The sequence below is a fragment of the Liolophura sinensis genome, chromosome 12, assembly GCF_032854445.1.
Source record: "Liolophura sinensis isolate JHLJ2023 chromosome 12, CUHK_Ljap_v2, whole genome shotgun sequence".
Lineage (NCBI taxonomy): Eukaryota > Metazoa > Mollusca > Polyplacophora > Chitonida > Chitonidae > Liolophura > Liolophura sinensis.
Window position 1 is genome coordinate 19,981,826 of NC_088306.1, and position 123,816 is coordinate 20,105,641.

The 123,816-nt window shown below is 40.0% G+C and overlaps 3 protein-coding genes across 3 annotated transcripts; 2 read left to right on the top strand and 1 right to left on the bottom strand.

Moving 5' to 3' along the window:
* The first annotated feature begins 4,058 nt into the window (after window positions 1-4,058).
* On the top strand, window positions 4,059-20,537 carry LOC135479299 (leucine-rich repeat-containing protein 63-like). The gene is made up of 11 exons (XM_064759121.1): window positions 4,059-4,106; window positions 5,881-6,613; window positions 7,952-8,174; window positions 8,602-8,690; window positions 9,344-9,423; window positions 10,093-10,176; window positions 10,471-10,622; window positions 10,988-11,071; window positions 15,867-16,014; window positions 18,214-18,308; window positions 20,082-20,537. Exons 1-11 carry the CDS (start codon window positions 4,077-4,079, stop codon window positions 20,284-20,286), a joined length of 1,923 nt encoding a protein of 640 aa, XP_064615191.1. The 5' UTR covers window positions 4,059-4,076; the 3' UTR covers window positions 20,287-20,537.
* A 31,885-nt stretch (window positions 20,538-52,422) lies between these two features.
* LOC135479122 (protein PFC0760c-like) lies at window positions 52,423-112,869 on the top strand. Its single transcript, XM_064758862.1, has 7 exons — window positions 52,423-52,552; window positions 103,245-104,935; window positions 105,841-105,927; window positions 106,721-106,813; window positions 108,896-109,033; window positions 109,884-110,002; window positions 110,697-112,869. Exons 2-7 carry the CDS (start codon window positions 103,276-103,278, stop codon window positions 110,901-110,903), a joined length of 2,304 nt encoding a protein of 767 aa, XP_064614932.1. The 5' UTR covers window positions 52,423-52,552; window positions 103,245-103,275; the 3' UTR covers window positions 110,904-112,869.
* LOC135479771 (uncharacterized) lies at window positions 63,786-64,472 on the bottom strand. The gene has a single exon (XM_064759677.1). The coding sequence runs from the start codon at window positions 64,470-64,472 to the stop codon at window positions 63,786-63,788; it is 687 nt and encodes a 228-aa protein (XP_064615747.1).
* Window positions 112,870-123,816: the final 10,947 nt, after the last annotated feature.

Below are 123,816 nucleotides of genomic sequence, written 5' to 3' on the forward strand. Positions count from 1 at the left end.
ACTGGCTCCTGGACCATTGCGATGCACTAGCGCGCTAACCACGTGGGTCACGTGTATGTATAGCGTCAGTGTGTGTTGAGCATTGCTTTACACATGGTTGTATGTTGCCTGTTTATGACTTACCCTCTGAAGTCTCCTGTACGGGGAGCCTCATCATAGAGGCGATCCCTGCCGGTCGGGGTAGCTCGTTTCCCGAAGGGGGGAAGTTAAGCTGACGTCTGACATGTGCCGTTCCAGAGATCCCCCGAGCTGCCGTGAACGGACGATGTATAGGCATGAGAAATACAGTGAGGCGGCCTACTGGGCATAACCAACCGGCCATTCTACTGACCTGTTTTGTTCGTGCAAATGAACATCAACAGCTCTGTAGGGCGGCCAGACAACTAACTGCTGTGACGAGATCCCAGGTGCAGAATTAGACTCAGACCCAGACTCTATACCGGCCGTCACTCACACGTAGATAACCCTCATGACTCTGCATATAAACTGTATTAAATAGAACTATGCACTATATTGGCCTATGGTTAAAGCTGTAGACATGTAACCCGACCTAGTGGGCATCATATCTGTAGTATATATATATATATATATATATATATATATATATATATATATATATATATATATATATATATATATATATATATAAAGGAAGCCTGCATGAGCTGGACTGGAAGTCAGTCCAGCTCATGCAGGCTTCCTCTCCGGTTGTAAGAGGGAAGGTCTTGCAACAACCTGTGTAAGGTTGTGGGATTCTTTCGGGCTGCAGCCCAGCTTCCTCTTACCATAATGCTCGCCGCTGTATAAGTGAAATGTTCTTGAATACGGCATAAAATACCAATCAAAAAAAAATAAAATAAATAGATAAATAACATAAATAAATCGATGTCAGTCAATATGACCCCTACACGGTTTGAGAAAAACGTCAAAATCGGGAACATCAGACAAAGACTGCCAGGGGCGAATCTAGAACAACTTTAGGCAATGAAGTAATATTCAGTTGATGTAGGCCTACATCATTTTACGCCGTAGATAGATTACTGCAAGAAAATTTCACTTACACAGACAGGGCCGGTGGGAAAACCATGACCATCCCTGGATTAATTGCTACCTAGCCAGCAATCAAGAATGGGCCCGGCCTGAGCTGAAGTTTTTTGGGGGGCCTAATTGGGCTACCCAGCTGGGGCCTATATTGGTCATTATATTGGGGTCATTTTGGTCACAGTGGCAAATGGTATGGATAGACATACATGGTACATATATCAGATCTTCCCATATACCACCGGAGAGGAAGCTAGCATGAGCTGGGTTTGAACCGAGTCTGTAAAACTGGGAAAATGGTGTATCGTTGTCTGTTACACTGGGGGAAAGGTACGCTTAATCGTGTAACGGTGCCTGTAACACTGGGAAAATGGTTCGCTTAATCGTTTAATGGAATCTGTAACACTGGGAAAATGGTTCGCTTAATCGTGTAACGGTGCCTGTAACACTGGGAAAATGATACGCTTAATCGTGTATCGTTGTCTGTTACACTGGGGAAATGGTACGCTTAATCGTGCAACGTTGTCTGTAACTTATAAATGGGTAACGGTGCCTGTAACATTGGGAAAATGGTACGCTTAATCGTGCATTGTTGTCTGTTACACTGGGGAAATGGTTCACTTAATCGTGTAACAGTGCCTGTAACACTGGGAAAATGGTATGTTTAATCGTGTAACAGTGCCTGTAACACTAGGGAAATGTTACGCTTAATCGTGTAAAGGTGCCTGTAATACTGGGGAAATGGTGCGTCTAATCGTGTAACGGTGCCTGTAACACTTGGAAAATGGTACGCTTAATCGTGGAAGCAGCTTGGCAACCATAAAACACTGCCCTGTCTGTGTCTATTACATGTTACTGGTGATGTTGATCATACATAAATTAAAGACAACAACAAATGGGAATCTCGCGATATATCAAACATAGGCTGCATATTTATATACCCGTACTCTAATATATCCTTGCAAAGGCAAAGTCACCAGCTTTTATTTTTTCCTCCGGTATCTGCCCGCGATTTCCTCCCATCACAATGACCGCCATCGTATTGTAAGTGAAATATTCTTGAGTACGACGTAAAACACCAATGAAATAATAAATAAATTAATTAAGCGTAATATCTAATCGCTGTTATACCATTATGAGCAGGATTTCGTGATCAAGAGCTGTTACATGCACGGTTAAAGGCGCTGCATTTTTACGCCGTACTCAAGAATATTTCACTTACAGTACGACGGCGGCTTACATTGTGGTGGGAGAAAACCGGGCATTTCGTGATTAAGAGCCGCTGTTACAAGATTTCAGGGGCTGCAATTTTCCGTGATTAATTGCCGTTACACCATTAAGTGCAGCATGCATTTCGTGATTACGAAGTATTACTCGATTTTAGCCGCTGCATTTTACCCAACATGATTAATCGCTGTGGCTCGATTATGTGCAGTATTTTACCATGATATAAAGCGCTTTTACATGGAAGATTAGGTTACTTTCTTATTCCGCCATATCGCCCTCATAAATCTATTGGTAATTATACAGATTCGTTTAAACTGACGTAAAAGTTTTTATTTATTTTTTTCTTTTTTATGGTGCATTTTAACACTAGACTTCGTGTCGTTAAGAGCGTATGTAGCTAGAAAAAGTTCGGGCAACAGTCTTATCAGCGCCAGTTATTATATTTGTCTTTTGATATACTAACGATATTACAAAAGCCTACTCTGCCACAGGACCGCCTGTCGGTATATAGGGGTCTATGTGGAGAAGAGACTCCCTCGCCTCAGCAACTTATAGTTACACGCTTTTACACGCAGGAAGAGAAATCGGCATCTGCCGGATTCGAATCCGTGACCTCATTGGTGGTAGGCTATTTTATAGTGATCGCCAGGGGAGTGTCTTATAGACATCTCCGGTGGTACCGATGTTCGAAATGGTAATCTGCATTTAAAAAAAATGCTTAAGCCTATAATTAACAAATGTTTAGGCCTATAATTAGCAATGAACAGTTTATCAGAGGTTATACTTGATAGAAGTCCCTGAATTATTCTGTAACATTTCAGGTGTACTGACAAATAGGAAGAATTAATTGTAGCCTACTAAAACTGCTACTCTACAGATGTACAAATATAGCTTGTGTACACGTAGGCCTAATCAAACACTGGGTGAATATTATGTGAACTTCTACAGTATGTATAAGGTATATAGGTCCTATATGGCTTCAGTATGAGTCCGTTGTTTTCAGTTCCTCGCTTCAAATTCGGACAGGAGGCCTCCTTGGCTGAGATGTTTAGCGTGCCGGGGCGGTACAATGACCCGGGAGCCTCCCACAAATGCAGTCGCTTTCAGTTCAAGCCCAGCTCATGCTGGTTTCCTCTCTGGCCGAAAGTGGATAAGGTCGGCCAGCTACCTGAGGATGTTCGATCTGCCCGGTTACATCCAACATAGTACTGGTTGCCGTCGTGTAAATGAAATATTAGTGAGTACTGTGTAAAACACCGATCACATATATAGATAAATCAAATTTGGACGCAGAATTAGGTCAAAGCGACTGACTGATACTCTGGCTATCTATGCCTAATATACATGGTGGAGGCATATTTCCACCGGTCATTCACCTCGATAAATATTACCGGAAATCTATTGACAATTTTTTATTATTCAATCACTGTAGGCCTAGGACCTATATGAATTTCCCTGACTGCAGTAGCCACCTGACCAGTAGACCTATATATATACAATTATTTATTCTACCGGTGCCATCGTCGAAGTTTGCAGTATGTCTAGGCTTTTCGTAAGGAAAAAATAAATAAAATAAAAAAATAATAAAAAGTAAATGCATAACGGTAAAATAAAATAAAAAGTTGTGTAGGTTAAGAAGGTAGCAGCGCTTTCATTTTGTTTTTTTAAATGAGCTGTCAAAAAACCAAAATAGCGTTCTATCGCGGTGATGATTTCATTCCTAGAGTTCGACCATCCAGCACGTGTTTTTTTTTTATCCAACCGTCGAAGTGCATCATGGGAGAATTTGTTATGGAGACGCAATCAAAATGGCGGCATCGTCTGTAAACAAATCTGGGGTGAGTATGAACAAATCTTTGATGATTGCTAATCTAGAATGATTTGCTTATCCTTCTACTCCAGAATAATGCGTTCTCCTGATCTGACTGAAATATGGCCAATGCCTGTGTCTGTGGATATATTGATTTGACTTAAATACTCAGCAATTGAAACCTCTATGTATCGAAAACTGAGCTCTTTGTGGTGTGTTTGACAGATCGACACTGCAGTATCACGTGGGTAGGATCATGGCATGATCAAGGGAGTGTGTTGTATACAATTTGAGGGAATTTTAAACCTGAGATTGCTGTTACGTGGTAGAGTGATGTGAATTCATTGAAGAGCCAACTTTTCACAATGAACATCAGAGAAGCTAGGTAGCCCCAGCAAGGTGGCTACTTCAACTCTCTTTTTATACTGAGCTGGTGGGTATCGTAGCCACAGGGACAACCAGTGATAAATCATACTCTGATTCACGCCATGTCTGATAAGTCCTTTCTAAACAATGGCTGCAGTCCAAAACTGGTGTCAATTTTGGCTTTTACCTCTCAGCTCACCTTCACACACAACATCCCAGGTATATTCCATTTAGTAAGAACACACGGGACCTAGATTCTCCTCACAGTCATTGCTAAAACAGCAGCCATTTTACCTTCATAACAGTTATAGGTCTTGAAAAAGTTATCATTCCTAAATGGCGCATGCGCATTAAACCTTAAAAGATGAGCAAAATGGACGCCTTGTTTAGAAAATGATTTGCCCTTTCTTGAATATGGGGCTGGTGTGCCATTACTGAATGGAATATACCTGGGATGATGGATGTGCAGGTAAGCGAAGAGCGGAAGTTGACACCTGTTTTGGACCACAACCATTGTTTGGAAAGGGGACATGGTATGAACTCATATATTGTTTACCATTAGTTGCTCCTGTGGCTAGGATACCTGCCAGCCCAGTATAAAGAGAGGGGTTGAAGTAGTCTGAGAAGGGGGTCATCAAACAAAAGGTTTGACCTATATCTTTACAACTGCCGAAACTGTACATTATTTTAGTTTATTACCAGTTACACTCAAAATATCCGTGCACTCAGAGCAGTGGGTTGTTGTTCCTTCACTCTACTCATTAGTGTGAGAATGCTGTGACGTTTGGTTTGGCAGATTTATGTTTTGCCAAGGATGCCCAAGCAAACACACAAAATTCTCAAAAGATTTTAAAAAGTAGCTGACTTATGATCCATATTTCAAGAAGTTTTCAAAACATGAGTAAGTGAACTCCACAGTCAACAAGTCATTAAAACCAACAAAAAAGAAATTAATTTTTCATTTTTTTTTTTTGTTTTCACCTCCTTTTAAATATCATACATCATTGTATGAATCTACATGTACACGTGCTCCTAATTCGTTTTACTATATGAACATGTTTGATTTTACACTGCAGTCAGATAATAGCTAGGGGCCAAAGTATTTGTTATTTCAAGCTCTTCAGAGTGATGACCTTGACATAAATTCAGGTCCTCCAGTATGATATAAAGGTTTAAAGTACAACAAACAATCGTTTATGTGTCTGAAATTGTATTTTCATTGTACAAAGTATTTGTTTTTGATGACATGAGATGAATTTGAGGTCATCATTTTTATGTTGAGCTCTTAAAAATGAGTGAATGACTTGAACATGTATACTCATTTCTACCTCTAATGGCTGTGAACTGTGACACACAAAACACTAGTAATATTTATCTGCATATGTATGTTTCACTTACACACATAGGATTACACAAAGTTGCACTTTTCATTACAGATGCACAACATTCCCAGGCTTCACTCTGACAGCTCTCAAGCCATGGTAGGAAAACTACTCCGTCGACCGCGGGCTTCCAAACGCCCTCAGGCATCTCCAGAAAGGACAGAGGCCAAGAGCGTTGACGGATATCAGCTGGATACTCTGAGACCTATGACAAACTTATCTGTAGCCGAGACGACGGGGAGGTGTTCACCTGGGCAAAGCGGAGTTCACAGTCTCGTGTCACCTCCCCCACCCTCTGAAGCCACCCATAAGAAGAGAAGTATCTGCTATGAGTATCAGGATTTCTCTCGCTCAATGCAGAGCAGGGGAGTAGCCTTTATTACAAAGGATGACAAGAAGTACGTGCTAGATCCAGTGTACAGAGAGAAGACCCTGACAGCTGGGTCCTTAAGTCAGCGGGGGCCTCAGACGGCTGGGTCCAGAGTTGGGCCAGTGAGCAGGTGTATACCACGGGGCCCTGCCCCTCTCATTCCTAGGGAACCACGGAGAAGACCAGAAATCGTGCGTGACTTTGCAGACTTGACAGACGATGCCCGCTACATCAGACCGCCGGAATTCACACTGGAGAGTTTCCTGATTGATCTGCCGGAGATACAAACAATTCCCTTGATGAAGGTTAAGAAAGCCATGTACTCCAGACATCACTATAAGAAAATCGTTGATCTTTTGAGTAAGGAAATACAGCCGAAGTGTCAACAGATGAGCAAAGTGGACATCAAGGCAGAAGGTTTGTCTACAATAATGTATCCTCTGTTTAAATTTCTTTTTCAGATTTATTTCATAGCTGTAATAATGCCGTGCTCAAGCATTTTCCCTTATATGATGCGGCAGTTACATGTAAGTTCTTGGGTGGAAAACACTGGAGTGCCCGGTGTATTAAACCATCGACCTTTGGCACATTGCTGACAAACTTTCCCACTTGTGCAGTGCAGACATGCATGCACACCATATGATAAAGGTGGAAGACAAGTGGACTTCATACTGGTATGCTGGGCCAATGGACATATGAGTTTTGTCGACCACTTTTTTGTCACCTAGGTCACCACAAAGACTGAGAACCTGTGCATGATTGGTTTTGGACCTATACCTTGTGTGCCCTAGTGATTGAAAGGGAAGTACTTTAACAATTTTGCATCCCCATAAATTTAAATATACTTGTAGTGTAAAGGCTGTGATTTTAATTCCTTTCCTAGTTTTTTCTGTTGATTTCAAAGTGTCTTAAGAGTGTATTACCCGTTCACACGAGCAAAGTTAAGCCGGTTTAAATCAGAAAGTGATCATGATGATGGGGTTCCATGGTACATATAAAGCAGAGCTGAGTCTATCAACCCAGACAGATCCAAAGAAGTGAGAAACCCAGAGTTCAGGCCGGTCTAGGTTAATTTCATGGTGGGCCTGTGCATGACTGGTTTTGGTCATACCTAGCAGGCAAATTGCCAAGGAGAAAATACTTTTGTGTATTTTAACTGTCCTGTTTTTGGATACGTAAGTTTGGTGGCAAGTTTGCACATAGTGTGTTGTTATGTGAGATGAAAGCACAGTAATGTTATGAAACATTTTTGAGCTAAAAAATGTGAGATTTATTAAAGTGACTATGAGAATGCGAGAGTTGACAGGTATGATAAAGGTTGAAAAATATTCTGAATCATGTTTTTGGATGGATGTGGATGTCACACATTGCAAAAACACTGATACACTAGGAGTATTACACTGTAGTTCTGCAACCTGCAGATGGTCGTGGGTTTCCCCCAGGCTCTTCCCGGTTTCCTCCCACCATAATGTTGGCCGTCGTCATATAAGTGAAATATTCTTGTGTACGTCGTAAAACACCAATAAAGTAAAAAAATAAATAAAAGTCACCCTAAAGTCGTGACAACATTTTGCACTGGGACGTTATTCTGTTGTCATAATCACATAACTTGAAAACCGCATTATGTGGTCTGTGGAGGTTTGACAAAAATAAAATACACAGAAATAATAAATGTTTAGGTTTTCTAGGAAAGAATCAGTAGTTAAGACAGATGAGAGCAATTCATTTATGCATACTTTTTTTTGCTATTGACAGATCTTGATATTCCTCTTCAAGAGCCACGGATACCTCAGAGGCAGTTACTATTGGAGCTTGCATCTGTTATCAGACAGCATGTACGAGAGACCATGAACGCAGAGGTTAAATCTGTCATTAGGCCCCTCCCCAAATATGCGTGTGGTTTCCGACATGGCAGCGCTCCTCACACAGAGATCGTGCTGTACGAGGAAGAAAAACAGGACCAGTTTTCTGAGGAATTGTGAGTGGTTTTTGATTTTAACTGGAAGTCAGGAGACCTGGGATCAAACCACGGTCACGTCATACCAAAGACTTTACAAGTACTTCTTGCTGCCTCGCTTGGCACTCAGCACTGAGATTTTAGAGCAAGGAAACAGGACGGGTTGGCCCAGTGTCAGTATAATGTGATCGGGTTGGGTGTCATGATACTTCAGTGGAGGTAAAATTTTGGCCACATGAACTTATATTAAAGCGTCCTAAGAAGACACAGCATATCACGTACATGTATACGCACCAAATGACTCCCCATCATCACGACTGAAAAATTGTTAAGTATGGCGTAAAACCCTTAGCATACATACATACATATTGAATGATTGTAAATGTCTATGTATTTAATACCACAATGAAACACATATACACTCATGGCTATTATTTTTTATCTATAGGTCAAATGAAGTACCAAACCACGACGCTGTGTTCTCATTTCCGAGGTCGTCATTTTTCCAAGGTTCAGCCAGAAGCCGTTCACCCTTTCGTAAGTCTGTCATATCAGCATGTTCGTTAATCATGAATAATGCATGAGTGCAGTTTTAAGGTGATGTGCACAGATTTTTTTTATCTGCTTTTGAAATTCAATACAGTAAATACTTTGTGCAAAATTGTTTAATATTTTGTATAGATTATGCTAAATTTAAAGTTTGTGCACAAACATTCTGGGAATTGTGGCTGAAGCAGACCACCATAATGTTATGATCATCTGAAAGCAAAAATAAATATGTAAGCAGTGTAGATTTTACATAACTGTATAAGATTCTCTAGCTCTTGCTAAGAAGGCAAAGAAGGCAATAATGTTTTTTTCACTATGCTTGACCCAGTGTAGAAAATTCAGTTTTGTTAACTTCCTCCGTAGAATATTGCAATTTTGCACTGAAATTGACAAGAGTATTATCCTTTTGTGGAGAAAATCTTACTAGCAAGTAGGGCATTGTGTTGGACTGCAAACAGTTACCTTGCTGGTATTTATCTTCCCAAATACCCCAGTATATCATGCACCCTTGAAACTGGTGTCTAGCTCAATCCAGGATAACACAAAACAGTTCTGACTGAACCCACAGCATTGTCACCAAATTCTTATGCTGTTACCAGCCTGCTAATGGTTCTGTGCCTACTGTGTTTGTTATCGAACAGAGGGCGACGCAGTTATCTCCCCTGCAGAGGTGGCGATTTTAGACTCTCTTGTCAGTGGTGGTACCGCTCTCAGCTTAAAGGTATGTCTTGTCTGTGCTATGTTGCACACGTCATAGGTTTTCTCTAGTTTGACTAGTCTAAATGTATCAGTATTTTCAGTTACATGTATGTTAGTGAAAGACAGTCACTGCAGTTTTTCTTAAGTTTTGGAACTTTCTTTTTAGTAGGAATCAAGCAATTAAAATTTACTGTCACATGTTCTCATTTCTGAGAGGAATTGACTCCTTTTTTCAAGAATTTCATGAAGTTATGATTTCACTTCAGTTGTCGTAAACCAGACTGATTGAATTTAATTGGAATACTCTTTCATGTGTGTGTATGTTCAGTGTAAAATCATTTTAACGCTTCAGATGTAGCTACATGTACACGTACTTAACCTTTTATTTATGGCTGTAAACTGTGAATTATAAAGCACAAGTTGTAGCTGCATATATTTGAACAATGAACTTAACACAGGTTTTTAGTGGTATGATAAGGTACTGTACATGGCGAAACTTTAGTGGATAGAGAACATCCTTCTGTCGTATCTGTCTGCAAATTACAAGTTGGAAATGTGTACCTATTAATAAATATGCCCCATACTTACTATCTGGGCTCTGAATTCAAGAGTGCAAGAGTGGCCTCCCCTCAGTAGATATCCTGTTTGAGATATTCCTCTTCGTCCACATGATTTTCTTTCCATTTTTCAGGCTCATTTCGTGGGCCTATTGCCAGATGTCAGCCCCCTTGTGAACACACTGACATACCTCAATTTATCCTTTAATGATTTCACAGTAAGTTGTTTACTGTTATAAACTGTTACTTCACTAGAGTGAATTATTAATTATTGAAAGTTTTAAAAGTTACTAACTTTTTTTGTTTTAACTTTGGTGGTTTTTTTTTCTCCATCTTGGGCTTTTTATGTATTTATATAGATATAAATACGTTGAAAGTTATGCATTGGTTCAAATGAACATAATTCCTGTAGCTTTGGGGTCCTTGGGGTCATTTGGTGTCTTGGCCAATTATGGCATTGGTGTACCGGTGACCAACATCTATGATTTTGCACTTGTTTGCTTGTTCATTAGAATCTACCTGAAGAAGTGCTGGACATGTCTCAGCTAGAGGTGTTAAAGTTCCGGAATAATCCGATATCTCTCCTACCAAGAGGAATTGAGAAGTTGTCTAATCTGCATGTTTTGGTAATGAATTTCTGCCAGTTAGAAAGCCTACCAAATGAGTAAGTGTGGTCATTTATTTTTTTTTTTTTTTTTTTTTTATTTATTGGTGAAAAATAAAATCAATCTGTAATGTGGTGTATTTTTAGAGCAGTTTATGACTTTGATTTATTTATTTAACTGCAGTTTTATGTCATATTTAAGAGTATTTCACCTGTACGATGTCTGCCAGCTTTATGGTGTGAAGAAATCCAAGGGGAAACTCACAGCCATCTGAAGGTTGTTGCTTATGTAACGTTGTAAATTACATGCAGATGTCTAGATGTATAGAATTAAGTTCAGCACATATTGGAGCAATTGCGAGAAATTGGAACAGCCAAATATCTCCTTCAGCAGTTTTTTTTCTTCAACTGCTTTTCCTTTTCAGGCTGTGTACACTGAAGAAGTTAGAACACCTAAATATCGCTTTCAACAAACTCACTTCTTTGCCATGTGGCATGGGAAATCTCAGGTAGGCATTGAAAACCTTTCTGTGTCTTTTTTTTTTTTTTCCCAAGAAATAGTATAGTTTGACATTGTCTGTCTATGTGTGAACCCTTGGCCTTAAGACTCTATCAGTAAAATTGTCAAGTTTCCAAATTAGTTCACTTTTTGTTTCTATCACCAGAGCAGAAGCCTTCTGAAAATTGGTCATGCCTCTTTTGGTGATATATTGATTTTTCATATCACTACTGTATTTGAAGAACTTTTCACTGCACAATGTGTTCAAGAGTTTGAAATAAAATGATCATGTGTGTTTGGATCATCGGCACCAAGCCTGATGGCATTATCTCTCAGTGTTCAGTTAACGATTATTTATATCAATACATGCTTTAATTCTTCTATTTTTAGGGCAGATATTAGCAGCACTCTAAGCAAAGAATTACATTTCTCTCCCAGCTTTTTTTTTTTGTAAAGTACAGACATGAACATGTTGTTCAGTACATGGACTAGCCATGTGAAAAAAAAGAAACTAAATATTCCAGCTACAATTACTGGTATATTGGCTAAAAAGAGCAGACCAGATGTCAAAAAAATCGACTGCTTTTATTTAGTTATTTTCTTTTTTTTGTTTTTTAGTTAGAAATATTATGAGCGAGACAGATGAATTTTTATATTTACTGCTTGAAACGAGAAGTGTGTTAGCTGTGTGTTTTAGCGAGGACAGTGAAGGTACACATATGAATGGTTAGGGGGAATGTTGTTGTGAGTGAAGATGTTGAAACATAACAGCTGTGAAGAACACAAGAGCTTCATTATCTTTTTTTGCTACAGAAAGCCAATATTATAACTTGAAATTACCAGTTTTACATTTTAGCTAAGGGTAATATGTTTTGCCCCAATGAAGAAATACAGGTACGTACTTTTGAATTTAGGTACATTTTTATGAAAAGGGATAAAATGGCTTTTATTTGCTCTTGGATATCTCCTGTATACACATTGGATCTAGCCAAGGAGGGCCAGCACTGATTGGGGTTCATTTTAGTTCTGGGTGCATGTTTTAGATTCAGAATGCATGTTTTAGGTTGATGGGGCTTTTGTGGCTGTTTGTGCGGTTTTACACACTTGTTAAAGACGATTTGTCTTCCATCATTGTTACTTGCAATCTTTTACCTGAATTATAAAATCACAAGTTGATAGCGTGTCAAAAAATTAGCGGTTAAATTGCCTTCAGCTCTCCAGTTTCCACCAGGTACCCATAATAAATCACCGGATTATTAAAAGTACAATGAATCTGTCAACCATAACACACCCAGCAGCACTTGCTCCATCTCTCAATTTAAATTCAGAATTAAGAGGAGTGTTTTTAAAGTACGTGATTATCAGCTGGAACTGGAGCCAGATGGATAATGCAGTGACAGATAATACTCTACTCATCACAGCAATAATGCCAGAAGCAAATGAAGCACAACATCACAATAAACATAAAAAAGAAAAGATGAAGACCGATGAATGGTTAAAAGCTGCAAAACGATTGTGATTGTAAGTGAAAAGCACACCTGTGGTCAAGAACAAGGGGAACAACAACAACAAGAGAACCACAGTGTCATCCTCCTGTGAAGAGCTTGCCCTAAAACTTGTAAGTTAAGCCATAGCCCCATGGGTCAGTTAAGTGCCTGTAGTCTCAAATGGGAAGCCTACTTTACTTTTCCATGCAGCTAAGGTTTAGTGTGATGTGTACATAGGCACAAGTTACTCAGATACGTGACGAGATACTCTAAAATAAAGAGTATGGTTGTAAGGAATATTAAGAAATGTATGCCCAAAAATGAGTAAAAAAATTTTCATTTTTACGACATTTTTTATATTTCTTATTAATCCCTCCATTATATGCATATTTTCTGTTAATGGTGGGGAATGTTTGAAAATCAAGTGTTCAATGAATATATGGGAATCTCTAGGGCCAACTTGCCCCCAGTTCGGGCTCTCCCACAAAGCTATCACCATTGGTGTCTCCACAGCAGGCCACCTTATTTCTGGCCTGACTCCTGGTGCCTTGTGCAAACTGTTGTTTAAAGTAACTTTTATGGCCTAAGGAGATGGAGAAAGATTTTCTTTCATAGTTTTATGTGTTAGGTAGCATTATGTACTACATATTAAGAAATAAAAAACAAAGGTTTCATGAATCCTTTAAGCATTGGAATCAGACAAAGGCTGTATGTGGTATGAATCATTTATGATTTAGTACTTGTCAGTGCAAATTTTTGAGCATGTGTGTATATTATTTGAGCATGTGTGGATATTATTTGAGCATGTGTGGATATTATTTGAGCATGTGTGTATGTTATTTAAGAAGATATATCAACGGCCGATTCCACAAAGCCATTTCTGAATTAAGTCAATATTTAAAACGTCTTCACAATGCTTTATAGTTTTGGGCACGGAAAGTTGAAATCGGGAATATTTGTCTTAAGATTATATTGATGAGGTGGACAATATTTTGATGTTTAAGCCAAAAATAAGGCCTAAGATCGTATTTCAAATATTTACGTACATCAAAAACGTAAAATGTAAGAAAAAGAATTATTTCGTGATCCTGGTTTTTATATACTGTTAGACCTGTATTGATTGGACAGGGTAAATCTGAGGTGTCCAGAGAGGTATAAACAGACTGCAAGCCTTTGTACCTGACAGATTATCTCATCCATCACACTTAGGTGTAATGGAGATGTCCAGTGAACTAGGCTTTACCTAAAAATCATCATCATGCTTTCAATTCATCTTCATTTTTTCTTGATGAGCAATTTGATGTAAAACAAATGTTTTTTTGTGTCTGTCGTGTTGATTACCAGCTGACACTTCCAATACCTGTGAGGACTGGAGGCAGCAGTTACCTGGCCTCACCTGAGGAGGATTAGCTCCTCTGTGTGGGTACGGCTTGTGGCCTGTCACACCTGGAGATGAGAGTACACATGGTTACTGACAGCTTAATGACTTTCTTCTCCTTACCTTTGAAAGCTTGCTACAGGCTCAGGCTATTCCCTCTAATTGTTTTGATTTTATGTCGCACACTAAGGTAATGACCTAGGCTGTCTGCCTATTTTCTGCTCTGAGATCAGATTTGTGATGTCATGATGATTTCATGCCCTTGTTTTTAGTGGCATCTAGAAATTGTAGTTTCATCTAGAAAATCTGAACGTTTCAGGATTTCACACTTGGATTTCACACCATACCAGTGCTACTCTTGGTTTAAATCTTACCAGTGCGGTTGCAGTGAGTTCAAGTCCAGCTTGTACTGGCTTCCTCTCGGTCATATGTGGGAAGGTCTGCCAGTAACCTGCGAATGGTCGTGGGTTTCTCTCAGGCTCTGCCTGGTTTCCTCCCTGCCCACTATAATGCTGTCTGCCGTCGTATAAGTGAAATATTCTTGAGTACGGCTTAAAACATCAAGCAAAAAAATATATAAATACAACTTTCAAAAAAGATTATGATTATGATTATTATTATTATTATTATTATTATTATCATCAGTATTAAGACCCTAAATAAATCATTGCCAAATCATAAGGTTTTAATATAACTGTGATTGACGATTAGAATGATTACATGTGAAGTACATCTAGTCATAAAGTGTTCTATTTTGTGTGGGGAATTTGTGATGGAAAGGTTTCAGTGTTAACACGTACAGTTATATTGTAGTTTAAATGGTAGCATTAGCCCTTTCTAGATCACTGCCACAAGATGTTCTTACACTTTCCAACATTACTGCTCACATTATAACGCAAAAAATTGAGTCATATACTAGCTTCTTTTGTTTGTGTACATTTAAAGATGATTGCTCTTTTGCTAGAATTACTAGAGCTAAAGTTCCTCTAATTTTTCAAACTTTTCGCATATGAAAAAACCAGTTCCAGTGCGATGTATGCACCTTTTTAATTTGAATTAGGGGACAAAACATCATTGGTTCAGTTGGTCACGGAGGGGTTCACAAAAAGTATAATTTTATCAGTCAAAACAGAATTAAGCCTTCAGGATATTTTTGAATAAACACCATGTATCTAATTTTGAGTATAGCCAGGAAACACTTGGTGTCCTTGACACTGACAAAGTTCATCTTATCACATCTCAGCTCAATAACCAAAGTTCTCATCATTACAGTAGGTCAACTCAAATTTTGTCCATGACAGAGCTGCTCATATTCTACTAGAAAAATGTAAGTTTCAGCACCAGAAGTAAATGCTTTATGGCATTTATTTGCCTTTAAAAAAGTACCTTTCAGAGCCCAACTCATCTCATCATAACCATTATAACTACTAAGGGGGCCTTTTATGTCAGGCATTTGATACCGAGCTGTTGCTGGAAACAGGGATATTATTAGAAGTGGCCTTAGCTGTGCATCACTGCCGGGTATTTGAGGCCAACCTGTTCCTGGAAACATTGATATTATTACAAGTGGCCTCATATGTGCATCACTGCTGGGTATTTGAGACCATGCTGTCCCTAGAAACAAATATATTATTGCATGTGGTCTTATCTGTCCATCACTGCCAGGCATTTGAGACCAAGCTGTCACTGGAAACAGGGATGTTATTTCAAGTGGCCTCATCTGTGCATCACTGCTGGGTATTTGAGGCCATGCAGTCCCTGGAAACAGGGATATTATTATGTGTGGCCTTATCTATGCATCAGTGCTGGGCATTTGAGGCCACACTGTACCTGGAAACAGAGACGTTATTACACGTGGCCTTAACTGTGCATCAGTACCAGAGCTGAATCATGTCCGGCCCCGAATTTTTATCTTCCACTTCACACTTTGATGTTCACAGCCAGCTCAGGGAGATTGTGATGGAGGGGAATCAAGTCCCGGCCTTACCCTGGAGCATCCTCAAGCTGAGGCGGCTTCGTGCAGTCAACGTCCGTAACAATTTCATGCACCCGCTGTTTTGGAAGGATTACACGAAGGACTTCCCCCAGGTGAGGCGGAGGTTGCCATGCCGACTACGTCCTTACCTGCCTGTTTGCTGTGGTTTTCATATTCCTCTGCTAACTGATGCTATTATCAACCTAAGGGCATTCAGATCTCAGCAACATTTTATTTTTGATCTCAGTTAATGCTCACCTGGTCTTTTATATGTGTCTGTGTGGTTTTGGTTTTTTTTGTCTTATGTCATATGTAAAGTGCTGTTTTTGTATAATATATTTGTTTAATTTTTTTTCTTTCGACATGTAAAGTTCTATGTTTTATATAATATATGTGTTTATTTTTTTATCTCTTTTTTTTTCTTTGTCTTTGGATCTATATTTGCAACAAATTATTTGATATTTTATGGATATAAATTCAGTGTACACAGGGTTTAATATCAGCCTTTACAGCCTTCGTTAACTAATAATTTTACACTGGGTGATAATAAAATTTTGTACAAAATTTGCCCATCTTATTTACTTATTATCTATAAATATGTTGTCCTACTATATCAAGTGACCTATCAATGCACAATTTGTTGACATTAATTTACTGACCTTCTGTGTTACCCATGTTCCAGAGGCAAAAATGGCATCTCTTTCCTTCCAGAAGTTCACAAACATTCAGCTCTTTCATCCTCTGTACTCTGAAAAACCTTTTGGGAAACTTTTTTCAGATGCCCATTTACAGTAAATGTGATCCAGCAATAGTTGCCTACATCTTTGACAGGTTCTCCAGCCATAAGTCAGAAGGTTTGTCAGCAAGCTGCGGATGGTCATGGGTTTCCCACGGGCTCTGCCCGGTTTCCTACCCCCATATTGCTGGCCGCCGGAATATAAGTAAAATATTCTTCAGTATGGCGTTAAACACCAATCAAATAAATAAATAAATCTTTGACAGGTCACATGATACAATAAGACCAAGAAGACTGTTTTACCTTTAGCGATGCAAAGGTTTGATCTCGGAACTTCCCTGCTGTCTTTCATGATTTATTGTGTGGTTTACATGTATGTGTCGTATGATTAAAACTGTCTTGTGGAGTTCTGATAACCTTGTGATTTAATTTCTAACAATGTGGTATGGTTTATATGGGACTGTCTTGTGTGGTTCAGATAATCTTGTGAGTTTCTGACTGTGTTGTGTGGTTTATATGGGACTGTCTTGTGTGGTTCAGGTAACCTTGTGAGTTTCTGACCATGTTATGTGGTTTATGTGGGACTGTATTGTGTGGTTCAGATAATCTTGTGAGTTTCTGACTGTGTTGTGTGGTTTATATGGGACTGTATTGTGTGGTTCAGGTAACCTTGTGAGTTTCTGACCATGTTATGTGGTTTATATGGGACTGTATTGTGTGGTTCAGATAATCTTGTGAGTTTCTGACTGTGTTGTGTGGTTTATATGGGACTGTATTGTGTGGTTCAGGTAACCTTGTGAGTTTCTGACCATGTTATGTGGTTTATGTGGGACTGTATTGTGTGGTTCAGATAGCCTTGTGTGTTTCTGACTGTGTTGTGTGGTTTATATTGGACTGTATTGTGTGGTTCAGATAGCCTTGTGAGTTTCTGACCATGTTATGTGGTTTATGTGGGACTGTATTGTGTGGTTCAGATAACCTTGTGAGTTTCTGACCATGTTATGTGGTTTATGTGGGACTGTATTGTGTGGTTCAGATAATCTTGTGAGTTTCTGACCATGTTATGTGGTTTATGTGGGACTGTATTGTGTGATTCAGATAGCCTTGTGTGTTTCTGACTGTGTTGTGTGGTTTATATTGGATTGTCTTGTGTGGTTCAGGTAACCTTGTGAGTTTCTGACTGTGTTGTGTGGTTTATATTGGACTGTCTTTTGTGGTTCAGATAGCCTTGTGAGGTTCTGACTGTGTTGTGTGGTTTATATTGGACTGTCTTGTGTGGTTCAGATAGCCTTGTGTGTTTCTGACCATGTTATATGGTTTACATGGGACTGTCTTTTGTGGTTCAGATAGCCTTGTGTGTTTCTGACGGTGTTGTTGTGTGCTTTCTGACTGTGTTGTGTGGTTTATATTGGACTTTCTTGTGTGATTCAGATAGCCTTGTGAGTTTCTGACCGTGTTGTCTTGTTTATATGAGACTGTATTGTGTGGTTCAGCCTTGTGAGTTTCTGACGGTGCAGTGTGGTTTACCTGTGGAGTTACAACTATGGTTACAACTGCCCTGTGTTCTTTGTTTCAGCGCTTGGTAGACTTGGCAGCCCTGGCTGTCCATAAGCATGACCTTCACAAAAACACTGACCATTGTCCAGATAGGGTCAAGGCTATTCTTTCCAGGTAAGTCACAGTGTGGTAGTCAGTTTTCAGTCCTGGCTGTCCATAAACATGACCTTCACAAAACACTGACCATTGTCCAAATAGGGTCAAGACTATTCTCTCCAGGTAAGTCACAGTGTGGTTGTCACTTTTCAGTCCTGGCTGTCCATGAGCATGACCTTCGCAAAAACACTGACCATTGTCCAGATAGTGTCAAGGCTATTCTTTCCAGTTAACTCACAGTGTGGTAGTCAGTTTTCAGTCCTGGCTGTCCATGCGCATGACCTTCACAAAAACACTGACCATTGTCCAGATAGTGTCAAGGCTATTCTCTCCAGGTAAGTCACAGTGTAGTAGTCAGTTTTTAGTCCTGGCTGTCCATAAGCATGACCACAAAAACAAAATTACTCCAAGGAAGACAAAAAAGTACACTAGACTGTGACATGGTCATGTGTTTAACTGTGGAACATCTGTGGCTTCAGTGCGAAAAGGTGCTCACTACAAACGCGTACTTCAGTACCCAGCGCCCAGTGATACTCACTACAAACTCATACTTCAGTACCCAGCGCCCAGTGATATTCACTACAAACTCATACTTTAGTACTCAGCGCCCAATGATACTCACTACAAACTCATACTTTAGTACTCAGTGCTCAATGATACTCACTACAAACTCAACTTCAGTATTCAGTGCCCAATGATACTCACTACAAACTCAACTTCAGTATTCAGTGCCCAATGATACTCACTACAAACTCAACTTCAGTACTCAGCACCCAATGATACTCACTACAAACTCATACTTTAGTGCTCAGCGCCCAGTGATACTCACTACAAACTTATACTTTAGCGCTCAGCACCCAGTGATACTCACTACAAACTCATACCTTGGTACCCAGCGCCCAATGATACTCACTACAAACTCATACTTTAGTACTCAGTGCTCAGTGGTACTCACTACAAACTCGTACTTCAATACCTAGCGCCCAGTGATACTCACTACAAACTCATACTTCAGTACTCAGCACCCAATGATACTCACTACAAACTCAACTTCAGTACTCAGCGCCCAATGATACTCACTACAAACTCATACTTTAGTACTCAGTGCTCAATGATACTCACTACAAACTCAACTTCAGTATTCAGTGCCCAATGATACTCACTACAAACTCAACTTCAGTACTCAGCACCCAATGATACTCACTACAAACTCATACTTTAGTGCTCAGCGCCCAGTGATACTCACTACAAACTCATACTTTAGTGCTCAGCGCCCAATGATACCCACTACAAACTCATACTTTAGTACACAGTGCTCAATGATACTCACTACAAACTCATACTTTAGTACTGAGTGACAGACCTCTAGCATGCATATACATTAACTGCAGTGCTTAATGTCTCACTGCAGTGCATTGACGCCAGCATTATGGTGGCCTACTGGATAGTGCAGCACTATGACTGGGAACCTCTCACCAATGCGGTCCCTGTGAGTTCATGTCCAGCTCATGTTGGCTTCTTCTCCGACGTTAGGAGATCTGTCAGCACCTGCAGATGATCATGGGTTTCCTGTGGGCTCTGCGTGGTTTCCCTCCACCATAATGCTGTTCGTCGTCACATAAGTGAAATTTTCTTGAGTACGGCATAAAACACCAATCATGTCAATAAAAAATGTACTGCCGCAATGAAACAGTTTTTGTGTGTGCAAATTACTGATGTGACGGTGTTGCACTGTGCAACACAATGAACTAATGTACTCTTCCTTATGTCCCTCATATATCTCTTTTTCAGACCTGGTATATGTGACTGCTGCAGTGGGGCTTTGTTTGGCCCTGGAATGAGGATAATTCGACCTCTGAATCAATTCTGCGGCATAAAACTCTTACCATTCATGTTTATGGCGTGCACACCGCAGTGTAAAGCAGAGTTCAAGAATCTAACTAGCACACTGACAGAAATGCTCTATGGAGTGGATGCAAAGAAGGCTGAGAGCTAACAGCACCTTAAAGCAATATTGCTACTGGTTTATTTGGTATTTTGCAAGTTTATTCATTGTCGGTGCCTTATCTTCAGACCTTACCTGAGCTTACCTTCCAGAAAATCTGATGGCCATAAGTGCATTTGAAGCGATGAAAACCAGACTGTGATAAAAATGAAATCGTGTTTTTCATTAGCATATTTTAATTCATTTCTTTATCTGTTTTCACATGTGGAGATTATGTTATAAACTACAGTATGTAACACAAACTATTGAGATCTCTGTTCTTTCGAACTCCATTGTACCCATTAAGGTACATATTTTTAAGTCATCAAATTTGCTGAAAACCAGTAAATGTTGTTTCTTCTCTTGTGTAAAGCACAGTATATTTATTTATTTGATTGGTGTTTTACGCCGAACTCAAGAATATTTCACTTATACGACGGCAGCCAGCATTATGGTGGGAGGAACGACACATTGTAAGAGCATGTAGTGAACAAAAAAAAAAATCCTAGAGCATTTTCTGGCTAGAACTTGTAACCAAAACAGTCAGAGCTGAATTTGAGCATTTGATCTCTGCAGTATGGCCTACTGGGTGATAAGAACTCTGTATTTATTTATTTATTTGATTGCTGTTTTATGCCGTACTCAAGAATATTTCATTTGTACGATGGCGGTCAGCATTACGGTGGGAGAAATCCGGGCTGGGGAAACCCACCGTCATGCACAGGTTGCTGACAGACCTTCCCTATTACGGCCGGAGAGGAAGCCAGCATGAGCTGGACTCATAGCTACCGCATTGGTGGAAGGCTCCTGGATCATTGCTTCGCCCTGGTGTGCTAACCCCCTCTGTATGGAATCTAGATCTGAACACGTAATCTTATTGGCTAGTGAACCCAGCTAAAGCAGTTGATACTTCTGCTCATTGGAGCCTCTTTGAAAGATGGATCTCCAACCAATCATTTGTCAGCTCAGCCTACACGTATGAAACATTTGCAGAAATTTTTATCCAACGAAGTAATCGATCAAGGCTGCTTGTTTTCTATAAATCTAGAAATACGGCTACGAAAATTTTTTGCACTTTTCTTGCAGTATGAGATATGGTCTCCATATTAGTTCGGAAGTATGTGTTCAGTGATTAAACCAGGGATTACTGGCTATGAAGAAAATAATGGAATGCTAGAAATAGGGCGGTTGTTCTCAAACGTTGTATCGAGGAATTTGTGGTCAGAGGTAATGGCAAAAAAACATGTTCTGTACACCCTCAGTTATCTCGATGATCCGTCTGGTTTCCTCCAGTCAATGCCCAGTTTCCTCTAAGCAATGTCCGATTTCCTCCAATCAATGCCCTATTTCCTCCACACGACGTACGACCAGCAACTTATGGGCGAAATATTATTGAATGCTACTTAAAGGTTTACAAAAAAAATGTACAAGTGACTACTCTTTTGCTCTAAAATGATGGTGACTAGTAATCCATGAGTAACGCTGAAATCACAGAGTCTGATGTTGGAAGTTTTTTATCTTTACGATTTTATCAAAACGACGTCTTCATCTATAAATATAAAATAATATCAAGAATGTATATTTGTGCCAATACTGAATGCTTGAAAAAAAAAACAACTGGCAACGTCAATGCCTGCATATTGCTACTTGAAATAGTGTCCCATTTACTAAAGTACGTGACGGTTTCCTGGATGGTAATAACCTAGAACCATTCACATTTTTTACACTACCTCATTAAGTCTCAACACGAAGGAGCCAATTCTCTTCAAAGGGATATAAATCAGAAAGACAAAGTCTCAGCAGAAATAAACACAAACATTTATTGTCATTAACGTTATGAATATTTCCCGAATAGGGTATAAAGCTAGGAGACCTTTCAATGTCATTTGTACCGCCAGGTGAAGTATTGTCGTTTAAACACGTTCAGTTTCTGTCGCAGTGTATAGCGCAAGATTAAGGGTTCCCTGACAAACCTTTCTCCGGTCAGTGAATTGCTACCTTCTGCGACTTCCCAATTATCTTTGCCATCGACTTCCAACACTCCTTCAAAACTGCCACGACTAGTGTCCACTGAAAGAAAAAAAATCAAAAATCGGTTGAAAAGATGTTGCTTATTGTGGACTGCTAATTATTAACTGTGACTCATACCAGCAATGGCAAAATACAAAATACAATAACTCCAGGGACGGCCAGTTCAAAAGTGTATCAGAAGTGAAAGCCGGCCTAAATAGGAATATCAGCCTTGCTCTATTACAATTTCTAGTTAATGAGACTTTGGTGCCAACTAGTTAATACGGGACTCAACTGACAACACATGTTTGAACAAGAGAGGTGCGTTCTCTTGGCAGTACTGTCACTTTTCTTTCGTTGTTTTTTCTTCTGTGACGTTACAGTGTGTGTGTACTTCATATTTGTTTTTCCTGGCCACTGTCGTATAAGCGAAATCTTCTTGAGTACGGCGTACAACACCAATCAAACAAGTAAGTAAGTAAATAAATAAGTGGATACTTGGTGATTCTGGACACGGATACATGATGGGCGAACCATCCAATAACGGCGCCTGATTTCAGTTAAGCTACATCTCGCACTACCTTTCAAGGTAGAGTTAGCCACCACCGCTTACATGTGAGGCTAATATTCGACGTGACCCCCACTTGACTTAAGTCCGATTTACATTGCGTCGTTTTTGAATTTTGGCTGCCATAAAAACCGCAATATTGTGCTGGTCTATTAGCTTATTAGTGAAAGAGCTACAGTACTGTATCCGTTAGTTGGGCTATTCATCATTCTCTCATTTGCGATACGTTCTAAAATCGGAATATATCAACTCCCTGCTTTGAGATAACATCTGCAATATACGTATGCCATGATTTTGACAACAGCTAGGTTGAAGAGAGACAAAAACATGATGTCAGCTTCAGCAGAGACCTCGAATTATTTACTTTATTGATTTATTTATTTGATTGGTGTTTTAAGAACACTCAAGAATATTTCACTTATATGACGGCTGACAGCATTATGGCAGGAGGAAAGCGGACAAAGCCCGGGGGAAACCCACGACCATCCGCAGGATGCTTTCAGACCTTCTCACGTTTACGACCAGAGAGGAAGCCAGCGCGAGCTGGACCTGAACTCACAACGATCGCTGGACCTGAACTCACAGCGATCGCATTGTTCAGAGTTCGTGGGTCGTTGCGCCGCGCTGGTAAGCTATTACACTATTAGCCCCTGGTGATGGCCCCAAAACTGTTGAAATGTTGCAGGAAAATGAATTTACTGGATTTACTAGATTCTCATTATACATCATATAGGGACACGGGGTGTTCACGTAATGACACCTAGTTCTGTTTACAACCATTGTAATTGGTGGAAATCGTTACGCCGATCGCGCCCGTCTGTCCATGAAACTCGTCTTGATCACGCCAAATCTCGTAGGTACACTCGTGATCTCCAATGACGGGCTATACAGTCTTTTGAAACAGCGAGCGTTGCACGTGACTACGTGTATATACGTAAAATGACATCACTTGCGAGACAATATTGATTTTTTCAGTGACGTTAAGAAAAGATAGTAGAGATTTTCATCATGGAAACCGAATCAAATTTCAATCTTCAATGTCAATACATCTACTCATATTCCAATAAGGATGTTCGACGTCAATAATCGCAAGGCGAGTTCGCAAAATGCCGTATAATACAAACCATCAAAGATCGAAAACAGGACGGAATCATGCAAAGTGAAGCAGTCAACAGTTTTCCGTGATGCTGGAAAGACTGAGTGAAATCAGTATTTAAGTCTTGTACCATGCTAGGATATAAGTTGTTGATAATAAAAAATGTATCTCAGCTGTGATTTGATTGCAACTGCTCATATATCCAACGTGGCGATCTAATTCAACACAATGGATATGTAGCCCCTTAAAGATTCTTCCTGGCTGCCCCATTATCTGAACACGCACGTCAAACGCAATACGAAAGTAATTACGTTCTACAAGGTAATGAACTGAAAATAATGCCCCAAATTGGTATTAATATTGAATTACACCATAGTTATAACACCGAAACTTGGATTCACTTAAACAACCGGGTGATATTGCTTCTGTGTCTGAAAATTCGAAAATTTGGAAACAATGCAAAATCGAACAAGTTTCCCAATTGGGGTAATTTCTATGCTCCGCATGGTAAAAGAGCCGTTTAGAGGAATAGGATTGATGGATTCCCATTTATGTGCCCCGCTTTATCTTGAAATATGCGGAATATTGGCTCAGATTATTATTCTACAATCAGTAAAGAAATGATATAAAGCACATGCGCTAATATGTTATTGTCTCTGGATTCAAATGCACACGTGGATTACTCATATAAAACTACTATTATTTCGTTTATGAAATGTGTAGGCCAGTGCTTGGGTTAAACAGCGGGTTTCCAATACACAAGCAGGCTACATATATACCTGATATATACCGCAACCCTTCTAATTTTGGGGACTTCTGGTCCCCTTTCTTTTAGCCACAATAACGTAATTGTAACAAGAATACACAGTTTCTCTTTTCTTACATAGATAGTCCATCTAATGAACAACACGCACAAGATTAGTATTTTTCCCTGTCTGTACCAGTCATATCTGTGCTAAAAATCTCTCCTAAAAATGAGAATATCAGAGTAAGTGAGACTGGTGGCCATATACCGTCATACTTAGACAGGTCCATCGAATAGCTATCGCAGATATGATCAGGCTGTAACCATACAGTCAGTCTCCATTGTGTAGAACTTAATCTTCGGGATTCCAATTTGGTTGAACTCAGACGAGAACATAAGTTTTGGCTAATAACGCTAGGCCTGTAGAAATCGATGTTGAATTGGTAGATTAAGAAATGCGCTTCTAGTTATCAGGTACCGCTGTATTTGTTCTAGTAATGAGGTGTAGAAGGCCAATACCATTTATCGCTGATTGCTCCTAAAACAGGATTTGGGAATGTCTTGTATACACGTACCTTTACGTAAAGGGTACACGATTTACGCAATTTCAGTTTCTTTTATATCAGTCACAGATGTTCTTATATTTCTTTGAAGTATTGATTGCTTTCATTCATACTGCATTCAGGAAACCAGAGAGTTTTGGAACCAATGGTGGGTTCAGTGTTATTTAATTTTAGTCATTGGTTTGGGGTTCCAGTGATAAATGCAAATGTGGATATGTATGCTTGGGGTTCAACGTCGTACTTTTCAGTCATGTGATGACGAGAAGTCATTAGGTATGCCTATATATAAATATTGTGCCGCCAAAGTGCTGCTGCCACTGAACCATCATGCCAAAGACACCAGACGTGACACCCCACCCATTCACATTATACTAACACCGGGCCAACCAGTCATGTTTCTTTGCTCTAGCCTCTCACTAATGAGCGCCAGTCGAGGCACCAGCAAATACCCTTTTTAAAGTCTTTGGTATGACCCGAACTGGGTTTGATCCCCAGGCCTCCCAACTTGTGGAATAATGTAAATCTATAGATTGTTTAAAACTGTGATCATAAATAACATAAGAACTGTCAGTCTCTATGTACAACTCCCAAACATATGGGATGAATTGAAAACGATTCTTTTTTCATCCCTTAAAGAGAAATGCTGGGTTCTTACCCCAGCGTAACGTTAAAATAATGGAAAAGTGATATAGCTTATTCCCATTAAGACCTAATAGATAGTGAAGGTACATATGACAATGTCTGAAGTGAATGTCGCTCCTAGAAGGCAAACTTCCGCCACAGCTAAATGTAAAAATTCTCGTACTACAGACAAAAGGCAACATTCTGCATCTCTCTTCTATTTATCAATAAATAGTTAAGAATTGTTTTAAAAAAAAGGGTACATAGAATTTGGATAACCAGCAAAATTTAATGGGTTGATTCAAATACCTGCAAAACTGCTGTGATGAAGAAAATATCACAATGTCCTATTTAGGAACATAGGCTATAGCAAAGGTGATCCCCAAGGGTCGATTTTACGTGATGAAGGAAATATCACAATGTCCTCGTAGGGAACCTGGGATATAACATGGATGATATCCAAGGACTGATGTTACGTAATAAGGGAAATATCACAATGTCCTCGAAGAGAACCTGGGATATAATATGGATGCTACCCAAGGACTGATGTTACGTAATAAGGGAAATATCACAGTGCCCTCGTAGGGAACCTGGGATATAACATGGATGATATCCAAGGACTGATGTTACGTAATAAGGGAAATATCACAGTGCCCTCGTAGGGAACCTGGGATATAACATGGATGTAATCCAAGGACTGATGTTACGTAATAAAGGAAATATCACAATTTCCTCGAAGGGAACCTGGGATATAACATGGATGCTACCCAACCACTGATGTTACGTAATAAAGGAAATATCACAATGTCCTCGAAGGGAACCTGGGATATAATATGGATGCTACCCAAGGACTGATGTTACGTAATAAGGGAAATATCACAGTGCCCTCGAAGGGAACCTGGGATATAATATGGATGCTACCCAAGGACTGATGTTACGTAATAAGGGAAATATCACAGTGCCCTCGAAGGGAACCTGGGATATAATATGGATGATATCCAAGGACTGATGTTACGTAATAAGGGAAATATCACAATTTCCTCATAAGGAACCTAAGATATAACATGGATGATACCCAAGGACTGATGTTACGTAATAAGGGAAATATCACAGTGCCCTCGTAGGGAACCTGGGATATAATATGGATGATATCCAAGGACTGATGTTACGTAATAAAGGAAATATCACAATTTCCTCGTAGGGAACCTGGGATATAACATGGATGATATCCAAGGACTGATGTTACGTAATAAGGGAAATATCACAATGTCCTCGTAGGGAACCTGGGATTTAATATGGATAATACCCAAGGAATGATGTTACGTAATAAAGGAAATATCACAATTTCCTCGTAGGGAACCTGGGATATAACATGGATGATATCCAAGGACTGATGTTACGTAATAAGGGAAATATCACAGTGTCCTCGAAGGGAACCTGGGATATAACATGGATGTAATCCAAGGACTGATGTTACGTAATAAAGGAAATATCACAATGTCCAAGTTAGGAAACTTGGGATATAACATGGATGATACCCAAGGACTGATGTTACGTGATGAAGGAAATATCACAATGTCCAAGTTAGAAAACTTGGGATTTAACATGGATGATACCTAAGGACTGATGTTACGTGATGAAGAAAATATCACACTGTTTAAGCTAGGAACTGGGGATGTAGCATGGGTGATACTCAAGGACTGATGTTACGTGATGAAGGAAATATCACAATGTCCAAGTTAGGAAACTTGGGATATAACATGGAAGATACTTGTCCTTGGACTGATGTTACGTAATCAAGGAAATATCACAGTGTCCTCATAGGGAACCTGGGATGTAGCATGGGTGATATCCAAGGACTGATGTTACGTGATGAAGGAAATATCACTACGTCCTATTCAGGAATCAAGGATATAGCACAGATGATCTCCTAGGATATAGGCGGTGGGGATGGCGACAACAGGACTAATGATGGATAGTGATGATAATGGCAGGTCAAGAAAGGGCTCGATAGATAATTTAGATTGGCAACGCAATATTGCCGCACTGTATTACATAGAGGTAAATAATTAACGCGCTCTGAGAGAATCGATCCGTCACTTTCACTGTCCGTGGGGCCTTGGTGACAATAAGCGGTGGACGACGTGTGGCCGTGTATGAAGTCTAACGTTCGCTGAAGACAACTAGTCTGCCATGTGTATGGTGTGCATATCCGTCCGGCACATGTTGGGAAGCGCTTCAGTAACTTGCCACAGGTAGGTGGTTTACTCCGAGTTTCTTCTACCCCTAAAACTGACCGCCGTCTTTTAAGTTAAAAGAAATCTTATTTATTTATTTCATTGGTGTTTTACGCCGTACTCAAGAATATTTCACTTATACGACGGCGGCCAGCATTATGGTCGGTGGAAACCGGGCAGAGTCCGGGGGAAACCCACGACCATCTGCAGGTTGCTGGAAGACCTTCCCATGTACGGGTGGAGAGGAAGCCAGCATGAGCTGGGCTTGAACTCACAGCGACCGCATTGGTGAGAGACTCCTGGGCCATTACGCTGTGCTAGCGCGCTAACCAACTGAGCAACGGAGAAAGGAAATCTTAAATATCGCGTTAAACATCTATCAAATAATAAATTAGAGAATAATGCATCAACGAACCACAATTTTAGTGATAGGTTTGGATGTACGATCACTCTCTGGTCGGGCTTCACTGGTGTCAGAATTAATTACAGGATACAGAACAGCACATATAGTGGTCATTTTACATGTAGGCCTACAGTTCGTTTCTGGTTGTCATATGAAACTTGATTATGCTTTTAGTTTTTAAATTCAATCATAGATATATGTATCTGGTCTATTAATAATAGCCAAACTACAACATTTCAAGTCGACAAAGTAGGCGCTTCCGTGGCTCAGTTGGTTAGCGCGCTAGCGCAGCGTAATGGCCCAGGAGTCTCTCACCAACGCGGTCACTGTGAGTGCAAGTCCAGCTCATGCTGGCTTCCTCTCCGCCCGAACGTGGGAAGGTCTTCCAGCAACCTGCAGATGGTCGTGGGTTTCCCCCGGGCTCTGCCCGATTTCCACCGACCATAATGCTGGCCGCCGTCGTATAAGTGAAATATTCTTGAGTATGGCGTGAAACACCAATCTAGTCGAATGATGTCAACTTTTACTTCCACTTGAACGATTTAAAGTTGTTCAAGTTGCGTACAACAGAATAATGTCACGAAAATTGTTATTTACTATAAAACGTGATAAGCGGTACCAACAATTCATGGCTGATCTCGGACTTCATTGTATGTCAGACGGTCACGTGGTTTATGCCACTTTCAGTTAACTGGACATGATCACACAGAACGCAAATTTAGTAAAAGCAATGCTTTATGGATATCAGCATAAGATTATCATAAGGAAATATGATTATACTTGACACTGCTGATCAAATGCTGTGTCGTGATCACATTTAGCCTACAATCAAATTAAAACAATGCAAAGGGACCAGGCCTCGGGGATGCTTAGTCCACCAGCAGGATTCTGGCGTATGCAGGAATACACTATAATTAAAGACAGCATAGAGAGTAAAATACAAAGTGAGTTTACTACTTTCTGATAAAATCAAAAACTTACACAAGGCTGGGTAAAGTTGAGAGTGCGGTTCTGTCTTGAAGCATTTTCTTATCGGAGTTAAACCTAAATATTATTCTAATGCAAATCTCTGATTAAATTTCAAATAACCATATTAACTAAACTGATCTTTACTACAGCAACTCGGTGGAAAATTTTGCTCTAAGCTACAAGAACTTACAGTTAGTATTTGTAAAATTATGATCCTTAACAACTGACTTTCGTTTGTAAAAGAAGAAAATGGAGTGCTATGGTTTGGAGAATGGACAGTGGAAATGCCTCTCCCAAGAAACAGAAATTGATAAAGTAATTAAAATCTGAGTTAAAAGCCATCAACAAATTAAACAGATGCAGAAAGGTAAGTTTAATGACTAAATAATCTCCAGCGTAAATCAAAGTAAAAGAGAAATCAGTAAGCTGGAAAAATATTCCCCTAACTCAAGAACGGCATATTGAAACATTATTCATTATAACTAACCATATTAGGGACTACTTTCTTGATGCTTCATGCGCATTATTAAAAACCTTATAGTCTTGCATGGGCAACATTTCATGTCTTCAGATTATAACAGAAAACTTCCAGAGTTGGGACAAGTATCGGATGGATAAGGCTTTACGGCAGCAAAGCGTGTTTAGGGAGAGACAGAAACTCAGCCATAAGCTAATACAGTATCGTGCTATATTACAACAGGACGGCCTTACAGGAAGCTATCCTAAACGTAAGTTGAAAGTTATATGCCTTCAGTATTGAAACCTCAACGTCCGTGATCAGTCCAGCTCAATGATTGACAGGTGTGTGAAGAAGTTACGCTTATGAATTATCTTGGGGAAAGCGTTTCTGTCTTGACACCTAGGCCGTTCTTAATAAATATGGTAGAAAAAGATCTTAAAGCTGATGGGTAAATACAAATAACCCATGGTATTTGCCATGTGGTGAGGTAGGTTTTTCCCATTTTCATATTCACTCTGTTTGCAAAAATGCAGGTTAAACCTGTATCTGTAAAGTTGGTGGCTGGATATCTACTATTTTAAAAACAGCATAATATTTGAAAGGCCTCTGCTACGTGACTTAGTCCTATAATGTGTTATAAGCTGGACTACAAGGTCTTGATGGACGGAAGCTGTCTGCAATCTATCTGGTTATCTGCAAGATAACCGTTATTTTTGTTTACTCTTATATGAAGTAGTGACAGTGAATAAATGTATCAATATTAAATTTAGAATGTGTTTGACGAAACTGGCATATTAAACAAGTATGGCCTTATCTGAGTTTTCCTGGATAGAGAAAGTTTGAATTCGAAATTCGAATGCGTTTTCACCTTATGGCAACATAAAATATTTTATATCTTCTGGGTACTGTTTCTCAAAGAGGTCGTAACGTTACGCCGGCCTAATCACCGTGACGTCGCATACTGACTCCATACGCCACTTTGGTATTTGCGACCGACGTAACGTTACGTTTTGAGTAAGAGCTCTTTGAGAAAGAGCCATCTGTAGTCTAATTAGATTTCAAGACGTTTTTTCTGATATCATTACAACGGTTAATATTACTTCTCCTTTACACGCGGACAGCTTTATTGCAAGCATATATGGTTTTGTAATTGATAATTGGTGTTAGGGGAGTTTCAAGACCGATCTGGAACGCCCTCTTTTGCGTATGTTTAAACTGGAAAGTTATATCTTCCAGTTACATGTACATCTACCTACAGCTATTGGAGAATGTTTGCAGTATTCCATGTTTCTTTTTCTTCCAGAGGTGAAAAAGAACAAAACGGTACTTGTGCAGACTGCAGTGGCAATAATGAACACCTGGTAAATCTTCATAGAATCAAATTCAGTCCGAATTTATCTTTATTTAAATGTCGTAGTACATTGACTGTATGTCTATAGTTATGACTGGCTCAGTCTTCATCGCGTGCATACACTAGGACGCTGACAGTTGATTATGGGATATACTGTATCACGTGACCTGTCAAGAGTGTTAGACACCTCCTAGTTTTGATCACATTTACTATAACAGAGCGCATGGAAAAAAAAAGTTTCATGAAAATTAATTTAGAGTAGATGAATGGTGAAGAAAATTAAGAATCTCAACGTTTGTGAATTTCAGAAAATCCTAAAGAAAGAGGTGTCGGTTGTGCCTCTGCAAAAGGTTTCGACAGGTGATCGGTAAATTAATGCCTGACATATTTCACAATTTACATTACACAGTAAGACTGTTTTTACCTTTGACGACAAAAGATTTATAGAGGTTGCTAAGTTTTAGGCGCCCTTGTATTTAGTCGACCATGTTAAGTTGGAGCGCGTTTGATCGCAAACCATGTTCACTCCCTTGGGTGAATATATCAGATAGGTACTCAAAAATGTTTCACTTATGCGACGGCAGCCACCATTATGGTGGGAGGAAACCGGGCAGACACCGGTGAAAACACACGACCATCTGCAGGTCGCTGGCTGGCGGGGTTTATAGGAAGAGAGTGATACTGTGTACAGTTTGACTTTTTCTACCTTTACCGATGAAAGAGTGCAAACACAAAACTCCCCTCTTTGTCATCATTATCTTTGACTTATGTGTAAATCCAAGCTTCTACAAACTTTTCTAATTCGCTTTCTATTTAAATTGGAGAGAAAGATTTTTCAGTTTTTGAGATGTGAGAGTAACCTATGGATTTCCGGTTTCACTGAAGAACGACGGACTCATGCTTACATGTTTATAACAAGAATATATAAATATATTTTTTTATCTTATATTTCGTTGGCATTACTTAATTGAATATTTATCGTATGAAATTGCAACTAAATATTCGAGGGGGGGGGGGGTCGGCCTACCCTCCTGTCTTCCATGAAAAAAGCAAGGATGGACATTTCATAAGCATATATCATCATAATCAAACAGGATAGTAAAGAACATGCACAACTGTAGAAGAGGCCCGATCGCAGGCTTCGTCGTGACCACGCACTATAGTAGGCCTATTTATTTATTTCTTTACTTACTTTTTTCATTGGTGACCATCGCCGTTCTGACCAATTTTTTCACTTTCATATAACATCGATCTGGTTTTGGGGTGATCTCCCCAATATAAATATTATAGTACATCAGTATCTCTATAGTTCGTATAGTACATAAGCGGCATCAAAGTTGCACAGTTAAGCAGTGACTTCAAAGCTTTACAGTATATCAGTGGAGTCAAAACTCTACAGTATATCAGTGGCTTCAAAGCTCTACAGTATATCCGTGGCTTCAAAGCTCTACAGTATATCAGTACAGCATATCAGTGGAGTCACGGCTCAAACACAAATGACATAAGAGGAAATATTTTCTACCGTGTGCTTTGGAGGCCAACTTTTTTTCACATTATTTTTAGCACCTGAAAATCCATAAAAATTCATTAGAACGATCAGTAGATATGGACTGTTTTCACAACGTTCTTTTGACAAATGAGAGCACCTCTTATGAAGAAAAAGTTGTGACTTCAAATCATTTAAATGTCTCAAAGAAAGCCTCTATACTTTACCGCACTTTAACAACACAAAACAAAAACAAACAAAACTCTACAACAGTTTTGGGCAAAGTTTTACCGGCGCATTGAATGGCACTGACTTTGACTCAAAGTCTATGTTTTCTTAATTTATTTTCGAGAAACTGTGGCCAGCACTTTGCTTATTCCAAGCCAGAAAGTACCAAGTGTTATACCTGACCCAGCTCGGTATTGAAGCTGTGTCTCTCACCTTGTACAGTCGTAAAAGACTGGCTAAGAGTCATGGGTAGAGTAGTAATGAAACCAAAAAAAATAATAATTCATACAATTTGAAAGAAACTGTCAACCTGAGCAGTAAGAGGAAATTTATTCATATGGGACTGTAAGTCCTGTACATAAATATCTATACATGTGCAATGTAAACAATCTATACAAATATCACACAGATGGTTTGTACCTGATCTACACACGGCAGCCTAGTAAAGGTCACTGCGAGAAACGATAACAACTGGAATTTGAAAAGCAAATGATTGACTCCATATCAGCCATCAGCAAACAACTGAAACACACTGACTGATGTCAACCTTCGTGAAACAAACGCATCAGTATCAACCTTTTTGTCACAAAGGCATCAGTATCAACTTTTTTGAAACAAATGCATCTATATCAACCTTTATGAAATAAATGCATCAATATCAACCTTCTGGAAGCCAAGGCATCGATATCAACCTTTTGGAAGCCAATGCATCAATGTCTTCGGTAAGTCATCTCAGTGAAGCAGCACTAGATAAAAGAGCGGTGGAAACCCGCCCTGCAACAAGGAGGCACATTACACGTACATGCACCCTATGGACTCTTTCGTCGTCATATGACTGAAAAATTGTTAAGTACGACGTTAAACCCCAAGCACTCACTTACTCTATAATAAGTGTTGATTTGCTGTGTTAAACTGATTCACATTATGTAATATTCCATGTCTGTAAAGCTAGAAAATCTAAATTGTTTCATTCAGGCAGTCTCAATGGCAGTAGTTAGGCCAACTTTAGCAAGTGGGTTACTCAATCTCAGTCTACTCTTTCTACATTTTAAAAGAGATTTGAATATTTTAATATATTGTTTGGGGAAAGGGCAGCTATTTCATTCTCACGATGGTATGTGTGACATCATTAAATGTAAGAGGTATAAGGGACAAAAATAAGAGAAGAGAAATATTTCTATATTTGAAAAGTCAAAGAGCTGGTTTTTATTTCCTTCAAGAGGTGCACAGCTCAGTATCCGAGGAAAAAATCTGGATCAATGAATGGGGGAATTAGATTAAGTTATCTCATGGAAACAATGTGTCCAGGGCATTATCAATCTTATTTCATAAATCTGTAAAAAAAAATGAAAGCAGGTGGAAGACATAGATGGTCGATATATATTTCTTGATGTTGAGCACTGTGGTCACATGTACACCTTAGCAAACATATATGCCCCAACCTCTTTAACTGAGAGAGAAAACTTTTTCCGTCTAATAACTACCATTTTGTTGACAATTTTGACTGCTCCGATTTAATTCTTGGAGGTGATTTTATCAGAGTGATCAATCCATTCATTGATAGGAAAAACTTTTCTAACATTCACAGCTTTACAAGGGTTATCTCAGCTTTGTATGACCTAATAAGTGATTTAAATGTAGTTGATAAGATAGTGGAGAGATAAGAACCCAGCGTCATTTACATGGTGAAAAGATAATAACACTCAGTCAAGGATTGACTATTGACTTGTGGCATTGGAACTTTCAAAATCTATGAAATCTGCAGGAATGAAACCCAGTATACAAAACCCAGTGTAATAATACACTCTGGAACGACAGTGCCTTTACATCCCAAGTGAAAGATATGTTGTCAGAATTAAAAAATATTCACAATAATGTCAGTTAACAAGAAAAAAAGTAAGCAAAACGTGGTAAAACAGCTTATAATTATTAATAGGCAGTTGGATGATTCTCCATCTGTTAAAAATTTTCAAAAATTTGAGAATTAGAATTAGCCATAAGAACAAATATATGAGAAAAAAGCTCAAGGTGCAATGCTTAGATCTAGAATACGATAGGCAGAAAAAGGAGAAAAATCCACGAATACTTTTTTAATGTAGAAAAATCACGTGCCATCAAAAAAGCAATTTTGAGTTATTGACGATGATAGTGTTGAAAAAATAAATCCCAGTGAAATCCTGTTAGAATTACACAAGTTTTATTCTAATTTATTATCTTCAAAACATGAGAGAGACTTATTTTGATGATAACTTTGACTCTCTTATATGAAACTTACAGGCCCCTTTGGCCACGGAAGCTGAAAAACATGCCCTGGATTCAACTTTTACACAGGAAGAATTACTTGATGTAGTAAAATCTCTCCAGTCGAACAACCCCTGCTTCTGATGGACTGACAAATGAATTCTACAAACACTTCTAAACTGACTTAAAGCAGTTTTCTTAGAGGCCAGTACATTATTCTTTTGATAATGATGGTCTAATTGTAAACCAAAAGAGAGGTATAATAACGCCCTTTTGAAAAAAAAATGGAAAGGACCCAAGTTACCTGTAGAATTGGCGCCGTATCACTTTGCCAAACACAGATTACAAGATACTTGCAAAAATGTTAGCAAACCGATTCAAAACTGGCTTGGTTAAAGGGAGATTAACCAAAAGGTGAAAACGTGCGATTCATGTTGGATTTATTAGACAGCTATGAAGATAGTGGATTTTGGCTTTTTTACTGACTTTGAAAAGGCGTTTAACTGTAGAATTTCATTTTCTGACCAGACCACTAAAGGTATTAAATTTTAATGAGAGCATTTGCAAATGGATAAGACTTTTTTACAGTAGAACATCAAGTTGGATTTTTAACATAGGTCAGTCTACGAACTGGTTCAGTAATTCAAGATGACTAAAACTGGGCTGTCCATTATCACCCTACCTATTCACAATATGAGTGGAAATTGTCAATATTAAATAAAGGAGTATGACACATACAGATGGAATAATGATACGTGAGGACATTGTGAAAGGTGTCTATTTTGCAGATGACTGAACATTGACATTCAGAAATGCTAGTTCAGCAATAGATTTATATAAGTATTTTTTTGAGAGTTAACTTTGAGAGCACTGAATTTTTCAGTACTCTCAAAGTTAACTCTCAAAAAAAAATATTTACCTTGTCCGAGTAAATAATAAACCCAAGCTTTCAAGCAAGAAATACTGCTTACTCATTGTTAAGGAACCCGTTTATCTTGGAACTTAGTTTTCCCAAGACTACAATCGAATGCAGAAGGAAAATGTAGATCCAAATATTAAGAAAGTAAGGACACAGCTACAAATATGGTCTTATCCTTATTTCAAAGGCCGAGGGTATATCAAGATTAGTTTACCTGGCCAGCATGATTTGTTTACAAACGAAGTGTGGCAGAAAGATTAAGAACGAACTAAGCTAACAGTCAAAAGAAACTTTACAAAGAGTTCAAATCAATTTATTTTGCCAAAGCAGAAAACAGGTTGACTGAAGTTTAATATGTTGAAAAGACCAATGACTTTAGCTATTAAAAGTCTTGAGTAAGAACGGACATAGCAGCCCTCAAATCATTGTACAAGTGAACAAACAGAGCAGGGGTATCAAGAAAGCAATCAATATCGCGTGTGGCCACCCCTTGCTTCAATAGATGCAAAAATGCATGCAAAAACCGACGAAAAAGTCAGTCATCTGATAAGATGACGTGGGGTTCGTTGCCATTCATCTTGAAGAACGAACGCCAGTTCTTGTCGATTGGCTGCAAGGTGTGGCCGTTGTCTTAGTCAACGACCCATGATATCCCAAAGGTGTTCTATGGGGGACATATCTGGGGAACGCGCAAGCCACGGCAATACATTGACGTCAATGGAGTCCAGGAAGTTCTGCACAACTCGAGCTGTATGACATCTGGCGTTGTCATGCTGGTACAGGACACCACGTGGCTGCTGTTGAAGGAATTGCAGGGCAACAGGACGTAGAATTTCATCCACGTAACGTTGAGCTGTTAGGTTCCCGTAGATGATGACCAGTGGTGTCCGTTCCTCTCCACAAATCCCACCCCACACCATCACGCTGCCGCCACCAAACGGTACCACCTCCTGGACGCATGATGCAGCGGTTCGTTCGCCTCTTCGACAGTAAACTCGCTGTCTGCCAACGGCTCGGAACAGGCAGAAGCGGCTTTCCTCCGTGAAAACAACACGTTGCCAGTCACGTCGCTGCCAACGGCTCGGAACAGGCAAAAGCGGCTTTCATCCGTGTAAACAACACGTTGCCAGTCAAGTCGCTGCCAACGGCTCGGAACAGGCAGAAGCGGCTTTCATCCGTGAAAACAACACGTTGCCAATCACATCGCTGCCAACGGCGTACAATTCGAGCCCATCGCAACCTCTGGCTGCGATGGTCTTATAATGGTTCATAAGCCCACCTCAGAAGCCAAATGTTTGAGCGCCTTTAACTCTCTTCACAAAAATAAATAAAAGTATATTTATGCATAGTTTTCTGACCCGTGTACAATATGTGTTTGTGTGTATTTAAAGGCATACAGAATCGACACTGATTGGCTGACAGTGAAAACAGGGTTTCCTGGGTTAAACCTTAAAGTCTTGGTCACACTTGGATGAATCTGCCATACCTAAAATTTAGCTTATGGCACGCATAGCATGGACTTGCCTACCTTTCACACCAGCCAATCGGAGTCGATTATGTATCCCTTTAAGCTTCATAAGTGTCACCAGCCAATCAGAATCAATTATGTATCCCCTTAAGCCTCATAAAAGTTGTTTAAACTAACAAGATTAAGTAGACAGACAGACAAATCCCTATCCCACAAACATAAAACATACAGACAACCTGAAAAATAGATAAGTAGATATGCCTTGAAAGGGTACATATAATTATATACTTGAAAATGCCAGACCTAAGGTTTTTAGAATAGGAAAAGAGCCATATTTGAAGAAAATATAAGCTGGGAAAAAGCATACCTGTATGCTGTTTGGCTTCTTGCAATGGATTTTCTTCAGATTATACTGTATGCCACTGTTTGACACCCCCTGAGTACACGACTGACATCGTGTTTGGCCTAAGCCTATGCGGCTTGTAATCTCACGAGTAGTTTGGGTCAAATTGAAAACATAAGAAAAACTTTATATTCATATCCCGTGACTTGATTAAATAAGAGTGTTCAGTTTGTCATCCTATTTTAAGCTAAATACGCAAAAGCAGTTTGTGTCATGTTGGTGACTAACACTAACTTTAAAAAAAATTGTAATGAAAGCGGACAGGATTTCTAGGATATAAATATGGTTTACTAAAACAACAAGACTATTGACCTAGTACTCCCACGTTTACACAGGCCTAGACGTAACATTTTAAGACATGCAAATAGGGATAAAATACAATTTACATGTACACGTGGCATGGACTTCAAAACAGCTCAAGCTAATTTAAAAATAGACTTAGCATTTTGCCTTCGCAGCATGGCTGGAGAAATCACAAGATACAAACTATAGCGCAATGACATACAAATGGTTATATATATATATATATATATATATATATATATATATATATATATATATATATATATATATATATATACATTGTTTAATACCGATGAAAACAACACCTTCCTACCGTAAAATTTGCGTTTCGGTTTCGTGCCAGCAACCAAGCCAGACAGTGCTCTCGTGACTTGCTGTGACAAACGGAAACCGGGGTTTTACACCGGATATGAGGAGCTGCTGTACAGTTTCGCTGGTGTCTGAATTCAAGCTAACGTGTTTGGATTACAGGTGCATTAAAACTGAGTCAGACGACTTTCCCGGTCAAGGACAAATGAAGGACCGCAGCTGCTGTAAACAAGGCAAATAGTCCAAGACGCGATACGGGTAGTCGTGCTACACAGCAGATGACGTCATTGCTTGTGAGTATAACGCCACAGGCGGGCTCAAATACGCAATCATTGGAAAGAAAATTGCACGTGGTTGTCACTCTGTCAAAATGACAATAACATCCTCTACATTAGATGAGCTATACACCAACAAAAATTTTTAAATATGAGTCGCTGTATGAGTGATAAACCAAGCCAGCTACAGCAGAGTGCTAATTGGGATCTGCAGGACAACTCATAAGGCCAGAAGGCCGGAATTACCACCAGATGGAAATTAGCAGTCGAAGGTTTTATTCACACTGTTCTTGATAATTCATCAGTTTGTAATAAATCTACAACTCAAAAAATTAACCTTTTAATTTTAACAGAAAGTCTGTTGTCTAAGTGATGCTAGAATGATTCAAAAACAAATAACGAAGCATTATGACAATGTTTTAAATCTTGACTTAAGTCCGAAATGTCTCTGTGGGTCGGCCCCAAAGTCCGTATTTATCAAGTAACTTAAGACTTGTTATAAATTGCAAGTCGTTAGGCCTAAAATGCCAAACTCACAACAGCAAAGAACTCGAATTTTGATAAGTACATTGCTATGCAATAAGAACTCAGTGTAGAAATTTTCAACATTTTAACTGTAGCTGTGTTTGAATTTTTGACTTAAGCCTTAAGATCGTTGATAAACCCAGGCTCCAGGCGTAACTTCCATGACAACATGTACAGTAAAGACGTCACCAAGCTTTATGCGCGAGGCGGAGTGTTACAACAAACATTGTGAAACTGACCCGAGTTTGTTATTGCCTCTGTTTTCGAACATGTCCGCCTTTAAGTGCAGAGGTTATTTTATTTGGACCGGAGCTACGAGTAGTGTAGAAATGAGTAATGTAATTGGTTTGACTGGACACGGCGTTACTCTTGTAAGGCAAATAACAGATTAATTCACCTGAGCCCGCTCAATATATGACTTCAAAGAATGCAGGTAGCCACGAAGCAATTAGAGAAGATGACATTTATTTTACGCGCCGAGAAGATTGATTTTCTTTGATTGGATTGAGAAAAATGTGTTCGGTGACCCATTAAAACAATAGCAGTTTGAGGAAGTTAATGGTGGAAAGTCCCACCGCGGAGAGATCGTTATTGTGTAGATGGCGGTGAAGACTTAATATTATACTATGCGGTGTGTATTTACCGAAATGCCGTTCTCCCTTCACGTTCAAGGACACACAAATAAGAGTTCGAAAACAGCTTGAGCTGATTTTAATTTCTTTATTTCACGCCGTAAACATATTTTAATTTGCATTAAAAATTATTTTGATTCGGATGATAAATATAAACAGGAGATCGAGGTGCATATTTTTTATCGCTTGGGCACATGAAGTATGGGTTCAACCCCGTTTTTGGAGAGGGAATGTTATTATTATCCTGACTTTGGAGACAATAAGGAATCGACAACCCTCTTATGACCGTTAGCACGCCCTAATGCTTGATCTTGCGCCATTAAACTTGTCCATACCTGTATTTCAGATCAGGGAAAGTTCGTCATCAACTTGCCGGAGGTTTACACTGGTTATTGCGGCGACTCCATCTACAAGACGGACATTTATGGGGAAAATATATACAGCAAACGCCGTGCATGATAAAAACTAAGCGGTTTTTATCCATAAGAATGGGTTTAAAACACTACGAATTTCCAAAAGTAAGTTGAAAACAGATCAGTATACGGTTGATATATAGAGAGAAGATATTTTGTTCTGTCCTTGGTTAGGTGACTCGACAAACTATTTTCTGGTTATCTTGACACTAATGTTCAGCATTACCCCCAGGGTATCATTTTAGCTGTGACGAGGAGTTTTATGGCAGGTCATTTTTGTTGTTGTTGTTTTGAGGGATGGTGTACACTCTGTTATTGATTGTGGGCGGCATTCCTGAAATGCGCATGCATCGCAGCTTTGACGACACACTGATTATTCTTTCTTGTGATTGCGTCTTCGGAAACACGGCACAGACTGTTGACCTGCACATGTTCATGTACAAAATTCCAAACGAAGGGCAGTTTTAATGGTTACTGCGATTTTACAGACAGTTAAATATAGGCGACCCGTTGAAAGAAAGACTATAATTATAATATGACGATAAGCAAGTATATGAAAGGAAGGCACTGGATATATCCCGGAATAAATCACCGTACCTCGCTAAGTACCTTACAAAGCTCCTGATTTAAAGCCGAAGTCGAAAGAGTAGGAGCTGGATTCGAAATGCTGATTCTTTGGTCAGGAGATATTTGCGAGTCTTCTCGGCCATACAGTGACATCCTTTACCTTTGAGTTCCTGTAATTGTCTCATAAATTTAGCCACAAAAACGGGATAAACGGGGTAGTCTAGAAATCGTCCAACAATGTTTACAGTAGTTCATTCTGTAAAATGAGATAAACTCTACACATTCGCCAGACTGTTCGGGGGAAGGGAAAATAACGCATTGTTGAATGATACGTACAAGTCAAAATAATGAGTAATTGAGTTCATAGAGCTTTCGCCCCACCGAGTAGAAGAGCTCACACCAGTTACGCGCAGGCGCACCTCAGCAGCGTTTTCATTTGTTCGTGCACCGAGCGCACTCGAGACTGATTTTAACCTGAAACTTCGGAGACTTATATTCTTATATTAGACAAACACATTCGGAAACAATGTCTTGCTGCTGGTTTCTAATTATGCAGATAATCTTTAATCTTGGAAAGTTAAGTTAATTTGTGTCAGTAAGGGCAGTTGTGAAGTTGAGAACATAATATGGCTGATTTATCGCTTAACTTTTTTTTTGACTTTATATTTATGGGATTAACAAAATGTACTTAAAGCAAACGAGTTTTGTTTGCACAGTTCCTGTTAAATTACATCCGAGGTGTTTAAAGCTGACAGTGTTTATCATAAGAGCAATGGACATTGTTATATAATCCGGTGTGCATGTGGGTTATAGAGTTACACGAAACATGAGGAAGGCTTCACCCACAAGGAAGGAAATCTCCAATGGCGCAAAAAATCCCACACATGTTATGAAAGGAAATAGAAATCGGTCGTATACCGAGCGTAATATCAATTCTGTACGGATCTTGTTAATGATGAAAGCTATTCTTTTGGTTTTGCATTACCGGAGCGCTTGAAAATCGTGTTTCACACATTTGCAGGAAAAATATCCCAAGCTATGTTTATTAGATGAAGAAATGTATGTGGGTTGAGAAACCTGTCAACACCTATCAGATTTCCGTCACTTCTGGTCAGCTGTCATCGATGCATCTACCCCATCACCTTTTCTGCCTGGATTTTTCGTGATCCACCGGTTTGAATTTGATTAAAGGTATTAAGGTGTTCTTGACGAAAAGGAAACATTGCACACAACCTTATTCCGGTCATCCACATGCTTTCTGACGTCAGGGTGAAAAGCTGGTATCTTTTATATGGTTCTTTATGGCAGACAAAATTACCACTGCAATATCTTGTTCACCAAAGCTACACTCTGTGTTTGTAATATCGTTAAACATAATTACATACATGGGGATTGGGCAAGAAACTGACGTGCTTGCCAAACAAATTATAATTATCGACTCACCATCAACGTTATAGATCTTCGAGTACTTTGCACACAAACAGGTAATTAAACACACACCAGGAATATGCACGTGTTGGAGTCCAGCATTTAATTCGATCAGGTATCCCCAACCCACTCTCATTACATCATCACTCGCCCACTTTGGGTGTTCGCCCTGTGGCTATAAGCCGATGTTACTAATTCTGTCGCTTTCACGTAAATGTTTATTGCATGATATAGCAGCACACCATTTTGATTAATTCTAGTGACGTCTGAGAAATTACAATTATCATTATCATAGTGCATATTTTTAAAAACTAATTCTGCTAGCGGATGTTTAAGTTGCCGCTGAGTAATCATGTACATAAAGAATTAGAATCAAACCTTTACTGAAATAAACTGACAACTACAGCGATTATTTCAGTGGTTCCACGTAACTATTTGCCAGCCATCACGCTGTCGTAGCTGCTGTTTTTAGTCTTCTTGGTGTAGCTCTAGTCTTTTGTATTGAAAGCATGACGTCTAAGCTTGCGAGCTTATTTAGCGATGGTGTCACTCTCACAGCAGCTAATCGTCCTCTAATGAATAAGGTCGCGTGTTCAAACCCAGTTCCTGCTGGTTTTTCCCTCATGCGAATTTAAGACAGCAAGGTTGTCATATGCATGGAGAAGGTTGATGATTTCCTTGGTCACTTTTCCTAATCACAAAACCGGATGTGTGAAAATATCTATGAGAATACAGAGCATAATCTAAAGGGAAAAAATGAATAGCTATTACTACACCATACAGAAGCCGGTTAACATCGCAAAATTTAATTGACATTCAGTCAAGATGAGGAAAACAACGTGATATTCAAACGAGATTCTACCTACAATAAGACGATAATCCATTACAAATTTCGAGTGGCGTGTGCATTTTACTGACACTTGAAAGTTTCCGATTGAGAAAATTTGGGTTTTTGAGTTTTGTGTTTGCGATAAAAAAAAAAGTCTAGTAGATCAAAAAACCACAAAAAAAAAACATAATGTATTTCTTCACACGAGAATGTTTCCGAACGGAAATGAAAACTGCCTCGCCTTTGATTCGGGTTTAGGTTGTATGGTCTGTTCCTTTCTGTCTTTGTGACGACGTTTTGTGGGCAAACTGATGACGTATTACTCAAGCACTGCAAGAGAACAATGGCCTGTTCAGCTTTGAGTCGCCACAGGTGGAGAAAAATGTACTACATTCTTCACAAACGGATGTGCATAATTTGTTAATCCAGATTGTTAATGAAGAAGTCGCTACTGAAACATGCAAAACGCGACGTGATTATCCTAGACGTAGTCTGCAAACCTCGGAAGTCCAATCTAAACCAGCTTTTATTTTAGTTTAGTTGGACAAAAAATTTTAAAGGAAACTTCTTGTGAAATGGACAGGACTGGACAGTTTAAGGAAAATCAGAAAACGAAACAGAGAGTTAAGACTTAGGTTAAAATTTAACTGTTAACAATGCTTTGTCCATACCCTTGTTTGCTAAAATAAGAGACAATGTTATGATTAAAAAGCACACCTACTTCAACTTCTTGGACATCAAACTTTGCACTATATTTAAGTTTTACATTTTTGGTGAAGCCAAAATTCTAGTTGTTGAATCAGCCCCATATTAACAGTCACATTTCTCAACAAGAAATAATTGTTCTATTAATTCAAAAGAATACTTTGGCAGGTGTAACTTGGTATTGATTTATTTTATTTATTTCATAGGTGTTTCACGCCGTACTCAAGAATGTCTCATTTCTACGACGGTCACCAGCTTTATGGTAGGAGTAAACCTAGGCAGAGCTCTGGGAAAACCCGCGACCATCCGCATGTTGCTGGAAGACCTTCCCACGTACGACCGGAGAGGAAGTTAGCGTAAGCTGGACTCGAATTACGTTGTCGTAACATGACCAATTCTAGCATCATTCAGAAAACATAATATTCTGTTACATTTTACACATTACTTTTTAAAGCGTAACTCCACCGCACCTATTTGCATGGTTATTTTCAGAGATCTCAGCCCTTTGTGACTTAAGTTAAAATTTGAAACCTTTTCACACTGCTCAGTTTTTGATACCGGAAGATGAAATGTAGACACATTTATCTTGAGATAGCATTGATAAGGTGGACAAAATCTTAATTTCTAAAGATAAAAAGAAGCTTACATTTTGACTTCAGTCAGAAATGGCTTTGTGGAATCTGCCCCCTGACCTCGTCTCATTTGTTGGTTTTAATAGACAGGGTCATATGAGAGATAGCGCTTTCACATGAAGTGTTTGTACAATGACGGGCTCTAATATAGTCGAGGAAATCAATAGCGCTCTGTTCTTTACCATTCTCGTAATTCTCAATTTCCTTTTCTTTAGGTGATAAGCTTCACTGTTTGTGATTCTTATAGAACGTAGTCAGATCGGAATGATTGCCATATAACGACTTAAACGATTGGGCTATTTAAGTTCAAAGACTGTTTTCGATATCACAGCTGCTGTGCAGGACGCTGCTAGGGTTCTCGTCTGAAAGCTGCTCGGGAAATCCCGGTCTGGCGGAGCCACTCCAGTCCTCACACCAACAGCTGCGCGCGACATCAATGACGTCAGGGGATTTGTGTACGGCGCCGGAACTCATTGTCTGAATACTCGTACATTGGTTCGTCCGTTCTTATGCCCAGCTTGTGTGGGACGAGATTTGAGCGCAGGATGTTGCGTGTCTGGCCAATAAAGGGCTAGTGCTGACTAATTTACTCCTACTTTACTCGAGGCAAAGATTTGAAGGGTAGAGAAAAATTGTCGGGATAAGATGTAGTCAGTTTGACAGTCTGAGTTTGACAAACACGCCTATTTAAAAATGATTCAAATCAACGAGTTAAACCAAGAGTTTAATTATCCAAAAATGTACATGTAAGAAGGATATGATTATATCTTTGGAATTTTCTGAAATATCTTTTACATTTTGTTTTACATTTTGCTTAGCTGCGTGTAAATCTCCATAAAGCTTATAAATCTGTTAACATGGGCACCTGTTCATAGAAAAAGAAATAGGCCTGCATCATCTACTGTGACAGTCAAATCTGCCTTAAAATAGGATTTCCGGTTAGCTTACAGTTCAAACAATACTTTTCTCGTTCTTGAGGCGAAACAAGCTAGGTTAATAACAGAAATCAAGCTGTACATGTTAGGTAAAATAAATAAATGATGTGTCGTCTTCACTGATCGGTTGTGTGGTCGCTGGAGAGAAAATCAATGGGCATCTTGTTTCCCTCAGCTAAGAGGCCGCCGTGAAACTAAAGAGACGTCAAGAAACCCTTACTTGCAGGTTCAAATCGAAAGATTCCACATCTGATCGACGGCTACTGGCATAAGGACAAGGTCTCCAAGCAAATGGAAGCTATAATCTGAATGGGGTCAATGCTGTGAACTAGATCTCAGATAAAACTTTAAAAGGAAAGAGGCATTGTTCTTGATCAGTAAAAATAGACATTTTAATTGATTGCTATTTAACGCCATAAGACTGTGGAAGTGTTCACGTATATCACAGGAGTCAGTTTTATTGTTGGGGGAAACGAGAACGCTGAGAAAGAACCACCGACATTTGGCAAGTAACTGGCGACCTGTCCTTCGTGTAGCATAGGGCATACTGGTGGATGGAATGATGCTAAACCTGGATTTCTTTTTATTGTGTAACGCTATACTCGAAAATTTCATCGTATTGGTGGAAGACAAGTAGTCTGCACAAGCGGCCACGTGAAGGGTCATTGTTAGCACGGCCCCACATGCAGTGAGAACATGAAAATCTACAAATTCCCAGACCGCTTCAGTGGCCTATGGGTTACAGCGTCCGCCTCGGAGTCGGGGGACCTCGAGATCAAACCCGGGTCATACCAATCACTTTAAAAATAGTAATAGTATTATACTATAGTAATAGTATTATTGTGGCGATAAATCCTTCCAAGCGCTTTAGTGAAGTATAAATGGACCAATCAATCATTCATCATATCAAGTACCTGGGTCATCACTGTGATCTGAGTTACACCACAGCAAACGGCATTTTATATACAACGGTACATGCAGGTGTTTGTTCAGATGTACATGTAGGTCCGTTTCCGTCAATGTAAGGGACACCCCACGGTCAAGACCCTAGAACTACTCAAGTTAGCTCCCTGACGCGCATGCCTTGTGTATGTTGGCAGAAAATTTCAGTACCCGATGATTTGTCGGTGTTGATGTTACCCGAGCTTTAAAAAAAGGTATGGGGTATCTTGGATTGCTATCACCTGATCGTTTCTAGAGGTTATTATCCACATAAGGGAAGTACACAAGCTGTCTGACCTGCATTTGGTACCCAATGATTTCTTGGGTTGACCCCATGAATCTATGGACCAGTGTAAGTTACTGACAGTAATAGTAAATTCCTTGTGACATTGAATGGCTTAGACGTTGAGGACTGAGGGATGACTGCATCGAAGCTTTTGCGAGGTTTATAAGGGAAAACGCCTTTTAGAAATCGAAATGTTTATGGGGGTTAAAACTGACATGCAGAGTATTTATTTTATTTATTTATTTGATTGGTGTTTTACGCCGTACTCAAGAATATTTCACTTATTCGACGGCGGCCAGCATTATGGTGGGTGGAAACCGGGCACAGCCCAGTGGAAACCCACGATCATCCGCAGGTTGCTGGAAGACCTTCCCACGTACGGCCGGAGAGGAAGCCAGCATGAGCTGGTCTTGAACTCACAGCGACCGCATTGACATGCAGAGTAAATGGAAAGTGTAATTTTATTATTCTGAATTAAAACAGTTTGTCGGTAAATAACAATGGCTATCCCATACATCATGTGAAGATATATCCGAATCGATGCCAAGTCAGTCAGTATTTGTAAGAAGCGTGGACTCTGAGGTGAGCTGATAATTGAATTTCCCGCCTTCGTACACTTCAAGAAGAACTTTCTAGCGCAAAATGCCATTACACTGTACTGAGCTCATATTTGCTTAGTACGCACATATCATTCATAAACATAATAAAAATAGTTTCTTAACTCATGTATTTATGACCTAAAACTTTGTAGACTTTCAAATAAAAACAAACCCCTTTATTTAGAGATTTAATGGAAACAAGCATTGCCGTTCCATGTAGGGTGTCCTTGTGACATGGCACCTTCTTCACAGTTGGGGATCACTAATACACAGAGACCGAGTTGGAAAACGAGCTAAACAGACAGATAACAAGTTTATCCTAAACTGATAATTAAAATTTAACAGTGTAATCAAGGCCAAACAATGTTAATCAATCTTCATACTACTCAATCTATTACAGCAACAACACCATGTTTACAGTTTCATGTGTTAAAATAATAATGCCCATTATTAAAAGTTACGATATATATTGACAGAGCCTTGTACTGTTTACTCACTACAATATATTAGCATGTTACTATTAAATATTTTTACAAATAGGCACACATTTAAGCCAGGGGTAAACAACTTGTCTCACTGTTTTGTCTTGTTCTTCACTGCACATTTAGTACAGAAAGGAACAATTAATACACATAGACAATTGTCGACTGTTTGCTTTTAAATTATTTTCTCTTGACACACAGAGAAAACGTTATGTTGTAAACAATTAAAATCGTTAGTTGTATTGTCCGGAGTTTCACATGTGAAACGTTGTCAGACTTTCTAAAACGTCCAACACATTCACCTTCTTCCTAATGCTTTCTATGTGAAATAATATCGCAATATTATAATTTGCTTTCGTTACTCCACTCCTGCAGGGCCACGATCAGAAAGCTGATGATGTAGAGTGCGTCAGTTCCGACCACAAGCTCTTTACCAATTAGGTGCATGGCGTGTTCAAATCCAATTTCCGCTGGCTCAGTGGTGACCTTGGAATTACACAGGCATACATTCCCCTTTCAGGGCCGATGGCCCAGTTAGTAGACCGTCCGCTTTTGGGGCGGAAGATCTAGGGTCAGTCCTGGGTCGTGTCACACGTAAGACCTTAAAAGAGGAAGTTGTAGCCTCCTCGCTTGGCGTTCAGCATTAAGCGAATAGTGCAAACACTGCTTGACACGTATAGGTATAATGGCTCGGGTGGTGCGTATTACTTGCCTTCGGTAAATCATCTCAGTGAAGCAGCACTAGATAAAAGAGCGGTGGAAATCCGTCCTGCAACAAGGAGGCACATTACATGCACTCCAAGGAATCCTTCGTCGTCATATGACTGAAAAATTGTTAAGTACGACGTTAATCCATAAGCACTTACTCACCTTACAGAGCATGTGTCGCTCTTTCTCTGTCGCATGTCAGTATGGCAGGTATATACCTGACGACATGCGGATTTTTTTTCAAATTCATGTTCCTCAGTCCTCAAGTTCCTAAACGGCATTATGAAAGCTGACTATCCGTATTTTGGATAATTATAAGATTGACGGGGTTGCATTTAGAAAGTGGCTTAAGCAACAGTATGTAATTTGAAATTTACACCTTCTGGGAATATAGTGCATATCCGCAAGTTCAAAACCCGGAGCTGCCTCGGATTGTACTATCAACGCAGAAGGTGTAAATCTTAATACTGTAACTCTTCAACATTTTCGCAAGTTTGCAAGGCGTTTATTCAAGCATATTCTGAAAACATTATTCTGTGTTGACTGATAAAATTATATTTCTGGTGAAGCCCTGGAACTGGCCAATTCAGCCAATGCTGTTTTGTCTCTCAAATCAAATTAAAAAGGTGCATTAATTGCACTGAAAGTTGCTCTTTCATATGCGAAAAGATTGAGGAATTATGGTAACCATAATACTGTTAGAACGACAAATCATTCCATGTCAGAAATGCTGGTTTACATGCAGAGTCCAAATCACTTTATCCATCTTCTGAGCAAGCACGGACAGATAAGTGGGATAATCTTGAGGAAGATGTACATAAATAACAGGATCTAATACAGCGAGCAATTGATCAGTTTCCCTTGTGCGGAAAATACCCGAAAGTTGCAAATTATCCCGTCGAGTGCACATGAGGACAGACCTGGTAAGGTCTGGAAATAAGAGACAGACTTTCAGACCTTATTGAGGTCCCACCAAAAGTGCTTCCTTCATTAACTGCCGTCTGGTTGAATGCCGATTTACGGAACTATGGAGGTTATTTTCCCACAGACGACAATCTGGTTTGTCTGGTATTGCTTAACAAAGGGTCGTGAGTTATATATGTACTACAACAGCCGATGTCAGTGGACAGTTTCGCAAAGCGATTTCACACCCCAGTCTCTGCCCAGTTTCCTCCCACCATAATGCTGGCCGCTGTCGTATATGTGAAAATATTCTTGATTAAGGCGTAAAACAATAATCAAATAAATAAATAGATGAATAACAAATCTATTTCGGGCTTCATGGCCTAAAACTGTAAGCCAAATTTAAGCTCTTAAATATATTTGCATGGTTTTTTTGTGAAACGGACTCCAGGAGTTGAACTCACGATTTATATGTTACAGACAATGGCTACATTTAATCTACAACGCCTTGGTCAAGATTAATAGAATTTTGCAGCAACTACTCACCATAACTGAAGTACTCCTCTATTTGTAGGACTATTTTATATGGACAGATATGGTTCTATGCGTCGAAACAAAAGATCGTATATCAACCAGTAAGGGCATTCCAGGTCAATAAACGCAAGGCCAATTCCTAAAAAGACGTATAACACAAACCACCCAAGTAATTAAAGTACGGAATCATGCAAGGAGAACCAGTCCGCGGTTTTCAATGATGTTGGAAAGGCGAAAGGTATGTTCTAGGCGAATGAATGAAATCAATAGTCAAATCTTGTGCCATGCTAGAATATAAGTTGTTGATAACAGCTTATGTATCTCAGCTGCGCTTTGATTGTAACTGTTCATATATCGAATGTGGCGATCTAGTTCAACACGATTAATATAATTCTCCCTGTCTCCGGGTTAATGTCCCATAGAGTTGTGTCCCCAATTGTGTAGGATAAATTCGACGGTAATTTCGTCGTGTTTACTTGTCGCTTGTTTCTACGATTGTACTAAATCGACTGAGATTTTTTCGTGTTTAATGGTCGGTTGTTTCCGGTATTGTGCTCAATCGATTGTCATTTATTCGTGTTTACTTGTCGGCTGTTTCTCGGATTGTTCTAAATCGACTAAGATTTTCTCTTGTTTTAGACTTTGGACTGAGATAAGTGTCAGGCTCTCAGGTCGTTTTCGCTTTTCAGTTGTTTGCGGACTGGGAATATTTGTGTAACTTGCGGAAATGGACAATTCGTTTTTCATTTTTAGTTGCTTGCGGACTGGAAAGATTTGTGTATCTTCTGGAAATGGACAATCCGTTATTCACTCTCAGTTGTTTGCGGACTGAACAGATTTGTGTAGCTTGAAGAAATGGACAATTCGTTTTTCACATTGCAGTTGTTTTTGGACTGAAAAAAATTTGAGTAACTTGTGGAAAGGGACAATTCGTGAGATTCCTTACTTTTCTGTTCTCTTTTTTTTCTTATTTCACAAATTAGGGCATAACTGCCAGTGCCCAGCGCTAAACCACACTGATCCGGTTCGGTCTCTATTATAACAAAGATCTCTAATAGAAGTAGAAACCAGTTCTATGAAAACTTCATAAAATAGGGCTGGCATACAAGCAGTGAACAGTAAAGACATTAATTCCATCACTTGATCCCGCAGACTTCTCTATTTATAGCAACCGAGGAAAGGCATAAAATGATTTGAACACCTTTGTAAAATTGACGCATTTGACTAAATCTAATTACAATATTTATTTATTTATTTATTTGATTGGTGTTTTACGCCGTACTCAAGCATATTTCACTTATACGACGGCGGCCAGCATTATGGTGGGAGGATACTTGTACAGCCGGAGAGGAAGCCAACATGAACTGGACTCACAGCGACTAGAATGTACTCTGTTATCAGAACATAAAAATCTTTATGTTGAAACAATAGAATGTGTGTGTTATATTTAACAGAATAATCTGCTGCAACAACAGAATACAGCTATCATCACTCAGACAACAGACTTTCTGTTAAATTTAACAGATTGTTTTTTGTGAGAGTAGCATGGAGTTTTGGATGGTGCCAGAAGGAAGGCAAGGAATGTTCCAGACGCATGTAAACTTAATCGGTATCCAAATCGTGTACCATGTTAGTTTATGAGTTGTCTATAATCAAACGTATGTATTTCCGTTGCTTTCGATAAACAGAAGTAATTGCCTTAGATTGCATCACATATATCAACTGAGTGTCGCATCAAATTAGTGACAGTAATGCGCAAGTAGAAACAAATAGCCCTTTGGCCAGTTCTTCCGTCTACATAATTCTTTAAAGGCTCAGGCGTAAAAGATGAAAGCACATTGCCACATTTTGATTAGCTCTAACAGGACGCGTCAGGTACATGGAGTGAACAGGATTTAGTTCAATTATAGCTGATGACCAGGTGAATTATATCGACCTGAAAGACCTCCAGGGTATGTAGAGCGCTGCGATGAAAGACGAAATCCGTATTATTTTGTGCCCCACATTGTCTTCTAAAAGCCATGTCTCGACCACAGTTAGCAGTGAGTCGGAGAGTAAAATCCTTCGGCTAATGCTCGACTTTGATCGATATTTCAGCTCCGGCCTCATTTCTGTCAGGTGATAGCTAGGCTGTTCTGATGGGCGTGGGGAAAACTCCAAGAGAGAGAGTAGATGGCATCTAAATCCTTCAGCATCGAAAACACCATCACAAGAGCTTGTGTGCCTGGCTCGATCACCGTCTCGCGTGCTGGCTGGGAAACCCGCGAAAACGATTGGCTGTCGCTTCTCGTGCGGTGACGTCATATCGATTTTGCGTCCTCTAGCCTGCAGCTTCTGTCCCCTGACTTAATCCGTGTACTGGTTCTGACTGCACAACAAACCAGGCCGTCGTGACTGACGGGTGGAGAGAAGAGAGACGGAGCAAGGGTAACGGACATTTACCGAAAACGTCCACGAGCTCTGCCGACACGGTTCCTGTTTCCTCCTCCACAGTGTTGGAGTGGTGAGTGTTCCTGTTGTTTACTGTCAGAGAGTTTTCAGAGCTTTGTTTACGATAGCCTGTTATTCTTTACGATGCCATAGCACCCGTCATCTTGTTGCAGCTACGACCTCTATTATCAAGTTCACATGCACCGGTCCCTCGATTTTCGGCATTGTATTGTTTTTATGATGTCAGCATAGCGTCATGGTGGTTGCGTCTGTCCATATACGAAAAGGAATTCTCTTGTCCACTTTCTCATGTGGTGACATTGTTTTGAATCTAGTACAAATAGCCGTCTACCTACGGGCTGGCGTGAATTGTTCAATATACCATCGTCTTGTCAGCATATTTTAAAAAACAGCGTATCTACTACGCCCTGGTATCCCTTTTAGTCCTGTATTTACAATGTCATTATTTACGACATTGTTTTTTTCTCCTCCTCCCCCATCTGGCCTAAGGACTACCTAACAAATCCCTGTCACGCACAATTCTTCTTGGGGGGGGGGGGGGCATTGTATATACAAATCCTGTCTTGTCTCTAAATCCTTTGCTCTTACAATATTCAAGGATCTACGAACGATGTTATTGCTATTTACTATGTTTTGGGGTCAGTGTATATACACTGTTCAGTCGAAAGTTTTTCTGTTGTGTCTAAATCCTTGCGCTTACAATATTCAATGATCTAATGGCGATGTTATTGCTATTTACTATATTTTGGAGTCAATGTATATATTGTTCAAGCGAAAACTTGAACTCTGTTATCTTTTTTGCGCATACAATATTCAATGGTCTACGTCTACGATGCTATTTTTGAACCTTTTGCTAGAGATACACCCTCCCCTTGTTACAGCGTTACGTGACCTGCTTTCATTGACCATTAGTCTTGACCAGAGAGAGAGGCCCTTCTATATATCCTTGTTTTCAGTCCTCAGTGCTCTCTTGGTGGCAATACATTGTGCCGCCTGCTTTAATGAACAGTCAGCCGTAAACAGTATTTTGTCAATATCTCCTGTTTATTTGTGTTAAACCCCTCTTTGTGACAAACCTACCAGGATATGCCTGGAGTCCAATTCTTAAATTGATCCATTTGAATTGTTGTGAAATCAAAAGTATAAAAGGAAATGTGCACAAAGCAAAACTTTCTAAATGTTGCATCAGATACTCTTTAGTACCGAAGGATATATTATGACGGAAAAAGTGAAACACTGTCTGTGTTAGTGGATTGCCTATAGTGCCCTACCGTCCTCTATGACAGCCATGCCAGATTGCCTTGTAAATGGTTGACTGCCTACAGTGCCCTACCGTACCCTATGGCAGACATGTCACATTGCCTTGTAAACGGATGACTGACTACAGTTAGCTACCGTACCCTATGGCAGCGATGCCACATAGCCTTGTAAACCGTAGATAGTCTATAGTGTCGTAGCACACCCTGCCTTGTAAACGGTTTACTGCATATAGTGCCCTACCGTACCCTCTGGCAGCGATGCCACATTGTCTTGAAAACCGTGAATGACCTATAATATCGCATTGTACCCACCTCATAGAGATGCTACATTGACATGTAAACGGTTGTCTGCGTGTAGTGCCGTGTCTTACCCAATGCCAGCTGAGCCATTTTGCCTTGTGAACTGTGGGCTTCCCACAATGCCTTAGTGTACCCAATGGCAGCGGTACCAAATTGCCTTTAGCCTATAGTGCCGTATCGCATCCTACAATAGCGGTCCCACTTTGCCGTGCAAACGGTTGACTGCCTATAGTGCAGTTTCGTACTCTATGGTAGTGAAGCCACATTGTCTGGATTGTCTGTAGTGCCTTATCTTGCCCGTGGCAGCGATTCCACATTGCTTTGTAAGTCGTGGATAGACTACAGTGCCGTACCGTTCGGTAACCAATGGCTGCAATACCACAGCGTTATGTAAACAGTAGATTACCTAATGCCGTATCGTACACTATGGCAGCGATGTCACATTGCTTTGTTAACAGTGGACTTCCTATAGTGCCGTTTAGTACTCTATGAAAGCGGTGCCAAATTGCCTTATTGCTTATAGTGCCGTGTCATATTCGATGGCCGTGATGCCCCAAAGCCCCTCACAAATGTGGTAACTGTGAGTTCAAATCCATCTCATGCAGGCTTTCTTTTCGGAAACCTGCTCCACTATGCAAAACGGCAGCCGTCGTATAAGTAAAATATTCTTGTGTAGGGCGTAAAACAAATCAATAAAAAAAACTACTACACAAAGTGAGCACATGTTCACCGGGCATATTTCATTCATATTGTACTACTTCTTTGTCACTTTAATATATAGCCTCATTTTCATCATTTGGTTGTGGTTCCACCTCTAAACAGATCGCCTGTACGTCTTCCAGCAGTGAACTCACTCCCTCCATGGTCCAGAGCACAGTGATGGATGCTGTATTATCGATCTCTACGCTACATGGTGGGTCAGCTTGTTACTGGGAGCGACGGGCTGCGGTATTTACCCATAACACGTAGTTTTACTCCGCGGTCGTTGCACCTGCATTGTTTCGTATAATGACATGCCTGTGGATAGAGGTTTGGACATGCTATTAGATGTGCTAATACGGTTACGCATTGAACTATTTGAACAATTCGTAATTCCGAACAATAATGCTTTGATACGCATGTCTAATAGCAGTGTTCACTCGTAATGGCCTTTTGATTGTGGGTTTCAGAATCGACCGTGACCTTGACCTTGTTTTTTCCATATCGCCTCCAACGTTGCATTGGGTTGGGCCTACAAAATGTAAGGGATCTTAAGGAGTAAGACTGCGGATATGCACTGTTTCATGGCGTGGGAGATCTGATTTATTACTCGGTCCTTCGGCCTATACGGCATTAACACACCAAAAGACAAATACAACACTACTGAACACAACGACGCCTCTTAATGTGGTAAATGCCATTATGTTAATAAGCTGTTGATTTCCTTTAAGCATATGGTGGGGAGTTTTGGACTGCACTTCCCGACTTGACACACTCGCCACGATATATGGCGGCAGCACTGCCCGTTTGGCGTTTAATTTTATCATTAGTTTTATCAAAATGGCACTGGCCTTGAAAAATGTTTTTGTAGAATGGTAGACCATATTTATCACCAATGCGAACACTCGGAGTTCAAGTCCAGCTCATGCTGACTTCCTCTCCGATCATACGTGGGAAGGTCTTCCAGTAACCTGCGAATGGTCGTAGGTTTCCCACCGGGCTTTGTCCGGTTTTCACTCACCATAATGCTAACCGCTATCGCATAGATGAAATATTCTGGAGAACGGCGTATGACACCAATCAAATAAATAAATAAAACAAACATATTTTGTGCTAACGGTTAACAATGCTCTTAGTACGCCTTTCAGAGTCGCTGATTATCAGGATACTGTAAGACATGTAGTCTGAAGATAAATGACCTTGTACAAGCCATTTCACATGATGCAAGATGCCATAGAAAAAATTCAATGAACAGTGGAGCTGTATTGTGTCTTACTGGATAAATAAATTTTCCTTCCTTTCACGCACCAGCTGTTATATAAGCATGCTTCCAAATCAATCGATTTTCTCTGAAATCGGCTGAAGTCGCTAGATGTTTTATTCACACTGATTGCGGCTTAATTCTTGCATCACAGGTGACGTGCACATGTCGCCAGACTGTATAGTCTTTGGAAATACAGATCGTGGGTGATACTGTCACCCTGAGAGTATAGACCCTATATATAGTTTGACAGAGTCTACAGAGTCCATTAATAACTGGGTGATGATACGACGCAATGCAACAATTGTCTGCTAAGATTAGACCCAAATATGGTTTCTCCTGCCAACCTTGTGGCCGCCATATTGCTGTTGCCTGGACATTATCAGCGATAGACGGCAATAAACACTGCCTACACCAATGGCCGTTCAAACGAGGCGGGCATTTTATCTGATGTATGAGAAATTAACGACGCGCATTCACGCCTCTAGCAGCGGTTTGTTCGCACTTCCTACAGAACGACCAGTAACTGGAAGACGCATGTTCGGTGATCTTTTTCTCTGTGTGTGTTTGAACAATGTCTGCTTGTGTTGTCCGCGGCTTCTCTGCTTAGAATAATCCGCCTTTGAATAATTAATGCTGAATAGCGATGGTAATGTTATTTAGCCCCGTATCTTTTAGATTATCTCTCTTTATGTTTTGTTTTGTTCTCTCCTCACATCCCTGATGCTGATAACATACGCGTTTAGTGCCATATCTTTTCGAGCGGTATTGACCAGTTTTATTTAGAGCATATAATTTAATTAGCGAACACCATATACAAGAAAACGGCTATTCGCGTTGAAACCTTCGTGGTTACACAGAACAACGCATTAGTCTTTTCCCTTTGGTGCTTTGTGTTTGAACAAACATGTTTTAGATTGTCTCCTTCCCTCCCTGTTCTGTGAGGACTTAGCCACAATAAGCGATCGACATCATGTGTGTGTCTGTTTGCGAAATCCCGATCTATACCTCCCTCGTTGGAAAGTTCATCAGTAACTTGCCAAAGATCGGTGGTTTACCACAGGCACTGCGGTTTCCTCAAACCAATATATCGATCGCCATCGTATATACGAAAATCTCTTGGTATAGTATTAAAGAACAGCCAAATGTATACATTAATTAGGTAATTAAATTTTTATGCTTCATCACACACTGAACTGTGTTTCAGTTGGACAATTTGACATTTTTGGTGGTGGTATACGTCCTGATTGTTGTAGGTTTTTCCGCGAGACTACCTTATATTAGCAATTTCCAAATATATACGTACTTATTTATATTAAGTACTAAGGACAATTTGATTAATGATTAGTCGTTCAAGTATATATAGGTGAAGGAAATAGGGCATGCGCAGCTTCAAGACAACCACACCGTCTTGTCAGGAAACTTGGCGGAGCTGGGTTTGAACTCGCGACATTCATCGGAAACAGTTGGAATCTTGTAGAGAGAGTGAGTTTCCTCTGGTTCCCTTCACCCAAAAACTTTTCCACCTTCACATAAGAGAAACTGTACCTTGCAAGTCGTAAACATGAGTCAAATGAAATGAAATAAATAAATAGCAGTGGGTAGATTATTGTATAAAATAGTTAATATGCAGGGGTCTCCGTGGCTCAGTTGGTTAGCGGGCTAGCGCAGCGTAATGAGCCAGAAGCCTTCCACAAATGCGTTCCCTGAGAGTTCGGCTCATGCTGTCTCCCTCTCCGGGGGGTACGTGTGAAGGTTTTGCTGCAACCTGCGGATGGTCCTTGGTTTCTCCCGGGCTATGCCCGGTCCCCTCACACCGTAATGCTGGCCGCCGTCATATAAATGAAATATTCTTTTCTTTTATATATAAATAAAACACCAATCAAATAAATAAATAAATAAGTTTATATGGACAGGCGGTGAACACGCGACATGTTGCCTTCTACATCGTGACATTGTGATATTCCATGAGGAAGTAGTAGTTTCTGCGGCTTTGCAAATTCCGTAAAACCTTCTGTGGCTGGAGAGGCTGTATATATTAGCGACATGTGACATTTGAATTATTTAGGGCATTCTAACACGAGTCAGCGAACGAAATTTACAACTTGCTTTAAATCACTGAAATGAATATTGCAGTAGCTGCATTTTATCTGATAGTCAGCATATGTCGCTTACCATACCGAATGTGACAACGACGTCACGAAGTCGGTCCAAACCGCTTCCACCTCCCCCCCCCCCCCACCACACCTCCCGGCACAACTGCCAACACCGCCAACACATACCCAGACCCCCAACACACACCCTGACCCTCAACACACACCCTGACCCCAGCCTATCACACTGATACACTAGGCCATGGCCTATACAGTTGTGGAGATAGGCAGATGGTATGTTTTAATTAACACTAATTAAATCTCCTCTGAGCGCCAAACAACAGGTGCGCATGCACTAATTACACACGCCATCCCCACGTATTAGACATAAAGTTACTATAGAATCAGCATAGAAAATAAAACCAGTGCAGCGAAAAATGTGCGATAGTTAGCCAGCCGTCACAAAATCTGGTCAATTTACCTCAGTTAAGGTTTTATTCTAACTGTTCATGAAAACGCTTATACAGTAGCAAATTACATGCCCCCTAGCACCATGGCTTAAGCAGAATTAGGTAAAAAAATATGCATTGACATATCAAATTATTACAGATCACTGGTACTTAATTACTCAAAATGATGCGTTGTCATCACATTTAACATACAATAACATTAAAACAATGCCAAGCGATGCTTAGTCCACCAAAAGAATCCTGGTATACACCGAATATAGAACATAATTAAAGTACTTCAAGATTTTAATAAATAATAATATTTTTAAATATATACAGATTGTAATGGACATTTGTTTGTAGCTCACTTGTAATGTACCGGTACATTCCAAGCATACCTTTAAACCCCAAGCACACATTCACTCAGTCAAAACATACCCTCTCATATTGTCGAGAATGCAGTGCTGAGTAAATTGATATATTAAAATAATGCAAAAGAACCAGGCTACAACATTGATTTTTCTCGTGTCCCGTGTTTGCCTCACATTGTCCTACCGCCCAGAGGTGACCCCGACATTGTCCTCAAGGACAGTCCACAGACGACATCACCTGTTGCCATGGTTCCAGCCCCGACTGGCCAGTCGAAATGCTGTTATTCAGGTAACCCGGTTGGCAAGCTGTGTTAGACTAAAAACCGTCACCGGGGAATCTAATTTCCGACTGACGGACTCGCCAGATTTTGGCTTGTTCGTCGAGAATCTAATTATGTGGTAATTACACAAATGTCCAGTGCTCGAGTGTGTTAAATGAGGGATGCAGGGATGAGAAGGGAGCGGTTATCAGCCACCTGCCCGTAATGATGTGGGTTATTGTTTCAACGATGATACAACGACTGTACTGTTAAAAACCATCGGTCAGTGGACAGTAATTTTTCCGCTATGATGCTTGAAGGCTATTCAAAAGTGGAGAAATCATAAGAATGACATGACGGTCAAATGAAATAGTTTGAAAAGTTAGATACGTATATGATCTTAAATATTTTTTTTTGATTTTTCTTTAATGAGAAGAAGACATTTGAACAAATTTTTGTATGGCTGGTATTTGTGGTCACCTCTTGGTATGCATTGCCTCTGCATAATAATGCTATAAATGAGGATGTAACGCATGTTCAATACATATATTATTACTAGAATTTGGTCTTGTGAGCATACAAATGTGTTCAACCTGAATTTTAATCATAATTATATTTTTAATTTATTCATAAATATTATCATAATTAAGATGAAATGCATGTCCACGGATGCAAACAACAAATTTACATTGAAGTAAATTTATTACACATGCATCACATCTTATATAGAACGTTATAAAGTAATGACGATGTATACCAAGAGGTGGTAAAAAATATTTTGCCGGAATAAAAAATCGAAATATGCCAGAATAAAAGACCATATTTGCAAATAACTTTTCACGTTCTTTCATCTGATATTTGCATCTTTTTATGCTCTGTTCTCTTTTAATGCTGACAATGAAGCTCATTATCGCAAGCTGCACAGTACTGGCCAGTAGACTTTTACCAACAACTTCTACATATTGATGCTGCAATGTCATTCAGCAAAACTTCCCTCGATATGTTGAAACTCTTCTGCACCGATGCTACACTGAACACTTTTGTCGTGGACCAAAGATATACAACTGATAATAGGGGCCTCTGTGGCCGAGAGGGTTAGCACGCCAGTGCGGCGCATTGATTCAGGAGCCGCTCACCAATGCGGTTGCTATGAGTTCAAGACCACCTCATACTGGCTTCCTCTCCGGCCGTACGTGGGAAGGTCTAACAGCAACCTGCGGGTGTCCGTGGGTTTCTTCCGGGCTGCCGTAGCATAAGTGAAATATTCGGCGATATATAAAAGCAATCAAATAAATAAATAACAACTGATTATTTGTAGGTGTATGTCGGCTGTCAAGAGCAGAGATAGTTTTTTTTAACGGTGACGGCAGTGCCGATTGTAGCTTGTGGTACATGATAGCACATGGCGCTTGACTGCGGATCATTACCAAAACATTGATGATCAAACTGAAATATGCCTAAGTGATAAAAGCTTCAAGTTGATACTTTATATGCATGTATCTTTCGACAACCACTGCTTGGAACAATGCGTTTGTTCGTAGCTACAATTGGATTTATTTGTTATATCAACTTACCTTTCAGCTTTGATGGACTGTAGCCGAATGATTTAAGCCGAGTGTCTTGCTTTCGTTTATTCATTGCTCGCTTCCTTGTTGGAAATGTCGAGAAATTCCCCTCGCAAGTAAAAATGTCCGATCTAAATGACGTGTTGCTGCTGAGCGTTGATATATGGAAAGAGTACAACTGTGAAGATCCCCGTACAAAGTCCGAAAACACAAATCACGTGAGCTAGACTTTCACAGGTTGTGCGCCTAATTAAGGGGTTTGTGTTTACATGGAATAGGGAAACAGGTATTTAATTAAAGCACTTATTATATTCTTTGCTCCATCAATGTGTTAATCAATCGATCTACAAAACAATCAATTATGGGTTAATTAATCACTCAATTAAGCAACTAGTTTATCATCGCCGTAGTATAAGTGAAATATTCTTAAGTACGGCGTAAATCACCAATGGGTTTCCACCCACCATAATGCTGGCCGCCGTAGTATAAGTGAAATATTCTTAAGTACGGCGTAAATCACCAATGGGTTTCCACCCACCATAATGCTGGCCGCCGTAGTATAAGTGAAATATTCTTAAGTACGGCGTAAATCACCAATGGGTTTCCACCCACCATAATGCTGGCCGCCGTCGTATAAGTGAAATATTCTTGAGTACGGCGTAAAATACCAATGGGTTTCCACCCACCATAATGCTGGCCGCCGTCGTATAAGTGAAATATTTATCACTTACTTTACTAATTATTAGTAAAAATAGAATATCCTGAAGTGAGAAGTTTACAAATCTACAAACCAAGTGACTCTCTATCATCACCGCTGATTGTTTTACTGTCTATGCTGTATACATTCCTCCGATTGTCTGTTTGCTTGTTTCCTTCAACATTTTGTCGGTCATGTCTATATACTAGTCTCCTTACAAGTAGCGTGGCATAATTAAAATGAATTGAAGTCCAATGCGGACGCATTTACAATACTGCTTTATTAGATCTCCACGTGCCAAAAGCACATGACACCGCAACCGACACTGGTCGACCCCCACATGGTCTGTACTTCATGCTCTGCGTCAAGTCATGGAAGTGCCCATGCAAGATTGGCGATTTTAAGGTTTTGGTATGACAGGACTCGGAAGTGAACCCAGATCTCACGATTACAATGATGACGCTCTGATGCACGCTGCCTGTGCGTACATATAACACAATACTGCAATTTTTATTGCCTATATCCATAATGCCTCTAAAGAATGTTAATTTGATATTGGTTATGGTGATGGTGATAATATGGAGTAAAAGTAGAGGCAGTATTTTGTAAATATTTAGCATTGATGCCTGCCTACATATTTGTTAACATTTTAAATACTAGTAACCTCATATTTGAGTCCCATGGAAATTTCTCGAGAGTTAGGGGATTTTGCGATTATTTAAGGGTAACAAGTGCGGAAATGTCTGCCACTTTACACTGTACTCGCCAGTTAAGTAATATTAGAAGCAATATTAGAAGTTAATTCAAAATAAATGATGATCAAGTGGTACAACAATTCCAATGCAGAGAGGAATGCTTTCTCAAAATCAAAACCACGAGGCTCTCGCGAGACTTCCGAGGAACTCTGATAAGGTTTATTTGGAGAAATTTACCCAGCTTGAGGCTCGCGAATCGTGGTTACAACTGGCAAAAGGAGCTTACTTTGTAAACACATATTGTAAACATATATATATATATATATATATAGTATATATATATATATATATATATATATATATATATATATATATATATATATTATATATATATATATAATATATATATATATATATATATCTGTGATTCAAAACAGACATTCGTATACCAGCCGTCAACAAATATGGACGTCCCAGGTCAATAATCGTGAGGCCAATTCCAAAAACGGCGTCAAACACAAACCAGATGAGTACGACAGTGCGGTTGTTCTGCAATTCTCGTGCTTTAAATGAACATACTTGTCAAGATGTCTCTTACACGCAGAGGTATTTGACGACCAGAATACAGATATGCCTTAACAATTGTAAGGACTCCTGTGACAACCTTTGTATACAGACTCTGCCACACCACACGCCGTTCGAACCTTGCAAACTGCTCCATGTTTTTACGTATGTAGAAAATAATTCTCTCTGACAACGGTATAAATTTTGCGGCGCTACGACAAGTCGGATTCCAGATGTCTTCTCTGAAAGCGAATGTTGGACATCCGAGACAATGCATTATTGACGGTCTGTGCCAGAAAAACATGGTCGACTGGCTTGACGGGTTTTTTTTTCTTCAGGAGTAAATCCATTTCATGGCGTCTCAAGGGGGTGACATGTAAATGTATCAGTTTAGACATGACGTGGTTATTCTCAACGTTGTTCCTATTTTATGCTTTTCCCGCGAACTAATCTGGGCATTGGAATTTCGCTTTGTCCGATCACACTGATATTTTCTTCCCGCTTTAGCGAGATAATCTGCTAATCCAGACAACAATGAGAAATATAACCTTGGTCTGTCCACCACAACAGCAGACCGGATCAATCAATCATTTGGCGGAGGGAGGTGAAAAAAAGGTTTTCCTGTGAATGTTTGTGAACGATGGGATTTTGGCAATTGTCTCACATGTGAGCTATGTGTATATGTACACGAAACAGCTTACTACGGGATTCTATGACCAAAGTCCGGCTGTACTGAGTCCGGCAGTGCTGAGTCTGTTTCGGTGTAGTCTCATTTCGCCTACTTCTTTTGTTTGAAATTAGAAATTGGAGGTAGGCGAAATGATAATCCCCAAGGTGTGAAGATAACCATTTAATGGGATTAAAACTCCAGGGACCGTGTGGAAAGATTAAAGTACCGTTATAAGTGTGTGAATAATTGCAAGTATAAGTAACAAAAGAATGACCCAAAGATGGACGCATAGATCATCTCCTGTAAACATTTATGTTACATATCAGTAAAAAAAACATATTGTTAGGAATGTAATACATAAGAGTGGTAAATAGATAAGTGATAAATGATGACAGTTAAAAATTACAAGTGTAGCAAGAACGATGCTTTGTCGGCAAATTCCACCAATGTCAGTTGTTCTCCCTGCAACTGTTCTTTCAATCTTTGTAACTTCTCGTCCTGAGTCCGATATTTCCTCCTCTTTGGAGGGAAATGTCCACCAGCTTGTAGCTGAGAGATTTTCAAATCTGTTAACGTCTGTTCTCTCTGGATGATGCGGATGAATTCAAAAAGGTTTGGATGTGATTTACCAGCGACTGAATTCATCCTATGATGCCACCCTTCAACGTTGTTGTTCGTTCGGGCAGCCATTGTATGATGGTGGTTCCACACGTCCCTGCCCCATACACCTTCGACCCAGTTTTCCGTCACATAATCCAAAAAATTCACACAATTATCGGTAGCAGGTGCTTCGGCCAAAGTGTTCAGCCAAACGTCGCCGATGTCCTTCGGGGCCACAAGAGGTAACACTGCAGCACGTCGAACCATTTTCTGGATGTCGGGGTCATTTTTGTAAGCTGTCTGCAGACCATGTTTTTGGCAATTGCGCCAAATGCATTGCGTGAAGTGGAAAAAACATCCTTTTACTTCTGTCGCTGGGAGGGATATTTCAACAGCATTATGAAAAGCCTTTTCAAAATCTGCGTGAATTGTAGAGGGTTGGAAGAGAGCACCTTCCTGAAGAGAAGCGAGTTTGATCAGATGAAGCATTCTTTGGTATGTTTGTTGACGTCTGTCCGGAAGCAGTGCATACACTAACGGGAAAATCTTCCCCTCAACCACTCCATGAAGTGAGTAAACCTGATCGAAAATACTGGGGGCAAGGTAAAAAGTAACATCGCAATATACAGTAGGTGACAGGCAAAGTCACAGGCAGTATCTTGTCTTCGCTCCCATCATCAGCGAAAAGGAAACGTGATCCTGAAGCAGTTTGTGCCCACTCGCCTTCCAATTTAACATCTGACCGTGACTCGGGAACTGATGGAATCATTTTCCTCTGTTTCACTGCAGTGACCAGTCCAATAGGATTTTTGTCTGGATTAGAACTATTGCAATAATCGTGCCCCATATAGAGTGAGTGAGTGAGTGAAGGAGTCCTTAGAGTGTTATGTAATGTGCCTCCTTGTTGCTGTGCGGATTTCCACCGATCTTTTATCTAGTGCTGCTTCACTGAGACAACCTATCGAAGGCAAAGTAAGCCGTCCCGCCCGAGCCATTATATTGATACGGGTCAACCAGTCGTTGTATTATCCCCTCCCCCATATAGACAAAGCACGGGCTATCTCTACTGATCATATGAGCAAGTTGTCATTGGCTATCTCTACTGAGAATGTGAACAAAGTATAATTAATTATGTCTGTTGAACACATGGGCAGGACGTCAGTCATCTCTGTTTAGCACTGGACAAGGTAATATCTCTATTAAGCATATGGACAATGTGTAATTGGTTATCTCTGTTGAGCATATGGTTTAAGGTGTATTTGGTTATCTCTAGTAAGCAAGGTTTAATTGTTATCTCCAGTGGGCATATTGGCAAGATGTAATTGATTATCTCTATTGTCCATATTGACGAGTGGTAATTGGTGATCTCTAATGAGTATATATACAAAGTGTAACTGGTTATCCTTGTTGATCATGTGGACGAGCTATAATTGGTTATCTCTGTAGGGCATATGAATAAGATGTAACTGGCTGTCTCTGTAGACCATATTGAACAAGACACTGGTTATCTCTATTCAACCCCTTGACAAGTTATTATCCATTGAACATATGGAGAAAGTGTAAATGGGTATCTTTGTTGACCATACCGACAAGGTGTAATTGGATATCTTTGTTGTGGATAATGAAAATGGGGCATCCATTCTTCAATGGAACAGTCGGAAAAAGACACTCCAGACTTTTAAAGCATCTTACCGAATCAATGGTGAACAACAACATTTTTTAAAATTAAAATGCGAACATTTGAATATAACGGTTTCCAAAGATGCCAAAGATGTCGTGTATTAGTTTCACACTATCTGACCTTTATTCGTATACTGAACCTTTTGCCTCCGCCTCGCGGAAGGCTTGGCGCTTAGGGTTCGCCATTAGAGGACTACCGTTTCCGGTAAGACATACGAAGGAGACGTGACCGCCTTGCGGGGACAGCAATGGCGTTCATTGACCGTAGATCGACTTTAGAGCATGGTACTGGTTCTTTTGAAAAGGACGGAACTATTCTCTTAGAGAACGGCTGTAAGATAAGCTCTTTGTCAACGGTTCCCTATTGGCGTTAACCTATTGGCTTCCCAGAGACGCCACGTGCGCGACTCCGATTCTGCACTGAGTGATCTAGATCCCAGGGCTAATTCAAAAAGCGATCGATCTAAAAACATGGTGCAAACTGAACAGCAGAGCAGAAGTCTCGTTTTTTTTTTGTTTTTTTTTTTCGTATGCTAGTAAATAAATTATTACGCGCCGAGAAATTCAGACCACCCGGAGCAAATTTGTTCCGAGATTGTGCGTTTTGTTAGCTTATGTCTATGGCTTTTACGAAACCATCTGTGTAGTTATGTTTAACGTTAGAAAATAGCAGACAAGCTGGCTACACACACAGAACGTTTATATCTGGTACACCTTGCAACCAGCCTGCTTAGAACAATTGTGAAATACGTGCTCCTGTACAAGCTATAAAGGGATTAGATATAAGAAATAAGATACCCATCTAGACGCGCAGTATTTTAGAGTTCCCCAGTTGAAATCCAGTTTGAGGCTTAAATATCGAAATGATTTTCTTGACTCTGAAACCGATGACTGCTTCTTTCTTTTTGTGTGAACAGGATTATTTTACACGTATAATATCAGAATATGAGTTGGAATTAATAGTTATGTGGTTTAATGGGTTTTCCAAGGATTAATTAATCATTATTAATCAATTTATTGGATTAGGCGCGTTTATATATCATAACATGAATACCCAATGTTTCTACGGCAGACGCCATGCATCGTGCTTAATGTTTGGGGTCGTACTTCCGTGCTTGGGTACTTCGGAGTTCAAAATTTTCCACTTTTTTGTCGCTCCATAGACTTCAACTCATCCAGCAGAAGAAGTGCGAAAATGAACTCGATATGGATATTAACAGACGTTCCTAAAGATAATTTATATCGTTTTATAAACGCTATGCGGAGCTGACATCTTTTTAGTGAGATCAGCAAACAAAGCGATAGCAGCGTTGATGTGCTTGGACGCAACAGGGAATGAAATTGAAAGCGCCATTGACCATTCAGCTGATCCAGAAAATCCTCAATTACTGGAGTGCCCAGGAGACGTGACTATATTACGAGTTAGGCCTTATAATAAACAGAAACCTGCACACGAAAATAAGCTATCCTATTTGTCAAAGGCAATGAAAACCAGCAGCCGGCTTCGACAAGTGACTCTAGACAGAATATATATTGCTTCTTGTCACTATGACAACCATACTTTAAAGACTTTGAAGAGATTATTGGAGGCGCCTTGCACGTTGGTTGATCCGGATGATAGAGATCAGAGTCCTCATACCCCGTTACTCGGGAGATCTCTGAATCAGATGTCCGGATAAACAAGCGATTAAAACGGCCGTCTGCTGGGTTTGTCTAGCCGACCGGATATCCGGCTGACGTTTGGATTATTTCAGTTTACACAGATCACGCGAGAGACAGTGTAATCCGCGTGGCCTACGGTTTACCTCAGAGGATTAACGGGAAGGTATTGTTCATGTGTGCATGTGACAAGATCACGCCAGTCTTTATAACCCGATTCTGGCTGATTTGATTGCCAAAGCACTGGCTGTTTTCCGACATTTACATCTATGTCCCTTTGGTCAGCCGCTAAGGGCACGTCTTCCATTGTTTATATTGTATTTAGGTTCAAAGTCTGGAGTCGTCTTCTCCATTGTACTTCTTTTTTCATGTAATTTTCCGGCGCCGTTTAATTTTGATCACCAGATGATTTTGTTGCTTGGCAGAAAATGTTGCTAAAATAAGGCCCATCCTTTCGGCTAAGACGTGAACCCTTAAATCAGTGTATTTATACTTACAATAGGCACCATGATGGATCTTTAAGAAGAAATGTCATTGTAATTCATGTTAGAGATCCAACATGGTCGCGAGTGTATGTTATCTATTGCTATGAACATCGACTGCCTTCGTAATTGGAATTGTTCCGAAGTCAGTTTATGGTTCTCTTATTTCCCCTTTGTAATGGACGTATTTTCAAAAGAGGGGCCTCCGTGGCCGAGAGGTTAGCACGCCAGCGCGGCGCAAGGTCATGCTGGCTTCCTCTCCGGCCGTACGTGGGAAAGCCTGTCAGCAAGCTGTAGATGATCGTGGGTTTCCCCGAGCTCTGGCCACTTTCCCTCCACCATAATGCTGGCCGTCGTCGTACATGTAAAATATTCTTGACTACCGCGTAAAATACCAATCAAACAAATAAATAAATGAAATATTTTCCCATGCTATTAGTCTTTGTGCATGTTATAAAATTTGGGAAACAATATTTGCTTCCGGTATTTATTTATTTGTTTGATTGATGTTTTCCGTCGTACCCAATAATATTTCACTTATAAGACGGCGACCAGCATTATTGTGGGAGGAGAACGGACAGAGCACGGGGAAAACCCACGACTATCCGTAGACTGGTGACAGACTTTCCCATTTGAACTCACAGCCACCGCAATGGTGAGAGGCTTCTGGGCGGTTGTTGTTCCAGTATGTGATATTCCGAAGGAATGTTGCACTCTTTTGTGCATAGTTGCATTCTTAGCAGATTCCAGTCATATAGTTACATCGGTTATGTCCGCGGAAAGATGTGGTTAAACCGCAAAGCCTGTTGCAAGCGTTGCCTTATCACGTTTGCAATTGAACTACATAACAGCCAATAACACCAGAGCATTGGCGAGAACGTAGGTTATAGATGGTAAATGGTCAGGCATAACATATAGTGTCGTGTAAACAGTTAATGTGGTAAATGCAGCTAACAGTTATTCTGATGTGTGTTGTAAACAAGCTTAGAATATGTTTAGTTTGCTAATATTACAGACACCGTTCGGCTATTACTGTACAGCACATGAATGCTGGGTGGTTTATTATTATTGCCCTAGCTAATGCAGTGCTGTAATAGCTGCTTATGTGTTAGAGTGATGTGGTTAATTGTAGTGATGTCTGTCTGTGGCCGCCCGCGGGGATTAGTCTGTACGACTTCTTCCACCCACGAATTCGTCGCCGCACATATTTCCACTACCACTCTGGTTTAATGTTCTGTTTCTAAAATTGTTGTGTCGGTAAGAATTTCGCCATTAAAAGTATTTCTGTTCCCGTCCCCTGGGCCAGTTTGTTTCTAAATTTAGCTGCCACAGTCTGTTCTATCTTTTAACTACCAAGAAAATTAGCTTTTCATTTGTTTTCTCTCGGAAATTTGTGATGCTTCTTCGTTCACGATCACATTTTGCCGTTATTGACAACTTCTGGTGACAGTGTTAATTTGGGTTTGAATCTGAAAAATCTCCTGGAAAAGGTGCTTTAAGTTTTTGAAATCAGCACTCTTGTAAGCCAGTGTCTTAGAAGCCCATTTACCTGGTGCTATTAACGTAAAGTTGGCGAAGCCTAAAAACTAGAGAAAATCACTGTTTTAGTCATATACTGAAACTGCGTTATAGTTCCGATTTAAGTGGAAAAATGACGCGTAAACTTAGTCTGCGGTTTGTTTCGTTACATATACTTGTCTATCAATATTTAATGTTTCAAAAGTAGTCCGTTGCGTGTATGCATGTACGCTCGGGATTTTACGTCGTACTAACAATATTCACTCATATGACGACGAAGTCTCATTCAGTCTGTGTACGTACACTGTGTCTTCTGCATGTCGTGTCCAAGTCTTTGGTGTTACCCAAGCCGGGTTTGATCCCGGGTCTCCCGACTTCGACGTGGGTGCCCTAACCATTAGGCCACCGAAGTGGTCCAGGTCTACAGCAATTGACCTAGGGCCTACTGAAAGGGAATGAATATAAAACAAATGGAAGCGAATGGATGAGCGAGGATCATGATGTCGCCCAATAATTTAACAGAACAACCAAACTTTTATAACCATGTTTTCGCCTACGAATGTTATATCACCATACTGGAATATATACTTAGGCGCATGCGCTAAAAAGTGGAGCGATTAGTTGGAAAGCAAATACATGGCCATAAAGTTCGTCTTACATTAACATTGTCCATTGTCTTCTTTTCTTGTATGGCCAAAATTAAGCCTTCCGAGTGGGAAAACACCGTTCATTCCAATTAGCAGGTAAACGACTCTGCTTGTATCCTGAATGTAATTGGGAAGAATACAAGAAAAGAAATGGGCCACGTATTCTCTGTTAGACTGCTTCCAAATGTACGCCATTCTACTTGATGTGAACATTTGATGGAATTCCCAGGCGAGCCCTACAGTCAAAGTTTATTTTGTTTTCGAGGATTAGTTTCTCCTAACCGCACATAAACTATGCTTACAATCTTCAGTGGGAAGACGCCTCCGTTCGTTGGACCCACAGCGCTAGTAACTGTGCGTCATTTACTCTTGTCTTATTACATGAACAAAACTGGAACTTGTTCCTATATATTGGTTGATTGGATGATCGATTTATTAGTCTGGTATTGATTGATTAATTTGTTCATTGATTGATTAGATTGGTTTCTCGGTTAAAATTTTTCCCATTGTTAAGATGACATCGACTTTTCGCATGATCTCATTTCTTTATTTATTTATGTATTGAATTGTTCTGTAATGCGATGTGTAATCGATGCCGTATCACTTATAGGGTGTGGAGGGGGGAAGCCACCCACCAATGCGGTCGCTGTGAGTTCAAGCCCAGCGCACGCTGGGTTCTTCAACTGCCGTGCGTGGGAAGGCCTATCAGCAACCTTCGGAAGGTCGATGGTTTCCCAGTTTTTCCGGTCACCTCTTCTCGGTTTCCTCCCATCATAATGTTAGCCGCCAGCGTATTAGTGAAATATTCTTGAGTTACGGCGTAAAACACCAATCAAATATTTATTTATTTGATTGGTGTTTTACGCCGTACTCAAGAATATTTCACTTATACGACGGCGGCCAGCATTATGGTGGGTGGAAACCGGGTACAGCCTGGGGGAAACCCACGACCATCCACAGGTTGCTGCAGACCTTCCCACGTACGGCCGGAGAGGAAGCCAGCATGAGCTGGACTTGAACTCACAGCAGCCGCATTGGTGAGAGACTCCTGGGTCATTGCGCTGTGCTAGCGCGCTAACCAACTGAGCCACGGAGGCCCCACCAATCAAATAAATCAAAGAAGTTGATGCAGTATATGCTCGATATCATGTCATTTACAGGGCGGCGGTCAGTTCCATGCGTGTAGACAGAAAGGTTACTTGTGAGGTTTATTTTTAACGAACTGAACAGCTGAGTGAACACAAAAGCTCCCTGATCAAACAGACATTCATCTACCAGCCGTCAACCAATATACACTTCAGGTCAATAGTCGCAAGGCCAGTTTCAAAAACGACGTCTAACACAAACCACCAAAGAATTAAGAAAGTATATAAAGTTCAAAATTAGGACGACATCCTGCAAAGAGAAGTAGTCAACAGTTTTAATGATGTTGGAAAAGCGTAAGTTATGTTCTAGGTAGATTGGTGAAATAAGTGTTATAAATGTGCACGATGCTAGTATATAAGTTGTCGATAACAAAATATGTGTTTTATAGTTGCGCTTTTTTGAATGAACGCCGCGACTGCACGGTCACGACTCGGCGCCCTTTCTTATATTGCTAAAAGTTATCTCAAATACGCTTGTGTACTTTCAAAGAGAGCGCCTGACATTTACCCTATAACGTACAGAATCCCTTTATCATTTTCACCTGATACTTGGAAAATTCGCGAATGACTGTATAGAAGTGAAACCTCTTTGACGATCTCGTAAATATGGTTACCCAACAAGTAAAATTATGACGACATATCACGTCATCCTCGGGGTGTGCTTGTCGCAATTGTGCTATTTTGAGGTAAGCGGAAGGTCGATTGACTCTAAAATAGCTTCCGCACCGTACGTTTTTGCCAATGAATCTATTTGCGTCCATGAATGAGATTATTAATTATGCGTTAGTGCGGTTGGTGTTTTCCCACATCAATTAGTACATCGTTCTGTTTAACTCTGAGATGTCGCCATTCCGATCTATTTTCATCAGACCGGAAGAAAACACCGATATTGGAGAGGTTATACGTCATGTAGCGTTTCCAGTGAAGCAGACGACTGATGAGATAATCGATGACAGGTCACGTGATCGCTAATTACCACGGGAGTGGCTTTTATGCTTTGGTTGAATCCAAATAAACCTCCTCATTCACAGCCGCACCTTCGTATTAGCCAGGTCATGCATGCCGTGTGGAAGAAAGCGCCATGGCCATCAATGTTAGCCCAGATAGCGCACAATGGTCGTCGTCTAAACAATAAAAAATGGGTTGGGCAGAGTAATGGTGTTAGCAGATATGGATTGTGCCATTAATCCACAATCTCCATGACAACGGATTACGAAATGGTTTCTGGCACTAAACGTAGACATCTTCTTCCCTCATAAACTACATACGACTTGGATGTGCGAACCAATGCAGTCTTGAGTGAAATAAATGAAGTGTTGACTTAGTGAGTAGGCCTATCGTAACTGAACGTTATAGCGGCTTTACGTCGCCTATATTTAGCCATATTGACTGACTGGAGTAGATATACTTGTATACCCCAACAATACATTGACCTTTAGGACTCAGTGATTCAATTCTTTATCTGTTAGAGCGTATGCACCTCGAGTCACGCCTAAGACTTTAAAAGAGGAAGTTGTAACTTCCTCGCTTGGCGTTCAGCATGAAGGGGATAGTGCAACGACTGGTTGACCCGTATCAGTATAATGGCTCGGGCGGGGCAGCTTACATGCCTTCGGTAAGTCGTCTCAGTGAAGCAGCACTAGATAAAAGAGCGGTGGAAATCCGTCCTGCAAAAAGGAGGCACATTACATACACCATAAGGATTCCTTCGTCGTCTTCATATGACGGAAAAATTGTTGAGTATGGCTTTAAACCCCAAGCACTCACCCACTCACTCAATTCTTTATCAAAGCTTGCTCTCAATGTAGCCTACCAGTCAAATGCTTTTTTAAACTTCTGTCGGTGTCTATTGGGTTCTGCAGATCAGTGTCTGAATCAGATTAGCTGGAATGTGGAGATATAAGTCAAAAAAACTTTTGCATATCGAGTAAAACCAGAGCAGTGTGATAGCTGGCAAATGGTCACACGTAACCGGTGAAATCAATTTACCTCAGTCAGGATTTTATTTTAACTGTTCCATTAAACTCTTAAATACTATCACATTACACGCCCCCTACAACCATGGGTTAAGATGAATTAGGTAAACAAAATAGGCGGTCACGTTACTTATAATATATGAGACTTGTCGCTGGTCTAAAATTACTCAGAATGTTGTACTGCCAATGCATTTAATATTCAAACACATTTCAACAATGCAAAGGGATCAGACCTCGGTGAAGCTTATTCCACCAGCAGGAGCCATAGAATAAATCACCAAGCGAAACTTTGTGTTCAAAGTCTTCCGTTGTTGTTGAACACGCTATATGACCCTGTCCGAATGGGACGGATTACAAAATGAATGGATCTATAACTTTCAACAGGCATGTAAAATTAGCCAATAAAAAGTTTGAACTATCTTCGTTATACAGAAAGGCAGATGTCTGAGTGGACAGACTGCATGGTGTTAATTTCTCTGATTAGCTGCTTTTCATGACGCTTTGCTGTTAAAACTCGTGCGTTGTAGACTCGTACGTTGTACATACAGCTAGATCTCCATCTAATGGGACGTACCCATCCACATTTTCTGTTTGTGCATGATTGTCCCCCGTCCTCATTGCTGAGGATTCATTATTGTACTTCATCCACATTGCAGTTTCTCCCATGATTGTCCCTCGTCCTCATTGCTGTGATTTCATGATTATACTTCAGCCACATTGCAATTTCTCCCATGGTCGTGCTCCTTCTTCATCGCTGTGGTTTCATGATTGTACTTTATCCACATTGCTGTTTCTCCCATGATTGTCCCCTGTCCTCATTGCTATGATTTCATGATTGTACTTCATCCACATTGCTGTTTCTCCCATGATTGTGCCCTGTCCTCATTGCTATGATTTCATGATTATGCTTCATCCACATTGCAGTTTCTCCCATGATTGTCCCCTGTCCTCATTGATGTGATTTCATGATTGTACTTCATCCACATTGCTGTTTCTCCCATGATTGTCCCCTGTCCTCATTGCTGTGATTTCATGATTATACTTCATCCACATTGCAGTTTCTCCCATGATTGTCCCCTGTCCTCATTGCTGTGATTTCATGATTATGCTTCATCCACATTGCAGTTTCTCCCATGATTGTCCCCTGTCCTCATTGCTATGATTTCATGATTATACTTCATCCACATTGCACTTTCTCCCATGATTGTCCCCTGTCCTCATTGCTGTGATTTCATGATTATACTTCAGCCACATTGCAGTTTCTCCCATGATTGTCCCCTGTCCTCATTGCTGTGATTTCATGATTATACTTCATCCACATTGCAGTTTCTCCCATGATTGTCCCCTGTCCTCATTGATGTGATTTCATGATTATACTTCATCCACATTGCAGTTTTTTCCCATGATTGTCCCCTGTCCTCATTGCTATGATTTCATGATTATACTTCATCCACATTGCTGTTTCTCCCATGATTGTCCCCTGTCCTCATTGCTGTGATTTCATGATTATACTTCATCCACATTGCAGTTTCTCCCATGATTGTCCCTTGTCCTCATTGCTGTGATTTCATGATTATACTTCATCCACATTGCAGTTTCTCCCATGATTGTCCCCTGTCCTCATTGCTGTGATTTCATGATTATACTTCATCCACATTGCAGTTTCTCCCATGATTGTCCCTGGTCCTCATTGCAGTGATTTCATGATTATGCTTCATCCACATTGCAGTTTCTCCCATGATTGTCCCCTGTCCTCATTGCTGTGATTTCATGATTATGCTTCATCCACATTGCAGTTTCTCCCATGATTGTCCCCTGTCCTCATTGATGTGATTTCATGATTATACTTCATCCACATTGCAGTTTCTCCCATGATTGTCCCTCGTCCTCATTGCTATGATTTCATGATTATACTTCATCCACATTGCAGTTTCTCCCATGATTGTCCCCTGTCCTCATTGCTATGATTTCATGATTATACTTCATCCACATTGCTGTTTCTCCCATGATTGTCCCCTGTCCTCATTGCTATGATTTCATGATTATACTTCATCCACATTGCTGTTTCTCCCATGGTTGTCCCCTGTCCTCATTGCTATGATTTCATGATTGTACTTCATCCACATTGCTGTTTCTCCCATGATTGTCCCCTGTCCTCATTGCTGTGATTTCATGATTATACTTCATCCACATTGCAGTTTCTCCCATGGTTGTCCCCTGTCCTCATTGCTATGATTTCATGATTGTACTTCATCCACATTGCAGTTTCTCCCATGATTGTCCCCTGTCCTCATTGCTGTGATTTCATGATTATACTTCATCCACATTGTAGTTTTTTCCCATGATTGTCCCCTGTCCTCATTGCTATGATTTCATGATTATACTTCATCCACATTGCTGTTTCTCCCATGATTGTCCCCTGTCCTCATTGCTATGATTTCATGATTATACTTCATCCACATTGCAGTTTCTCCCATGATTGTCCCCTGTCCTCATTGCTGTTGATTTCATGATAATACTTCATCCACATTGCAGTTTCTCCCATGGTTGTGCTCCTTCTTCATCGCTGTGGTTTCATGATTGTACTTCATCCACATTGCTGTTTTTCCCATGATTGTGCTCCGTCTTCATCGCCGTGGTTCATGATTGTACTTCATCCACATTGCTGGTTCTCCCATGATTGTGCTCCGTCTTCATCGCTGTGGTTTCATGATTGTACTTCATCCACATTGCTGTTTCTGCCACGATTGTGCCATGTCCTCTTTGCTGTGATTTTATGATTAAGTTCATCCATACTACTATTTGCGCAATGATTGTACAACATCTACATTGTTTTGATTGCAATGATTGCACTTCATCCATATTGCTGCTTCTCCCATGACTGTGCTCCGTCTTCATTGCCGTGGTTTCATGATTGTACTTCATCCACATTGCTGTTTCTGCCATGATTGTGCCCCATCCATATTGCTATGGTTTCATTATTGTACTTCATCCACATTATTGTTTGTGCCATGATTGTACTTCGTCCTCAATTCCTGTTGATTCGTGATTGTATATCATCCTCATTCCTGTGATTTTATGATTGCACATCAGCCACATTGTTGTTGATCTGGTAACAGCGTTTCAGATACTCTTCGGAGTACAATGCTGTATGCATCTGTTTGGATGTTCCACATGTTGTAACTAAATTGAGTACTATTGCAGCCGATATGATAAATCAATAAGCTTCATAAAGTATTACGGCAGAAAGGTCATTGCCGGGAAATTTCATAGTCGGGGGCGGGGTAATGAGATAAAAGAGAAATAACGGCAACTGGGGGAGGGTAAAAAACCTGGGGAGAGGGGTTGCACGACAATTTCCGTCACGTCTGCAGGTCATTATGAGCAGTCTTATCCCGGTCCTTTTGCCTAATGTTCGCACCACTTACATCGGCTGTAACTCAATCCTCTTCAACGCCTTTAATGTCCGGATAAAAGATCTGTGTATATATACATATTATAGTAAGAGTGGTTTTGGGCAAGGACAAGAGTGAAACTATCTTTGCTTGAAGTCTTAATCCTGCAGAGATCACACCTCTAGCACTATGTTCTTTTTGTGGATGACGTCACAGTTTCGGTACAAGGTATATGTATAATTTTGCACCGTTTAATAGCAAACATGATTTATCGACCGGGTAGGAGAGTGGAGACAAAGTTTGACAATTAAGGATAGGTGTGAAACTTTCCCTGCCTTAAGCATCCTAAGACGTAAAAATTACTATCTGTGGTTACTATTCTCTTGACAAAGACAATTTGCAAAACTCAGATTAGCTGAACCCTGAGTTGTAGAATGTCAGACCCGTAGCTACTGTACCATACTGTGGAGGACGTCACAGTTTCAACACAGTGCATGTATATAGATATAGAAGAGAATAGGTGAGAGTTTCAACAAAGTCAGTTGTGAAACAGACTAGGTGATAAAGTCTTAAGCCGTGGACACCCTCCTGTAAGTACCACATTCTTATTGTGGATACCTTCACAGTTTCACAACACTGTGTATATATACATGTAGCAGAGTGGAGATCGATTTTGACATGGACTCGTGGAATGTCACAATTGTAGTTACTAATGCTTCACTGGGGATAACATAACGATTTCGCTACAGTCTATTTATTTATTTACTTGATTGCTGTTTTACGCCGTACTCAAGAATATTTCACTTATACGACGGCGGCCAGGATTATGGTGGGAGGAAATTTAACAGAGCCCGGGGAAAACCCACGACCATCCACAGGTTGCTGGAAGACCTTCCCACGTACGACCGTAGAGGAAGTCAGCATGAACATGCTAACCACCTCGGACACGGAGCCCCTCCTTCACTACAGTGTGTATATATAAGAGAGTGTATGGGCCAATTTTGACAAGAACAGGTGTTGAATACTCTTGAGTACGGCGTAAAACACCAATCAAATAAATAAATAAATAAATAAAAATTTCCTCCCACCAAAAATTTCAATTTCCTCGATGGTTCACTCCATCCGTAAATCTCAAAGCCATCGTACATAAGTGGAAACAACTTTCAAATCACTGAATAAATTTTGAGGATTATTATACTAGTGAATCTTGCTTGAGTAGATTCTTACGTACATGTTGCCATGGTAACTGGCTAAAACACTTAGTTTTTCTGTGGAAATGTTGATGTCATTATACAACATTCCTGTAGGCGATTCTCCAGCAAAGTAGTCTCCTTCCATATCCTATCCGAAATCGTGTTTCTCGACTTTCAGCTTGTGTAATAACAAATTTTGCATACGTAATCAGTTGACAACTCTTTTTTTTTAGTGTGCTGCCGCCATTAGGTAAGATTAGCTGTACAGCTCTGATAGCTGCAGACCTCAAACCGGTCTCACACAGGCGATATTGTTGGCGTTAATACGTTGTGTCTGTATGAGATATATTATCACATACTGTAGTATCGCAACTGATAATTGCAATATATGTCAATAGTTGGGCTAAGTATCGTACAATCGTGCGATATACAGATGCTGTCGCAATAATTTTGGACATGTTACTTTATCTCAAATAGTTGCGAAAATAATCGCAGTTATTGCGATTATTATCACATACAAGCACACGATATCGCTCGTAATAGCATTATTTGCGTTAAGAAATTAGAACTTACCGCCGAAATTTGACACCGAAACTTACTATCGCAGTATTATCGCATTATCGCGTATTATCTTAATATATGGAATAATACTGCGATAATCAACAAAATAGCTATACAATCGCACTAAACTATACCGCAACTAGATATCGCCAAACAAAATGCGCGTGTGAGAGAGGTTCAAGATTGTCACCGCACATGGATTTGGTTATGCAGACGTACCAGAGGCAAAGTCGAAAATTGCAGAAACGCAGGTGTCTCTGAGAGGGAGAATAATGTTGATTTTAGTTTATGATTCGTGTTTTTCTGCAATATTAGAAACAGTTAGGTAACCATTAGAAGATGAAAAAACGAAGTGTGGTTACGCTACAGCGTTTGGCATCCGGACAATCGCTGCATCATTACTCCGTCAACACTGTGCCAGTTTTCAAGTCGGTTCAAATTTCACAACCATTACATATGACATATTGAGACTTGCCCCACAAAAACCGCTTGTTTACCTGTTCAACTACCGCGACTTAGTGTTGTGTTCGATACACGTAGCTCATGTTTCACAAAATCACTGGTTACTTTTATGCGATTACGTTACCTCTGATGAATGTTCCTTTGATTAGTTTTTCACCATTAACGCTGTTTCATGGCATCTGTGTAGTGCAATATGTCTAGTAATTATGACAAATAGCGACGTTAGCTGTTATGGGCGAAGAGCTTGTTAACCCATTTTATGGCTCCTGTCTTAACTGGTTCGTTAATAATGCCGTTATCTTTCCAACAACGGAACAAATGTACGTGTTTTATTGCGGAAGAGTACCGATGTTCTGCTGAAGTAACTTTACTAATATATAACTACGCAGTGAATTTGTGTCGAATCGTATTAATCGTAAAACATTAATGAAAACAGAACTTCTTCGTTGTTTTCAGACATAAATTATAGAGGGATTATTAAGCTGTATAAATTGAAGGCCATAATAATTATCCCAGTCCATCTGTGGTTCTTGAGACAGCTGTTTACGACATTCAGACGCAATATTTTTGGTTATTTGTTTCTTAGCGACACTTTTCTCTGAATAATGCACGAGGTATTTATTTGTTCATTAAATTGGTTGTTGTTGTTGTATTCGTCGCACACGATAATTGTTTTTCTGTGATGTGGGTAGTCAGATGTGTGGGCCGGGGGTGATTAAGATGTGTTATCAAGTGACACTGGTACTACATTCCTAACAATGCTAAATCTAAAATTAAATGGGATATCTAAATTGTGATTAACACTTTCAGCCCAGAGGCATGTTCTGATACGTCCCCCAATTATTAATAGGCCCACTATTTAGCAACGTTCGTTTTAACACTCCTCCGCACTATTTCTCGCTGTGTTTTCAGTCCACATTGGCCACACCCGTCTGTGCATATAGGTGGTATGGATTCTTCCAATGCTGTACATAATGACTGGTTCGCTTATTATCCATGCATTGATTGTCGGCTTCAGGCTTAATCTATAGAATGGTTCACGCAGTTCTTCTGCAAGCTCTTGCCTGCGGCCGGGCCCCAGTAATGCCACGCCATTTTTCTCTCGCCAAGACTATAATCTCTCCCCTGTAAACGACACGCGTCGTACTGGAGGGGGAAAAATCGGTGGCTCGAGCACACCATGGTAACGGCGCCACGCGAGCCGGATGTGACACATTTTCTTGCAGCGCAACTCGGTCAGCTCTCAGTTCGGATGGCGAGAGTTTTAATCATCGCGTCGCAATGACAAATTAAACACGTGATCAAAAATCTAATTTCTCAGAATTGTATTGTAATCCCGCGAGATATAGTATACCTTGTACGAAATGGGCTCTCAGGGAGGGATGGAAGAGAGCGGTAATTATCAGAATATGTTTTAGCTCTGCGCTTTGGAATATTTCATGTTGAATTTATCGCCAAGGAAGAATTGAAGAAAACCCATCTGATAAAACAGATAGGCATAGCTAGTAGTTAATCGATTAATTAATTAATTAATTACCGCCCGTATATCACTGTGACCGAGACGTTAAAACCTTCGGTCCTTTAACATTTTGAATCCCGGAAATATATTTCGAGGACGGCACAGGGAATTTTGTAATTTAACAAATGTATTGTTAAAGAAAAAGACCTCTAAAAATCAAACTAGGCATCACTAAATAGACCTCTTTAAACCATGCACAAGTATACTTTCATTTATTTTTGTACATTTTTGTGAACAGAGTTAAAGGCGTTCAAACATATGAATTCTAAGGCGGGCTTCATGGACCATATTATCGCAGTTTAGGAACAGGAAGTTTTTCCAACTCTAATCACGACACTGAATGTTGGAATAACTCTTTATGACCATGAGTAAGAGATTACAGAAATGATGTTGCCAAAAATCCCTTCCTTCTGGTGAACATCAGGAAAAAAGGTTTTGTGACGTCATAGTTATTGGTGGTGATACAGGAAGAGACTGTCGCCAAAATCACACCTTAAGCTCTCGCTACTAAAAAGTGCTATTGCCTCAGCAATGGAGGACCGCATTAACATCTGCATATTTGGCTGTTTTAAGACTTGTTCGACATTTTCTCGCTGGATTCTTATTGGGTCATATATTACATTTATCTCCTCTCAGCCGACTGGTCCTTGACCACTGAGGAGTTTCATCAGGTATGTGCCGAAGGTCAGTGGTTTATTCTAGCCTCATGGATTTCCTCAACCCATAAATCTGTCCACTGATTTATACATGTAAGAGTAAAATCTTGAGTATGGCATTAAATGCTAAAATTCAAAAAAGTTAAAAGAAAAATATTTTATATTTCAAGTTAAAAAGACATATAGGTGTACTATGTTTCAAAACTCTTCTTCACTGATAGCACATCAACCCTGTGAAACGAAAGTTCTTCAGCAGCGTGTGCTGATACATAGATTCAAAACTGGAGTTTTGTTCCTTTAATAACGTGAACATGTTTGTACTGAGAGCAGTATGCTGATCATCTGCATTCTGTAGGTAATACTAGATCCTCTCTAGCCGGAATATCACGAATTTTTAGTTTACCCAGTGACTTTAACAGAAGGATATTCTTGTTTCTTCTAAAGACATCTCCATGGTAAAGTTTTTATAATGCAAATTACAAGTTGCTTCATTTTACCATTTATTATTCAGGAAAGTTTTGATGTTACAAGAATCTGAAGGCAAACCTAGATGATATTAACAATGGCGAATTTAGGTCAGAGAAAACAAGATGACTTCGAGCTTCAAGCTGTGAAGTAAGGAAAACAGATCTGTCAGATTGTATAAGATTACCTCTGAAACGCGTCAATAGATCGCTCGGTCATGGTGTTATCTTCTCTGTAGCTAATGTTTCCGTCTTCCGTTAGCCAGCTACACTGGGGTTGTCACGAAGGCATCTCACGCCATTTGCCGTAGGGAATATCTATAGCTTCGGAGAACAAGACTATGTGGCGTGGATACGGTCAATTCTGACAATCCTGGAAAATCTAGCTCAGAACCTCTATTCCTATATGGGTTTCATTCACACTTCCATACTTCAGTGTAACTTCCATCGACTTCCCAGTATATACCATCTGCAATTTTCGGTCACATTTCTGTAACCCTTAAAGTGTAGGTTTCCACGACTGCCCTGGGGCAAGTTTCACAAAACATCGTAATTTAAGTTTCTCGTACCTTTTTTCATAAATGGGGTTGTCTGGACTATAGCGCCATAAGGCCAAATGGTTTAACACAAAACTTATGAAACATTGAATCAGGAAGTTTTGTGAAAGTGGGCCCAGTTTCACAGTCTGCAATCTTCGATCACACGCCCATAACCCTAAGAGTGGGGGCGCCGTCGTCATTATTGCCAAATGCCATATACTCATGTATTTATTTGCCAAATGCCATATACTCATTTATTTGTTTGCCAAATCCTATATACTCATTTATTTATTTGCCAAATGCCATATACTCTTTTCTTTGCCAAATGCCATATACTCATTTATTTATTTGCCAAATGTCCTATACTCATTTTTTTGCCAAATGCCATATACTCATTTATTTATTTATTCATTTTATTTATTTTTCATTTAATGATTTAACACCATGCTCAGGCATTTTTTATTATTTCTGTGCGATGATACTCAAGTCTATTAGTTGAGAACTTCTGGGTTCCTGGAGTGAACCACGGTCATTATCCAAGTACCTGCCAAATCGGCTTACTTAAAGCCGCATTCAGTCGAAGTGGGTGAAGGACCCCTACCAAACTATGGGAGGTTGTCATGTGGTTATGTTAGTCTGTATATGCATAAAGGCAGATAAATACGTAAATCAGTCCTCGAAACATTCGCCTCTGTCGTTTAGAAGAATCGGCATGAAAAACCAGGCCTTTCTTACCAACACCGACGTATTTAGCGCTGAAAACTGTGAAAACAAGACGATTTAATCAGACAGACTCTGTTGGATGTATAGACTGTCCATACACATTCACTTTCGCTGATCTGCAAACCAACTGTGAGATTCTGTAGAACGCTTTATTGAATATCTCTCCCAGGGCATAATTCACAGTCAGCACTATTTGCCAAGGTCAGCTGAAGGTCAAACATAAAGACCGATAATGTTGCGTGTCTTGCTGTGTTAATATGTTTTCGAGGTCAGTAACCGCCCTGTTTATTATTCCCATCAGAATTTTTAGGTTACTTCCGGCAAGTTAGCGCCACAATTAAATACACTTAAAAAGTAATCTGTTAATTTTAAGAGACAGTCTGTTTTAAGCTAGAATGTATTCTGTTATCATAACATAATATTCTGCCATATTCAGCATAACATCCCGTTAGTTTAATAGAATATTTATGTTGAAATAATTGATGGGTGTGTTATATTTAACAGAACAATCTGCTTCATTTGCGGAATAATCTGCTGCAATAGCAGAATACATTTTATCATCACTCCAACAACAGACTTTCTGTTACAATTAACAGATTCCTTTCTTGAGTGTACATTTTTTTATTTTCCTCAGCTTGTATTTTAATTTATCAGCTTGCCAAGCCTCTTAATGACACACGTCTTTGGGATTTTGTCATCTTCAGTGGTGGTCTGGCAGTTTCATTACTTGTATAAGTTAATGCTTTTAATTTTAATCTAATCAATTATTTGAACTGTTGGCGTTTGACGCCTCACGCGTTCTCACAACACACCGCCATTTCTACTACAAAGTTAACCATTTATAACCCAAAAGCTCACTGCCATTTTAGCTACATTACCCGGTCCAACACAAATATGAATCTAATATCGATATTTTACATAGTTTAAACAATGGTCGTATAAGGGTATTTTTGTCTCTGTTCAATTGTGGTTCTACATACAAGTGCAATTTTATGAGATCTGGGACCCGTGCGAGCCGTTGACAGAGCTCTTGTGGTTTTGCAGGTAGTATTGATTAATTTCGTCGTATGAAGTCAAGGAACACCTGCCCTTAATAACTAGGCTTCTCTGAGATTTTTTTCCATATCACGTGTCCATTCCGGTTCTATGATGAAGAATAGAAGGCTCATGGTAGAAGATTTAGTTATACTGGCCCGAGAGACGATTGACGTCATACCAGCTTGTTTCTGGGTCCCAAACTGAAACCCGAATCCTGGGAATACTGTCACCCCCTTTAGTATGGGCCTACATAACAAGAGCAACAAAAACACTGTTTACCTCGAAATATATCTTGTTTTCCACTTGTCAAAGTCTGGTCAGAATGGCAGGTGCTTAAGTGCCACGTGTCACGTGATAACTGAGAATTGGGATATTAAACTGATGTATAACGCGTCTGGATTGTCACGGTTGTGGTACCGCTGAGGTACATTATCCACAAGTTTGGCACGCTAAATGTTTATCAAGTACGTGGTCGCATTTCATAAAAACCGTACCAGTGTCAGTTTATATTGCACAATATTTAAAGGCGAGTTAAAGGCAGCAAGACTGGCAAGCGCATAACTGAAAAGCGTTGCACTCAGATTCTGAAGGACATATAGAAATTCTTTTCGATTCTGAAGGACATATAGAAATTCTTTTCGATTCTGAAGGACATATAGAAATTCTTTTCGATTTTTTCTAAAGAAAATACCGTCGTGAATCAGGATTCTGAAGGACATTGTTTTCGATTTATTTAAAACAGGATGCGGTAGTGATGAATAAAAGTTATCGAGTGAGGGCTGACATGGCCTGAGTTCTTTCGAAACTTTAAAGGTAGCATTCGACCAGTTCATGCTGTCTCAACTGATAGTCTTTGACAAAATGATTAAGTGCAAAGCCTACGCGTATTCAACGCTAAGGGTAAAGTTCAGGAAAGATTTTTTCTGTTTTTTCAATATGGAAAGGGGAAACTACATCACTGTAAACAGGTTGCAGCATCGCGTGTGTATAAATATTCAAGTACTGACGGCAAGACGATAATGGCGACATGAAGGCTTGCCTGGTTAAACCCAACTCAACCCACAGATTTCAATATTTTTGTCAAAATACATATTGGCTTTTATAGTCTCAAATTGAATCGTTTTATAGTAACTTTCCAGATTTAATAACGAAACAACACGAAGACGACAATGATTCAAGTTCGTTTATGTACATTATGTCTAACGTCAACAAGGTTGCAGCCAGTTATGTAAGGAGATACGGTCAGGATCGTGGTCTTGAAGTGGTTTACCCGCGGGACTCTTGCGATTACTGATCTAGAACGTTTATTATTGTTGGCGGCTGGTATACCAAGTACATATATCGGTTTTGACGCCTGTAGATCTGTTTTTCTGGAGCCTTGCCAAAATGGCCGCTGTGGTATAAGCGAATAATTAGATATAATATTATTGAGCACGGCACTAAGCAAAAGCTATTCATTATCTTGGATACTAAATATGTACACTGTTAACGCTTAAAACATTAGCCATGTTTCACCAACATCACTGGAACATATTATTCGCTACTGTTTCTGCCCGGTGAAACACATTGTCTATATGATAGCATTGTGTTTTGTACATGTATCACTGACTTAGTTCATGCAGCGTCTGTTTCAGTCGAGCTCGTCTAAATGTTGGTTTTGCGGGCAATGCCCTTAAATATCTCTGCAACAGTCAAAGGATTTATGCAAATTTCTATACTAGGTCTATATTTGCTATAGGAACCCTTCGCGCGTGCGTGGGGTTAGTGCACACTGGTACAAGCATGGTTTTGTGCCCATTGTTCCCTGGTTGTCCACTAAACAACTCATGATGTGGCGTTACCTATCCGATGTCTATATCTGCCGAGATGCCTTAGTCCGTGGATTGCCTATGTGAGCAATATCACTGTCATTATATTACCCCTGCATTATACACCTGAATAATTGTTTGAACACCATTTTACGTTAATATACTTCATTACATATTGTAGCAATCCTTCTTCACTTCGTATATATACCATAGCCTTAGTCAGCGAGCTGTATTGATTTCATTTGGCTCGTATAAGGAACATCTCTATTCCCCGACAGATGTGGGTACAGCATGATTGAGAAGATATTGGTGTCAGCACCACTGGGACATTGCGATAGGACTCATCGCATGTTTCCTACCCTAGCACAAGTCACGAACAGATTTTACAGGGGAGTAATATGTTATTTGGGTGGCTACAAGCCCTCAGGGTCCTTTAATCTCCTCATCCGAACAATGGTTTCATAGTATCAAATCGGTAAACATGATTGCGAGTAATTTATGAATTTGTCAGAAGGAGAAACACCACACTCCCAGCTTGGAGTACAATTCTCACTGGCACCCTCGTTAGTTAATTTGTCTTAGAATAGTTAGAATTAAACTTTGAGGTAATTGTCAATGTAAAATGATAAGAGACTGCATTTGACGGTTATGTGTGACCATTTACCAGTTATAACACTGTCGTCGCTGTTCTGGTTTTAGTCTCTGCTCTGTACGTCTTTGAATATATTAAGAAAATCTTTAAAAATGTGTAGATAAGGAAACCACGACAGGCCAGGACGAAGCTTCGATATGTCATATTGTTTAAAACCTTACGTTGATTATTATCAATACTGGTGTTGTCTGAATGAATGATTACAGTGTAATTTTAAGGATCGTACACGTAGTCTTGTTAAATGTCATTTCTGGTGTCCGATTTGGTGTCACTACAGAATGTGATTGTCATTGAAAGAATCTACTTTTCCGAAGCTAAATGCGGTAACAACTGCTTCAAGGACATTCTCATTTTGTCATTATTCCGTTATTTCAGGTTCGCATAGCCGGAAATTGATTGATCCTTTGCGAAACACATTTGGAAACTAAACTCGGATATAAAATCGCTCAGAACGCCACGTAAATTCCAACAACCTGTCGTGCTAATAAGGCCGTTCACAAATGTCTCCGCGGTACTGCCGGTTAGACGTATTCCCTGCCATCCGCCGGAGGTGTCAGCGATAACGAATAGGCCCATGTACCTGTGGGAAGCTTTTAGGTTCCATCAGTCCGCGCGCGACCGGTGGGTGTAACAGCGCCATCCGTCCAAATTATTATACCCAACTCGTTGCATGCTTTTTTTGCATTGCAAACTGTTTTGCGTTGTTTCTTGTTTTTAATTATTATTATGATTATTGTCCGTATAGTCCGAAAGTGCGTTATACAAGTAGGCTTATACACTATTGACTATGTGTGAAAGGGTGAAATTTCTCTGGAGCTTCATGACCGCGTTGGCTGGATCGATATCGTCGAGTGCCAAGGGCCGGAGGCACTCTTAATAGGCAGACAACCTGCCCGGCTACTGACCGCTCAGATTCGTCCGCTTTGCACCGTAATCCTATTCAAAACGCCCGCAGAGCCATCCATTCTCAGAGAAGAAAAAAAAACAGCTCGATGAAAGCAGGATAAATCTACATAAAGCGAGTAGGAAATGGCGACGCATAAAGAACGCGGACCTTGGGGAAATCTTACGGCGTTTCCAAGGCAGCCATAGGCATTACGTAATAGCATTAGGAGTGTCTAGCGGTAATGTGAACACGGTACGTTTATATGGCTTAGTCGAGACGACTGCCGCTATATTCTTGGTGGCTTCCAATCAGTGTTATCAAACGTGCCACAACAGTTCTCACCGCCCCACAGCATCATCGTTCACCACCTTATCGTGGGCCTTCCGCATTGAGCCGTATCTAATTCCTCTCTTATAGGAATATACCCCAACATGCCTGTTGCTACCATGGGAACATGACTGAACCGTCAAGTCAGTGAAGTGGAAAAGTCATATTGTATCGTGTTAAATAATTCACAGAGCTGCAGCGAACTGCATTCGAAAGCTGTTACAGAAACCACAACAACTATTCGGCGAGAAAAATACTATGTACTCACAAATTATTTGTGATTTCAAATGTCCACGAAGCATTTTTTATCTGATAAATTGGTCCATTTATTACGCATGATTAAATAATCATTACTGTGGTATTTAGCCATAGGCAGTCATCAGTTCGCACGATCAATAATTAACCGCTTGTCCTGTGGCATCATCTTTATATGTCACTGTCACCCACGAAGCGAACGTTTGCGAGAGTTTCGAGCTCTGAGCAAACCGCCTAAATGCTTGTATATAAAGACAGGGGGAAAAAAACGTTTTCTGTGACCTTGCAAAAATTTCACCGGCTTTCATTTTCCTCTGATGCCCCAGGTGATTGACGGTGCTCTTGTGTAATCTTGTGTAATCATGCATGCTTGAGTGAATATGAAATTTCGCTTACATATATGAAATTTAATTCGCTCAGATATCTGAGATTTCGCGCACATATATGAGACTTTCCTCACAAACATAAGATTTCGCTCACAATTATGAGATTTATGAGATTTCGCTCACATATATGCATGGTTAACTCACCAACTATCAGTGGTTATCTCTGGACATTCTATAAAGCAGGGCCATATCTTGAAATGGATTAACGGATTTGAGGAATACGGAATAGGACGACGTGAGCTGGAGTTGAACTCACGGCGACAGTATAGGCACTCTAACCACCTCTGCCACAAAGGCCCTTCATGATTGAATGATTATGACTTAGAGCCATATCGACAGTAGTAGGCCTACGGCCAGATCGTAGAGATACTACAACAATGAGGTCAGCCACCTATCGGACGGGAATTACTCCTGTACTCGCCGACTCCACCGCTAGTCCGTCTGTGCCCATATCAGTAAGAAAATTGCCAAATATGTAGCATGATTCAGCACCGGGCATGTATCTGGCAGATCTCTGATCGAAGAGGTAGGTGCCAGGGATTGATCAATGTTAGTATATAGCAGAATAACACATATACAATATAGGCAGGAACCTGCTGTGCATGAATACAGCCTGAGAACACCAAATGCAACTGTATGGCTTACAATAACCCGGAACAGCAAAGAACGGGTGTATTGTACAGCCTGGAACAGCAAGAGAATTTGTGTATTGTACAGCCTCTAAAAGCAAGCGCACGAGTGGCTTACACTCACATTTGGTATATTGTACAGCCTGGAACAGTAAGCGCACGGGTGGCTTACACTCACATTTGGTATATTGTACAGCCCAGAACAGCAAGCGCACGAGTGGCTTACACTCACATTTGGTATATTGTACAGCCTGGAACAGTAAGCGCACGAGTGGCTTACACTCACATTTGGTATATTGCACAGCCCAGAATAGCAAGCGCAGGAGTGGCTTACACTCACATTTGGTATATTGTGCAGCCCAGAATAGCAAGCGCACGCGTGGCTTACACTCACATTTGGTGCATTGTAAAACCAGGAGCTTCAGGAGAACGAAATTTTTGTACAGCGTGGAACAGCAAGTGCTCGGGTAGCTTACATTAACCATTGGTGTATTGTACAGCCAGTCACAGCTTGTTCACGGGTAGCTTACATTTACATTAACCACTGCTGTATTGTACAGCCTGTAACATCAATCGCATGAGTGTCTTACATTATGTATTGGTGTATCAGATTGTGCCACTCCTTTTGGTATTTTCCCTCCTGATCTCCTCCGGGTCAGAAGAAGGTGCCTTGTCGTGTCACGGAGAAATTACAAGCTTTCTCTTTCTTTTGATGCCACTTAAAACCCTGTGTCAGTTTCTTTGGCAGTATCAAAATCTAGATCTCTCGCGTATAAAGCGGCAGATCCGCCTGAATTTAGTGGTAACATCATCTCCATCATGAAAGACGGCAATTTTCCATCTAGCCTCCAGGGATTTTAGCAGGGAAATTAAAGACAAGTTGATATCCAATGGAAATCTGGACATCCCACGTTTTACTTTGGATTTGCCAAAAGTTTTGAGACCATAAAAAGAAGAGTTCAAAAAAAAAATCGTAAGTTTAAGCACTTTCCAGTATTTCAATGCTTAAAAAAACGATGAACCTTTTCCCGCGCTATGGCGACTCGGGTCCAACCTGGTTTGATAATTGTGCTGTTGTGACACCAGCTTGGACACAGAAATGACACTTAAGAAGGTTTCGTGGACGACTTTTTTCAAACTACACCGAAATCATTCATGACACAGCGGAGCCCTCGTCCTGACCCGTAGTGGTTTCTTTATCTGCAATTTTTATTATTTATTTATTTGATTGGTGTTTTACGCCGTATCCAAGAACATTTCACTTATACGACGGTGGCTAGCATTATGGTGGCATGAAACCATTCAGAGCCCGAGGGAAACACATGGCCATCCACGGTTGCTGTCAGACCTTCTCACTCTCGACCGAAGAGAAAGCCAGCGTGAGCTGGACTTGAACTCACAGCGATCGTATTGGTAAGAGGCTCCTGAGTATAACTGCGCTACGCTAACACTAGGCCACGGAGGTCCCCAGTTCTTTTACAATGCATAACTAACAGTTGTCCTTGAAACACCATCGGAAAACAGGGAGAGAACGATAAACTACACTGTTTAGGCCAGAATTTCATGTGGGGTGAAAAGTTTCCTTATCTTCCCATCATTAACCAATGAAATTCCGTAGAGAAATCAGCACATTAAACTATTAGGAAACGGCCTAAATTTGTCATATTCTTAATTTATGTCATATTGGCCTTGTATTTTTAACTATCTTTAAAAACTTTCACTCATCATAAAAAAAAACCTTGGTTATAACCTTGGGGCTATGGTTACACAAACTGTTGGGATGATGACCGATGAAATAAACATGTGTCTCTGTGATTTCGTCCTGTAATGACGTCCTGTAATGTGTTTTCTCCAAGGTCGAACATTTAAGGAAATACCGGAAGATTTCCAAGATATCTGACAGTGCTCGCTAGGGTGGTATGTTCATCCCGGAAAGTGCGATGTCCTAACGTCTTCGATGCCACTTTATTCTTCAGTTAGCCGCCCCAATAGCGCAGCTGGCAGAGCGCCCCCCTCGGGAGCGGTAGATCCAGGGTCAATCCTGGGTCGAGTCACAGCTAAGACCTTAATAGAAGAAGTTGCAACTTCCTCGCTTGGCTTTCAGTATGATGGGGATAGCTTAACGACTGTATAAGTATAATGGCTCGGGCAGGGCGGCTTACTTGCCTTCGGTTAGGCGACCCAGTGAACCAGCAATAGATAAAACAGCGGTGGAAATCCGTCCTGCAACAAGGAGGCACACTCACTCATTCCGTGTTCCGTTGAACCGTTAATAAATGCAGAAAGTACTTAGTAGCCTCTCTTCGGAAAGACCATACCGTTAATGTTCCAATGGCATTCACAAAATGATTTTGAACAGTTGTCGAAAATCAAATTTAGACATTTGTCAAAAATCTATTCTAAACATTGGTCAAAAGTCAATTTTAAGCACTTGTCGAAGTGTTAAGCTTTATAATAAATAAAAGTCTCTACATCTGGGTTTGATTTTTGATTTTTTTTTAATTGTAAAAATGGATATCGGAAAGAATGATGTTATGCTGAATGAGCGAAAGATAATGAGATATAAGTCTGAATGAAAACTGAGGACTGAGTGCCTCGTATGAGTGCCTTGTATGAGTGCCTCGTATGAGTGCCTCGTATGAGTGCCTTGTAACAACTGTGTATATTTTATATGAAAATACTGCAGAAAATGTATTGCTGAAAGACGAAACCACTCAATTAGAAATATCTTCATATCGGAGCCATTAATGTGTTTTTGCTACGCACGCCTTGCTGTTAATCAGAAATGAAAAAGGCTAGATTCTAAAAATGTGTCATGCACACGTATTCGCTCTTCATTTAAATGACTTTTCATGCCTTTTAAAAACAAAATTGATTCTGGATTTTACGGAGGCGTTTAAAGTGTTATTTTATACTTAATACCTTTTAAGCGTGTTCATTACTATAGAGCATGATGTCTAATACAGTTTGATAACTATGAAGATTCTAAATACAACCTGACTTAGCTTAACACATCCAAACCATACATATACCAGTTATGTAACACTGTAGTTTGTGTATATTCAGGCGTTACAAGAATTCTTGACTGCAGTCCTTCGGCATACATATCCTTCTCCAGGAAATATTTGCATTACGTAACTTCTTTGTCGTTTTGCCCACTGTATTTAAAACAAAACTAAATACAAAGTTCGCCTGCACTTTATCCCATTGTCAGAATTATTGTCATTTGTTTAATTAGTGTGCTGAACTTTTGGCGCCATCTGGAAACTTAATTGCTCTTACATAAACCTATAATGACCGAAGGACAAACAGGGTAAGGTTTTTAAAACCACCACAAAGACAGCGAACTCGGGGTAGCCCAACACACTTTATGCTATGGTCAGGAAGACTTAATTGCAGACTCAAGAATGTTTAAACGATACAATGGAGATCGGTGCTGTAAGTGAAAAACCAACGACAATTGGCAAGTTACTGACGAACTGGCCAACGTTTGACGTACGGATATGCACACAAAATCGTTGTGGGTCCGCTTATTGACACCAAAAACACTCAAACAAAGACATCAAAAGAATCTACAAATTCCCTGTGCACGGCTGGGACTGAACCCGCGTGCCGTGTGGCTTTGAGAGCTATTAAAGGGCTAGCCCCTTAACCGCCTGTTCCAAACGTTCCCAGGAGAATGAAGCATGACCTTGACCGTTCTCGTTCAGCCCGTTGCCCTGATTCGTGCTAGTCTTTGTTTATAGGCACATGCTTGCCATATAAGGCGTTGTTTACCGGATTTCTAACAGATCACACTTTCGCATTTTTTTTCTTCTCTCCCTTTTAATTTGGTTTTGACATGATGAATCACCAGTCGTTGCTCTCATCGCGCTGAGGCTCATTGGAAACGAGCTCCTCTCTTGTTTTAGGTAAATCCTGTCGTAATTCAAAACGGTTATCTGTCAAGAGAGAATCACCGCACAATCCCGGTCTGTGGCTATCAGACTGAATCTAGGAAATCAGATCACAAGGTGTCCTGTCTATCACAGAGGCTTTAAAACTACTGGTTGCCGTTCCAGCGAATAGCTGAGCGAAAAAATAAAACATCTCATACACACATCGTGATATAACATCTTCAATCAGGTTTTTAACGTACTCTCGCATGAGCAAACGCTCTTCAATACTTAACATTCAGATTTCATGCCCAAGAGATTTTGTTATCTGCTGCTCAATTATACATCTTTTTTTCTTCCTCGTACGTTTTTGAGTTAATATGACTTCCGGTCGCTTATTTTTGCTAGACTTGTTTTGTGTATATTGTCTGAGAGGGGATATGCGAAAGTTTAGATACGATCCAAGTTTTAATTCTTTCACCATTTATTCCTCAAAGTCATTGAAAACATTGAAAAAAGTTGTCTTTTCCATTAATCTACTGCTACGGCAATAGTATAGAAGCCTCGACTACAATGTACCTCCCGGGTCAATAATCACACGACCAATTGCCAAAACAATGTTCCACGCAAACCAAGAAAGAATATGAATTAAGAAAATAGAACCGATTCCTGTAAAGAGATGCGGTACACATGCTTCCATGAAGAAGCAGTTGAACTGAATCAGTATCCGTATGGTGTAGAAAGCAAGTTCATAAGTTGCCGTAAATCGGAATATGTATCTCAGTTGCGCTTTGATCTGTTCATGAATCCGGCGTGTGCATTCTTGTATTCAAAAAATACATTTTTTTTCGGATTAAATCGTAGTCAAACTGATTCCTCGGATCCGAGTGATGCTTTAACATAGGAAGTTTTGTGATAATAACAATAATTTGCATATTCTTCAGAGGGTATAAAGTGAATTTATGACTTAGAGCTGTTTTTCTCAATGGTCATTGGTTTTAAAGCGGTTTTCTAGTCGTAGAAATGCTTTATTGTGTTTTACTCTTGGAAGAATTCTCATGGCTTTTTCACATTTTTGCAGCTAAATGTTTCATTTGACACGAGTTTGATGCTACATTTGATACCAGGTCGATGCTACATTTGATACGAGTTCCATGCTACAGTTTATACGAGTTTCATGCAACATTTGATACCACTTAAATGTTACATATTACATACCAGTAAATCCGCTATAAAGATGTTTTGCAAGCATAGAGATAGCTTCTTGTAAGGAAGGAATAGAGTATTCTTTATCAGCGGTCTCGTAGAGTTTTATATGACTGACAGCAGCCGTCACCGTTATATCAAATCCAGAACCTGTTTCTATTCCAATAGAATCCATTTTTTTTCATACTAACGTTACAAAGGCCAAACAATGCATACCAACTACCGAGTACAGTGTGGTTTCATTCAGGGTTATCTGTCAGTGAGTTCGTGAAGGGTTTGAATTGTAGACAATAAAAGTATATGTAGATGAAGTACAGTAAGAGTTTTTCTAGCGTTATTTATGTGTGAAGCGCCGTGGGAGAATGAGACTGTAAATCTCAACCAACAGACAAATAACGGAAAACCATCAGACAAATAACGGGAATTAGATGATAAATAATGGAAATCAGACAAATAACGTGATACCAACAGATAAAAAACAGGAAACAAAGAGACAAATAACGGAAAAACAACAGACAAGTGGCGAGAAACTAATACACACTTAATGCAAAACCAACAGACAAATAACAGAAAGCCAACAGACAAATAACGGGAAAACAACAGACAACTGGCGAGAAAATGGAAAACCAATTCACAAACAAACATGAAACCCTTAGACTAATGACGGGAAACAAATAGACCAATGACGGGAAAATGACGGCGGATCACCTTTATACATAAGTTATGTAAAATGAAAAGTAATGATCTGTATTTTGTATGCCTACAAGATGAAATTAACACACTGTTATTTCAAAACTTCATTTTCATTTCTGCAGTTTGATTTACTTCCAAATTGTCGTGATGACATTGTAGGAAGGTTTGCTTTGCCCTGGCTGCACGTCATTGACACCATAACCGCAGAGCCACACGTATGTCGCAGACAGTCGTTTTGCCTTTTCAAAAGCTAATTATATAATCACACAATTTAATTTGAAATTTATGGTGGAACAAGGAACTTTAAAAATTACTCTACAAAATAGCAAATGTGATTAAAATGGCACAACATTTTTTTATTTATCTATTTATTTTGACCTGAAATAGATGTTACGCAATTTTCACTGTATGATAATGGTTGTTTTGTTGTACCGTAACGCAGGGTTCACTTGCGCTAAGCTACTTGTCTCCCCCCCCCCCCCCCCCCCTCCCTTGACGCCACCCACTTCTACTCATTCGCTATAAATTCCTCCTTTACGACGTAAAAAAAAGTTGTTTCCATCTACAATCAACCGACGTTGAATACCATTATTCTTCGCAGGATTCGCAAATAATCGAAGCTGAATCCCTTGCGATTTGCTTTTACGCACCGGAAATCTCCTCAACTTATTACTTCACCACTAAACCCCCGACTCCCTGGAGGCCATTAGATGACAGGCTTTCAGAACGATTGTGGCTTGTCCTGTGCTAACTGTCAGCTGCTCCGGGTCACCACCACCTTTACTCACAGACTCCGGTTTTACCGGACGATCCAGATGAAGACAGGAGTAGAAATCGAGCCCTTGTATAATATGTGTTTAAAGCATGAACGATTCAAGGGGTTTTGAAGAGATTACTGACGGGAGTCTGGTGGTCATTTTCTCTTTAATCATGGATCGACTGACGCCGGCTATAAAATACAGGCTTGTTTGCTTTATCTTGTGTGAATCTCTCTCTCACTGCTCTTCTCTGGAATTAATCGGGCTTCCCTTCAAGAAAAAAAAAACAGGTTGATGCCATCGACGTGTATGAGACTATAATGGACGATTGTTTCTCTATCCGGTCAGAGTTCATAGCAAAACTGGAAGCTCATGAATCGTAGCGTTTCCGGCATATTACCTCCATCATTCACAAATGAAACGGGGTGTTCATAATCCCTGAATCATGAACTACAGGATGTGACCTTTATAAAGCAGGTGGATAGGGAGGGGGGTGTTTGTGTTTCTCTTTCTACAAACAACCCACTACCTTTCCACATACAGCATAATTTAGGCAAGAAATACATACCCCAAGATATCAGGCTGAGAAGCGGGTGTACATAAATGTCAACATTTATTCCAGTTTAAGGATATTATAACTTATATTCCTTCAATGTAAATTTACGTGTTTACCTCTGATGCCATCTTGGGTGGCAGGAGTGAAATAAAGGCATGAGTGAATGTGGCAACTCATGATCAAAACATAAGCTTAAACCACACGACGATGTACTCCCCCCACCTCCCCATCACTCCTTCTATAAACTATGAATAGTAATTAGGTTGGATTGATGAACCATAATTAGGGATTGTGCTTTCGATGGCGGTATGCTTACGTATAGGCTTACCTAACCAGTACCTCCTCAACTCACTTAGTCATATCAAACTCCCAAATACCCGTTATCAGTGAGATGTCCTTTTGAATCATTTCAACGGTCCTCGAGCCTAGAACCCTTCAATGTCAGGTGGTCGCGGAAATGATTGCTGCTGGTTGGTTGAAAACGCACTGACGTCATCTTGCCTACTTAGTGCCTGGTTTATCGCCGCGTGTGGGCTTTACAATGGGACAATGCGAGGAAAATGGCCTCTAGCAACGCTTTAGAAATGGAGACTTTTAAAAGTCGGTCATCGGTTGAAATAATTCTGAAAAAAAATGTGTCATGAAGATGTCCATTGTGAAATAACCCGATTCCGAATTTGTTCAGAAGGTCGTTCATTATTTGTGAACTGGAGACATGTTTATTATAACTTTACACACGAATAAAACTTAAATCAATCAATTTATGTATGCGTTTATGATTCCATACTTGAATAGGTGAGCGTACGGATAACTTACTAAGTGAAAAGTATAATTATATTAATTTATTTAGACTCTCTATATTTGTACATCACGCTATCATATAAATAGCGAGTGTAAAAGGAACTGCACTATGACTGAATTCAGTTAGGAATATGAACGTTGTCCTTGTTAATGGTGTGATTTTAAGAATATGCCACTTATGGGTTTTCACGCCGGGGGGGGGGGGGGGGATGCAAATTGCTACATTTAAGCATTTACATGAACAGCTAGAATAAAATCCTAACAGGTAAATTGGCACGAGGCCGGTTTTCACAGGTTACGTGTGACAGTTTACCAACTTTTACCCTGTCGCCACTGCTCTTGTTTTATCCTATGCTATAGTCTGTTATATCCATGCAGAACGAGTACTTTTAAAGTACAAAATGTCGGTACTGGTACACTTATTAAAACTAATCAAGGGCCTCAGGTGCCATGTTCAAGAGGGGTTTTAAAGCAACGTACGAATCACACACACAAAGTGCGAGAACTTGATCCGGCACGTCACCTGTCAGCGCGTACATGGGTACGCAGCAGGGTTGGTGGGGGGGAGGTGGTGCTCATTTGCATTATTTACCTGGGCTGTTTCCAGACATATCACCGGCTTGTTACGTTCAGCTAGTATCACCTGTGTCATTGCCTTGATCGTTGCTGTGGTTACATTTTACCGCTTTGGCCCGGATACGAACGCTGACATCCATGGCAAACTAGAGATAAATAGTCATCGGTTGTTTAACGACAAGGAAGCTACCCGAAACTTATTGCAAGCAGAACGGGTATTTGACGGTACGGTGATTTCTCCTTTAAAAATTTAAAATGTAGCACGCGAGTACAAATTAGTTTAGATTTTAAAAAGTATTGTGCATTATTACCTGCATTGTATTTAATGGTAATTTGATCGCATTTGACGGTAAGGAATACTGGGTACGCTTGCGCAATGAGATCGTAGCTACCATCGGTTGTAGACCCTAAGATTGAGCTTACAACTGATTGTAAAAATAAGTTGCGCCGCTTGCCCAAAGGAAACTAAATAATCATAGCATACTGAAGAGATATCTCACGGGAATGTAACATTGTGGACTCGCAAAACGGTGGGCAAATATAAACACAGGACCTCTGCTGATGCATAACAATTCATCAGATTCGAAATCTCATTATAAATCCCTTTCAGTGTTCTTGTTTCGACATCCAATTGCATAGTATACACTGCATTTTACTTACATTTCTAATTACTGTGACAAATAACCCTTATGATATTGTTTTACAACAAGCAGGTCTTTCACATGAATAGTCAGGTTAGGAACTGCTACCAGTGGAGTGGAGACTGCCTCTTTTCGTGGCCGCTTTGGGTCGGATTCTTCATAGCCAGAGATTATATGGTTTCCACGTTGTCTGCTCCTCGTTTGTGCGCTTGTATTTGCGCACGGCATTGCTACGATGGCCAGTGTTCTCACAAATGAGTTGCTCATCCACATCCTCCTGGTAGAGCCTCGTAACCGCGGTTGCTCTCAGAAAATGATTTGTTCGGAAACCAGGTATTCCTGAGCTGTGACATATCCTAGCAACAGTGCAGCACAAAGGATGCAATCCAGTCGGTTGAGTAGAAAACCAAATGTTTGTTATGTTAACGGCCGTGGATAGAACGCGGTTGCAGCTGGTGAGCTGCAAGTATACAAGATATAAACATGTTAAACACACACGGTTTCATTTTATATTGAAGACTGGGGCTTATTTTCAAATATGGACTATGAGGAATAGATTATAGTAATGTCTAAAATTCGTTTTGTTTTCATGCGTTTTTACCGAACCGTACGCACAAATGATGTATCTTTTACAATGGAGAATGAATCGGATATAAAATAAACGGTGACTGAAATGCATATGTATTCCTTTTTCGATTATAAGCCTCAATGGGAATATTGTTTCAGTGTTAAATATGAACCTACTGGCGCTGTCTGTAGAATACACTTTTCAGGATTGGCCCTATTTTCGTAGGCACACACAGTTTTTCCGAGTTTGTCGTCTGTGGATTAGTCCTCCTGTGTTAGTTTTAGAGCAATCTTCAACATAGCGTAGATACTTCCCACCAGTGTCGTTTGTTAATAGTGTGATTTAACAGGAATTCCAACGAAGGCGATGTTCCTGACCAGCTCTCAAGGCAAAGTGAAGGACGTTTAAAAAATAACATTGTATCTACTAATTTCCTCGGAGTGTCTATTACAAGAACACGGCTGCCCTACAATCTATCCTCGTCTGCCAACGTCAACGGTTCAGCTTTCCTCCTTCGCTCAGTGACACCCTCCTGGACTCATTCTTTCATAACCTGTGTCTAGTGTGTTCTTCAGTTGAAGGAACGAAACATTCTGGAGTAATTTATAAGGTGTTCCGTCCATCTCTAAAGCAAGTTGGAGGCTGACTGCAATCGTATATAACGTCTTTGGCGGGTATTCGTTACCATTGGCTTCTTTCACTCCGCAAATGAAGCGGCAGACAGTAGAAAATTTCATCTTTTGTCATTTCACTCAATGTTGAGTGGATAATGCTGATTGTTTTGTACACTTTGGCGATAAGATTACGCTGAACTTGCCATTTCTCAAACAGGTCGGATGCCCACTTGCACTTGGATTTTGTGGAAGAAGCTAGACTGAAGAGAAAAAACCGATTACATCTTATACAAAACCATTCGTGCATTAATAGACAAGTGTTGTAAGGAGTGCCACTTGATTATGCAAGTTGTGTCACGGATTGTAATACCATCATTTTGTGGGACTTGGTTCATGTCCATGGAAAGTGAACAAAAACAGCCGTCGCATACGATATACTTCTGTGTTTTATACCTCTAACGTGACAGTAATATAATGGAAGCGTCACAAAACCAGATTTTGTGTCTTTTAAACGAGCATACTTAAAGCAATATTTTAACAAATGATGTTCTGGTGAAATTATAAATCTGTTTAGATACAGCATATTCCTGCTCGACTCCAAACGATTTACAAATTTGCTGATTTAAAATCTTCACGCATTTTTCTATCTTAAACTATTGCATGTATAATGTTCTACTCATACTAATAATGCATATAGGTTCGAATGCAGAACCATAATGTAAACTAGTTCTATAACTAATTATGTTACCCTGGGTAAATAAAGAATCTATCTATCTGTATATCTATCTATCTATTTATCTATCTAAACCTTAAATGAAATAGGTTATCCCCTTACACAATTGTCCTTTTTCGTAATGTTAAATTTCGAAATGAAATTTTGCGCACAAAAGTTTGGGTATCCAGGGAATGACACAATGGAACGGCCCTCACGGAAACTCTACATAAAGTACTTAGCTTTCATTCTGAACCAACAAGGTATAAGTGGTGATGGAGTTTGTACGTTAAATATTTCCAATGACACTGGGTGGGGGGGGGGCTTACTTGCCTTCGGTAAGTCGTCTCAGTAAAGCAGCACTAAATAAAAGAGCGGTGGAAATCCATCCTGCAACAAGGAGGCACATTACACATACATGCACCCTAAGGATTCCTTCGTCGTCATATGACTGAAAAATTGTTGAGTACGACGTTAAACCCCTAGCACTTACTCACTCCAAATGACTGGTATCCGAATTTTCTTCATCTGAAGGCAATTCAGCTATTCTGGTCTGGGTTGTGAAGATACTATTACCCTCAGAATCGGACATTATACTAGCTTTGACAGACACATGAGCGATTCATGCCTCGTACTTTCTTATCCAGGAATGTACAGTTACTCGACCTTTCCCCACACCATAAATAAACAAACATCTGCAGAATACCCTGTAATGTGATTTACCTATGCCATCGATTAGTTCCTCGTTATGTCTTTGATCCGCCACATATAAGCTCTTCATTCGCTTCCGCCTTGGTTGAGACACAATAATGTTTAGGTCACCTTTTTTTTAGGTAACCAGGGATTTATCGAAAGTATTTAACACTTTGTGATTAAAGAAATGTTTAATGGAATTTACCTAGATATGTTTTGGACCATCAGATTTTTTTAAAACTTAAACACCGTTTATGGCCGTGCATATGGTGTTCCAGATCTGTTCCATTGACTTGCGTCTTTGTCATTTCTTTCTACATACATTTACCTGGTCTTAATTTGTGGCTTGGGATGGGCTACGTGCTTTATTTGAAGCCCATGACCACTGGGACCGTTAAAAAACTTGTAGTTAATTATAAATATCTACCTTGATATCATACGTGTCGTCTGTTTTGGAGTCATCATGACAAAAACACTGTGAAATACACCAATGAAACCTTAATTCCGATCCCCATTTAACTTAGCTTACCCAGTCCGGCAGCACGATTGACTCTGTTGAGACTAAAATCACGGACCTTTGAAGCCCTAGCCTGTTCCTAAGTGAAACGCACTGGATCTCTACATTAAAGCTACTAGTAACTGTTACTTATGAAACAGAGCAATTGATCATGGTCTAGCCGCGATGTTAAAATCAATGCGATAGATCCAATTCCACGGATACACCCCGCTGTCTAAGGCTCACAGGAGTGTCGGACAACCAATAACCTAGCTTCATCTTGTTTTACACTAGTTATTATAGGTGTGGAGGCCGCAAGAGGCCAGCAGGACGACGAAAAATACTGTCGTTTTTAGGTCAGCAGCAATCGAAGTGTCCGCCATTTACTACCAGCTTTCCTGTCGTGCACAGTGACCTTGTCAATGTCAATTGGCCAATTGACTTCCGACTGGCAGTAAAGGCCGATAAAAGCCTCACAGAAAGCTGTGATTTGTTGTCGTTGATATTGCTGACAGTCTCATACGCTTTTGATGCCATACGAAAATATATGAGGCAATGTACCAGTTGAAAGCCGACTGTGACATTTTCCAGTAAACATTAGTCTTTTAAGTACTCCGGTACCTAGAAAAGTGATATTTTTCTTTGTGATCTTAATTTAATACTGGACTCAACACTCCGTCAGCGGTCGTTGTTTTGAGATCCAATACCAGTATACCTGTTTTTCCCAGCACTTTTTGTCTGTTCAAGCTCTGTCTTAGTTAATCCCCTACATGCGCTATGCGGGCGAACGACGAAATGCATGTATTTTTTCAGTATACTCTCTACTGTATCATATGAATAGGGGGTGCAAGAATACTTCATAATACTGCTTCAGTCTACAGTGCGTACCATTTGTATACTGCACAGATGTACTGCGTACCATACTTATACTGTGTAACTATACTGTGTACCATATTTATGCTGCGTAACTATACTATGTACCATACTTATACTGCGTAACTATACAGTGTACCATGTTTATACTGTGCAACTGTAAAGCGCACCATACTTATACTGAGTAACTGTACTGCGTACCATACTTATACTGCGTAATTATACTGTGTGCTATTTTTATACTGCGTAACTATACTGTGTGCCATATTTATACTGCGTAACTATACTGTGTGCCATACTTATACTGCGTAACTATACTGTGTACCATACTTATACTGCGTAACTGTACTGTATACCATATTTATACTGCGTAACTATACTGTGTGCTATTTTTATACTGCGTAATTACACTGTGTACCTTATTAATACTGCGTAATTACACTGTGTACCTTATTAATACTGCGCAACTGTACTGTGCGCCATATTTATACTGCCTAACTACAGTGTGTACCATATTTATACTGCGTAACTATACTGTGTACCATATTTATACTGCGTAACTATACTATCTACCAGCTACTTGCAGATGATCTTGGTTTCCCCTGGGATCTGCCCTCTTCCCCTGCTGGCCGCCGTCGTATAAGTGAAATATTCTTGAGTACGGCACAAAACACCAATCAAATAAATATATAAATATACAATGTACCATGTTTAACACTGCTTAACAAAGCTATTGGTCCCATTTCGCTCATGCTAGATTCCTCTCCACTCATACGTGGGAAGGTCTATCAGTAAGCTGTGGATGGTCGTGGACTTTTCCCGTACCCTGTCCTACCATCATGCTAGCCGTCATCATACAACGTCATGTTACCCAACCCAACTGTTTCTGCTGATCTGAGAAGACTTCCCAGTGATTTTGTGGTCTGTGGTCTGGGAATTAAACTAAACAGCCTGTAGTAACGGCTAGAGAAAACGTCGGGGAATCATGTGTCAGATGAATACGTATGAATAAATCTTGGGGATTTATTAATACCTAATAATGAACATAGCAGCTTTACATTGTTATATTACATAGAACGTGTCTGCATGGTCGAAATTAATATAACAGTCACTGTATGTCATTATAAGCATGATATTTTTCTTTATTTTACAAAGTCCAGCTCATGCTGGCTTCCTCTCCGGCCGTACGTGGGAAGGTCTGTCACCAACCTGCGGATGGTCGTGGGTTTCCCCCGGGCTCTGCCCGGTTTCCACCCACCATAATGCTGATCGCCGTCGTATAAGTGAAAAATTCTTGAGTACGGCGTAAAACACCAATCAAATAAATAAATAACTTTATTTTACTACAGATAAAACTTTACAAAAATATTACTATAAACATACGCCATTTATTAATAAAGTATTCAAAATTTATAGAACCTTTATACTCTGGTTAATTTATACCTCACACAATAAAGTCAGTAACTTCTTCGTGATGAGCAAAAGGTAAAAAGTCGTAACAGCTTTCCGTTATTCATAGCATAGCTTGTTTATCAAAAGAAACCTGTTAAAAGGCATCCATTATTTGAACATCCTTTTTCCTTTTTTTTGTATTTTCAGCTGATGTTGCCGAGACACTAGTCACGTGACCATGAAAGCTGAGCTGCTTACCCTGTCCATTCTCCTTGTCCACGTTTCCGGTTTCGCCATCCGGACACCTCGTCTTGCGCGAAGTGCTTCCGGTGTTGATGAGAACAGCCTGTCTGATGCTCTCCGGGTTCTCGAGAGGGAGAAACGCCGACTCGACAACGAGGCTTCATACCGGGACTGGGAACCTGGTTACTATGGCAACTGGAACGACGATGACGACGCCGCTCTAGACGACGAAGTTGACGATTTGGGCGAAGATTTTGATCTGGAGGATGACGATGACGGTGTGTCGAGCGACATTGCGGAGTATCTGGCCAATTTACTGACAAGAGAAGAGGCGGATTCTCAGTATCTTGGCGAACCCGATATGGGCGAGATTGATGCAGAAGCCATGACTGAGGCTCGTGCAGAAAAAGAAGAGCCTGAAATAAACGTTTTTAGCCCCCAGAGAGTTAGCATTGAGGAACTTCAGGATATATTTAACGACGATAAATTACCTGAAACAAGCAAGAGAATTAGCCTGAAATCAAAGAAATTAGCCATGAGAAAAAAGAAAACACCGGAAGTGGAAAACTCGTTGCTAGGGGACCGGGAAAGGATGACGGAAACACTGAAGGCAGATAAAGAGAAAAACAAAGCCGCAAAGAAAAAGAAAAGCATATCTCGTAACAACATAGACCTCAAACATTTAAGTCGTTCACAAATCCAAGAGCTTTTAAATGAAGTTGACAAAATAGAGAAACAAGAAGTTTTAGAAAGAGAGAATTCTAACAAAGACCAATCTTTCGAGGCTGAAAACACAGAAGATGTCGAGGGAAGTGATTCCAATATAGAACCAGTGACTGAAGAAGAACTTGCAGACATTTTAGGCGATGATGATGATGAAGGTGATGAGGGTGGTGAAGAAGAGGAAAACTCCGAAGTGGAGAATTTTGAAAATGATGACGGTGATGAGGGCGAGGAAGCCGAGGATTTCGAGGACACGGATGATGACACGATTTTACCTGAGGGAGAGGAGATCAACGATGAGCTCTTATCACGTGACATATACAGCCGCCCGGACGCAAGAAAGAAACGCGTCGCGAAGAGAAACTACAAAGGCTCATCATCTGGCAATAAAAATAGGCACTACTCGGCTGAAATTTCACGGCTTTTGGAGATAATAGGCAAGCTTCGTCTGAAAAACTTGATGGAAAATAAGGAAATTGATAACCTGGCGGATGCTTTGGATGTAGCTACCAACTCTCAGACCCGACAATCTTTGGAAGGGTTGCCAAAGGAACTTAAGTCACTGCAACGGGCGATTAAAATCGAAGAGTCACTGCAAGGAGAAAACAGCGAGCTGTCCCCTGAGGACGAACAATACCTGCGTGACGTCATCGAGGAACTCATTAACCAAGGCAACGGAGACGACAGTAATGACGAGGAAGAAGAACAGAGTTATGCTCGAGAAGAAACTGAAAAGAGGAGCGGAGCAGAAGAGTTTGTGAACGACTCTGATGAGAAAGCCGAGGAGGCACCGACGTTTGCCGACAGAATGGGGCAGTGGTACGAGGAACCCATTGTCAGTAGAAAACCCATGGATCATGACCTCCGTGACGCCAGTGATCTCACGGACCAAGATATAGCCGAGAAGCTTGAAGAAGAGGAGGAGAACGAAGGTAAGTTGAAATTAAACATGAAACAGATTTGGTCTAATTCCATAAATGTTAATAGAATGATTCCTTTTCACGGCATTCCAAGTGAAAAGGTCAAAGTTGAAATAAATATGTCTTAATGGCTTTGTCAAGAAGTGCATATATGCTCATTTTTTAGGATAGCTGATATTATCGCCAAGGTCTTGGTTCCCAGCATGAATCAATGATAGTGCAACGACCAAGTTATCAGTATAATGGCTCGGGTGAGGCAGCTTACTTGCCTTCGGTAAGTCATCTCAGTGAAGCAGCACTAGATAAAAGAGCGGTGGAAATCCGCCCTGCAACAGGGAGCCACATTACACGTACATGCACTCTAAGGACTATTTCGTCGTCATATGAAAAATTGTTAAGTACGACGTTTAACCCAAAAATATCATATCTGGTGACTTCTGCATTGCATTACAGTGAGGCAGCATTATATTAAACATGACTTGCCCGGTATAGCGAATCACAGTCACGATATGACCGAACTATTGTTTAAACGGTCGTTAAAATCACAAGAAGAGGAAGTAAAAAATGACAAAGAAAGGTATGCAGCGAAAACGAACCATCAAATCACGTATCATCACAAATAACATGAAGAAAACCTTTGTAACATTGGATAACAATTTAATTTGATGACGAAGTGGAACATTGTACAGATCGGCAATGAAGGCTACGTGAAAACAACTTGATTCTATTTTTATTTGATTGGTGTTTAACACTGAAATCCGTGTATTTTGCATTTATGACGATGACCCGTTTTATATTTCTATGAAACCTTGAGTGCACCAAACCTCACTCGGGAAACATTTAATTTTACACACTTCAAATATGATGGATTAATTCGAAGTGTCGCAAATTTTCGTTTTTCTGTTTTCTGCTTTCAGAAGCCAATCAAATTTTAGAGGATTTAATAGATCGATACCGGGCGGATGAGGTTCTAGCTTCCGAACCGGAAGTCGAGGAGGACGACGGTGAGGAAGAATTCTAGGATCACATTCCGGCAATCTGTGTACAAAAGTGAAAAAAAAAATTAGAAAAAAATCTGCCAAGTTTAGTGAAAACAGAAGATAGAGGCTGATTGCACAACTACAAAAAGAATCTGGAAAATCTCAAAACCAGACTGAAATTAAATTTTCTATTAAGAACACTGTTAAGAACGGCATTAACCCTGCCAGGTTAAACTACACTCAGTATGCTATGTTATTTTACTGTCATATCACCTACATAAACGTGCCCGTGTTGCCCGTGTTGTCAGTACACTCTCCATTATCAAACGCTGCGGTCTCACCTTGCAAACAGTATTATCCAAACTACAATCATAACAATCATAATCATAATTGGTGAGATTCAAACCTTGAAAGGGGCCTCTATGGTCGAGATGATTGGCGTGTCAGCGCGGCGTAATGACCAGGGAGCCCCTCACCAGTGTGGTCGCTGTGAATTCGTTCAGTTTAAGCTGGTTTCCTCTCCGACCGTGCGTGGGAAAGTCTTCCAGCAACCTGCGGATGGCTTGTGGGTTAAATCATAATGTTGGTCGTCGTTGTATCAGTGGAATACTCTTGAGTATGGGCCAAAATATCAGTCCAATAAATCAAATAAATCAAAGCTTGAGAGTTAATCGATTGGGATGCTGACCCACTGACCACACAATACTGAAACTGTAAAGTGAATACTTCTAGAAGCCACCTCAAATGGTCTTCAAAAACATAATACAAAGCGAAGACGATATCAACATAATCACGTGTATGCGTCTTATATTTTCAGACACGGATGAAGAAGCGGAAGTGGAGGACTTATATCCGGCTGTTGAATCAAGACTCGAGGAGGAAGAAAGAAGTCCGTCATCGACTTATCAGGGTAAGAGATGTCTTATTCATTTAATTATTTATTTGACTGGTGTTTTACGCTGTACTCAAGAATATTTCACTTGTACGACGGCGGCCAGCATTATGGTGGATGGAAACAGTTACCTTCTTCTTGTCTGCTTTGTGCTTAGGGGATTAGTCACTCTTTGCTTTTTTGTTATTTTCTTACCTCTTTACGAGTTCCTCGTCTAGTGTCTTATGGTTAATGTTTAGCGGCTTGGTAAATGTTCTTTTGTTTAGTTCTATTGTCCGATTTATGTTTACCTGCTTGGTTAGTATATTTTATCTGGGTCATGCTTTATATTTAGCTACTTTTCACGCTCTTCGATTACCGTTCTGTTGTCTGATTTATGTTTACCCGCTTGGTTAGTGCTTTTATTTGGGTCATGCTTTATTTTTAGTTACTTTTCACGTTCTTCGATTACTGTTCTATTATCTAATTCATGTTTATCTGCTTGGTTAGTGTTTTTTTATCTGGGTCATGCTTTATTTTTAGCTACTTTTCACGCTCTTCGATTACCGTTTTATTATCTAATTCATGTTTATCTGTTTGGTTAGTGTTTTTTTATCTGGGTCATGCTTTATTTTTAGCTACTTTTCACGCTCTTCGATTACCGTTTTATTATCTAATTCATGTTTATCTGTTTGGTTAGTGTTTTTTTATCTGGGTCATGCTTTATTTTTAGCTACTTTTCACGCTCTTCGATTACCGTTCTATTATCTAATTCATGTTTATCTGCTTGGTTAGTGTTTTTTTATCTGGGTCATGCTTTATTTTTAGTTACTTGTCATCCCTTCGGTTTCTTCTCCGCTTTCCACGTGTTTGGTTACATTTCCCTTGTTTTCTCGCTTGATTACTAATCATTACTTATCCTCTCCTTATCACGTTAATCTTAATTCTTCTGCCTGTATTGCTACCTCCCCTTCCCTGGGTCCTGGGACTTGGACCCAGTTTCACAAAGCGGCGTACGACATTTTTTTATCGTACATTTCTCGTACGATATTTTGTACGTCACAATTACTGTGCCATTGTCGTATATGTGCGATTATCGTACAAGCACGAGATCTTTATGAAACTGGGCCATAATCTGTTGTCTAAGTAATACAACATTATCTATATAAAAGTCCAGTATAAAGAATAAAAACGGAGAAGTGACAACAGTGTGAAAGCTGACAAATGGTCACACATCTTACCAGTGAAGTACAGTTTCTTGTCAGGTTACATCAGTCAGGGTTTTATTCCGACTGTTCAGCTTTATACTTTAAAATTCCCGCACATAACAAATGCATAAATGCACGAACGTAACAGGCGCAATAAGACTATGAAGATTGATGGCCTATTAAAAACTTTTACTGGTAACTCTAATTTTACTGGTGATCTAACTGGATAACGTAAAACAACATGTACAATCAGATCCGCCATTAATCTATGATTCCGGTGGAAGCCTCCTCGGCGAGTTGTTGGCCTGGCAGCGCGACGAAACGACTCAAGAGCCTGCCACCAAAGCGGTTGCTGTGATCGAGTTCAAGTCCAGCTAATGCTGGCCTCCTTTCCGTGCGTAGGAAGGTCTTCCAGCAACTTTACCAGCGTGTACGTTTCCCACGGGCTCTCTCTCACCACAATGCTGGTCATCGCCGTATAAATGACAAAATCTTGTGTTCGGTGTAAAACACCAATCAAATAAATGTAAATCTATGGTTCAGTTTCCTGATCCTCGAGCAGAAGGTCCCAGCATCAATACGCAGACGCTAATAATAATAATAATAATTATTATTATTATTATTATTATTATTATTATTATGATTAATAATTATTATTAAGCGTTGCCAAGCGAAAGCCTTCTGTTATTTCACTCCATTTGGAATAATGTGCTCCAGATCTGTTCTTAGCACAGCACTTACATGGCGTTTCTACCTATATCTGGGTTCTCTTCTCCCCACTCCCGGATCACATCCCAATATGCTCAGGAAGACGTGTAATGTACTCGTTATATTTAAGCTCTGAATTCAGCCTAATGATATCCTCGGGTACCCATGTCACGGAAACCATAAAGCTGTTTGTTGTACTTGACAGATGCCCTCGCCCGCCTGTTTCGTGACGAAGCTGTGGATGAGGCCACACAAAGGGAAATTGAGCAAGCTTTGGCACAGTTCCAGCACAACGTGGAGCCATGGCAGCGACGAGAGCTGGAGAACCGCGTCCGGGCTTATGGTAAGCCCCCCGGCTTGCTGCCCGGATGGGAAATTGGAAGGGCTGAGGGACCGGACGTGTCCGGAATATGCAATAATCGTTCCAAAACGAAGCTGATGCTGTAAAGCGCACTTCTAGCCAAGTCTCGATCGTCCGGGCTGACCTCACTTGACCTCGCCACATATTGCTCTACCGGGGATGAGTTGAGACTGCACAGAATCAGTATCTACCTAACTACGGCTATGAATAAAGTTTACCACAATAGCGTCCCAAACAAATTATTCATGGTTCTTTATTTTTGCTCTGAGAGATGGAGATTTGTTTACTATCATAAGCAAACGTTTCCTTTGCTGAGTGTAAAAGGGAGGCCCTTACTCTCTGGATTGTAATTATCTCGGCAAAATTATCGCTTCTTCCAATTTTGTAAATTTAGAACAAATCCTTTAAAACAAGATAGATGGTTGAACACTGCTGTCAACTTTTGCCCTAATCAGGACCCACCTAACAAAACAGGTGCAATGTGACGTCAAGCGTATTTACCGTAGAGACGTATCTCTTCATTTACCATAGTGACTTTTTTCTTCACTATATGTTGCCTTGGGCATTATGTTAAGTGCACCGGTTCCAGAACGCTAGCCGTTATTTGGATATTAAAAAAAAATTACACAACTGAGTACGCTGTCTTACCATTCCATTAGTATTGTTTTGTTTCATTACTTTTCTTCTTGCCCAATGAAATGCTCAAAGCATTAGAAAAACATACTCCAGTATCGACACAAGTAACAATCTCTGTTCGCACCATGGATTCAAACTAATTGTCATATTTTATTTTATAACGTTTAATTAATTCATGGTATTTTCCTGTTTGTAGAACAATGCAGCCCATTGGATAATATCGTGTCGGACTGCCGCCTAGCGGACGAACTCAACATTCCTATTGATGACGAAGCCCGGGAGTTATGTAGTCGACATGAGGCCTGTTATACATGTGTAAGTGTGAATGTCCTGTAAGCTGGAATTTCGTGTAAGACGACATCAAAGCTTTAGACTTCTGGGTTCGGTTGTTCAAAATTGTTTTAAGACTTAAATACCACATTTAACTTTAAACTGAGTCTTCAGTTTTGTACTTCGCCCAGAAATAACTGTGTAACGAAATGACTCAAAAGCCTCGCACCAAAGCGTTCGCTGTCATCGAGTTCAAGCCCAGCTTATGCTGGCTTCTTTTCCGTGCGTGGGGAGGTCTGCCAGCAACCTTACCAGCCTGTAGGTTTCCCACGGGCCGTATAAGTGAAATAATCTTGAGTTCGGCGAAAAATACCAATCAAATAAATCTAAATCTATGGTTCAGTTTACATGGTTCTCGAGGAGAAGTTCCCAGCATCAATACAAAGACTTCATGAGATAACCTGGCCAGTTGTCACATCTCTACTACATCAAAGAGATATCCAGAACTATATCATAGTAAACACATGACTGAATGTTGAGAGTTTGAAAAGCCCCCCCCCCCCTCCAAGCCCCTTTCCCCTCGCTTCCCCACTTTTGCTTCCTACACCACTGTATATGTATATACCGATATGACTGATGTGTTTTTGAACTATATAGGCCTCCGTTAAGATACATGCAAGCCGTATCAAGGAATGGACAGGTCATCTTTGTCACGCAAATGTTGTTGTTGTTGTTACAGGGAATGGTACTGGGGAAGGCCGCCGGTCAATGTGACGCCGGCTACCTAGCCGAGGCCTTCCAGTTGTGTGACGGGGCGGAGAAGTGTAACCTGAAAGCCGATGCCTTCTTAAGACTGCTTCAATATTACCACCGATATTCGGCCGCTGTGAATGGCGCATGTGAGCATCAGTGCGTGGTGGACTACATATACGGCGTGACGCTCTAACGTCACGTGACCAGGCGGCGCGCGCGCTTGCGCACTGCGAGGACATGTCACATGACATGGGCGACTCGGTTCCCTCCGACGCCGACAAGTGATGTCGTTTACTCCAGACCACCTGATCTGCATATTTAAGAGTTTTTACACACACTGTCATATATATCCTACATCTATGAATTAGACCAACTGTTTCAAATCCCACCGACCTTATTAAATGTACCGTTCGCAACCCAGATCTCTCCAAGATTGCCGACATGTCAACCGGATGTTACAGTTGAATGCATAAATTACCGATCCTTGGGGACTGTTATGGCTATGTCTATAAGAAAATTAGTGAAACTACCGTTCCTAACGTCACGTGATTCGTTCGGGCGCTCCCGACTGAGTCCGTTTCAGAGGAGAGTTTAGCAGACAGAGTTTTCTGGTGTACCCTTCCAGAAAAGCTGTAGTGCCCCGCCCCGTCACGGACGTACGACTCAGGAGCGCCTGCGCTGAAAAACGTTGAGGACTGCATAATTGTCAGATTGGTCTAAACAGGTTAACTGTTTAACAGTAGGATTTTCTACTCAAATATTTCCTTGGGTTAGTATTTGGAACGTGGCATTTTCACATCGTGTTTGTTGACGATTAAGGTCATTTTTTGGGGGTTGTTCTTTTCTTAACTTAATATTTCTTTCGAGTTTGATTTTGATTCGCCATGTTTTCAAGGCTAAACAGAAGGTTCAGTTTGCTTTAAACCAGAGCTTGTATTGTTCAGTGTATCATACCCAACCTCACTGTACTCTTTTCTCATCGCCCTCTATTGATCCTAGTAATTACCTGTGAACACATGGCAGATTGTACTTCCGTTTACACAGACCAGTAAAACAAGCGTATGAAAAACACTACGCAACTAATTTTGCAGAGAACACGACTCAAAGCATGTCCAAAGAATAAACCAGCGCATGTTGTTACACCACAACGTTCCATTACATATTCAAATTTAATAGAATTTATATATATATGAGATGAAATGAGAGCGGTTCTTTAGAACTGTGCATGAGAAAGGTTCTTTAGAACTGTGCATGAGAAAGGTTCTTTAGAACTGTGCATGAGAAAGGTTCTTTAGAAATGTACATGAGAACGGTTCTTTAGAACTGCACTTTAGAACGGATCTTTAGAACTGTGCATGAGAAATGTTCTGTAGAACTGTACATGAGAACGGTTCTTGAGAACTGCACTTTAGAACGGCTCTTTAGAACTGTGTGAACGGTTCCTTAGACTGTGCATGAGAAGGCTTCTTTAGAACTGTTGTATTTGAACTGTCGTCTGGGTGTAATTTGATGCACTGTCTCCTTGCCGTTACATCGTGTATCAGGATCATACTGCGTGTGATCTGTAATCAGGAGACACCGGACAGTTTTGAAATCACCACCTGCTTTTGGCACGTCTAGTGTAATATGTATACAGGATCGCAGTGAGCTCGAAATTAGAATGTTACAATGACAAAACAGTTTGTGTTTATGGATTTCAAGGCATATACGTGAGGGCAGTCACGTCAGCTCTCAGAGCAGGACATCTTTACCATCAGCCCAAAATTTACTCGAAACCTTTAAGGTCAAAAAAAACAATTCACCGACACCCTTTTAATTTTTATGTTTAATGCGCGCCTTTGTAGATGATGTTTACAAAACAATGGTAATTCCCACCGCTCTTGGCCACCATTTTAACTAAGCGCCATATTCACTTCTGGATCAGATACTGTTATTGTTATGGATCCTATATAGATGTATATTTTTGGCGGGACATGCGTGCAATATAACTGTTCCACGTCGTTGTTGTTGTTGTTGATACTGGTGAAGACAGATCCCTCTCAGTGGCTCCAGAATATGTATTCTTTTTAAAAAATATCCTTCTTTATTTCTGTCATGCTTGACTGGTTCATTGCTTCTGTAGTTTTGATCAATAAAAAATCGAATAATTTTTCGTTCAAGGCGTTTTGTTTGCTCTAGTTTTCATTTCCGGTCTATGGTTTGTAACGGTTTTGCTTCAATATGGATTCCTCCGGGCCCTGCCTGCTTTCCTCCCACCATTATGCAGACTGCCGTCGTATAAGTGAAAATTCGGCGAGAAACACCAATCAAATAATCAAATAGGGGTCTCCGTGGCCGATAGGGTTAGCACACCAGTGTGGGGTAATGACTCAGAAGCCTTTCACCAATGAGGGTGCTGTGAGTTCAAGTCCAACTCATGTTGGCTTCCTCTCCGGCAGTACGCGGGAAGGTCTGTCAGCAGCCTGCGGATCGTCGTGGGTTTCCTCCGGACTCTGCCCGGTTTTTTTCTCCCATCATAATGCTAGTCGCCGTCGCATAAGTGAAACGTTCTTGAGTACGGCGTAAAACACCAAATAAATACATAAATAAATAAATAATCAAATAAATACTGCAATATGGCCGATATAGCATCATGCTCATTCACTTCTTATACAGACGCGTGAGGTAATAGTCAAAGTGTTTACATTGTAGTCAGCTGTAGCAGTTTTTGAATAGCACGGTTTCCCATGAATTCACATTACTCTCTTGTTACACGAGTCATGCGTGATAATACGTAGATGAATTAGCTTTAAAACACACTGTCAGTAATGAAGCTTTATTAACTGAGTGAACTTTTCGTAGCCGAGCAGTTGGGGTGATTACCTTTCAAACGCTAGGACATATGAGTTGCGCGTTCAACCCCGGTCTTGCACATGGACTTTATGGATTTCCCCGCTCGCATTATTCTTGATTGTTTCCATGGATTAAACCACCTACCTTAAGCAAGTTCTTGACGAGCTTCCTCATTTGAGCCTTTATAGATTTGCATGCTAGACTGATGACGGAATTTTTTCTTTAATGACCATAAGACTGGACAATCCGCTCCCCGGTAAAACCTGAAATTTACTGCCCAAGGTCTGTCCCTTATGTGCCCGCGGTTGTGAATCGTGCACTCTGTGATTATTACGGCATGTTATACTTATATAAAATACAAAATAATTAAGAATAAACACATCAAATGACAAGACAACGATTTAAATTAGGTAATAAACAAGCTTCCATTAGCCGTCATACGCAGTGATATACAGGCTACCAACAGCATAATCACACAATAAAATGCTCTATAGTGGACTACATGGTTTTTGTGCAATAATTGAATGATTCATACACTAAGAGCCTGTATATAACCTTACAGACGCTTAAACGTTTTGATGTCGTTTTCGTAAGCAAAAGTTCATTCTTAGAAAAGACTGGTAAGCAACGCCATGTGCTTTATCACATCTCTATAAGCTCTTCTGAAATTTGTTGTGCAGATCTAATGCTGCTTCACTAAGACGCCTTACCGAAGGCAAGGAAGCCGCATCGCCCGAGCCATTATACTGATGCGGGTCAACCAGTCGTTGAACTATCCCCTTCATGCTGAACGCCAAGCGAGGAAGTTACAACTTCCTATTTCAGGTCTTAGGTGTGACTCGACCCAGGATTGACCCCACCCAGGATTGACCCTGGATCTGCAGCTCCTGAAAGGGACGCTCTACCAACTGTGCCAAACTTATCCCCCAGTCCAATTCTCCTATTAAGAAAAAACCTGACGGACCCGGTCAGTTTTGTCTAGGTTTCTAACAATAGCCGGAATACGGCCAGACTGCCAGCAACATTATAATCAGTCATTAGCCTGAAAGCAGCTCGGCACTGTCAAAACCACACCTGACCACCTAAAGGTGTCCTGAGGTAGAGAGGAAGTGATTTTAGATTTTCAAAAACAAATATCACTAGAGGCCACACATTATGATCAAAAGAGTAATGCTGAAACCATTAACGTTTATTTTGATCTATTTTGGTCTTTGTTTTATAGGGTTTTTTTTTTTTTGGATTGTCGTTTTTTTTGTGGTCCAACGTAAAACCGCAAGAATTGTTTCCTCTGCCTCAAGTAGAAGCTTACAAAGTAACTTCAGCATATTTAAGCCGTTAACAGCTTGAACCCCGTTATGCATAAAAATCACCATTCCCTGTTTCACCATAAGACAGCTTTGGGTTTCAGTATTAGCATTTCCTTGGTAAAAAAAGCTCATTGAATTTTCATCTAGTTGGATTTTCATTGTGTTCCAACAATATGACAAATCCAGATTGTATCAAGAAAAGCATATTTAAATTTACATAACCATTCATGTTGTCTTCGGTGTTATAAGCAACGAAAGGATGAGCCATTTTCACATACATGTTCCAAAAGATGTTACCGTTTTCCGTACTAGAAGGGAAATAACTCTTGCAAACTCTTGCTTTGCGAAGTGTTGTACCACGCCAAGAAATAAAAAATGCTTAATAACTGTTATCATTTGTATAGACAACATGTACACCAAACAGAATTTGAATTCAGGTCCAAAAAGTAAAACCATTTTTGTAATGGATTTAATGACTGGTAAAATAAACTCATGGCACCACCATCTAGTTCAGCTAACAGCAATCTATAGAAATAATTAAATTATAATCACACAGTAATAAAGCAATACAGGAACACGCACAGGCTTTCCTATATCACTGAAAACTGTTGACCGCTTCTCTTTGTATGATTCCTTCCTGTGTTCGTACCTTATTTACTTTCTTAGTTCTTTGGTAATTTGTGTTAAACGTCGCTTTGACAATTGGCCTTGTGATTATTGACCCGGAGCGTCCTTATTGGTTGACGGATGGTATACGAATGTCTCTTTTGACGCATAGATTTACAACAAAAAATCTACCTAGGCTACAATAATATCGGGTGGGCATAAAAAAATGGGCCGTACTTTGACACCCAATATCTCCGAGACCCTCTTACGTCAGCTTCTAAAATTTACACACTCAAAAGCCATCTTGTCCTAAGTATACAAATTTCAAGCAAATACAAGCAAACCAAATTTCAATTTCATCCTTAAGATTTCTGTTCATGGGACCAAAATCAAAATAGTGTCAAAAACGCATGTTCCGGACATTTCAAAATGACGTTCTACCTTGTTTTACTTGAAAAGGTGGTCAATTGGTCCTCCATCTTTCCGGTAGACGGCGCGCAAACGTTTCTTCCATGAACTGATTGAGTCCCGAATCTCCTTAAGAGTAATTTTTTCAGCAGTCCTTGATGCGCGCGCTCTACTCATGACACCTGACAGGTGATGCAATGTGGGTCACCGGAACGTGCGTTTTTGAGGCTATGTTTTCATTTTAACCCTGTGTACAGGCTACTCAAGCTATGACCCTGAAAATTGGTCAGTATATTAACAAAATCATGCCATCTGAATTCTAAAAGTAGCAATTTGTAATAATTGCTAATATTTACAACACTTAAATTGGCTATTTCTAATAGCGTATTTGTTTCAAAAAGACATTAAAGGGCGTTTCATTTATACATGACCATGACTAATCCGCCAGTTGGAATGGTTGACATTAGCGTAATACTACAAATTTGTTAATATGTGGAAATCATTTTGTAATGTCGCAATTTGTAACAACTGTATTTTAAAAGGTTTCTATATTTAGGAGCTCAGGTCAGTTTCTTCCACAATAACGCTGGCCGTCGTCGTATTAGAGAAATATTCTCGAGTGCTATATAAAACGACAATGAAGTAAATAAATATTTTATTATCAAGAGGACGTCATCAATTTAGTCATTTGGGGCTGCTGAATACCCGTGGTAAACATCATAATCCTTAGAATTGGCCTTTAATTAGTAGCTAATGATGAATAATTATTAACTGTTTCAGCATATTCCATTGTGTCATAGCTTAGCGCCGTCGTTCCATCGCCTTGTACCATAGTATCAATTATCTTTTGACAATCACGACATTGCCAGTGATTTATGGTTCTACAGCATTTTTCAACCTCGAAAACGTGACACACCTCCTCGTGATCCCCGTGCTATGCGCCGGTGTGTATTGTATTTTTTGCGCAGAGATTGGCACTGCGTGTGTTACACAAACGGGAGGATGTTAAGTGAACGACCCTGCATGGTACTCTCTCTCACCTGAATACTGTCCACCGCACGATGTAGTATGTCCATGTTCTCCGGAGTGTTCATCCACACGTCCTGATTTTGTGACATATTTCTTCACTGTTTAAACTGTGTACCTATGATCTTTGTTCCTATTCACATGAGCTTCATCATGAGTTTTTACTTCAAATGTTTCCTTTTGCTATTTTCAACGTGCGACAACATGATACAACTAATAATGATTAGTAATGTAAATAATGAGGGTAGTTTAGATAATATCTGGTCAAATCTACTCTTCCGCAGTGACTCTGAAATGTGTAGATTTTGTCAGAGTGAGATTGTACATGACTCTTTTAAGGAGATTTTGAAACAATCTGTTTCAACCCCATTCAGCTAAATAGTGATGACGTTTCCCTTAACGTAACAGATGATAGTGTACATGAAATTATACAATGAAATAAACTAGCCACTCACCAATCGAATTACTATACCATAACTATACCATAACTACTTTAATAACAAAATATGGGAAAATCCAGAACAAGATACCTTATCTTTTTTTTAGATCTTAACGCCCGTAGTTTGAAAAAGAACTACATTGAAATTTTGGCTTTTATAGAGACGTTGCATCTGAATTTCTCCCTGATGGTCATATCAGCAATTTGGCTGGATCCAACAGCCCAGCAACTGTTTACAATTCCAGGCTATACGCCCGTTATTCTCTATGGCGACACCAGAAAAGGCGGATGCCTTGTTCTTTACATTAGAGCAAATATTACCGATCTAGCAGTGAGAGTTTATCTGTCAGGTATATTCAATGAATGTGAATCCCTCAACTAGCTTAACAGATAATGTATTCATGAATTTCCATGAGCAGAGTCGCCCATCTGGAATTATTCTATCTGATATCAGCGATCACTTCCCGACGTTTCGTGTTTTCAGCGATCACCTCCCGGGGTTTCGTGTTATCAGCGATCACTTCCCGGTGTTTAGTGTTATCAGCGATCACTTCCCGGTGTTTCGTGATATCAGCGATCACTTCCCGGTGTTTCATATAAATAACATATCACGGAAATATACCTCCGAACCCTCCACCTTTATATATGGGAAAATATCGGCTGAAAATAAGATGAAAATTGATGCCAAAATCCGTGAAACTGATTGGAGCGATGTTATAAATAACTCTGAACCAAGTCCAACCATCAATGCAATTCCCTGTTTTCTAAAATTCATGACGAGTGCTTTCCAGTAGTTAATGACAAAACAGTTGGCTTAACAATACTAAAGCCATGGATTACTCGCGGCATTCTTTGTTCAAGTAAAGAAAAAAATAGACGTTATGCCCAAGTAGATAACGATGACTGGTCAGAGACAAGCTAGGTTTGCATAATGTTAACGAAAAGGTAACCATAAATCAGAGGAGCTGAGGTTTAGGTCATTTATTATAAATGTGGAATATTTTGTTCATAACGAAAATTGGGGCATGATTAATACAGGTACACAGTACAACACACTTGTACAAAGTGGAATATGCCAACGTCATGCCCCAAAGGTTAAATATATAATTTCTTGAATAAATTGTAGAATTATGTAAAGGTGGTGGTGCAAAAAGGGCCACAGATGACAGTGAAACTGTTATCTCCCCACTCAGAGACTCTGACCAGGAAGAGAAAATAGGCCTAAATTAAACATATACGTAAGTGGATTTTATCTTTATATGAAATTAAGCTTAGACTATGAGAAGCGAGTGATCAAACTCACAATTAAGGGACAAAGAAAATGGGACCTCCGATGTCCTGGAGCAGTTCAATGCTGGCCTCCATAGACAGGAAGATGACGTTAATACACGCCATTAATAGGAGAATTTGTCATTAAGAATACTTCAAATGTAACAGATGATCATCAAACATCTAGCTCATTTTCACCGCGAAATGAGAGTTTGTTAAGGGTAAGTCAAGGAGCAGTTAAATAATGGTCTCCAAGGCCATTAATCTATTAATCTATTCATTAATCTAGCCATCTATCTATATAAATCTATTCACGAATGGCATACGTTTAGAACAGTTAAGTACTGACTTCCAGCCTTAGAACTGAAGTCTATGCTGTTTGAACTGAGGCAGTTGAGGGACTCGCCATGTTTAAATTCCTAAACAAGAAAAATTTATCTACAGATACCATTAAAAAAAATAGTAAACCAAGGAAGTGAGGACAACCTGTGAAGCAGTTAAATTCTGGCCTTCACGAAAATAGCATTTATTGATACAGTAAAAATATCTCATATAGACATGATTTGCGTCTAGAAAAAAAAGAAACCGACAAACAAGGAGCGGTCAAAAATGCGGGCCTCAGGGTATAGCATAATATGTGATGACCTAATATGTGATGGTCTTATTTTATATTTCACTGACACATGTGAAATGGAGGCTAGAATATATTAATTCGGATGTACTTTCGCAGTGCGTTTGACGTAACGACCAAACTTTCGTATAACAGCTTCCGGTATTCCCAGTGAAGTAGCTGTGCATGCAGCTCCGATTCTGAGGCTGCGTCCCCTATAGCGTTCTGGACTAAGCCCAATAAATTCCAACGCAGTCTTTAAAGTGCTGGAAAAATAATTGTAAGACACATGGGAGCCGTTGTCAAGTTGAAATAAAGGGCCGAATGAGTGTCGGGAAATGTTTAAATACGTCTTAAGAAGATCCAACTTGGCAAATGACAGAATTTTGAGGAACTGGGAGATGTATATTTATAGGGTGTTTTTATTTATAGTATTTTATTTAATACTATATAATATTTCTAGTCACTGTTTTCATAATGGTACAACCGTAATGTAAGTGCAGACGGTTCCTTATGTGTAGTTTTATATTCAATGTGCCTAACTTATAAAATAGTGTCTCTTTTGTTGTTTTGAGTAACTCTAATTTCACCTATACGCAGGAAAGGATAAAAAGTTCTCCGTTTGCCTTAAACAGAGATCTTAGAAAATAGGAAAGGAGAATATTATGCAAATTTCTTACCAGTTTTTCTAAAATAACCGGGTGTGACAGGTAGGCGGGTGTCGCAAGAGGGTTTAAGCCCTCTTGATCCTTTTAAATTTTTTTGACTAGGAAATGGCTTGTTGGGTCTTGCAGATTGTTCGTGCGATGCACGAAGCTAATGGTCGAAATATTGGAACAGATGGTGTCAGCACTAAAATTCCTCAGAAAAAGGTAAGCTATGCACGTTGAAATTTTTGTCGGGGTGAAATGGAAAACTGGCTGATTGGGGGAATCAAGCCTGCTGGAAAAACATGAATTGGTATACCATTCTCCGATAGCTCTTTTGAGTGCTCTTTGCCAAAGAAGCTTCAACTGGTTTGTTGACTACAGCCTGAAACTCTTAGGCAGGAATATTCATAGACTGAAGTGCCAACCAAGGCGGTATGCGTCGGGCTTCCTGGAATTGGAAACGGGACAGTCGATCAGCTACTTTTCCACTTATATGTTCATAGCGAAAAAAAATATTATATTTCAGAGTCATTAAAACTAGTCTCCGGACCAATTTCATTATGACTGGCGACCTGGACGACATGCTGTTAATTATCTCCACGACGGCAGAATTATCTGTCATGAATAAAATCCTGTGATTTTTCAGTTTTGGGCCCAATAATAGTGAATTTCGGAAATAGTTCCTTGTCTGTAAGTTGAAGGTGCCTAGTGTCTTCGTGCCACTGACCCGCAAACCACTGATTGCCCAGAACACCAGCAAAGCCACCATGCACATCTGCTGCATCAGTGTAAGACGAATGTGATCTGACGATACCCAGATAGAAAACTAAAAACAAGATTTCCTATTAAAGTTATTCAGGAAATTTAGTCATCCTGACATGTCGGCTCTAGCCTCCTTACTTAAACGAACGTGATGATATGGTTTAGTAAGACCCAGTGATAGGTTTTGCATACAGCGGAGGAAAGCGCGCCCGGGAATAATGACTAAGCAACAAAAGTTCAGATATCCCAGGAGAGATTGAAGTTCTAAAAGTGTCACCTTTATCCTAGATTTTAATTGTAAAAGCAAGTCACGTGCTTTGTTCAGTTTATCTTGCGGCAGACGAGCCTCCATCTTTTTGGAGTCTATTTCAATGCCATAGACTTAAATTACCGTAGTGGGCTGAACCGTTTTTGATTGTTTAATTGGAAACCCCTATGACATCACAGAGATAGAAGAATTCTGAAGATCTTGACTGCATTTCATGGAATATTTGGACCTACAAAACTGAAATCATCAATCATATGTGATACTCCAATAGCCCTAAAATGTGTCTGCATTATCCTCTGCAAAGCTGAACCGAATGACTCATAGATCTTACAACGGTAAGAAGCGCCCATAGGTAGTGTAGCAATCATGATAGTAACCGTTGTTCCATCTAAAACAGCTTGTAGTCTTGTAGATAGACTGGGATGATGCGAAAGGCATCCTCTATATCAGCTTTTTGCCATGAGGCAGTGTCTGCCTTGGGGACAATAAAAGATTAATAACTGTTTCTATAGACTTTTAATTTACAACAGAAAATGCCTTAGGTATAAGTGAATTTACTGAGGCCGCCTCAGGACATGACAAATAATGGATGAGGCGATTTTTCCCTCTTCTTTTTAGGAATAACACCTAGAGGGGAACAGATTAAGTCCTTAACTGGGGGCGTAACAAAAGGGCCTTGTATCCTGCCCAGCAAATGCTCGTGTTGTAGCTTTGTGGTAACAATAGCTTGATGATCATTTGTCGGACGATGGTTGTATTTTGTGACCTTTATTATAGAAAGAGAGCCCCTGACACCTACGTGAAACCCAAATGAGAAGCCATCAATCAAATTATTGTTTCAGGTTCAGAAAATGAGTTAGCTGATCTACCTTAACGGGTGTTGGAAGTTGAGGGTCTTGAGACCTTGAGGTTAAATTGAGAAAATGTGTTTTGATAAATACCTAAAGAATGACGTTGGCAGAGTACACCGGCACCCGAATGTCCAAAACAAAGTATTTGTAGGTCATAAAAATTATGATAATAATAATAAATAAACTTATGACGCCACATGCACAAACAGCTGTATTAGTGGAAGGTATTCAAACCATTTGTAGAACTTATACGGCCTGGGTGTATGTGAGTATTAAAAAAAAGTACCATGAAAAAAAGTTTAATGATATCAAACAAAACATGGAAGGTGATGAATAATCTAATCAATCGAAAGCTCCATCAACATTTATAATCAATTTCGGGAAAATTACTGAGAGTGTTATAGTAGAGGAAAAAAAGAGTGTATCACCTTACTTAGCAGCGGCTACATCCATAATCTGCACAATGCATGTTCAAATAACTTTTTCTTTCTTCCTACTTCTCCAAACGAAGTAATTAATATAATACAAATATAATCAAAAAATGAGGTGGCTGGATTAGACGATATTAAAATGTCGATTGTTAAATCCATCGCTGACTATCCCTATCCCTACACAGTAACTTCACCACCGCATGGCAGTGGCAAAAAACTCGAATGTAGCCGTCGAACTGCGCACTTACACTTTTTCCCATAATAACACTAATTATGAAGAAAATGATCGCGTAAAAATATTGACCATTGACCTGCAGATACCAAAATTAAGATATCATCGAAATCTGACTTTTTTTCTTCCAAAAATGTTATATCTGCTAAATTCATACCCAGTCCTGGACAAACAGACATATCAACAGGTATTGACGTGAAAATATATAAGATTTTCATGAAAATGTATTGACAGAATAGTTTTGGAGAATACAGAATAAATTACAAAATGATACGATCACTTATTTTAACATTTTAAGCAGTATGGGGAAACATGGGGAAACTTGAACTGACAGCGACCGCTTTGGTCAGAGGCTCCTGGGTCATTACGCTGCGCTAGCGTGCTAACCAAAAACTGAGCTATTTATTAATTAAGGTGAATGTCACCGCCGTCTAATTACATTAATAGCCCTAAGTGATATAACCTCTATTTTAAAACGAAATTGTGGAAAATTATAACCTCACCTCGGGTCTCAAACAGCGTGTTAGCATTAGTATTACACGACATGTAATAAAAGCTTAAATAAAGGTCAAATAAAGGTTACGATTCAGTGGAGATGTAACAAGTGACCCGGAAACCCTGCGAGCCTCAACAAGGACACTTTTAACGTCAGAAACAGTGTTAGCTCCTCACAGTCTTACTGACTATTCCAGAGAAGGTTTTTCGTCCTAAATTCTATAAAAAAAAAAATGTTGTTGCTGTTATTGGTCTTGTTGCTCGGCATTTGGGCGCTGACAGCGTTGAGAATGCTCCGGAAGTTATAGTGATAGGTGCCGGAGCGTCTGGGCTGGCCGCTGCCAGAGCACTGACCGACGCTGGACAGTTCAAAGTGACCGTCCTGGAAGCCAGATCCAATCGTTACGGGGGAAGAATATGGACTAACACCGAAAGTTTTCAAAGTGCAACAGGTATGTCATTATGTATATGTCGAAGGAAAAAATGTATATAAAGAATAGTGATATCAAGAGGTGCATATAACGTTATATAGAACGAAAGAAAAAAACAGAGGACCTGTCTCAAATTTTACTTATTTTATTTAGTTATTTGATTGAAGTTGGGTAAATATCTTTCATAGCTTTTGCTATATATCAATTGTTTGAAGTTAGCAGATCATCAATATACCGTTTATTGATTGAGATAGATCGACCCTGGTGAGGATTCCTACTTAATAGTTGAGTGAGTGAGTGAAATTATAAATTTTGGCGTTTTCCAAGCCCTGAAAAGGGATGATGCACGCCACATTTAACAGAGTAAATCTATACTACGTTAATAGAGATAGCCCTCAAATAAACGGGATGAGGGTTGGGGCGACTCAAAATCCCCTTGAATTAACAATGAACTTCGCCACTTCATTGAAAACTTTTACTTTGTTTCGT

What these genes read in the sequence shown, in the direction of transcription:
- LOC135479771 (XM_064759677.1), bottom strand. Translation starts at nt 64,472, where the DNA reads ATGCTTCATCTGATCAAACTCGCTTCTCTTCAGGAAGGTGCTCTCTTC.
- LOC135479122 (XM_064758862.1), top strand. Translation starts at nt 103,276, where the DNA reads ATGAAAGCTGAGCTGCTTACCCTGTCCATTCTCCTTGTCCACGTTTCC. An exon ending in GGAAGTCGAGGAGGACGACG is followed by an intron (nt 105,928 to 106,720) that starts GTGAGGAAGAAT and finishes TTATATTTTCAG; the next exon opens with ACACGGATGAAGAAGCGGAA. An exon ending in GAACCGCGTCCGGGCTTATG is followed by an intron (nt 109,034 to 109,883) that starts GTAAGCCCCCCG and finishes TCCTGTTTGTAG; the next exon opens with AACAATGCAGCCCATTGGAT.
- LOC135479299 (XM_064759121.1), top strand. Translation starts at nt 4,077, where the DNA reads ATGGCGGCATCGTCTGTAAACAAATCTGGG. An exon ending in CGTCTGTAAACAAATCTGGG is followed by an intron (nt 4,107 to 5,880) that starts GTGAGTATGAAC and finishes TTTTCATTACAG; the next exon opens with ATGCACAACATTCCCAGGCT. An exon ending in GACCAGTTTTCTGAGGAATT is followed by an intron (nt 8,175 to 8,601) that starts GTGAGTGGTTTT and finishes TTTTATCTATAG; the next exon opens with GTCAAATGAAGTACCAAACC.